This window comes from Pristiophorus japonicus, chromosome 23 (genome assembly GCF_044704955.1).
Source record: "Pristiophorus japonicus isolate sPriJap1 chromosome 23, sPriJap1.hap1, whole genome shotgun sequence".
Taxonomy (NCBI): Eukaryota; Metazoa; Chordata; class Chondrichthyes; family Pristiophoridae; genus Pristiophorus; species Pristiophorus japonicus.
This window is the reverse complement of record NC_091999.1, coordinates 29589040-29733218: the sequence shown is the minus strand read 5'-3', so window position 1 is coordinate 29733218 and position 144179 is coordinate 29589040. Positions and strand designations below refer to the sequence as shown.

Genomic DNA, 144179 nt, shown 5'->3' with positions numbered 1-144179 from the left:
TGTGTTTATGTGTGTGTAAGTGTGTATAAATGTGTTTTGTGTAAGTGTGTGTGTGTGGATTGATGTGTGTGTTTATGTGCGTGTAAGTGTGTGTGTGCTTTGTGTAAATGTGTGTGTAGATTGATGTATGTGTTGATATATGTGTAAATGTGTGTAAGTGTGTTTTGTGTATGCGTGTCTGGATTGATATGTGTGTCTATGCTTGTGTAAGTGTGTATAAGTTTCCGTTGTGTTAGTGTACGTTTCGATTGACGTGTATTATTGTTTTGTTCAAAGTTTCAGAGAGTACCAATAACTGGATTTGACAATGATGGTTTTCATTATATTCTAGTCATGTATAATATTATGTTTCAGGTTGTTAATATGTCTTTATATGTAATCTTTGTGTGCTCATGTGTAATTGTGCACTTACACAAAAACACAAACTTATACAAAATCATCAAAACACTTACATGTGAACACACACAAACTCACTTTCACATGTATTCTCCTCCGCTCTGTGTAAATGTGTTCTGTGTGAGGCGCAATGTGACATCAGCCGAACGATTGCAACAATTCAACCGATGGGCTTCAGCACCATCAGGGACACGACTGTGAGAAACCCGCAGAGGATTCAGTCACCAGTTTAGACATGGCCCATTAGAATTCAACATGTTAGTTTACAATTAACATTGACTGTTGCACCCCCAACCCTATTTAAAAATATTACGTGGAATAAATAGTTATTTCAGAATATAATACTCATATGGCAAGTTTAATATTTTTAGATCATGGGTTAGAATGTACGATGGCAACTTAGTGCATTAAAAAGAGCGTGGTTCACTTCCCATCTCCCTGCGGGAGGGGCAGTGGGGGTTACATGAATTACACGTTTCCCTTTCTCCTCTCGCTGGTGCGTGTGAGAGGTACAGTGAGTTAAAATTACCCTTTACTCCCTCTCAGCTGAAGTTACCTTCAGGAATCCTGTAATGAGAGAACTCCACCCAGTTTCTAACTCATGCTGTATCTGAGCTGGGAGCGCTGGCTGTACAAGCCTTGGGACCAAGATCCGCAAACACCCTACTTCAGACAAACAGCCCTCACATTGGCCAAAATAGGAATCATAATTAATTGAGTGGCTGTGTGTTTAACTCACGATGGAAGAAAAGCCCTTTATTGTTTTTTATTTAAGAACTGAAATGCAATCGAGACATTCTCATTGACAAGAATGACTAAGAAAGCAATAAAGGAAGGAAAGATAGATTACAAAGGTAAACTTGCGCAAAACATGATTACGGATAGTAAAAGCTTTTACCGATATGTAAAACGAAAAAGAGTGACTAAAGTAAATGTTGGTCCCTTAGAAGATGAGAAGGGGGATTTAATAATGGGAAATGTGGAAATTGCTGAGAGCTTAAACAATTATTTTGCTTCGGTCTTCACAGTGGAAGACACAAAAACCATGCCAGAAATTGCTGGTCAAAGGAATGTGGGAAGGGAGGACCTTGAGACAATCACTATCACTAGGGGGGTAGTGCTGGACAGGCTAATGGGACTCAAGGTAGAAAAGTCCCCCGGTCCTGATGAAATGCATCGCAGGGATAAAGAGATGGCGGAAGTTATAGCAGATACATTCGTTAAAATCCACCAAAATTCTCTGGACTCTGGGGAGGTACCAGCGGATTGGAAAGCAGCAAATGTAACACCTCTGTTTAAAAAAGAGGGCAGGCAAAAGGCAGGTAACTATAGGCCGGTTAGTTTAACATCTGTAGTGGGGAAAATGCTTGAAACTATCATTAAGGAAGAAAGAGCGGGATATCTAGATTGGAATAGTGCAATCAAGCAGACGCAGCATGGATTCATGAAGGGGAAATCATGTTTAACTAATTTACTGGAATTCTTTGAGGATATAACGAGCATGGTGGATACAGGTGTACCGATGGATGTGCTGTATTTAGATTTTCAAAAGGCATTCGATTAGGTGCCACACAAAAGGTTACTGCAGAAGATAAAGACACGTGGAGTCAGAGGAAAAGTATTAGCATGGATAGAGAATTGGCTGGCTAACAGAAAGCAGAGAGTCGCGATAAATGGGTCCTTTTTGGGTTGGAAATCGGTGGTTAGTGGTGTGCCACAGGGATCGGGGCTGGGACTACAACTGTTTACAATATATATAGATGACCTGGAAGAGGGGACAGAGTATAGTGTGACAAAATTTGCAGATGACACAAAGATTAGTGGGAAAACGGGTTGTGCAGAGGACACAGAGAGGCTGCAAAGAAATTTAGATAGGTTAGAGAATGGGCTAAGATTTTGCAGATGGAATACAATCTCGGAAAGTGTGAGGTCATCCACCTTGAGGGAAAAAAACAGCAAAAGGGAATATTATTTGAATGGGGAGAAATTATAACATGCTGCGATGCAGAGGGACCTGGTGGTCCTTGTGCATGAAAATCTTTTAGGAGCAAACAAAAAACATTAAGCCGTGCCCCCCGATCTGGGGGAAACACCAACATTTACAAGGTTTAATTTTGGCACAAAAACATATTTTTTGTCCATGTGCCCCCTATAAAAGGGGTGGGGGACACTAAAAGCACCGGCAATTAAAACAAATTAACTTAAAAATATGAAATCAAGTTAAAATTTGGTTGCTGGGCGTGATGATGCACTCCAGTCCCTCCGGTGCCCACCTCTTGCGGAAGGCCACGAGCGTACCGGTGGACACCGCATGCTCCATCTCCAGGGACACCCTTGACCGGATGTATGCGCGGAAGAGAGGCAGGCAGTCTGGCTGAACGACCCCCTCGACCGCCTGCTGCCTGGACCGGCTGAGGGCCCCCTTGGCCGTGCCCAGGAGCAGTCCTACGAGGAGGCCCTCGGACCTACCCGCTCCCCTCCGCACAGGGTGCACGAAGATCAGGAGTGTGGGACTGAAGTCCAGCCAGAATTTCAGGAGCAGCCCCTTTAAATAACAAAACAGGGGCTGCAACCTCGTGCACTCAATAAAAACATGGAACACGGACTCTTCCAGACCGCAGAAATTGCAGGCGGCCTGGGAGCCCATGAACCGGCTTAAAAATTTATTGCACGGCACTGCTCCGTGCATCACCCTCCAGGCCAAGTCCCCGGCAAATAGTGGGAGGACCCCTGCGTAGAGTGCCCTCCATCGGGGTCCCCCGCCTCCTCTGGATGGCAAGATGGTACGCCATGGCGTGTCCAGACGGCAGGCAAGGATGGCAAAGTTGAGAGTGTGTAGGAGCTGCCCGAACAGGAAACCCCTCCGCGCAGAACTGAAAGGCACGGAGGGGATTTCCCCGAGGCGGCTCAAGTTGTGAGGCGCCGGCCCCCGAGGGAGGTTCCGGGGTTTGGCGCCGATGAGGAATTCCGTCCGGACGGGGGTCAGTTCGGATGGGATCTCCCCGCATGCTTGAGCCTCCTCGATGCACCTAATGGAGTCGGGGTCCAGAGCTGTTTTTAGCGACTCGATGGCATCAGCCGCGCGGCGGACGTTGGCGGAATTTAGGCGCCGCGCCAGCGTGTCTGGCGCCATCCAAGCCGCTCCTCCGCCATCGAGCAGGTCCCTGACCCTGGTCACCTCACCAGCCAAAGCCCTCTCATCCGACCGCCACCTAAAACCTCGGTCGTGGAGGTACGGATTCCCGAGCAGCGGCTTCTGCAGGACGGCCGCCATTCCAGCCGGTGGAGAGCTCCGCTTGGTGTAGACTTTGTTCCAGACCCTGATGAGTTCCTTGTAAAAGACAGGCAGCTCCCGGAAGGCGGTACTGACGCCCCCCACACACACAAACAGGAGCTGCGTGTCGTAGTTGGGTCCGTGCTGCTGGCGGAAGAAATACATCGCCAGAGCACGCCACCTAGAAGGGGGCTCGACGTAAAGGTATCTCTGCAGGGTCTGAAGATGGAAAGTTGCAAGCTGGGCGCTGACGCACACCAACGACTGACCGCCCTCCCCAAGCGGGAGACTCAAGACCGCGGCAGAGACCCAGTGCTTCCTGTTGTTCCAGAAGAAGTCCACCAGCTTCTTCTGTATCTTGGCGACAAAGTCAGTTGGAGGGGTCAAAGTGACCAGCCGGTACCACAACATGGCGGCCACAAGCTGGTTTATGAATAGCGCTCGACCCCTGCAGGACAGCACTCGGAGCAGTCCTGTCCAGCGCCCTAGGCGAGCGGCGACCTTGGCCACCAGCTCCTGCCAGTTCGCCACCCACACTTCCTCGTCGGGGCTAAGGTAGACTCCCAGATAGAGGAGATGGGTCGTGCTCCAGGCAAAAGGCCTGAGCTCCTCCGGCACGGAGTCCACCCGCCACTGACCCACCAGGAGTCTGGAACATTTCTCCCAGTTGATTCTGGCGGAGGATGCGGCTGAGTAAATCTCCTGGCACTCACACATCCTCCGCAGGTCAGCGGGATCCTCTACCGTGAGGAGCACATCATCGGCGTAAGCCGAGAGGACGACCTCTACGCCCGGCCCTTGTAGAGCCAGTCCCGTCAACGTCGTCCGCAGGAGGCGCAGGAAAGGCTCCACGCAGACGGAATATAAATGGCCGGACATAGCGCATCCCTGGCGCAACCCTCTGCCAAAGCGAAGGGGCGCCGTCAAGGACCCATTAACATTAATCAGACTCTCCGCGGCGGTGTACAAAAGTCGGATCCGGGCGACGAAATGAGTCCCAAACCCAAAAGCGCGCAGAGTTCCGAGCAGATAGTCGTGATCCACCCTGTCGAACGCCTTCTCTTGGTCGAGAGATAGGAAGGCGACCGGCAGACCAGCCTCCTGTGAATAATGGATGATGTCCCGGACCAGATGGATGTTATCATGGATTGTCCGGCCCGGGACCGTGTAGGATTGGTCGGGGTGGATCATGTGGTCGAGCTAGGCACCAAGGCAAGCAGACATCGCCCTGGCGAAGATTTTGCAGTCCGTGCTGAGGAGGGAGACCGTGCGCCAGTTCTTAAGGAGGCGGAGATCGTCCTTCTTAGGCAGCAGGACGATGACTGCCCTGCGCCAAGAGAGGGGCATCTCCCCGGTCGCCAGACTTTCCCCCAGGACCCGCGCATAGTCGCCCCCCAGGACGTCCCAGAACGCCCTGTGGAACTCCACGGTCAGCCCGTCCAGCCCCGGGGATTTTCCCCTCGAGAGCCGGTCGAGGGCGCCGGTCAGCTCCGCCAGGCTTAGCGGAGCTTCCAGATTTTCGGCGCCCTCCGGGCTGACTTTCGGCAGGTCCTCCGACAAAACTCTACGCGCTTCCTCACTGGACGGCTCCGGAGAGAACAGGGCCCCGTAATATTCACGGGCCCTGTTGTTGACGCCCTCCGGATCCGAGACGAGAGAGCCGTCGTCGGCCAGCAGCGTCAAGAGCTGCTTACGGACACTCTGCCTTTTTTCCAGCGAGTCGAAGAAGCGGGAGCCGCGGTCCAGATCCCGCAGGAACCGGATCCGTGACCTCACGAACGCGCCTCGTGACCCGACGAGCTGCAGGTCATTCAGCGGGGCCTCCTTCGCTTTGTACACCGTCCGCAGGGCCGGGTCCCCGACGACTTGACCGAGACGGGACTCCAGTTCGAGCACCTCTTTTTCTAGACGCCCGACCCTGGCCGCCCGCCTCTTGGTGGAACCCCTCGCGTACTCTTGATAGAAGACGCGGACGTGAGCCTTGCCCACGTCCCACCATAGCCTCAAGGAGGGGAAGCCCGCCCTGCTTCCTTCTCCAGTCGGCCCAGAAACGACGGAACGAGTCCTGGAACTGCACGTCCTCCAGCAGCTGGTTGTTAAAATGCCACTATGCGGACCCCGTCCTCGCGCTGAGCGAAGTGAGCTCCGCCCACACCAGGTGGTGGTCCGAACACGGCACCGGCCGCATGGAGGCCGCCGGGACACAGGAAACGTATGCCCGAGACACGTAAAGGCGGTCGACTCTAGACCATCCAACTCCAGGCCTCACCCAAGTAAAGGCGCTGGGGTCGGGGTGGAGATTTCGCCAGACGTCCACCAAGTCGAAGGACCCGACCAGGTCCCTCAACTTCTCCATCGCCGTCATGCACTGCGGGGAACCGGAGCCGTCCCTCGCCTCGAGGGTGCAGTTAAAATCCCCCCCTAGGACAATGCAGTCGCCGACGTCGACGGAGCCAAGAAGAGCGGACACCTATTCGAAGAAGCGCGTCTGCTGCGGGCCGGGCTGAGGGGCGTACACGTTCACGAGATGGAGCGGCACGTCCCCCAGGCGAACCGTTACGTGCAGCAAGCGGCCTGGCACGGGCTCCTCGACCCCCAAGATCTCCGGCTGAAAATGCGGGGCCAGCAATATGGCCACCCCACTAGAAGTGGCAGTGTGGTGGCTCATGCGGACCTCTCCTTGCCATTCCAGGAGCCACGTGGCTTCGTCTCCCGGAACGGTGTGGGTTTCTTGCAGGAAGCACGCCACATATTTCCCCTCCCGCAGGAGCGAAAAATTGTTAAATCTACGGCGTGCCTCTCTGCTGCCATTGATGTTGAGGCTGGCTATGGTTATCTTCATGACTAGAGCATAGTGCAACCTCTACCTAACCAATTGTGGGTGGGGGGAATGGAGTCGTTTGTTGACCTCCACTCCTTCAGCAGCCCAGCGAGGAACCTTTTGAGCCGGCGCAGCTCAAGGCCTTGCGCCTTTAATAAGGGCCCGCCCGCGGCCATGGTTTTAGCGGCGGTGCGGACGGAAGCGATGAGCAGCCCCGGCTCGGATCATCTTTCCCGGGCCAGATGGGTTCGGTTGCGGCGACCCAGGCTCTGGACCAAAAAGTCCCGGAGTTCCTCTACGGGAATGAGGGGGGAATCAGCGGCGGTCACGAGGAGATCCACCGCCTCACTGGCGATGGACTCGAGATCTTCACCCGCGTCCTCCACCGAGTCCCCGTCCTCCTCCGGGAGGTCGCCGTCAGCAGCCGGCCCCTCGACCGCACGAGGTACGGCAAAGAGCCCGGCCGCTCCATCTGGCCCCGGCTCTGCCCCGATCCCACCCCCAGGATCGTCGGCAGAGGAGTCCCCACTAGGCTCTTGTAAAATTGGTACTGGGTCGGGAAGCGACAGCGGATGGGGTTCCTCCTCCGCCCCAGGTACCGCGGAACACGGAGAGACCTGGTCAAAGTAATGTTCCAGGTCCTCCAAGTACCCCAGCTCCAAAGTTGGTGGCGAAGGTTGTTGTTCTTCCCCCTCCCCGCCGCCACCCCTCGGCCCAGCGTGTACAGAATCGTTAAAATTAATCCATTTTCAGTTTCTTCTGGGCCGAGCGACTCTAGGGGGCAGATAATTAAAAGCTGGGCGGGCTCAGGTTCGACCTGTTCGGCCCCGCCTGCCTCAGTCCCGGGGACGCTCGACCCGGCGGCTACGCATTCCACCGCTGGCCCCACGCCCCCCACGACAGGCAGATCATTCACACCATCCCCGGGAGGCAGAGGCCTGGCAGCCTCGACTGCCTCACCCTCCCCGGGGACAGATTCCTCCCGCCTACAGCGCAATTTGGGGGCGCTGGTGGGGGACGCGGGACACGCGGCGGGCACCGACTCCTCCGCGGAGGGATGTTGTTCCCCCTCCGCCTCATTGGTGCGGCGCCTCCTTTTGTTCCTGGGAGGGCGTGCAGGCAGGGAGACCTCCATGTCTGCCGAGGCCTCCCGCTCCACCCCCCTCTTTTTCTTTTCTTGCCCGCGCCCCAGCGCCTCTGTGATACTGGTCAAGTGCTCGGGCACGGGCTCAGGGCACCCCCCATCTCGCCGGTGACGGGGTTGGCCCGAGCGCGGTAAACAGGTTGTCTGGCGCACTGAGGGGTCCCGCCTCTAGATCTTTCGTCTTCTTCCGTGCCTTCTTTCCGGTCGGACGCTCTCCCTCCCCGCCGCCGGAGGCCGTGAAAACAATGGCCTCCGACGATGCCCGCCCAACTACAGCTTCCGGCACGTGGACGCTACTTGGGGGAGGGTGGCGGCGGCGCCAGCCTTGGCCACCCTCGGTGGTTTGGCGGCTTTGGAAGCGGGGCAGTTCTTGCGAACGTGCCCCACCTCCCTGCAGGCATGGCACCGCACGCGGTTCGACGTCCAGAAGACGCGGTAGGCAGTCCCCTCGTGCACCACATTAAAACTTCCCTCCGTCGTCTCCTCCCGCGCCAGCCGGACAAAGAGCTGATGGCGGAAGAACACATGGCGCAGGCTGTTCTTCCTGAGGCCGAGCGGTATGGGGTTGATCCCCGACCTTACCTCCCCCAGTTGGTGTAGGTGAGGGAGGAGGAGCTCAGCGGAAACAAAGGGCGGGACGTTTGAAATGATGACCCTCTGCGCAGTGGCCTCGAGAGGGTCCACCGGCAGGAAGGTCCCGCCCACCGTGAGCCCCTTTTCAATGGTCAGGGACACCGCCCGCTCCGACCCCAGGAAGAACACGGCACTCCCAGACATCTTGGAGGCTGCGACAATGGCCGAGTGGCCGACTACCCCAGCCATCGCCCGCACGCACTCCTCAATGCTCATTGTGGGGGGAGTGTAGCTCTTGACCCCGTGCTTCTTGGCTATAAGTCTGAATGGTGGCAGGGCAGCAGGAGGCACAGGAGGTGCCGTGGAAGCGGTTGCCACCTGCGCATATGTCCTCGCTGGCCCTGCCACCGGCGTGGATGGGGTCGCCATCACGGGGTCCCTTTAAGGGCTACACCCACCCCAAAGTCACAGGCCTTAATGGTCTTAAATGGCCTCGTTTAAGCATTTGAACAGAGGAAGCTCTGAAAGAGGCACTCCTCTCCCCTAGTTGGCAATTGGGGAGGGCCCTTGCTCCCTCTGCTCAGTTGTCTTAATTGTTCTTGTTTTTGTTCACTTGTGAGGAAAGGGCTCTCAGAGAGAGAGGGGAGAGACAGAGAAAGAGTGAAAGAGCCAGGCGGGGTGGGAAAGAGGGAAGCTGCGAGGGCTGGTCTCCCCTCACAGCGATGGGTGGGTGCACTCCCCAGATGTCAAACAAAACAGTCTTTGGGGTGGTTTTCGGGTGGGTGGAGAAGATGTCTTCAACTGGGGCAGCTGGAGCCACACAGGTACACACTCCCAACGATGTTATTTAGGGTGATTGACTTTCTTCAGCCAGGTAGCTCCAGCTATCCCAGGCTAGGCAATGGGGGAGGGGTGCTTCAGTGGTGTGTGGGCCTAGCTGTAGGCAAGACCCCCACACACACTTCAACACACACACACACACACACCCCGCGATGTTCCGGCCCTCGATTGGTCTTCTTTCCTCCCCCCCACCGATACAACAAAGTATTTTTTGTGAATGCACCAAAACACGCCCACCTCTGGTTGAAGAAGTCTTTCCCTCCTTCCACACTGGTAAGTTGTTGTTCTTTTTTTTTCCCCTCTCTCGAACTCTTCGTAGGAATAATAATGGTGTTGCAGTCTTCTGCTCTCCTCCTCTCACTCTGGATAAATGGTAATGAAGCTCCTTCCTTCCTCCTCCTATTCCTGGTCTGTTCTCAGGGCTCAGTCAAGGCTTCCCAGGCAGGAGCAAAGCAGGGAGTTCCTTCTCTCTCAGCAGCACAGCTCCAAGTGAATAGGCCACGCCTCCAAAGCTCCACCATTGGTCCTTGTGCATCAAACTCTTTTAGGAGTAAACAAAAGAATTAAACCGTGCCCCCCGATCTGTGGGAAACACCAACATTTACAAGTCCCTTTTTTTAATTTTTGGGGTTTTTTTGGGGCACAGAATCAATTTTTTTTCCAAGTACCCCCTATAAAAGCCAAGGGGGACACTAAAAGCACCGGCAATTAAAACAAATGAACTTAAAAATATAAAATCAAGTTAAAATTTGGTTGCCGTGCGTGATGATGCACTCCAGTCCCTTCGGTTCCCACCTCTCACGGAAGGCCGCGAGCGTACCGGTGGACACCGCGTGCTCCATCTCCAAGGACACCCTGGACCGGGTGTATGCGCAGAAGAGAGGCAGGAAGTCTGGCTGAACGAACCCCTCGACCGCCTGCTGCCTGGACCGGCTGAGGGCCCACTTGGCCGTGCCCAGGAGCAGTCCTACGAGGAGGCCCTCGGACCTACGCGCTCCCCTCCGCACAGGGTGCCCGAAGATCAGGAGTGTGGGACTGAAGTGCAGCCAGAATTTCAGGAGCAGCCCCTTTAAATAACAGAACAGGGGCTGCAACCACGTGCACTCAATAAAAACATGGAACACGGACTCTTCCAGACCGCAGAAATTGAAGGCAGCCTGGGAGCCCGTGAACCGGCTTAAAAATTTATTGCACGGCACTGCTCCGTGCACCACCCTCCAGGCCAAGTCCCCGACAAATAGTGGGAGGACCCCTGCGTAGAGTGCCCTCCATCGAGGACCCCCGCCTCCTCCGCACGGCAAGATGGTACGCCATGGCGTGTAAGGACGGCAGGCGAGGATGGCAAAGTTGAGAGTGTGTAGGAGCAGCCCATACAGGAAACCCCTCCGCGCGGAACTGAAAGGCATGGAGGAGATTTCCTCGAGGCGGCACAAGTTGTGAGGCGCCTGCTCCTAAGGGAGGTTCCGTGGTTTGGCGCCAAAGAGGAATTCCGTCCAGACGGGGGTCAGTTCAGACGGGATCTCCCCACGTGCTTGAGCCTCCTCGATGCACCTAAAGGAGTCGGGGCCCAGAGCTGTTTTTAGCGATCGATGGCATCGGCCGCTTAGCGGGCGTTGGCAGAATTTAGACGCCGCGCCAGCGTGTCTGGCGCCATCCAGCCTGCTCCTCCGCCATCGAGCAGGTCCCTGACCCTGGTGACCTCAACAGCCACAGCCCTCTCGTCCGACCGCCACCTAAAACCTTGGTCGTGGAGGTACGGATTTCCGAGCAGCGGCTCCTGCAGGACGGCCGCCACTCCAGCTGGTGGAGAGCTGCGCTTGGTGGAGACTTTGTTCCAGACCCTGATGAGTTCCTTGTAAAAGACAGGCAGCTCCCGGCGGGCTGTCCTGACGCCCCCCACACTCACAAACAGGAGCTGCGTGTCGTAGTTGAGGCCGTGCTGCTCGCGGAAGAAATACATCACCAGAGCATGCCACCGAGGAGGGGGCTCAACGTAAAGGTATCTCTGCAGGGTCTGAAGATGGAATGTCGCGAGCTGGGCGCTGACGCACACCACAGACTGACCGCCCTCCCCAAGCGGTAGACTCAAGACCGCGGCAGAGACCCAGTGCTTCCTGTTGTTCCAGAAGAAGTCCACCAGTTTCTTCTGGATCTTGGTGACAAACGCAGGGGGAGGGGTCAAAGTGACCAGCCGGTACCACAGCATTGCGGCCACCAGCTGGTTTATGACTAGCGCTCGACCCCTGTCGGGCAGCACTCGGAGCAGTCCTGTCCAGCGCCCTAGGCGAGCGGCGACCTTGGCCTCCAGCTCCTGCCAGTTCGCCGGCCAGGCTCCCTCGTCGGGGCTAAGGTAGACTCCCCGATAGAGGAGATGCGTCGTGCTCCAGGCAAAAGGCCTGAGCTCCTCAGGCAGGGCGTCCACCCGCCACTGACCCACCAGGAGTCAGGAATATTTCTCCCAGTTGATTCTGGCGGAGGATGCAGCCGAGTAAATTTCTTGGCACTCACGCATCCTCCGCAGGTCATCGGGATCCTCTACCGCGAGGAGCACATCATCGGCATCAGCCGAGAGGACGACTTCCACGCCCGGCCCTTGCAGAGCCAGTCCCGTCAACCTCGTCCGCAAGAGGCGCAGGAAAGGCTCCACGCAGACGGCATATAACTGGCCGGACATGGGGCATCCCTGGCGCACCCCTCTCCTAAAGCGAAGGGGCGCCGTCAAGGACCCGTTAACCTTAATCAGACACTCCACGGTGGCGTACAAAAGTCGGATCCGGGTGACGAAATGAGTCCCGAAGCCGAAAGCGCGCAGAGTTCCGAGCAGATAGTCGTGATCCACCCTGTCGAACGCCTTCTCTTGGTCAAGGGATAGGAAGGCGTCCGACAGACCAGCCTCCTGGGAATGATGGATGAGGTCCCGGACCAGATGGATGTTATCGTGGATTGTCCGGCCCGGGACCGTGTAGAACTGGTCGGGGTGGATCATGTTGTCCAGCACGGCACCAAGGCGAGCAGACTTCGCCCTGGCAATGATTTTGTTGTCCGTGCTGAGGAGGGAGACCGGGCGCCAGTTCTTAAGGAGGTGGAGATCGCCCTTCTTAGGCAGGAGGACGATGACTGCCCTGCGCCAAGAGAGGGGCATCTCCCCGCTCGCCAGACTTTCCCCCAGGACGCGCGCGTTGTCGCTCCCCAGGACGTCCCAGAACGCCCTGTGGAACTCCACGGTCAGCCCGTCCAGCCCCGGGGGTTATTCACCTCGAGAGCCGGTCGAGGGCACCGGTCAGCTCCGCCAGGCTTAGCGGAGCTTCCAGATTTTCGGCGCCCTCCGGGCTGACCTTCGGCAGGTCCTCCCACTAAACTCTATGCACTTCCTCGCTGGAAGGATCCGGAGAGAACAGAGCCCCGTAATATTCACGGGCGCTGTTGTTGACGCCCTCCGGATCCGAGAGAGAGAACCGTCGTCGGCCAGCAGCGTCAAGATCTGCTTACGGACACCCTCTCTTTTTTCCAGCGACTAGAAGAAAGGCGGAGCCGCGGTCCAGATCCCGCAGGAACCGGATCCGCGACCTCACGAACGCGCCTCGGGACCCGACGAGCTGCAGGTCCTTCAGCGCGGCCGTCTTCGCTTTGTACACCGTCCGCAGGGCCGGGGAACCAACGACTTGACCGAGACGGGACTCCAGTTCGAGCACCTCTTTTTCTAGGCGCCCGACCCTGGCCGCCCGCCTCTTGGTCGACTCCCTCGCGTACTCTTGACAGAAGACGCGGACGTGAGCCTTACCCACGTCCCACCATAGCCTCAAGGAGGGGAAGCCCCCCTGCTTCCTTCTCCTGTCGGCCCAGAAACGATGGAACGAGTCCTGGAACCGTACGTCCTCCAGCAGCTGGTTGATAATATACCACTATGCGGACCCCGTCCTCGCGCGGAGCGAAGCGAGCTCCGCCCACACCAGTTGGTGGTCCGAACACGGCACCGGCCGCATGGAGGCCGCCGGGACGCAGGAAACGTACGCTCGAGACACGTAAACGCGGTCGACTCTGGACCATCCTACTCCAGGCCTCACCCAAGTAAAAGCGCTGGAGTTTGGGTGGAGATTTCGCCAGACGTCCACCAAGTCGAAGGACCCGATCAGGTCCCTAAACTTCTCCATCGCCGTCATGCTCTGCGGGGCACCGGAGTGGTCCCTCGCCTCGAGGGTGCAGTTAAAATCCCCCCCGAGGACAATGCAGTCGCCGACGTCGACGGAGCCAAGAAGAGCGGACACCTATTCGAAGAAGCGCGTTTGCTGCGGGCCGGGCTGAGGGGCGTACACGTTCACGAGATGGAGCGGCACGTCCCCCAGGCGAACCGTTACGTGCAGCAAGCGGCCTGGCACGGGCTCCTCGACCCCCAAGATCTCCGGCTGAAACCGCGGGGCCAGCATGATGGCCACCCCACTCGAAGTGGCGGTGAGGTGGCTCATGCGGACCTCTCCTTGCCATTCCAGGAGCCACGTGGCTTCGTCTCCCAGATCGGTGTGGGTTCCTTGCAGGAAGCACGCCACATATTTTCCCTCCCGCAGGAGCGAAAAATTGTTAAATCTACGGCGTGCCTCTCTGCCGCCGTTGATGTTGAGGCTGGCTATGGTTATCTTCATGACTAGAGCATAGTGCAACCTCTACCTAACTTATTGTGGGAGGGGGAGTGGAGTCGTTTGTTGACCTCCACTCCTTCAGCAGCCCAGCGAGGAACTTTTGGAGCCGGCGCAGCTCAAGGCCTTGAGCCTTTGATAAGGGCCCGCCCGCGGCTATGGTTTTAGCGGCGGCGCGGACGGACGCGACGAGCAGCCCCGGCTCGGACCATCTTTCCAGGGCCAGACGGGCTTGGTCGCGGTGACCCCGGCACTGGACGAAAAAGTCCCGGAGTTCCTTTGCAGGAATGAGGAGGGGCTCAGCGGCGGCCGCGAGCAGATCCACCGCCTCACTGGCTTTGGACTCTAGATCTTCTCCCGCGTCCTCCACCGAGTCCCCGTCCCCCTCCGGGAGGTTGCCTCTAGCAGCCGGCCCGTCGACCGCACGAGATACGGCAAACGGCCCGGCCGCTCCATCTGGCCCTGGCTCTGCCCCAATCCCACCGCCAGAATCGTCGGCAGAGGAGTCCCCACTGTGCTCTTCTAAAATTGGTGCTGGGTCGGGAAGCTTCAGCGGAAGGGGTTCCTCCTCCGCCCCAACATCCGGGGAACATGGAGAGACCTGGTTTAGGAAATTCTCCAGGTCCATCAAGTCCCTCAGCTCCAAAGTAGGGGGCGAGGGTTGTTGTTCTTCCCCCTCCCCACCGCCACCCCCCGGCCCAGCGTGTGGATGGATATTACAGTTGTCTGCAGTGTCAGTTTTTGCCGAGTCGAGCAAATCCCGGGGGAAGTTGGGTATTGACTGGGCGGGCTCAGGTTTGGCCTTTTCGGCCCCGCCCGCCTCAGTCCCCGGGACGCTCGACCCAGCGGCTACACATTCTTCCGCTGGCCCCACGCCCCCCACGACAGGCAGAACTTTCACGCCATCCCCGGGAGGCAGCGGCTGTGCAGCCTCGACTGTCTCACCCTCCCCGGGGACAGACTCGTCTCGCCTACAGCGCAGCTTGGGGGCGCTGGTGGGGGACGCGGGACACGCGGCGGGCACCGACTTCTCCACGGAGGGATGTTGTTCCCCCTCCGCCTCATTGGAGCAGCGCCTCCTTTTGTTCCTGGGAGTGAGCGGAGGCAAGGAGACCCCCATGTCTGCCGAGGCCTCCTGCTCCACTCCCCACTTTTACTTATCATGTCCGCGCCCGAACCCCTCTGCGGTATTGATCGAGGGCTCGGGCACGGGCTCAGGGCACCCCGCGCTCGCCGGTGACGGGGTTGGGCTGAGCGCAATAAACAGATTGTCTGGCGCACCGAAGGGACCCGCCTCGAGATGTTTCGTCTTCTTCTGCGCCTTCCTTCCGGTCGGACGCTCTCCCTCCCCCCCGCCGGAGGCCGTGAAAACAAAGGCCCCCGACGATGCCCGCGCACCTACAGCTCCCGGCACGCGGACGCAACTAGGGGGAGGGGTGGTGGCGGCGCCAGCCTTGGCCGCTTTCGGTGGTTTGGCGGCTTTGGAGGCGGGGCAGTTCTTGCGAACGTGTCCCACCTCCCTACAGGCATGGCACCGCACGCCGTCCGACGTCCAGAAGACGCGGTAGGCAGTCCCCTCGTGCACCACATTAAAATTGCACTCCATCGTCTCCTCCCGCGCCAGCCGGACAAAGAGCTGGCGGCGGAAGGAGAACACATGGCGCAGGCTGTTCTCCCTGAGGCCGAGCGGCATGGGGTTGATCCCCGACCTTACCTCCCCCAGTTGGTGTAGGTGAGGGAGGAGGAGCTCAGCGGGAACAAAGGGCGGGACGTTCGATAGAATGACACTCTGCGCGGTGGCCTCGAGAGAGTCCACCGGCAGGAACGTCCTGCCCACCGTGAGCCCCTTTTCGACGGCCAGGGACACCGCCCGCTCCGATCCCAGGAAGAACACGGCCTTCCCAGACATCTTGGAGGCTGCGACAATGGTCGAAGTGCCGACTACCCCAGCCATCGCCCGCACGCACTCCTCAATGCTCATTGTGGGGTGAGTGTAGCTCTTGACCCCGTGTTTTTTAGTTATCAGTCTGAATGGTGGCAGGGCAGCAGGAGGCGCAGGAGGTGCCGTGGATGTGGACACCGCCTGCGCATATGCCCTAGCTGGCCCTGCCACCGGCGTGGATGCGGTCGCCATCACGGGGTCCCTTTAAGGGCTACACCCAGCCCAAAGTCACAGGCCTTAATGGTTTTAAATGGCCTCGTTTAAATATTTGAACAGAGGGAGCTCTGAAAGAGGCACACCTCTCCCCTAGTTGGCAGTTGGGGAGGGGCCTTGCTCCCTCTGCTCAGTTGTCTTAATTGTTTGTTTATTTTAATTAGGAGGAAAGGGCTCTCAGAGAGAGAGGGGAGAGACAGAGAGAGAGAGATAGAGGAAGAGGGGGGATGGGAAAGAGGGAAGCTGCGAGAGCATGTCTCCCCTCACAGCAATGGGTGGGTGCACTCCCAGATGTCAAACAAAACAGTCTTTGGGGTGGTCTTCGGGTGGCTGGAGAAGATGTCTTCACCTGGGGCAGCTGGAGCCACACAGGTACACACTCCCAACCATGTTAATTAGGGTGATTGAGTTTCTTCAGCCTGGTAGCTCCAGCTATCCCAGGCTAGGCAATGGGGGAGGGGTGCTTCAGTGGAGTGTGGGCCTAGCTGTAGGCAAGACCCCCACACACACTTCCACACACACACACACACCCTCCGCGATGTTCCGGCCCTCGATAGGTCTTCTTTCCTCCCCCCACCGATACAACAAAGTCTATTGGGGAATGCACCAAAACACACCCACCTCTGGTTGAAGAAGTCTTTCCCTCCTTCCACACAGTTGTTTTTTCCCCCTTTCTCCAACACTTTGTAGAATTAATCAAGTTGTTGCAGTCTTCTGCTCTCCTCCTATCCCTCTGGATGAATGGTAATATAGCCCCTTCCTTCCTCCTCCTATTCCTGGGCTGGTCTCAGGGCTCACTCAAGGCCTCCCAGACAGGAGCAAAGCAGGGAGTTCCTTCTCTCTCAGCAGCACAGCTCCAAGTGAATAGGCCACGCCTCCAAAGCGCCACCATTGTTCCTTGTGCATAAACTCCTTTAGGAGTAAACAAAAAACATTAAACCGTGCCCCCGATCTGGGGGAAACACCAACATTTACAATGTCCTTTTTTTTTTGGGCACAGAATTGAATTTTTATCCAAGTGCCCCCTACAAAAGGGGAGGGGGACACGAAAAGCACCGGCAATTAAACACATAAAGTCAAATTAAAACTTGGTTGCCAGGCGTGATGATGCACTCCAGTCCCTCCGGTGCCCACCTCTCGTGGAAGGCCGCGAGCGTACCAGTGGACACCGCGTGCTCCATCTCCAAGGACAGCCTGGACTGGATGTATGCGCGGAAGAGAGGCAGGCAGTCTGGCTGAACGACCCCCACGACCGCCCGCTGCCTGGACCGGCTGATGGCCCCCTTGGCCGTGCCCAGGAGCCGTCCTACGAGGAGGCCCTCGGACCTACCCGCTCCCCTCCGCACAGGGCGCCCGAAGATCAGGAGTGTGGGACTGAAGTGCAGCCAGAATTTCAGGAGCAGCCCCTTTAAATAACAAAACAGGGACTGCAACCTCGTGCACTCAATAAAAACATGGAAGACGGACTCTTCTAGGCGGCAGAAATTGCAAGCGGCCTGGGAGCCCGTGAACCGGCTTAAAAATTTATTGCACGGGATTGCTCCGTGCACCACCCTCCAGGCCAAGTCCCCGATAAATACTGGGAGGACGCCTGCGTAGAGTGCCCTCCATCGGTGACCCCCGCCTCCTCCGGACGGCAAGATGGTACGCCATGGCGTGTCCGGAAGGCAGGCGAGGTTGGCAAAGTTGAGAGTGTGCAGGAGCAGCCCGTACAGGAAACCCCTCCGTGCGGAACTGAAAGGCACGGAGGGGATTTCCCCGGGGCGGCTCAAGTTGTGAGGCGCCTGCTCCCGAGGGAGGTTCCGGGGTTTGGCGCCAAGGAGGAATTCCGTCCGGACGGGGGTCAGTTCGGAAGGGCTCTCCCCACGTGCTTGAGCCTCCTCGATGCACCAAACGGAGTCAGGGCCCAGAGCTCTTTTTAGCGACTCGATGGCATCGGCCTCGTTGCGGACGTTGGCAGAATTTAGGCGCCGCGCCAGCGGTCTGGTGCCATGCAGCCCGCTCCTCCACCATCGAGCAGGTCCCGGACCCTGGTCACCTCACCAGCCACAGCCTTCTCATCCGACCGCCACAAAAAACCTCGGTCGTGGAGGTACGGATTCGCGAGCAGCGGCTCCTGCAGGACGGCCGCCACTCCAGCTGGTGCAGAGCTGGGCTTGCTGGAGACTCTGTTCCAGACCCTGATGAGTTCCTTGTAAAAGACAGGCAGCTCCCGGAGGGCGGTCCTGACGCCCCCCACACTCACAAACAGGAGCTGCGTGTCGTAGTTGGGGCCGTGCTGATGGCGAAAGAAATACATTGCCAGAGCACGCGACCTAGGAGGAGGCTCGACGTGAAGATGGAAAGTCGCGAGCTGCGCGCTGACGCGCACCAACGACTGACCGCCCTCCCCAAGCGGGAGACTCAAGACCGCGGCAGAGACCCAGTGCTTCCTGTTGTTCCAGAAGAAGTCCACCAGCTTCTTCTGTATCTTGGCGACAAACGTAGGGGGATGGGTCAAAGTGACCAGCCGGTACCATAACATGGCGGCCACCAGCTGGTTTATGACTAGCGCTCGACCGCTGTAGGACAGCACTCGGAGCAGTCCTGTCCAGCGGCCTAGGCGAGCGGCGACCTTGGCCTCCAGCTCCTGCCAGTTCGCCACCCACACTTCCTCGTCGGGGCTAAGGTAGACTCCCAGATAGAGGAGATGGGTCGTGCTCCAGGCAAAAAGCCTGAGCTCCTCCGGCAGGGAGTCCACCCGCCACTGACCCACCAGGAGTCCGGAGCATTTCTCCCAATTGATTCTGGCGGAGGATGCAGCTGAGTAAATCTCCTGGCACTCACGCATCCTCCGCAGGTCAGCGGGATCCTCTACCGCGAGGAGCACGTCATCGGCGTAATCCGAGAGGACGACCTCCACGCCCGGCCCTTGCAGAGCCAGTCCCGTCAAACTCATCGCAGGAGGTGCAGGAAAGGCTCCATGCAGATGGCATATAACTGGCTGGACATGGGGCATCCCTGGTGCACCCCTCTCCCAAAGCGAAGGGGCGCCGTCAAGGACCCGTTAACCTGAATCAGACATTCCGCGGCAGCGTACAATAGTCAGATCTGGGCGACGAAATGCATCCCGAACCCGAAAGCGCGCAGAGTTCCGAGCAGATAGTCGTGATCCACCCTGTCGAACGCCTTCTCTTGGTCGAGGGATAGGAAGGAGACCGACAGACCAGCCTCCTGGGAATGATGGATGAGGTCCCGGACCAGATGGATGTTATCGTGGATTGTCCGGCCCGGGACCGTGTCGGACTGGTCGGGGTGGATCATGTGGTCCAGCACGGCACCAAGGCGAGCAGACATCACCCTGGCGAAGATTTTGTAGTCTGTGCTGAGGAGCGAGACCGGGCGTCAGTTCTTAAGGAGGCGGAGATCGCCCTTCTTAGGCAGCAGGACGATGACTGCCCTGCGCCAAGAGAGGTGCATCTCCCCGGTCACCAGACTTTCCCCCAGGACCCGCGCGTAGTCACCCCCCAGGACGTCCCAGAACGCCCTGTGGAACTCCACGGTCAGCCCGTCCAGCCCCGGGGCTTTTCCCCTCGAGAGCTGGTCGGCACCGGTCAGCGCCGCCAGGCTTAGCGGAACTTCCAGATTTTCGGCGCCTTCCGGGATGACCTTTGGCAGGTCCTCCCACAAAACTCTATGCGCTTCCTCGCTGGACGGCTCCGGAGAGAACAGAGCCCCGTAATGTTCACGGGCCCTGTTGCTGACGCCCTCCGGATCCGAGACGAGAGAGACGTCATCGGCCAGCAGCGTCAAGAGCTGCTTACGGACACTCTGTCTTTTTTCCAGTGAGTAGAAGAAGGGGGAGCCGCAGTCCAGATCCCGCAGGAACCGGATCCGCGACCTTACGAATTGGCCTCGGGACCCGACGAGCTGCAGGTGCTTCAGCGCGGCCTTCTTCGCTTTTTACACCGTCCGCAGGGCCGAGTCCCCGACGACTTGACTGAGATGGGACCCTAGGTCGAGCACCTCTTTTTCTAGGCGCCCAACCCTGGCCGCCCGCCTCTTGGTCGACCCCCTCGCGTACTCTTGACAGAAGACACGGACGTGAGCCTTGCCCACGTCCCACCATAGCCTCAAGGAGGGGAAGCCTCCCTGCTTCCTTCTCCAGTCGGCCCAGAAACGACGGAACGAGTCCTGGAACCGCACGTCCTCCAGCAGCCGGGTGTTAAAATGCCAGTACGCGGACCCCGTTCTCGTGCGGAGCGAAGCGAGCTCCGCCCACACCAGGTGGTGGTCCGAACACGGCACCGGCCGCATGGAGGCCGCCAGGACGCAGGAAACGTATGCCCGAGACACGTAAACGCGGTCGACTCTGGACCATCCTACTCCAGGCCTCACCCAAGTAAAGGCGCTGGAGTCGGGATGGAGATTTCGCCAGACGTCCACCAAGTCGAAGGACCCGACCAGGTCCCTCAACTTCCCCATCACCGTCATGCTCTGCGGGGCACTGGAGCGGTCCATCGCCTCGAGGGTGCAGTTAAAATTCCCCCCACAGGGCAATGCAGTCGCCGACGTCGACGGAGCCAAGAAGAGCGGACACTTCTTCGAAGAAGCGCACTTGCTGTTGGCCGTGCTGAGGGGCGTACACGTTCACGAGATGGAGTGGCACGTCCCCCAGGCGAACCGTTACGTGCAGCAAGCGGCCTGGAAGGGGATCCTCGACCCCCAAGATCTCCGGCTGAAAATGCGGGGCCAACAAGATGGCCACCCCACTAGAAGTGATAGTGAGGTGCCTCATGCGGACCTCTCCTTGCCATTCCAGGAGCCACGTGGCTTCATCTCCCGGAACGGTGTAGGTTTCTTGCAGGAAGCACACCGCATATTTCCCCTCCCACATGAGCGAAAAATTGTCAAATCTACGGCGTGCCTCTCTGCCGCCGTTGATGTTGAGGCTGGCTATGGTTATCTTCATGGCAAAAGCATAGAGCAACCTCTACCTAACCTATTGTGGGGGGGGAGTGGAGTCGTTTGTTGACCTCCACTCCTTCAGCAGCCCAGCGAGGAACCCGTTGAGCCGGCGCAGCTCAAGGCCTTGCGCTCTTGATAAGGGCCCGCCCGCGGCCATGGTTTTAGCTGCGGCGCGGACGGAAGCGACGAGCAACACTGGCTCAGACCATCTTTCCAGGGCCAGACGGGCTTGGTCGCGGCGACCCCGGCACTGGACCAAAAAGTCCCGGAGTTCCTTTACAGGAATGAGGAGGGTCTCAGCGGCGGCCGCGAGCAGATCCACCGCCTCACTGGCGATGGTCTCTAGATCTTCTCCTGCGTCCCCCACCCAGTCTCCGTCCCCCTCCGGGAGGTCGCCGCAAGCAGCCGGCCCGTCGACCGCACGAGGTACGGCAAACGGCCCGGCCGCTCCATCCGGCCCTGGCTCCGCCCCGATCCCACCCCCAGGATCGTCGGCAGAGGAGTCCCCACTGAGCTCTTTTAAAAGTGGTGCTGGGTCGGGAGGCGACAGCGGAAGGGGGTCCTCCCCCGCCCCAGGAGCCGGGGAACACGGAGAGACCTGGTTACGAAAATTCTCCAGGTCCACCAAGCCCCTCAGCTCCAAAGTAGGGGGCGAGGGTTGTTGTTCTTCCCCCTCCCGCCGCCACCCCCCGGCCCAGCGTGTGGATGTATATTACAGTTGTCTGCAGTGTCAGCTTCTGCCGAGTCGAGCAAATCCCGGGGCAAGTTGGGTATTTGCTGGGCGGGCTCAGGTTCGGCCTTTTCGTCCTCGCACGCCTCAGTCCCCGGGATGCTCGACCCGGCGGCTACGGATTCTTCCGCTGGCCCCACGCCCCCCACGACAGGCAGATCTTCCACGTCATCCCCGGGAGGCAGCGGCTGGGCAGCCTCGACTGCCTCACCCTCCCCGGGGACAGATTCCTCTCGCCTACAGCGCAGCTTGGGGGCGCTGGTGGGGGACGCGGGACACGCGGCGGGCACCGCCTCCTCCGCGGAGGGATGTTGTTCTCCCTCCATCTCATTGGAGCGACGCCTCCTTTTTTTCCTGGGGGTGCGCGGAGGCAGGGAGACCCCCATGCCTGCCGAGGCCTCCCGCTCCACTCCCCCCTTTTTCTTGTCTTGCCCACGCCCGAACCCCTCTGTGATACTAGTCAAGGGCTCGGGCACCGGCTCAGGGCACCCCGCGCTCGCAGCTGACGGGGTTTGGCCGAGCGCGGCAAACAAGTTGTTTGGCGCACCGAGGGGATGTTTCGCCTTCTTCCGCGCCTTCTTTCCGGCCGTGAAAACAAAGGCCTCCGGCGATGCCCGCGCACCTACGGCTCCCGGCAAGCGGACGCTACTAGAGGGAGGGGTGGCGGCGGCGCCAGCCTTGGACGCCCTCGGTGGTTTGGCAGCCTTGTTGGCGGGGCAGTTCTTGCGAACATGCACCACCTCTCTGCAGGCATGGCACCGCACGCCATCCGACGTCCAGAAGTTGCGGTAGGCAGTCCCCTCGTGCACCACATTAGCATTGCCCTCCGTCGTCTCCTCCCGCGCCTGCCGGTCAAAGAGCTGGCGGCGGAAGGAGAGCACATGGCGCAGGCTGTTCTCCCTGAGGCCGAGCGGTATGGGGTTGATACCCGACCTTACCTCCCCCAGTTGTTGTAGGTGAGGGAGGAGGAGCTCAGCGGGTACAAAGGGCGGGACGTTTGAAATGATGACCCTCTGCGCGGTGGCCTCGAGAGGGTCCACCGGCAGGAACGTCCCGCCCACCGTGAGCCCCTTTTCAAGGGCCAGGGACACCGGTCGCTCCGACCCCAGGAAGAACACAGCCTTCCCAGACATCTTGGAGGCTGCGACAATGGCCGAGGGGCCGACTACCCCAGCCATCGCCCGCGCGCACTCCTCAATGCTCATTTTGGGGTGAGTGTAGCCCTTGACCCCGTGTTTTTTAGTTATCAGTCCGAATGGTGGCAGGTCAGCAGGAGGCGTAGGAGGTGCCGTGGATGTGGACGCCGCCTGCACATAATTCCTAGCTGGCCCTGCCACCGGCGTGGATGGTGTCGCCATCACGGGGTCCCTTTAAGGGCGACACCCACCCCAAAGTCACATGCCTTAATGGTCTTAACTGGCCTCGTTTAAGTATTTAACAGCGGCAGCTCTGAAAGAGGCACTGCTCTCCCCTAGTTTGCAATTGGGGAGGGGCCTTGCTCCCTCTGCTCAGTTGTCTTAATTGTTCTTGTCTTTTTTTTCCAATTGGGAGGAAAGGCTCTCAGAGAGAGAGGGGGGAGACAGAGAGAGAGACAGAGTGATGGGGTGTGGGAAAGAGGGAGGCTGCAAGGGCAGGTCTCCCCTCACAGTAATGGGTGGGTGCATTCCCCAGATGGCAAACAAAACAGTCTTTGGGGTGATCTTCGGGTGGGGGGAGAAGATGTCTTCACCTGGGGCAGCTGGAGCCACACAGGTACACACTCCCAACGATGTTAATTAGGGTGATTCAGTTTCTTCAGCCTGGTTGCTCCAGCTATCCCAGGCTAGGCAATTGGGTGAGGGGTGCTTCAGTGGTGTGTGGGCCTAGCTGTAGGCAAGACCCCCACACACACTTCCACACACACACACACACCCCCGCGATGTTCTGGCCCTCGATTGGTCTTCTTTCCTCCCCCCACCGATACAACAAAGTCTTTTTGGTGAATGCACCAAAACACACCCACCTTTGGCTGAAGAAGTCTTTCCCTCCTTCCACACTGGTAAGTTGTTGTTCTTTTTTCCACCTCTTTCCAACTCTTTGTTGAAATAATGAAGGTGTTGCAGTCTTCGGCTCTCCTCCTCTCACTCTAGATGAATGGTAATGAAGCCCCTTCCTACCTCCTGTTCCTGGGCTGGTCTCAGGGCTAACTCCAGGCCTTCCAAACAGAAGCTAAAGCAGGGAGTTCCTTCTCTCACAGCAGCCAGGCTCCAAGTGCATAGGCCACGCCTCCAAAGCTCCATCATTGGTCCTTGTGCATGAAACTCTTTTTGGGAGTAAACAAAAAACATTAAACCGTACCCCCCCCCCGATCTGGGGGAAACACCAAACATTTACAGGCCCTTTTATTTTTGGTGGTATTTTTTGGGGGTTTTTTTTGGGCAAAAAACATATTTTTTCTCCAAGTGCCCCCTATAAAAGGGGAGGGGGACACTAAAAGCACCGGCAATTAATGTTAGTTTGCAGGTGCAACAGGTAATCAGCAAGGCGAATGGAATGTTGGCCTTCATTGCCAGAGAGATGGAGTACAAAAGCAGGGAGGTCCTTCTGCAACTGTATAGGGTATTGGTGAGGCCGCACCTGGAGTACTGCGTGCAGTTTTGGTAACCTTACTTAAGGAAGGATATACTAGCTTTGGAGGGGGTACAGAGACGATTTACGAGGCTGATTCAGGAGATGAGAGGGTTACCTTATGATGATAGATTGAGTAGAGTGGGTCTTTACTCGTTGGAGTTCAGAAGGATGAGGGGTGATCGATAGAAACATTTGAAACAATGAAAGGCATAGACAAGATAGAGCAGAGAGGTTGTTTCCACTGCTCGGGGAGACTAGAACTAGAGGGCACAGCCTCAGGGGAGCCAATTTAAAACCGAGTTGAGAAGGTATTTCTTCTCCCACAGAGTTGTGAATCTGTGGAATTATCTGCAAAGGGAAGGAATTGAGGATAGCTCATTGAATGTATTCAATTCACAGAAAGATAGATTTTTAAACAATAAGTGAATTAAGGGTTATGGGGAGCGGGCGGGTAAGTGGAGCTGAGTCCACGGCCAGATCAGCCATGATCTTGTTGAATGGCGGAGCAGGCTCGAGAGGCTAGATGGCCTACTCCTGTTCCTAATTCTTATGTTCTTATGTTCTTATGAAGGTGTCCATCAGAACAAGGGAAATGCTTTACCACTGGATTTATTGACGGTTCTGTTGGTGATTATCAATGGGATCGCTTCATGTCCCACCACACAGGTGTGAGAGGCGCCTCTGGCCCACTCCTCGGCTGCAATGGATAGCAGGCTGCACATGAAGAAGGAGCTGCCGCCGTTCTCCGCCATCACCTCGGTGTTCTTGTAGTGACCGTAATCCACCAGTTTGTTATTGACGGTCTTTTTGACGAAGATTTTTCGGGGGGAGAACCTCTCACTAAGCAGGTGAGGCTGACCAACCTCTGAGCAGAGACTTCTGCTGAGGGCAGGAGGACAGACACGGCTGGTTCCCGCGGATCTTTCGCTGTAGAACAGTTACAACAAAGGCCAATGAACTGGATAGTTCCAGAGACAATGGGGGAATTTCAACCCAATATAGCGGGCGGATTTTGGGCGTGGAGGTTGTTAAATTGGTAAAAATTTGAATCCCTACCTCAACTCGCCTATTTCCAGTTGTAATATTATATTTGAGTAATATATTTAAATGAGAATTGAATCCTCTATTTTAACCACCATTTGGTGTTTAACAGTCGCTGGTCCGGTTTGACACACTGTGTAAATCTCAGCAGTTACAGCAAGGTGGGGATTGCTGCTCCCAGGTGGTAATTGCCCTTAAACCTACCTCCTGGATCCAGGGTCCCTGCCTAACCCACCCCCCGCGATCCGCGACCTCCTCACTCGGCTTCCAATCCTCCCGTTTTCACTGGTGGCCTGTGAGACCAACGCCCACAACTCGCCTTCCTCATTTAAATTCAGCCAATTTCCGGTGGTTAGATGTGAGAGAAATGGACACTGCATTGAATTTTAACACTTTTCCTTTTCCCCTCTGTTGCCTCTCTGGTTTTTCATCCCTTATCCCAGGGAACGTATTCTTTCTCTCTGAAATCTTGAAGCATTGGACTGGAAAATGACAAAGAATTTAATGCACAGAACGAGGAGATTTGGCTAACTGGTCTATGCCGGTGTTTATGATCCACACAAGCCTCCTGCGAGCCCACTTCATCTAAACCTAATAATATACCCTTCTATTTCTTTCTCGCTCATGGACTTATCCAGTTTCCCCTAAAATACACAATGTCAGGTCCCAGAGTGCTGAGTTGGTGGAATTACAAACCTGAATGATCAGAGTAGCCATTAAACACTTTATATCATCAATTGGCCCTTGCACACGCATCGAAATTGTCGCAGTGTATCACTTATTGCAACAATCTCCCCGCTCACCCTTTTCCTTGTGGATGGAATCTCTGAGAGGAGTCGGCATATCCTGATGGCTCACCACGCAGTAGAACTTATCCCCACTCAGCCACTCTTGTGTCGAGATGTTTAAGTTGCTGATCACACTGTTGGGATCCTCTCCGTGTTGGACGGCAATCTCTGATTTCAAAGTCTCGTTTTTTCGGGTCCAGGTCACGGTGAGCCCATAAGGAGCGTCAGACACAACGCACGTTAAGGTCACCGTCGCCTCCAGTAAAACCTGTTCCAGTGACGGTGGGCGAAGAGTGATTTTTAATCGCTGCATGGGACATCCACTGCGAAACAGGAATGAAAGTCAGGAAAAGCCGCATCTTCAGAATCAGGACACCAATAATTAGCCTTAACTCTTTCAAGGGGAATAACTCACTTTTGAGATATCAACCTCTCGCTATTGCTTGAACACCGTCGTTATGGAAGGACAATGAATTGGCAACGATTCCGGGAGGTCTGTAATATTTCCTGTGTATTTGAGCCAGAGCCACCTGTAATGGGCTGTGAAGCAAATACCTGGCGTAAAATGGGAATACATTGGGACGCAATTGTGATAGGCACTGAATAGCGCTCTTCCTGAAATCCCTTGCTCCTTTACGCCTGTCTATAGATTCTTGCACCCAAGTGCATCTCCACTGGTTATAATAGCTGAAGCCCGAATATCCCCAAGTTCAAGAGGTCTACACCAGCATTATACTGGTTCAAAACCAGTGTCAAATTAATTTCAGGATTTATGGGACAACAGGAAACAAAGTTAAGTTTCTAGTCTTTTGCTGCTATTTTTGTTGCGATGAAAATGTGCAGGAACCAGTCACATCCCCCGTCAGAGGAGAAGTGCAAGGTCCGGAGAATGGAGTTGCAAGGAATCTTTTGTGGTGGGGCATCATTTGTAATGATGTGAGGTAGTTTGTTAATATCTGTAATTACTGAACATTTATCATGTCTGGTGAGAGAGATTCAGAAAGCACTATGACATCCGGGCATTAATAGCAACATAGGAACAGGAGAAGGACATTCAGCCCATCCATCCTGTCCCGCCATCCAGTTAGATCATGGCTGATCAACACTCAACACCATCTTCACGCCTTGGTTATGTAACCCATGATAACCTTGCCGAACAAAAATCTATCAATTTCAGTTTTCAACTTTTCAATTGAAAGCAAGTTTCAGCAGCTTTTGGGGAGGGAAATCCAGACTTGCACTATTCTTCCTGTTAGAAAATCCTTTCTGACATCACCTCTGCACGGCCTAACTCTAATGTTAAGGTTCTGCTGCTTGTTCTGGACTCTCCCATCAAACTAAATAAATGTTTCTATATCTAGTCGATACAATTCCATTTATCAACTTAAACACGTCAATTGGACCATCTCTTAACGTTCTATTCTCACCACCTGATCATTTTACATTATTAGCCCCGGTATAATTCGGGTAAACCTGCAGTTTAGCACCTCCACGTATATCCTTCCTCAGGTGCGGAGCCCAGAATTCGGCTCAGTACTCTGAATAGGGTAGATGCCCATTCTTGCAGTGGGTTCCTGGACAGTTAGCAGTGAAGGATTCCGGACTCCTATTGCCATTCCGTATATGATCAGCTAACTCAGGATATACCTGAGACTAATGACACTTCACTCACTGCCTGACACCAGAGCAAGGGAAAGCTTCTTTTGCGAGGTTAATAAATCCTGAGCAATGAGGAATCCTGAACCAAAAGATCGTGGGTTGAAGTCCCACTCCAGATATTTGATCACAATATGTAAGCTGAGTCTCTCAGTGCAGTACTGGTGGCGTGGTGCATTTTCGGAGGTGCCGTATTTCGGATCATGTGTTAAACCAAGAATCCGTCTAGCCTCTCAGGTGGAGGTAAAAGTTCCCCTGGAATTATTTCAATGAAAAGCAGAGGAGGTCTCCCTGGTGGCCTGGGAATATTAATCCCTCAAGAAATAACACTAAAGAAAAAAAATGGTCGTTATCACACTGCTGTTTGTGGGAGCTTGTTGAGCACTAAATGACTGCCGCACTTTGTACATTACAAATGTGACCACATTTCACAACTTAATTCATTGCCTGGCAAGCGCTTTGGTTCAGTCTGTGGTCGCTGAAGACGCTGTATAAAGGCAAAATTTTATCACAAGAATACACAAACTGCATGATTGGGAATTAGGAATATTCTTCTGCTTTCTACTAATTTCAATCAAAGTTCTGACTGAGATCAGCGCTCAGAATGGTCTGGAACCTCCCTGGATTGTGCCTCTTACCCTGAGATCTGCTGAAGTTACGGCTTTGTGTGCCCCTTTCATGAGTGACCTGGCAGGTGTAGACCGAGCCGGTGAACCATTCCCTGTCGGGGAGTGTCAGACGACTGGCCGTCAAAACGTTTCCGTTCATCTAATAGGCGGGAGAGGTGATGAAGCCCGAATCCAGGAGTTGTCCACTCTTCAGCCAATTCACGGTCAGTGACTTTGGCCTTAATTCGATGATTGAACACATGGCGCTTGCATATCTGCTGCAGATGATTTGTTCAGTGGAGCTTAGCAAGATAAGAACAATTGGAGGAACGATGATCCGTTCAGGACGTTCACGAGAAGGCATTTTATTGACATTGCTTGCAAAATAAATGATTAAGAAAGGCAAAGTGTCCTTATATTTTAACAAGTTCTTTGCTGTCAGATCCACACTAACCTGGCATTTGCAGAGAGCAAAATTGTGCGCAGTATACTCAGTGTAATATGCAGACCAGAACTGTGCATAATATTGTAAGTGCGATATGGGGACCAGAACCATGCACAGTATTCTAAGTGTGATATGGAGAGCAGAGCTGTGCATATTATTCTAAGTATGATATGGAGAACAGAACTTTACACAGTATTCTAAGTATGAGATGGAAACCAGAATTGTAAACAGGATCCTAAATGTGATAAGGAAACTAGAACTGTGCACAGTATTCTAAGTATTATATGGAGACCAGAACTATGCACAGTACTCTAAGTATTGTCTAACCAAGTTTCGATACAAATTGAACATAACTTCTCACCTTATCACAGTTTGCCCTGTATCCCACATCATTAACCTGACATTGTGATGTTCCACAGCGACCCACCACGTCGAACTTCGCAGCAGATTGTGCTGCTCCCCACCTCGGACTCGGTGATGGTTAACTGGCTGCTCAGGGTGTTCGTTCAATTCTTTTTGAGCAATGACGGGTAGGTCTTCAATCCAGTGGTGGTCGGCTCTTTATCTTCCTCCCAGAAAAGGCTGATGATGTCACGGGAGTCGCCCATCACCAAACAGCCCTACGTGATGGAGCCATCGGTGCTGGGTTGTTCACAGGAGGAGAGCAGGGCGCAGAGGATGGGGGAGACGGTGTTACTGGGAAGGAATGGCCCATTGAACAAGTTAGACTCTGTAATCCGTGCTTATAAAAGAAATAAACAAATCGAAATTTGACTGCAGAATAAACTAATTCCACCATTTCTCCATCAAAGGCGACACGGGCATTTGAGCTTTGTCAGTTCTATCGTAAGCACCTGTCAAGGCGCTGGTCAGGAACGCACTACTCTATCACCGAGCTCTATCACATTACACAACAAGAACCTTTACACAACTCGTCAATAAAGAAGCCTTCATTGGATCATGCAATAGCAGAACAGAGACGTGTTCCTGTTATTTCGGCCTGCATTTATTTCTCAATGAGCACCATTTCTTGTCCTTTATTTAATTGCAGTTTGGGGAAATTTGCTCTGTGCACATTGCCTGTGGTGTATCCCTACAAAACAACAGTGACTGCACTTCAAAGGAGCAGCGGAATTCCTGCTTAGGACGTTAGCAAAATACCCTCCAAACTTGCCTACCACATAATTCAACAGGTAGCATTTCCATAGTCTAGTTTCTAAGATGCAAGTTGTAAATGAACCGTGATTGAGTCGAATGTCTTCCTTATTTTCTCAGCATTTGAGTGAGAGCGATGTCCTTCAGCGCACTGTGATCTGAGCTCTATTCCATCCAATTATATGCATGTCTCTTGAGTAGCCTGCTTCCTGCCACTCAATTAATAATCCGAATAAAATACCATTCCAAAATCCGCTTAATTTGAAGTTTACTTCTTAAATGGCCCGTTTCAATTCCCATTGTTGTTCTTGTTATATAACAATGACATGGAATTGGTTACAGGGAATACAATTTCGAAGTTCAAAAATGATACAAAACCTGGCAACGCAGCCAATAGTGAGCATGATAGCAGCAGACTCCATGAGGAGACAGATGGACCAGTGAAATAGGCTGGGACATGGCAATTGCAATTAAATGCGAATCATTGAGAAGCGATGCACATTGGGTGGAAGTTGGAGAGGCAGTATTATCTAAATAGTATTGTTTTGAGGGGATGCACGAATAGAGAGATCTGGATGTACATATTCACAAATCTTTGAAGAGGGCAGGGCAAACTGGTAAGGCTGTTAGGAAAGCGTATGGGATACTTGACTTTGTAAATGGGGCATTGACTACAAAAACAAGGCGGTTATGCTAAGCTTACAGATCACGTGTTAGGCCTCAGCTGGACTATTGCGTACAATTTTGTCACCACAATGTAGGAAGGATGTCAAGCACTTGGGGAGCGTAGAGGGGAGACTTTTACCTGGATGATGCCAGGGATGGGGTCTTCAGTTATGTGGAGAGATTGGAGAAGCTAGAATATTCTCCTTAGAGCAGAGGTTAAGAGGAGACCTAAGAGAGATATTCAACATTATGTCAGGTTTTGATATACCAAGTCGGGAGAAATTGTTCCGCTGGAAAGTAGGTGGGTAACCAAATGTCGCCGTTTTAAAATAATTGTGAAAAGATCAGAAGGTGAAATTAAGGTGTTTTTTTCACACAGAGGGTTGGTAATTTCAGGAATGCACAAGGCAGTATCTCCAGTACGTCAGGAGGACTCATTTGCACGTTTACAATGTAAACTCTGGGGAGTTGGACTAAATTGGACAGCCTTTCAGAGCCGGCACAGGCACGATGCCTGAATGGCCTCTTCCAATGCTGTGAGATGCTATCAGTCTACACGAGTGAGTGGGAACAGTTCTTCTAGATTTCATGGAAGGAAACACTTCATATTTTGGACACCTATACCAGATCTATTTTTATTGTTCGTTATAATAAAAGAGGATATTTAAAATAAAGGGATCTTATAAATCTGACGCAACTTAGTCAATCACATGCTGTTAGAAAGGCTTAAATTCATTGCGAATGATGACTTATTGCAGGTTGACTCTCTCTCTTTAAATGTTTCACAGAATTGCAGCTCAGTGACTGTGTGCCTTGTGTTGTGACCCAGGCCAATAGCTGCATCTCGTCACAGTTTGTCCCTGCCTTTAACCTTCTCAGGAAGAATTGGACAACATAATTTTTCTAAACATGAGGTCCCCATGACGGTTATTTGAAGTGGGAGTCTCGATATTCTCTATTTTAATTGTGGAAATAACTTGTAACCTCCCATCAGATCAGAACAGGCGCTGCTTTCTGGAGCGTTATTCACTTCCTGAACCTGTTTGTTCTGAAAGTGAGCTGAAGATCAGGCCAATCATGTTCATTAGTAATCTGATGCTCAAAATGTTCAAACATTAATAACTCATTAAAAATTGGGCATTTTTTCAGAAAGAATATAAACATCAAAGAATGTGCGCTTTTTAATCTGGGCAATGGGACGAATTATTGTATATATCTGGCACGAGCAGTTTATCTGCTATCTGTTCGTCGCAGATAACGATGCCTAGAACACTGCCTGACCAAGCACTCTCAGGTCAGATACAGCACGGATAAGAGAGCAAAGCTCCCGCTATGCTGCCGTGTGGGTCAGGACAGGTATAGCAAGTGTTGCACACAGAGTAATATGTTATCTATACTATCTCGTCAAACATTCCCAGCTCAAGTACTGCAGAGATGTGCTACGAAATGTCTTCCCTTAAAATGCGTTATCAAATTGACCGATTAATTAAGCACAATTATGACGAGTACAATGAAAAGCTTCCAATACACTGTCCCATTAAAGCGCACCACCGCTCCAAAGCTCTGATTAAATAGAAGATCATTCTATATTGAAGGACCCAATTAAGTTCCACGTCCTTGTAAAGAAAAGGTTAAAGACTGATTAAAGCTATCTCTGCAATGTCCCATCAAGCATTGCCAGATAAGATAACGCACGGGTTAGTTGCAGAGTAAAGCTGTCATATCAAACACTGTCAGGGCAGGTACAACCGGGTTAGAAACTGATTAAAGCTCCTTCGACTGTCTCCCCGTGGTGTTTCAGAACTGCTCCTTCTGACTGTCACAATCTGGATTACTGATCTCATCTCTACGGCGACTCCTCAACCTTAAAGTCAATCTTTCCCGTTTCTCACATATACCAGTTTCTTAAATAACTAAATTAAGTGACACTCCCCGCAATACAGGATCACAACCCAGAAGGTTTACAACCCGTCAGGAGGACTCCTGATTCTCACCCAGTGAGCAGGCGCACAGAAACAGAACAGACACAAACGGTGCAACAAGGGTGCTCTAGGCAGAGAGAGACCAGTTCAATCTGTTAATTTCAATGAAGCTGTTTGATTTCTAGTTTATTTCTTGTCAATTTCCAACCACCTCAACGCTGCAGATTCTTTGAAATTAATCTGATATTAATTTGAGAGACTCTTCAACATCCAGCCATTTCCCCATCTCTGTCAACTATCTTGTAAACCGTGTAAAGATTAACTTCCCTGAAAGCAAGTATCTGCAAATAATTCATATTCCACGGGAATTTTCTGCCCGTCACACGGGTCTCGGTGACAGAGAAAGAATGTCACAATCCAGGAGACATATCCAGTGATACCTAATCACCCACTGATTTTATATGTTTTCGTCAGTAAATATAACCTGTAAAATCATCGTGGCAAAACAGGAAATTAATTCACTAAAATCTGCAGCGACACCTTGTCGAACTCAGCACAGCCGAGTTATCAATGCATTGTTTTCTAAATTAATTTATGAATGAATTAAACATTATCTCCAACGCATGAAATTTTGCAATAATTGTAATACTGACCAGTATGCAACACAATTGTAAGGGCTCGCTTATGTTTTAATGAATTAGCACTGATGTTACATTCTAATTTAATGTTCATGTTAGCTGAATATTGAAAATAATCTGAGTGCCAGTCTGGCCCTTCCGCCTCAGAAGCATACCTACCTGGAACTTTTGAAATTAAATTAATGTGCTTGAATTTCAGCCATACAAATACAAGTAATTATTAATAATTCTAAAACCTTTTCTGCCTGATAACTTGTGATATATTATGGTTTACTTAACTTACCATAACAATTAATCAATATTAAAATATTAAGCAGCATATTAATACATAACTACTCAGAAATATACCTTATTTTTACTTAAATGGAATCAAACTTGAATAATTGACAATAATCACGCAGTTCAACTATTGTCCCGCTCTCGACCGACACCTTTTTAAAATCTGCATTTTTCTAATATAGCATAAACTGCGTCTATTCGCAGAGAACATTTCACATGATGGATTTGGGGGTGGACTAATTTAAATAGTTCTCTGTCCAGCCGGGGTCACAACTCCGATGGGCTGTAAACCGCTTGTTTACTAATGCTGGAATCTCGAGCTGAAATATTCTCCTCAATCTTAAACCCCAAAAATGGTTTTATTAATTAAAATCCATCCTTGCAGTTTGCAGTCAGTAGCAGAGCCTCCGCTACTTAATAACACAGACAATCTTTTAACGTTCATAGAAACATAGAAAATAGCTGCAGGAGTAGGCCATTCGGCCCTTCGCGCCTGCACCGCCATTCAATGAGTTCATGGCTGAACACTCCAGTTATTCACAAAATGCCCGTAAGTTAATGATTAAATATATTCTGCTACTTCTTGAAAATAGTTTCCAGAATGGTCAGTGTAAAACTAGAGGAGAACAATTCATTCAGACCATCTGGGGCACTGAAACTGAATGAGCAAATGGAGGAGAGACATTGTTCATCAATTTAATATTAATACGAATTAAACATAGCTCTCAGATATGATTTGTGCTTTGTCTACCGTTCTATTCCGCATACAGCAGCGTTTTGGGAGATAGGAATTTGTTTGAAATTTAAAATGAGATGAACCTTTTGTAAGTAAATTAATCTGCTTGAATTTCAATGGATTATTTGCTGTCTCCAGCCATACGCAGTCGGAACCTGCCTTGAATTTCAATATAATTACATGAACAATTCTTTGACTGCCAGCGACGCCTGTCTCTCAGCTTTTGTTCTTGCAAAGTGTTCAAGATTAACTTAGTGATAATTCTATCAAACAACACACAATATTGATTCAATAACAAATTTCTGCTACACAGTGAGAATGTCATACCCCGGCAGATAGATTAAATTGACAAAATGGAATTTGCAACACAGCTTTAAGTTATAATTAATTGCACTCAGTCATTCATCTGTGTAAACAGGAGGTAGCAAGTAATTGAACTCCCGACTCAAACTGAACACAGCGGTGGAATCAGTATGTTGTTAATGAAATAATTGCAGGCATAATTAATAACTGTATCCAGCCTCTAAAAGTTTCTGCTTCCCTTAATGGTGCCCAGTGTAGAGCAGGATTTTTGAAGGCGAATAATATTAAGTAAATGAACATTGGACTTATAGCATATTTGAATAACATTCAGAGATATTATTGCATTATAATCGGTTGGTTAATAGTAATTTAATCCAACTACAACCTGAATAAGTTAATTATGTAGATGGCAACTAGTTACATTTCACATATTAATATACCAGCATCGTCAACATAGATTAATAGTTGAATATATAATTATCACTTCAATAATTGTGATGTTAAAATACCTTTCAATAATTTCTGATGTCTAAACCCGTCCTGTTCTTTGCCTACCGACTGTTTTCAAACAGTTTCAAAATACATATCGTGTTTGGATTCGATCAGAAACCTGCTGCTGTCACCGATATTAAACATTGTAGAAACGCCAAACAGTTTCACAAATTCTAGGTATTCTGAGTAACACAGGCACAAACTCTCCTCAGCAGATCAACACTAAATCACATCGCTGAGGGGCGGAATCCCTCGACAGAACCTTTCATGGAGCAGATCCGTAATTCTATAAACCCTTTCAGCAGAATCAAATGTATCATTGCAAAAAATCTCATTACACAATCACCAAACCCGCCTAACACTGAAATAACGAAAGATTGAATTCAACAGAAATATAAAATACTGACAGAGAATTGTGATTGGACGGATCATGTTAAATACATTAATTTTGATATTATAGCCTATTTCAATAATAATTGGTGATATTACTACGTTATAATAATGTTAATTTAAATGTGTTCCAGCTGGAAATATGTTAATTTTTCAGTTCTTAATTACAACTCACGTATTGAATCTGATCATTCGGGAACATTCGGTCAGTAGATGACAATGTAATTTTCATGAAAAAACTTAAAAGACCTTAAGGTTATTTACTGACCTCTAAGCTCTCTGTTTTGTGCCTACAATGTTCTTTTAAACACATTCAAACACAATGTTTGCATTCGATCAGAAAAACTGCAGCAATCAGAGGTCACCAAGATTAAACATTGCAGAAACGTCAAACAGTGTAATAATCATAAGGTATTTAAAGTAACCTCGACACACAGTCTCATCAGCAAATAAATACCAAATCACATGAACAACATTTTCTGTGGAGAAACAGTTGAATCCTATAATCACTTTGCAGCAGAATCACATTGATAATTGCAAAAAATCTCAAAACAAAATCCACCGGACCCAAGTTTCAGTGAACGAAATAATTATTAAAATAAACAGAAATATAAAATAAAGACACAAATACAAGTGTTACTGAATCAGTGAATGCTCCTTATCTGCAGTCACCGTCACCATGGTTCCTTGTCCCCAGTAGCCAATTGCGTAACAGAGTGAGACACGTTGTGTCAAATACTCCGGCGGACTGTTAACTGTAAAATACAGAGATTAAATTCCACCCAGCTCTAAAAACCCGATTCCGACTATCGTAAGAGTGAATCAGCGAGATATTTCATTTTGTACCGTTCATTATATTTAAAAAATGATTGGAATACTTCTGAAGCATCTGTGCATGTTCAACATGGCAATCAATAGTAATAAAGAAGAAAACAGTTATACATTTAAATATATATATATATATATAACTTATTTCTAATTATTTTTATTTAAGCCTCAGTTCCTTCGACGCTCCTGGCGTGGTAATGGTCGCAGGTATGAGCAAACTCCCTGTCTGGGGTTTTTGTATGGAGAGCTCGCTCTGTATTGCACCGTGACCCACTCCCGTAGTCCTTCCTTGCACAGTAATAGATGGCGGTGTCTTCGCTCCTCATGTTCTTCATGTCCAACGTGAAGATGTTGTTTGAAGTGTCTTTGGACGCAGTAAATCGGCTCTCAATCCCTGGGACGTTATTGTTGCTCGCTGGAGTGTAGTAGTAAACCAGCCACTCCAGCTCCTGTGCGGGAACCTTGCGGACCCAGTTCATGCCATAGCCGCTAAGATCGAACCCGCTGGTTTACAGGTCAGTCTCAGGGAGCCTCAGGAAATCCTGGTCTTTGCCTCGGGCTGAGTCAACACCACATCCGACTGGACACCTGTAAAAATAATCAAAATACCCCGAGGATCAATCCTCGAGAAATGATTCCTGACTCTGTAAAATTCCATAGAGAGACTATCACTGAGACAGTAACAATGAGAGAATTGGACAATAAAAACTACTCACGGGAAAGTTAAGCCAGCAACAGAACGAAAGCAATCGCCGACCTCATCCTCCTGGCAATGTGTGGTGACTGGTTCCGGCAAGAACTCACTGAGCAAACCCACTCCCAGACTGTTGTACTGCGCTCCCAGTGGCCGGCAGCTAAATACCGGGAGATGGGGGCGAAGTTAAAGGCGCCACCCATTGATTCCCTGATAGAAGCGGTTTCTGGATCCACGTCACTCTTTCCACATCACCAACAGAATGGACTCACATCTGGACTGTAAATTAAATCCCTTTATTGCTCACTCTTTCACAGGGGATGTAAATCTTTGAGATTGAATTACATTATCAGGATCTAAAGACACGGCCAGTTTGTGCTTTTACATCTCCCGCTATCTATCCATGCAACTGTACCAGTAAAGTATCCCCTATAATCTGAATTGATATCACTCTATGTACCCGAGTGCGGTAGATGGGTAATGTGATTCTATTTACAGTGTACTTGGCTGAAGCTACACTTTTGTTCTGGAGATGAGATCATACTCCTCACATTATACAATTGTCTCTCACTGCATTTCACTAACTGCCCCTGAGTCTGTGACTCTAAGACAGCCGTTTGTAAATTTAGCTGTAAAATAAGTCCGCTTGTCTGATGATTAAGGAGTGAGTTGACGAAGACACATAAGAAAGTGGGGCCCGCCCGCTTCAGACCAGCGTTTTATGAGAGAAGCTGGTGAATCAGAATCGATAATGTGATCAGCAAACCTCGACATCCAAATCCTTGCAGCTAACTTTAATAGCGACCGAATGTGTAACAGACACGGGTAACAGGAACACGGTCTATCAGGACATACTGATATGTTACAGAATATCACAGGAATAAATGCTTCATCTCCAGCAGAAACAGATCACAATCTGGGCCTTTCACCACCCACTGGTAGCCGGGCTGTGAGAGGGCTTGTTCAGCGATCCAAATCAGTTCAAATTACACTGCACACTGCGCGGCTACTAATCACGAATAATGGAGACATTAGTTTAGACCAGGCGCGAAATTCTGTGAGAATATTAAAGAAGTGCAGCTGGCACTTCTCTGTGAGAATATTCAAGGCACTTCAACCTGTTTTAGTTACTTTGCGAATCCCACTCATCTCATTACAGTGTGGGGTGAGGACATTAAACCTCTCTCCAGCACTTCATGCTGTACTGAATAAATCGACTGAAAGATTTAGAATGGTCTTTATTTGGAAATAGTTTTCATTAGGTACCGTGTGGATCAATTCATTATTTTCCGATACTGTTTTGTAATATTGTGAGCATGCAATTTACGTAAAATCATTCTTGAGATGTTATACTATGTAAAATGTTTCTTATTTTAAAAGTTCGACTGAATAATGTAATATTTAAATAGTTAAATACCATCTTTCTCTCATTCTTGTTCACGCTAATCTGACCCGCACAATATTTGGCAGTAACCCAACCGACTGCCGTCAGCGAGCCTCGAACACCAGTGTCATTTTCAGGAAGCATCTGGGGTTCTGTGCACTCCATCAAAGGTCACTTTTCGCTCTACTGACCGCATGCCTGGAAGCCAACTTCAAAACATTTACGTTGTGAAAAGACCTATTTATATACACATCTACCCAATAACAGAACTGGTGTTAAGTAAAATGTTTTCGTTGTGTAAATGTGTGTAACTATTCACATATTGCAGGAAAGGAAATATATCCAAAGTCTCAGACATCATGTCAGTAGCAGCAGTCAGCTGGAGTATCAGTACTGCACATAATCCTGTAATAGATAGATAGATAGATAGATAGATAGATAGATAGATAGATAGATAGATAGATAGATAGATAGATAAATAGATAGATAGATAAATAGATAGATAGATAGATAGATAGATAGATAGATAGATAGATAGATAGATAGATAGATAGATAGATAGATAGATAGACAGACAGATAGATAGATAGATAGATAGATAGATAGATAGATAGATAGATAGATAGATAGATAGATAGATAGATAAATAGATAGATAGATAAATAGATAGATAGATAGATAGATAGATAGATAGATAGATAGATAGATAGATAGATAGATAGATAGATAGATAGATAGATAGATAGATAGATAGATAGATAGATAGATAGATAGATAGATAGGTAGATAGATAGATAGATAGATAGATAGATAGTTAGATAGATAGATAGATAGATAGATAAACAGATAGATAGAAAGAGGGATCCCACAAAGGTCAGTGCTGGGTCCACTATTGTTCACAACTTATATTAAAATTTAGATTTTGGAGTCAAACACACAATATCTAAATTTTACCAATGCACTTGGGGCGGGCGGGTCGGCGTGTAAATACTGAGGAACACTGCAACTAATTAAAAGAATACACGAACTGACTAATTAATTTCAACACAGACAAGTATGAGTTATTACAGTTTGGTGAGAAAAATAAGGAGGTCACTTATCACGTTTAAAATAAGAATCTATGTGGGATGGAGGAATACAGGTCTCTGAGAATGCAAATACACACATCACTAAAGGTAGCGACGCAGGTTAATAATGCTATAAAAAGAAGAACACCTACACTCGGGTTTATTTCTAGAGGGATAAAATTGAAACGTGCAATAGTTATGCTGAACATGGTTAGACCACAGTTGACGTACTTTGTATAATTGACCAATCCCCCGCCATTTCCCTGAAGCCCTGCATATGTTTCCATTAAGATATGTGGATAGTGCAGGGAAGGGGAGTTGAGGTAGAACAGCAGCCATGATCCCGTTGAATGACGGAACAGGCTCGCTGAATCATATGGCCTACTCCTGCTCCCAATTCTTATGTTCTTATGTTGTGATTTCCGAGGAAATATGGACATTAGATACTCAATCTCTCCTGATAGAACAGCCTCACGCCCCCGCCGCCGTCCCAGGAATCAGATCAGTCTGATGAACCTGAGATGCACTCCCTCCAAGGCAAGTGCATCCTTCCTTAGATAAGGAGAACAAAACTGTACACGATACACCAGGTGAAGTCTCAGCAGAGCCCTATATAAGTGCATGAAGGCTTCTTTTTTCTAATACTCCAATCCCTTTGCAATAAAATGTTGCTTACCATTTGCTTTCCTAATTGCTCACTTTGGCTCCATGTTAGCTTTCTGTGATTCGTGTACAAGGCCATCCAGGTCTTTCTGAATAACAATATTACCCAGTTTCTCAGCATTCAAAACATTTTCTGCATCTCTATTTATCCTACCAAAGTGCGTAACTTCACACTTCTCCACATTATACTCAAACTGCCATGTTCATGCCCACTCACTTAACCTGTCAATATCCCTTTGCAGCCTCCTTACTTCTTCCTCACTGTTTACTGTCCCATCTACCTTTGTATTGTAAAGTACGCTAATTTAAGTCATCTTTCTATACACGTGTAGAAGCTCTAACAATCTGTTTGTAGATTTTGATAGCTTATTTAATTTTATATTTTCTCCCATATTATCAGTTGCATGTGCATCTTTTGCAGAATTCCAAAATCTTCCCAATTTTCGGGCTTACTACTCTTTTTGTCAACATTCCATGGCTGTTAATTTAATCTAATACGATCTTTAACTTCCCTTGTTAGCCACGGTTGCACCATTTTTCCTCTGAGGTTTTTATTCATTATGGAAGTTTATCTAATCTGACAGCTCTGTATGATGAGCTGAAGGTGAATTTGCAATAATAATTTTGCTAATTCCGCCCTTTATACTTCCTGATCATCTGCACCTCTTGTGGTTTGTTCTAAAAAAAATCCTCTGGGTAAACGTTCAAGCAAGTTATTGTTGTGGGTGTTGTGAATCATGTTTGAAGTAAGCTCTGGAGCTTGCAGTAGATGTCGTTTATCAGCAGGTGGCGACAATGATCATATTAATACATGAGTCATGTGGAGACGGATGTTGCTGAGCATTTCAGTCACCGTCCATTTTGTCAAAACAAGTAAAACAATATAATTAATGCTTCTCAGTCAGTCAAATTTGAAGGGAGCATGTATCCTTAGAAATAATCTGAAGGGCAAATAAAGATTGAATTTTTTTCAATCCAAATTTTAAGAAGATTGTCGGGCTCTTGTCGAGGAAGCAGAGGAGATTGGTGCAAGGCATGAGGGAGTTCAGTTTTCTGGAGACGAGAGAGGATGGGTTTATTCTTATTATAGCAGGGAATGCTTAGGGGAGAATTAACAGATGTTTTCAAAATTGTGAAGGGGTTTCATTGAGTTGATAGTAAGGTGGGGATTCTATCGGCAAGTCTATCGGTAACCAGAACACAAAGATTAAGATGAATGAAAAAATAAATCCAGACGGGAGATAAGGAGATATTTTATGCAGCGAGTTGCAATAACCTGGAATGTAGTGTCTGAAAGGGTGATGGCAGCAAATTTAATTATAACTTTCAAATAGGGAAATCAATATATATTTGAAAAGGAAAGATGATCTGGTGTAATAAAAAGAGAGACAGTGTCGAAGTTATATAAACAGTGACAATGCCTGGCGTATTATAAGAAGAGACAGGGTCTCGTGTGATATAAACTGAGACAGTGTATATTGGAATATAAACAGAGACAGAGTCTAGTGTAATACAAACAAAGATAGGGTCTAGTGTAATATAAACAAGGATAGTGTCAGAAAGAATATAAACAAAGATAGTGTCTGGTGCAATATAAACAGAGACACTGTCTAGTGTAATATAAACAGAGAGAGGGTCTAGTGTAATATAAACAGAGACAGATTCCAATGTAGTATAAACAGAGACAGTGTCTAGTATATTATAAACAGAGACAGGGTCTTGTGTAATATAAACAGGGATAGTGTCTGGAAGAAGATAAACAGAGACAGGGTCTTGTGTGATATTAACAGAGACAGGGTCCAGTGTAATATAAATAGAGACAGGGTCTAGAGTAAAATAAACAGAGACAGGGTCTAGTGTAGTATAAACAGAGACAGGGTCTAGTGTATTATAAACAGAGACAGGGTCTAGTGAAATATAAACAAGGATAGTGTCAGCAAGAATATAAACAGAGGCAGTGTCTGGTGTAATATAAACAGAGACAGGGTCTAATGTAGTATAAACAGAGACAGTGTCTAGTATATTATAAACAGAGACAGGGTCTAGTGTATTATAAACAGAGACAGCGTTTAGTGTAATATAAACAGGGATAGTGTCTGGAAGAATATAAACAGAGACAGGGTCTTGTGTGATATGAACAGAGACCGGGTCCAGTGTAATATAAATAGAGACAGGGTCTGGAGTAAAATAAACAGAGACAGGGTCTATTGTATTATAAACAGAGACAAGGTCTATTGTAATATAAACAGGGATAGTGTCTGGAAGAATAAAAACAGAGACAGGGTCTAGTGTAATAAAAACAGAGACAGCGTCTTGTGTAATACAAACAGAGACAGGGTCTAGTGCAATATAAACAGGGATAGTGTCAGAAAGAATTTAACAGAGGCAGTGTCTGGTGTAATATAAACAGAGACATGGTCTAGTGTAATATAAAAAGAGACAGGGTCCAGTGTAATACAACCAGAGACAGGGTCTAGTATAACATAAACAGGGATAGTGTCAGAAAGAATATAAACAGAGGCAGTGTCTGGTGTAATATAAACAGAGACATGTCCTAGTGTAATATAAACAGAGACAGGGTCTAGTTTAATATAAACAGAGACAGGGTTGAGTCCAATATAAACAGGGATAGTGTTAAGAAGAATATAGACAGAGACAGTGTCTAGTGTAATATAAACAGAGGCAGGGTCTAGTGTATTATAAACAGAGACAGGGTCTAGTGTAATATAAACAGGGATAGTGTCTGGAAGAATATAAACAAAGACAGGGTCTAGTGTAATATAAACAGAGACAGAGTCTAGTGTAATACAAACAGAGACAGGGTCTAGTGTAATATAAACAGGGATAGTGTCAGAAAGAATATAAACAGTGGCAGTGTCTGGTGTAATATAAACAGAGGCATGGTCTAGTGTAACAAAAACAGAGACAGGGTCTAGCTTAATATAAACAGAGACAGGGTCGAGTCCAATATAAACAGGGATAGTGTTAAGAAGAATATAGACACAGACAGTGTCTAGTGTAATATAAACAGAGACAGGGTCTAGTTTAATATAAACGGAGACAGGGTCTAGTGTAATATGAAAAGAGACAGAGTCTAGTGTAAAATAAACAGAGACAGGAGCTAGTTTAATATAAACAGAGACAGGGTCCAGTATAATAAGAACTGGAAGAGGGTCTAGTGTAATGTAAACAGAGGCAGGGTCTAGTGTAATATAAACAGAGACAGTGTCTAGTACAATATAAACAGAGACAGGGTCTAGTGTAATATAAACAGGGATAGTGTCTGGAACAATATAAACAGAGACAGGGTCTAGTGTAATATAAGCAGAGACAGGGCCTAGTTTAATATAAACAGAAACATGGTCCAGTGTAATATAAACAGAGACAGGGTCTAGTCGAATATAAACAGAGACAGGGTCTAGACTAATATAAACAGAGACAGTCTCTAGTGTAATATGAATTGGGAGTGGGTCTAATGTAATGTAAACAGAGGCAGGGTCTAGTGTAATATAAACAGAGACAGGGTCTAGTACAATATAAACAGAGACAGTGTCTAGTGTAATATAAACTGGGACAGGGTCTGGTGTAATATAAACAGAGACAGGGTCCAGTGTAATAAAAACAGAGACAGAGTCTACAGTAATATAAACAGAGGCAGGATCTAGTGCAATATAAACTGGGACAGGGTCCAGTATAATATAAACACCGACAGGGTCCATTATAATATAAACAGAGACAGGGTCGAGACTAATATAAAAAGAGACAGTGTCTAATGTAATATAAACTGGGACAGAGTCGAGTGCAATATAAACAGACACAGGGTCTGGTACAATATAAACAGAGACAGGGACACGGGTAATATAAACAGAGACAGGGTCTCGTGTAATATTAACAGGGACAGGGTCTTAAGAGAGCCAGGTTCTAGTGTAATATTAGATAGAAGTACAGATAGATGGATAGAAGTACGAATCGACGGACGGACGGACAGACGAATGGACCGACCGACCGAACGACAGACAGATAGACAGTCAGACAGACATGAAGATTCGCATGGCTGGAATGTTACCATCAAATTATTCCAGGCATTCTATATGTTTAAATTACTCTGGACCCTGTTTAATTATAACTACACTCGATCATCTCTCTTTTCGGATTGCACAAGGCCCTGTCTCAGTTATTACTGCACAAGTCTCGGGACCAATTTTATTACTGTGGATACTGTCTCAGTTACACTGCACTAGACCGTGTCTCTGCTTATATTATGCTCGGCTCTGTATCAGTTATCACAGTACTGGACCCTCCGTTATAATACATTAGACCCATTCTCAGTTACTACTGAACTAGACGCTGTCTCTGTTTATATGACCGTACACCATGTTTCTGTCAATATTTCACTAGTTCCTGTCTCTCTTTATATTACACTCGATATGTCTCAGTTTATATTGCACTAGAAAATGTCAATGTTTCTACTACAATAGCTCATGTATTAGTTAGTATTAGAGCACGTTATCCTTTGTTATATTATGTTGGACCCTGTCACTATTTATATTATACTATCCCCTGTCTCTTTATAATAGATTGGTCCTGTCTCTGGTTATATTACACTAGACCCTGTCTCTATTTATATTACACTCGACCCTGTCTCTATTTATATTACACTAGGCCCTGTCTCTGTTTATATTATACTAGACTCTGTATTTTTTACATTACACTAGACACTGTCTCTGTTTATATTACACTAGACACTGTCTCTGTTTATAGTACACTAGACCCTGCAATTTTTATATTACACTAGATATCGTCTCTGTTTGTATTACACTAGCCCCTTTATTTTCTATATTACACTAGACACTGTCTCTGTTTATATTACACTAGGCCCTGTCTCTGTTTATATTACACTAGACGCTGTGTCTTTATATTTTACACTGGTCCCTGTCATTGTAGATATTACACTATATCCTCTCTCTGTCTATGTTACACTGGGACGTGTCTCGGTTATTACTGCACTAGACCCTGGGGTATAGATGTGTCTATATAGGTCAAATCGAGCAATCCATTTGGCTGAGGGTCAGACGTCGCACCGATGAAGCTATGGCGACCAAATCACGTTGATGACGCTGCTTTGTTGTAAACAATGACGTCACCCATTGTTTACGTGTTGCTGACGTGATGATGTCAAAGAGGTAAACATGAAATGCAATATACAGGAAGTTGCACTGACAAAAACAATTTTCTGCGATAGTGATGTCACACTGTGCCATCAAACATTCCCAGGGCAGGGACAGCGCGGGTCTATGCAAAGAAAAGCTCCCTCGATGCTGTCCCATCAAACACTCCCAGCTCAGGTACAGCACGATTCGAAAAACAATAAAGCTCCCTCTACACCGTCACATCAAACGCTCCCAGGGCAGGTACAGCACGGGTAAGCTATAGTGTAAAGCCCCCTCTACACCGTCCCATCAAACTCTTCCAGAGCAGGTACATCACTGGTCTATGCAGAGAAAAGCTCCCTCGAAACCGTCCCATTAAACACTCGCAGGGCAGGTACCGCACGTAGTTAGATGCAGAGTAAAGTTCCCGCTACAGAGTCACATCAAACACCCAAGATCATTGAGTTCACACGACATATTTTATTATAAAGCTGCCTCTCCGCACACCCACCAATTTGGTTTGAGGCCTGGAAATAGACCTTAGAGAATATTTTTGTTTGACATTGACTTCTTGTTGTGAAGTAAAAATAATGACGCATTCTTTAGAGGCAAGGCAAAAGGTGGGGATAGTAGAGAGAGGCAGAGAGGGAGGGGATACAGAGAATTGCCACGAATACATTTGAGCTGTCACTATATACATTGACTAGAATCTTTCCCTATTCTGGCCGCGGAAAACATCGTTGATTTGTTCACCAATAACTGAAAATAAATATCCCAAACATCAATTGTTGCTGGAATCCGTTGAGACATTAGCGTTTCTTTCTCTGTTTATTTCTATTCTGTCGTTCACTATTCTAATCTGGGACTTCTATTTCTGCGTTTATTTACATAAACACCTTACAGGTTTCCATGAAGTGTTCATGGTAGCAAAAGCAGATCCACAAAGTCATTTACTGATTAGTTTTAACTCACAGCACGGGTTTATTTTATGAATATTGGTAGTTGGTACAAAGAAATGGAAATATCTCCAGCTGTGACATCGGTTTTTGGTTTGTTCAATTAGAAGAGATGTGATTTATATCAAAGGGAACATATTAAAATTAATAATTCAATTCTGAAAATTCTGCTACCAATGTCAATGGAACCTCGCTGAACAGATCAGTAATTCACTGGATGTCCATTTAGCGTAAGATTCCAGCCACTTAATCTAAACAAGTTAAAACAGCGAACAGAGGAGTCACCCATTGCAACGTGTATTTTAAATGTTGACGTTTAGAAATAACTTTCACGACTTTCACGTCCTCAGAATGTCCAAAAGTGCTTTATAATGAAGTACGTTTGAAGTGTAGTCACTTTTGTAATGCAGGAAACGTGGAGTCAAATTGCACACAGAAAGCTCCCACAAACATAATGTGATAATAACCACAGAATCTGTTCTTTAGCGATGCTGGTTAATGGATAAGTATGTGTAATGGACTTCGGGGTGAACTCCCCTGCTATTTAAAATTGTGCCATTCAATCTCTTACATCCAACTGTGAATGAAGACCCAGCAGATGTAACGTCTCATCCGAAAGACTGCTCCACCGTCAATATAGCCCCCCCTCCCCTTCTCCTTCGGTACTGGTACCGGGAGTGCCAGCCGAGATTATGTGCTCAGTCTGTGGAGAGGGGTTGAGAACCCACAGCCTTCTCACTCAGAGGTGAGAGTGATCCCATTGTACCGGGGCTTTAGCACGTCACAGCTTAATTTTTTAGATGTTGTCATTTAGTTCAGAGTGTCCAAAGTTCATTGCCTGAGACGAGTCTTACACAATCGGTTTAATTCCCGGGGTTAATGCTCTTATCTTGCCTGGGATGATATTCTGGCACTGTTGTAAAATGGGATCAAATCTTATCGAATCCTCATCTGGATGTTCATGAGGTGCATCAGTAGAACAGCTGGAAACTGGGACGGTGCTCCTTATATCCGAGAATGTTAAGGCAGATTTAATAGTGGCGATCAAAATTATGAGGAGTTTTAATCAAGTAAATAGTTAGAAAACTTTACCACTGGTAAGACGGACAGTAACCGCAAGCCAGAGATTTAAAATGTATTACTGCACTAGACCCTGTCTCTGCTGAGATTACACTAGACCCTGTCCCTACTTACATTGCACTAGACCCTGTCTCTGTTTACATTACACGAGACCCTGTCTCTATTTATATTACAGTCGCTTAAACAAAGGGGACTACAGTGGTATGATGGCAGAGTTGTCTAAAGTAGACAGGAAACGCAGACTAAACGGTGGCACAATTCAGGAACAGTGGAGGACGTTTAAGGAGCTCATAGTGCTCAACAAAAATATATTCCAGTGAAAAAGAAGGGCGGTTAGAGAAGGGATAACCAGCCGTGGATAACCAAGGAAATAAAGGAGAGTATCAAATTAAAAACCAATGCGTATAAGGTGGCCAATTTTAGTGGGAAACTAGAAGATTGGGAAAATTTTAATCGACAGCAAAGAATGATTAAGAGAACAATAAAGAAAGGAAAGATAGAGTACGAAAGTAAATTTGCGCAACACATAAAAACAGATAGTAAAAGCTTTTACCGATATATAAAACGGAAAAGAATGACTAAAGTAAATGTTGGTCCCTCAGAAGATGAGAAGGGGGATTTAATACTGGGAAATGTGGAAATGGCTGAGACCCTAAACAATTATTTTGCTTCGGTCTTCACAATGGAAGACACAAAAACCATTGCAGAAATTGCTGGTCAAGGGAACGTGAGAAGGGAGGACCTTGAGATAATCACTATCACAACGGGGGTAGTGCTGGATAGGCTAATGGGACTCAAGGCAGACAACTCCACTGGACCTGATGAAATGCATCCCAGGGTATTAAAAGAGATGGCAGAAGTTATAGCAGATGCATTCGTTATAATCTACCAAAATTCTCTGGACTCTGGGGAGGTCCAGCGGATTGGAAAGCAGCTAATGTAACGCCTCTGTTTAACAAAGGGGGCAGACAAAAGGCAAGTAACTATAGGCCGGTTAGTTTAACATCTGTAGTGGGGAAAATGCTTGAAGCTCTCATTAAGGAAGGAATAGCGGGACATCTAGATAGGAATAGTGCAATAAAGCAGATGCAACATGGATTCATGAAGGGGAAATCAAGTTTAACTAATTTACTGGAATTCTTTGAGGATATAATGAGCATGGTGAATACCGATGAATGTGGTGTATTTAGATTTCCAAAAGGCATTCGATAAGGTGCCACACAAAAGGTTACTGCAGAAGATAAAGGTACGTGGAGTCAGAGGAAATGTATTAGCATGGATTGAGAATTGGCTGGCAAACAGAAAGCAGAGAGTCGGGGTAAATGGGTCCTTTTCGGGTTGGAAACCGGTGGTTAGTGGTGTGCCACAGGGATAGGTGCTGGGACCACAATTGTTTACAATATGCATAGATGACCTGGAAGAGGTGACAGATTCAATCAAGTTAGTCAGATATGACCTTCCCTGAACAAATCCGTGCGGACTGTTCCTGATTAATCCATGTCTTTCCAAATAAAGATTTATCCTGTCATTCAGGATTTTTCCAAAAAAAATTCCCACCACTGAGGTTAGGCTGACTGGCCTTTAATAAATCGATCTATCCTTGTCTCCCTTTTTAAACAAAGGTTAAACATCAGAGGTCCTTCAGTCCTCTGGCACCACACCTGTAGCCAGTGTGGATTGGAAAATGATGGTCAGAGCCTCTGCTATTTCCTCTTTTGCTTCGCTTAACAGCCTGAAATACATTTCATCTGGGCCGGGGATTTATCCACTTTCAAAGCTGCTAAGTCCCTTAATACTTCTTCTCCAACTATGTTTACCTCGTCCAATATTTCACACTCCTCCCTCATTGCAAAATCTGCATCGCCCCTCTCTTTTGTGAAAACAAATGCAGGGTATTTATTAAGAATTATATTCACATCTTCTGCTTCCACACACAGATTTCCTTTGTGGTCTCTAATAGGCCCCATTCTTTCTCTAGTTATCCTCTTAATGTATTTATAATGTCTACCTCTCCTGAAACCTTCATGGGTCTGTGGATATGCACTCCTAGGTCTCTTTATTCATCTACACTTCTCAGTATCCTACGATTCATTGTGTATTCCCTTGCCTTGTTAGCCCACCCAAATGCAAGACCTCACACTTCCGCGGATTGAAGTCCACTTGCTACTATTCTGCCCACCTGATCAGTCCATTGACATCTTCCTGCAGTCTATAACTTTCTTCTTCATTATCAAACACAAGGCCAATTTGTGTGTCATCTGCATACTTCCTAATCATACCCTATAGATTGAAGTCCAAATTATTGATAAAAAAGGGACCTAGTAGTGAGCCCTATGGATTCCCCACTGGAGACAGCCTTCCAGTCTCAAAAACACCCATCAACCATTAACCTTTGCTTCCTGACTCTGAGCCAATTTTGGATCCAACTTGCCACTTTGCTTTGTATCCCAATTGCTTATACTTTTGTGACCAGTCTGCCTTGTGGGACTTTATCAAAATCGCTGCTAGAATTCATATACACATATTCAAATGCACTGCCCTCATTAAATTTTTTGAGGGGCTATACAGGAGAGTCAATCGGTAGACAGACCCGGCTTTCCCTTAACAAATCCATGCTGACTGTCCTTGATTAATCCGTGTCTTCCCAAATGAAGATTTATCCTATCCCTCAGCATGTTATCCAAACATTTTCCCACCAACGAGCTGAGGCTCTCCCCAGCTTGTAGAGGATCTAGGTCCCAGCTTTGTTCAGGTGCATCCCGACTGGCTTGTCCAGGTCCCACCGCCCCCAGAAACAGTCGCAATACCACAGGAATTTAAAGTCATCCCTCCTGCATCGTCTCAAGCCTCATATTCACCTGCTCGATCCTCCTATTTCTGTACTCACTAGCACGTGGTACTGGGAGTAATCTGGAGATTACTACATTTGATATCCTGTTTTTTAGTCTCCTTTCCAGCTCCCTTAAAACTGCCTGAAGGACGTCATCCCTCTTTCGACCTTTGTCATTGCTGACAATATAGACCACGACTTCTGCTATTCACCCCCCTCCCCCCCGTTCCCTCACAATGTCCTGCACCCTTTCAGTGACAAACCTTGACCCTGGAACCAGGGAGGCAATAACTATCCTGCAGTCACGTCTGCAGCCTCCAAACGTCCTTATTACTAGGGGGATCAAGGGGTATGGCGAGAAAGCAGGAATGGGGTACTGAAGTTGCATGTTCAGCCATGAACTCATTGAATGGCGGTGCAGGCTAGAAGGGCCAAATGGCCTAGTCCTGCACCTATTTTCTATGTTTCTATGTCTGTCTATTCCCCATGTATCAAATGACCTACCACTATTGCTCTTCCACTCTTCTTCCTTCCCTTCTGTACAGCCGAGCCCCCATGGTTCCATGGAGTTGGCACTGGCTTCACTCCCCAGAGCAACCATCATGCTCCTCATTAACCAGAACTGAAAAGCGGTTAATGAGTCAGGCGATTCCTGTCCTACATGCCAGTTCCTCCTTCTCTGTCTGACGATTTTCCATTCCCTCTATGCCTGCACAATTTTAAGCTGCTGGGTGACTACCTCCTGAAATACGTTATCCTCGAAGCTCTCAGCCCCGCGGATAGACTTCATTGACGCTAGCAACTGCTCAAGCTCCGAAACCCGGTGCTCAAAATGCACCCCTATGATAAGGAATCTATATGGGTAGAGCTGCAGAACACCAAAGGGAAATACACGTTAGTGGGAGTTGTTTACCGACATCCAGACAGTAGTAGTGATGTTGGGGAGGGCATCAAACAGGCCATTAGGGAGCTGGCGACACTTCCCGCAACGTGGTCATCCAGATGCTCCCACATGGCTCGGTATGTGTATTCCATGGGACTGTGCTGCCTGACCAGGATGTACATTCCATGGGACTGTGCTGCCTGCCCAGAATGTACATTCCATGGGACTGAGCTGCCTGCCCAGGATGTGCATTCCATGGGACTGAGCTGCCTGCCCAGGATGTGCATTCCGTGGGATTGAGCTTCCCTGCCCAGGATGTACATTCCATGGGACTGAGCTGCCTGCCCAGGATGTGCATTCCATGGGACTGAGCTGCCTGCCCAGGATGTGCTTTCCAACCGACAGTGCTGCCTGCCCAAGATATAAATTCTCTACAGACATTTCTAGTTTCTCTGGAACATTCTTTACTCTCTTGCTTATCCTAAGCTGTATAATTAGTCCACTCCACTGCTCTGCCTCATAACCCTGCAAATCTTTGCAACTCAAATATTTATCTCTTTTGCACGTAATGAGTGAATCTGCCTCCACCACCCTTACAGGCAGTGCGTTCCAGGCCATAACATTTCGCTACTGAATGTTTTTCGCTCTTGTGGCATCTGGTTCATTTGCCAATCATGTTAAATCGGTGTCCTCTGGCTACCGAGCCGTCTGACACTGAAAATGTTTTCCTTCATTAAGAGGGTTGGTGGGCTGGAGGAGGTTACAGAGATAGGGAGTGGCGAGGTGTTGGCTGGATTTGAACAAGAGGAGGAGAATATTAAAGGCTGAAGCTACCCCAGTGCAGAATGTGGTTCTCTATTAACAGGAAGGATTTTTGTTTCACAACTAAAGATGCATAATGAGGGGAAATCAATCTGTGTACCTTTAACTAACAGCGAAATGGAAAAAGAGAAATGAATGGCCTTTAAACACCTGGTTATCGACCCCCGAAACTGTAAATTATTTCTCATTATATAACCATAGAAATTTACAGCACGGAAGGAGGCCATTTAGGCCCATCGTGTTTGCGCAGACTGATAGAGAGCTATCCAGCCTAATCCCACTTTCCAGCTGTGAGTCCGTAGCCTTGTAGCTTACAGAGGCGTGGGTTCGGTGCCATTGGGCAGCGCGGGCCAGACCACACAGTGATATGTGTGCACACTAGGTCCGTGCAACAGAGCACATCTAGGATAACCCTTGCCACTGGAATAAGACCTAGCTCTGTCAAGCCCGTGTGGCGGCTGGTGTGTAACGGCCACCACACGTTAAAAAATCCATGCACAAGCATCTTCCACCCGTCAGGATGTAGTTTGGAACCTGGAATATTAGGTTCTTCATTGAAACATCTGTGAACTCATCCTTCTTTTTGGCGTGGAAGCAAGTCATCCTCGTTTCGACGCACTGCCAATGATGATACTTTGTATCGGGTGAGTATGCAATGTGTTGTGTGAGTACAGATTAACATTTGTCCGTATATGTTGTTTTGTGTGTACACTTTGTATTGTGTGAAGTCACGATATATTGTGTGAGTAGAACTTGTGTTGCATGAGTACAGCTTGTGTTGCGTGACTACATCTTGTATTGTGGGAGTACACCATGTATTTATAAGTAAAGCTTTTATTGTGTGAGCACACCTTGTATTGTGTGCGTACTGACTTTGTTGTATGAATACAGCTTATATAGTGTGAGTATTGATATTATGGTGTGAGTTCACATTTTATATCGTGTGAGTATAACTTTTATGGTGTGAGCACACGTTTTATCGTGTAAGTACATCTTGTATTGTGAAAGTAAAGCTTTTGTTGTATGTGTACTCCTTGTATTGTATGAGCACCCCTTTTACTGTATGTGTACACCTTTTATTATGTGAGTACACCTTGGGGTTGTGTGCGTAAACCTTGTAATGTGTATGTACACCTTGTATTGTGTGAGAATAGATTGTATTGCGTAATTTCAGCTTGTATTGTATAAGTACACCATGTATTATGTGAGTAAAACTTGCTCTCTGATCGGGAGGAGCAGCAGTTGGAGGAGCTAGAGGGAGTGGGAGGATCGAGGTGGATAAAAGTTCTGCGGTAGATCGTCAGGAAGAGCAGTCGTAGGAACAGCTGGTGTAGCGTCAAAAATCAAAAAGCAAAATAGAAGTAAAAAGAAATCGAAGGGTAATGTCACAGCCAAGCGGGTAAGTTTTTGGCTGGTTGATTGTTAAGCATTATTCTTTATCTTTTTCTTTTCTTATCAGTAGGAAACCTTTGGCATTGTTGCCAAATTATGTTAATCTAAAGGTTAAGTCATGGCAGGAGAGCCCTGAGCCGTGCTCTGCTCCTCCTGTGGTATGTGGGAAGTCAGGGACACTGGCTACTATGTTTGCGTGAAGTGTGTCGAGCTACACCTCCTGCCAGGTCGCATTGAGGCACTGGAGCTGCGCATGGATTCACTCTGGAGCATCCGCGATGCTGAGGATGTCTTGGATAGCATGTTTGGTGAGTTGGTCACACAGCAGGTAAAGGTGACACAGACAGATAGGGAATGGGTGACCATCAGGAAGAGCAGGGGAAGGAAGGTAGGGCAGATATACAGTTTTGGATACTGTTGAGGATGGTGGCTCATCAGGGAAATGGAGCAGCAGCCAAGTTCATGGCAGCAGGGGTAACTGTGCTGCGCAGGTGGACTGGAAAAAGAGTGGAAGGTATATAGTGAGAGGAGATTCTATTATAAGAGGAAGAGATAGGCGTTTCTGCGGCCGCAAACGAGACTCCAGAGTAGTATGTTGCCTCCCTGGTGCAAGGGTCAAGGGTGTCTTGGAGCGGGTGCAGGGCATTGTGGAGGGGGAGGGTGAACAGCCAACTATCGTGGTGCATATAGGTAGCAACAATATAGGTAAAAAACTGGATGACATTCTACAAGCTGAATTTAGGGAGCTAGGAGTTAAATTTAATAGTCGGGCCTCAAAGGTAGAATCTCAGGTTTGCAATCAGTGCCACGTGCTATTCAGAGTTGGAACAGCAGTATAGTTCAAATGAATACGTGGCTTGAGGACTGGGGCAAGGGGTAGGTATTCAAATACCTGGGACATTGGAACCGGTTGTGTGGGAGATGGGACCAGTACAAACCGGATGGTCTGCACCTGGGCATGACCGGGACCGAGTTCCTAGGTGGTGTGTTTGCTAGTGCTCTTGGCGAGTGTTTAACCGAATATGGCAGGGGGATGGGGATCTATGTAGGGAGGCAGAGGGAAGTAAAAAGGCGGCAGAAGCAAAAGATAGGAAGGAGAAAAGTAAGAGTGGAGGGCAGAGAAATCAAAAAGCGGCATATTAAAATATAATTCTAAAGGACAAAGAGTTTTAAAAAAACAAGCCTGAAGGCTTTGAGTCTCAATGCGAGGAGCATTCATAATAAGGTGGATGAATTAACAGCGCAGATAGCTTTTAACGGATATAATGTAATTGGGAATTTCGGAGACATGGCTCCAGGGTAACCAGGGCTGGGAACACAACATCCATTGGTATTCAATATTCAGGAAGGATAGACAGAAAGGAAAAGCAGGTGGGGTAGCGTTCCTGATTAAAGAGGAGATTAACACAATAGTAAGGCAGGACATTACCTTGACTGATGTGGAATCTATATGGATAGAGCTGCGAAACACCAAATGTCAGAAAATGTTTTCGGGAATTATGTACAGACCACCAAACAGTAGTAGTGAGCGTGGGGATGGGAAGAAACAGGAAATTAGGGATGCGTGCAATACAGGTACAGCAGTTATCATTGATGACTTAAATCTACATATGGACTGGGTAACCAAACTGGTAGCAGTACTGTGGAGGAGGATTTCCTGGAGTGTATTTGGGATGGTTTTCTATACCAATATGTCGATGAATCAACTAAAGAGCAGTCCATCCTAGACTGGATCTTGTGTAATGAGGAAGGATTAATTAGCAATCTTGTCATGCGAGGGGAAGAGTGACCATAATATGGTATAATTCTTCATTAAGAAGGATAATGTCACAGTTAATCCAGAGTCTAGGGTCCTGAACTTAAAGAAAGGTAATTTCGATGGTATGAGACATGAATTGGCTAGGATAGAGTGGCGAATTATATTTAAAGGGTTGATGGTAGATAGGCAATGGCCGACATTTAAAGATCACATGGATGAACTACAACAATTGTACATCCCTGTCTGGCATTAAAATAAAACGGGGACGAAGGCTCAGCCGTGGTTAACACGGGGAATTGTGGATATTGTTAAATCCAAGGAAGAGGCATATAAATTGGCCAGAAAAAGTAGCAAACCTGAGGACTGGAAGAAATTTAGAATTCAGTAGAGAAAGACAAAGGGTTTAATTTTGAGGGGTAGTGGGATACCGCAAGTTTCAGTGCTGGGACCCCAACTATTTACAATATATATTAATGATTTAGACGAAGGAATTGAATGTAATATCTCCAACTTTTCAGATAACACTAAGCTGGGTGGCAGTGTGAGCTGTGAGGAGGATACTAAGAGGCTGCAGGTTGAATTCGCCGGATAAGTGAGTGGAAAAATGCATGGCAGATTGAGTAAAATATGGAGAAGTGTGAGCTTATCCACTTTGGTGGCAAACATAGGAAGGCAAATTATTATCTGAATGGTGAAATATTAGTAAAAGGGGAGGTGCAACGAAACCTGGGCATCATGGTACATCAGTCATTAAAATAGGCAGGCATGTACAGCAGACAGTAAAGAAAACAAATGGCATGTTGGCCTTCATAGCATGAGGATTTGAATATGGGAGCAGGACGGTCTTGCTGCAGTTGTACAGGGCCTTGCTGAGACCACACCCTGAGTATTGTGTGCAGTTTTGTCTCCTAATCTGAGGAAGGACTTTCTTGCTTTTGCGGGTGTGAAGCGAAGGTTAACCGGACTGATTCCCGGGATGGCAGGACAGACATATGAAGAAAGGTTGGATCAATTGGCTTATATTCACTGGAATTTAGGAGAATGAGAGGGAATGTCATCGAAGTATATAAAATTCTGACGAGATTGGTCAGGTCGGATGCACGAACATTGTTCCCGATGTTGGGGAAGTCCAAAACCAGGTGTCACAGTCTAATGAAAAGGGTTAAGCCATATAGGACCGTGATGAGGAGAAGCTTTTTCACCCAGAATATCGTGAACCTATGGAATTCTCTACCACAGAAAGCTTTTGAGTCCAGTTCGTTGGATATATTCAAAAGGGAGTTAGATTTGGCCATTACGGCTAAAGGGATCAGGGGGTATGGAGAGAAGGCAGTAATGGGGTACTGAAATTGCATTATCAGCCCTGATCATATTGAATGGTGGTGCAGTCTCGAAGTTCCGAATGGGCTGCTCCTGCACCTATTTTCTCTGGTTTCTATGTTTCTACACATTGTATTGTGTGTGCACACCTTGTATTTTGCGAGGACAATCAGAGTTGCATGAGTACATCTTGTATTGTGTACGTACACGTTGTACTGTGTGAGTAAACCTTGGATTTCGTGAGTACATTTTGTATTTTGTGAGCACTTTGCACTTTGTGAGTACACCTCGCATTTTGTGCTTATGCCTTGTATCATGTGAGTAAACCTTGTATCGTGTGAATACATCTTGTATTGTGTGATTACACCTTGTATTGTGTGATTACACCTTGTATTGTGAATACACCTTGAATTGTGTGAATACATCTTGTATTGTGAATTGACCTTGTATTGCGTGATTACACCTTGTATTGTGTGATTACAACTTGTAATGTGATTACCCTTGTATTGTTAGTGTACAGCTTGTATTGTGTGATTACACTTTGCATTATGTGAATACACCTTGTATTGTGTGAGTACATCCCGTAATCTGCCAGTTCACGTTTTATTGTGTGAGAATAAATTGGAATATTTGAGTACACATTGTATTGTGTGAGTACACATTTTATTGAACGAGTACATCTTGTATTGTGCGAGTACATCTTGTATTGTATGAGTACACCTTGTATTGTGTGAGTACATCTTGTATTGTGTGAATATATATTGTATTGTGGCAGTACACTTTAAAGCAGGTGAGTACACATTGTATTGTATAAGTAGACATTGTATTGTGTTAGCACATCTTCTATTGTGCGAGTACATCTTGTATTGTGTGAATATATTATCTATTGTGTGAGTACAGCTTCTATTGTGTGAGTACATCATGTATTGTGTGAGAATCCATTGTAATGTGTGACTGCAACTTGCATTGTCAGTTTATGCATCTTGTGTTGTGTGAGTACACCATGTATTTTGTGAGGATACATTGTATTGTGTGATTTCACCTTGTATTGTGTGAGTAGTGCTTATATTGTGTGTGTACACCTTGTATTGTCTACCAACACGTTATTTTGTATTAGTACACCTTGTATTGTGTGACTTCAATAGAAATACAAATTGGGATGCTGGAGTTTTGCCAGCGCACAGAGGACGGGATCGGTGGAGTGTCAGCTATCAAAATAAAAACATTGACAGTGGGTTGGGACCGAGCACCATGCTACTTTCACAGATGTCCGGTCTGTAAACTCTCAGCAGACCCGCCACGCTGCAGCAGGCAAGGCAATTTAGGTCATTGTGACCTTGTTAAGTGTTTATTAAAAAGAATGTTGAGCTGAACTTCCCATTTTGCCAGGTTTTCAATGAGATTCACACGGCTCGGGAAGCAGGACTTCGGGCGATCTGTTACCATGAATTCATTTCTTTACCTGTTAGCTACAAATATGTTGTAATACTCCGATCTCACAGCTGTTTGTATTTCAAGATTAAAACGTCTTGCTTACTGGGTTTGGGAGGCACATTGAACTTTGTGGACGTTGCACGTCCTTGGAACAATCTCTCATTGGAAGTTTCACATTCGGAACAATCTCTCACCATTGATAGATCACTTCTGTCCTCTCAAGGTCACTTGCCATCGATTACATTAGCCTTTGGCAATTTAAGCTTTCTCACCTTGCTCCTCTGAATCCCATCACGATTAGCGCCAGCACCATAATCACAATTAACACTAGCAGCACCAACAACAACATCCTTCTCCGCAATCAACTGATGCTGCACAGGAGAGAGGGCATCAGAACTCGGCCATATTGCTGACCAGGACGGGAGGGATGGCCTGACCATGATTTAATTCAGCAGACTCTGTACATCCTGCCTGTCACATAATGCGCCATTTTGACACCACTCCAAAAGAACATCATACAGCGTCGTTACAGTGCCAAAGCCACAGCTTTCGCACTCGTTGCCATTGCGGGGGGTACCGTTATGTTTCAACATTCACACAGCTCATAGCATCACATCTGAAGATGCGCATAAATCTGTCCAAGAACACAAAGTGATGAAATTAAAGGTGTCAATGTTTGACAGCTCATTAACAGAAACCTTGAATGATCATTGGCTAAACCACACATGCCTACCCTTGTGTGTTGTTAGTTGGTATAATTGCAACAGGATGAGGGTGAGTATGGGGCGTGGCTAGCGAGATGGAGAAGTTATAATGTAGATAGAGAGGGATAGGTGGATGTGCAAGGAAAGTTGATGTGCGTAAGAATGTGCAGGAAGTGATGGGGCTGTGGTGAGTGGCACAGCAGGATAAGGTTGAGAATGGCTTTGCAATAAAGTGTGTGATCCACTTAGATCATGGAAAGATTTTCACCACTGCAGTCTGGTCCTGCTGACGATATCACTGCCTTTGATTCCACTGCAATATGCAACCGTGTTGATTTGGTTTCCTGGGGAGGTCGCCCCTGCCCATAGTCAGTAACGAAAACGTCTCTCTGTGCTGCATTGGAGAGCCTGGGTGAAGCCGTGCATCTTTCTGCAGTGCGTGTCACTGTTTGTAGCTATTCAATGCTGTGGAACACTCAGAGCACAACTATTAAATTCAATTTCGAAAAGGACCCTTTCAGGAAACCGTCTGATGACGCGTCGCCAAATGACGTCATCAGGCCCCCTTCTTTCAAACCGCCCGAGCAATGCTCTGGGCGGGCTTAACAAGCTTAATCAATGGATAATCTAATCGACATAACTGGCTGGAGCCAGCAGCGATATCGGAACCTGCACGGAGCCACTGAGGTAGGCGAAATTGCGGCCATAAAACGAGCTGCAGGTTCATTATCAGCCGCTTTACACTACCTCTTGAAGTGAAGATGTGCCTGCTTGAAATGATTATGGGTGAAATTGGTCTTTCATGGTTGAGGTAATCACTAAACAGTTTTACAATTCTCCCGGTTATCTGCCCATTGACATCGAAGGAGAAGAAATTACGATTGAGCATATAACAGGTGGCCTATTCGCTACAGCCCGTCACTAATTTCACCCCAGTGTTCCTTCTGATTTTTATATTCCCGTGTTGCTAAGGACGGAGGCAATTTACAATATCCAGGTGTATATATCGCCCGGTATACGCAGTGCCTGACATTCAGTGTCTAACACCTGAGATGATATCTTCGGCCCTGACTTTCAATATTGAGGTAGGATTGCAATTTGCAGCTATTACCTAAAACTGGCATCGCTGATCACTTGTCCTTATGGAAGCTGGTCGATTTTCATTTCCAGCTCCAACACCAAGCTGCTCAGTTGGGATCGACCTTTTGTGTTCCACGTTCTACATATCTCAATCAATGCAAGCAGTCTGTTTCTCGCTCCCTTGTCCTATCTTTTCATAATTTGAAACATTTCTATCACATCATCCCATAATTAGGGTTCTAATCAATAAAAAAAACAATTTTGGAAGATTTATTGATATTTGTATACCATCATGCCAATCAGCATCGCGTGATTTTCTCTCTCTATTGCCTCACTATCCTTCCTATACTGCAATACTTTATACCGTATTCTTAACTAAATCTCGTTAACCATGCTTTCCGTATACTAACTCCAACCATCAGTTTCATCCATCATGCCCTGTGCTTGCTGACCTACACGAGTTCCTGGTCGAACAACGCTTTGATTTGAACGTTCTCACCGTTGGCCAAATCGTTCCATTGCACCACACCTCCAGACTTTGTAACCTCCTTCAGCCCTACCATCTTTGATCATGAATGTATTCCTTCAATTATGGCCTATCCCCCATCCCCAATGTTCTTCATTCCACCATTGGTGGCCATGCCTTCAGCTCCCTAGTCGTTAAGCTTTGGAATTCTCTCTCGAACCGTGCTATCTCTCTCTCGTCATGAAAGACGCTCCTTAAACCTATCTCTCTGATCAAGCATTTGGTTATCGTTCCGTATATTTGGCTCAGCATGATACTCCTGTGAAGCGTCTTGGGACGCTTTACTACGTTAAATTCGCAATATAAATGCAATTTCTTGTATTATATAGTTTCATTATTATCTCTTGGCTTTTATTTTCTATTCCACTAGAGATAAAATCTCGGGGTTTATCCCCATTTAATTAGTTGCTTCTATTATTGGGGATTGCAATCTTCAATATTTTCGTTGTCGTACAGTGTGCATGAAAAGACAACATTGAAAAGTTGCACATGAGTAACAGATGGGTCCCCGGTTGTAAGGAACATTCGACATGTAAGGGTTGATGTGTAGGTCATTGGTGAGGAATTTATCATTTCTGGTGAAGGGCCTGTAACCGAAGCCAGGTTCTTTCTGTCTTCTTTATAGATGCTGATTGAGTTGTTGTGCATTTCCATCTCAGTGGTTTATTTTCAGAGCTGCAACATTTGCAGTTTCATTTCAGAGGGTTTTGGTTCATTTTTGTTACCCACTTTTGATTGTTATTTCTCATAATGCGCTAATTTTGGCCTTTAAATCGGATCTTTCGTCGGCTTCTAGTGGGTTTCCTAGCAGAAATGATTGCGTTGCTGATAATGAAAGACTGAATATAAACTGAATACAGACTACATTTTGTAAACCAATGTAGATATCAGACGAGAACGATCACATGTATCGGATAGAATTTTTAAAAAGTGAGGCTGTTAAATCAATTATTCAATCAATGATTACATTTATCGAGTAAGTTAACTTAAGTGATTATGTTTAATTTATACAATAATTATTAATTGAGAGAGTCAGTATCACTATCAAATAAGGTGAATAGTTTATTTACTGGATAGAACGTTGTTCAGGTATGGCTGCTTAGTGTTAATGGGTAATTTCACGATGCTCGATTCTGAGACACTCCTGATGGCCAGAAGTGGATGAGCAAGGAAGATGGCATGGAAGACATGCTGCTTGCGCGTTCAGCATAAAACCGGGCTAGATAACCGAGGAGTGATGGGTTTGAGAGGAAAATCGTTAAGGCTGAGTAGACAGAATTAGAATTTAACATGGATCAAAGGACCAGTGTTTAAGACATAATGAACGTTGAGGGAGTCAGAGGGGTCGACATTCATCGGGGAAGCTGGAACAGGTCTTGAAACGGTCATTAGGGTGAGCGTTGGGCACAGGGCCAAGTCGTAGGCCAGTAGAACAAAACAAGTTTTGGCTAAGATTTATTTAAAAAGTGTACATTAGTAGCCACGCGTAATTAAATAAACTATAAATAAGTTTGATGTTTTTGTCTTGTAAATATTATATTTAGTTGCAAAGAGAAGCTATAATATTTTAGTGATAGATGAACATTTGATATAAAACAATAAGCTGCATGAAATTTCCATTTAAATATGTTCGCATCTAATTGAGTGTGACACAAAACTCTGAGAAAAAATTGAGATAGAAAGAGTGATGAACAGGAAATTCACGTGACATGTAGCGTCCGGATATTGGGAGATCTCAACCCAGAAGCAGCATCGGGACACCCGTTTGGTGACCCGAATTGCCGGCCTGGCGTAAATGAGGCCGTTGCTTCAAAATCACAGGGACAGCACTGATCTTCGACTTCAACTCGACCTTCCCGTACTATCACCATATCTCTTGATACCTCCAATATGCAAAAATCTAGCGATTGCAATCTTGAATAATAATATGCTAAACATATTTTTGCTTGCTCTTGGTGACTAAAGGAAAGTGACTTTCCATTTTTACATGTTGGCAAATGTTTGTGCGAATTTATTTCATTACATTAATAGAAACTGCTAACTATTTACTGACACAATTCCGGCATAAAGGGCGTTATAGCGCTTTAGTTTGATGTTACACAGCTGCTCACTTTACACTATAAAAAATCGCCAAATCTTCAACCAACTATTTTCCTCAAATTCAGTAACGGTTTCTATTTAACTAGGAATAATAATACTGAATCAGTATTGTAGGACTGGGGTGAATTCCTACTTTTGCTGCCAGGCAAAAAATGTGTCGCAGGCAATCCCAGCCCCTTTTGCACACCAATCTATTTTCATCGACTTTGCCCATTATAATGATCGCTGTTTGTGTTAAACATTGAAGTAAATCGAAATGAAACGCAGCCAATGCTACACTCTTGATAAAGTATAAGGATCCATCATCTCTTGAACAGAGCATTCGCGCACACATTCCCCCTCCCATTTCTCTATCTGCATATATATATCGAAAATCTATAACCACACATATTCTCGAACTTTTTTACTTTATTAATATTGACAGAACATGCAAGTATGTCATACTTCTACACTTACTATTAGGATACCCACCGGTTTATAAGAACTATGGATCAACCCAGGATAATTCTCAGCACGGAGTGCAAAAGGATAACTGATGGGGCCAAATTGCCCATTTTTAGAGGCCCGTTAGTGCCTCCAGGGGTGCCAACGGGGCAAAAGACAATTTTCGCAAGGGGTGGGGGACACTCCTGGCTCCTGCTAAATTGCACGGGAATTTGGAGAACGCTTCCCGCAAGGCTGGCGCGCGCTGCAGCCAGAAGTTAAAGGTAATGTCGCCAGAGCCCGGCGACATCATCTTCCTCGTTTTGACAACTCTCGGGTTAGCACTACATGTCCCCCTCTGGCATGGTCAAAGGGTACTGCACAAAATAAAGTTCACTTGGTTGTGACATGTAAAGAGGATTGGCTAACCAGCAGAGAACAGAGTGCCGGGATGAATGGTTCATTCTCTGGTTGGCAACCAGTAACTAGTGGGGTGCCGCAGGGATCAGGCTGGGACCCCAACTATTTACAATCTATATTAATGACTTGAAAGAAAGGACTGAGTATTACGTAGCCACGTTTGCTGACGATAAAAAGATGAGAGGAAAACAAATGTGTGAGTGGGATACAAAAAATCTGCAAAAGAACATTGAAATGCGAAGTGAGTGGGCAAAAAATTTGGCAGATGGAGTAAAATGTTCGAAAGTGTGAGACAGTTTGGCATAAAAAAATCAAAGAGCAAGTCATTATTTGAATGGCAAAAGATTGCAAAGTGCCGCAGTACAGCGGGACCTGGGCGTAATTGAACATGAAATACAAAAGGATAGTACGCAGGTACAGCAAGTGATCAGTAAGGCCAATGGTATCTTGGGCTTTATTGCAAAGGGGATGGAGTATAAAGACAGGGAAGGCTTGCTACAGCTATAAAATGTTTTGGTGAGGCCTCCCCTGGAACACTGTGTGCAGATTTGGTTTCCATATATACGCAAGGGTATCATTGCTTTGCAGGCAGTTCAGAGAAGTTTCACTAGGTTGCTTCCGAGAATTCTGGAGTTGATTTATGAGGAAAGGCTGAGTAGGTTGGCCCTATATTCTATGGAGTTCAAAAGAAGGAGAGGTGATCTTATCGAAACGTATAAGATTATGATCGTGTTTGACAAAATGCATGGAGAGAGACTGTTTCCACTGATGGGGGAGACTAGAACTAGGGGGTATGATCTTAGAATAAGGGGCCGCCCATTTAAAACAAAGATGAGGAGGAATTTATTCTCTCAGAGGGTTGTAAATCTATGGACATCGCTGCCTCAGAGAGCTGTGGAAGCTGGGATACTGAATAATTTTAAGTCAGAAATAGACAGTTTCTTAAACGATAAGGGGATAAGGGGTTATGGGGAGCGGGTGGGGATGTGGAGTTGAGTCCATCATCAGATGAGCCATGAACTTATTGAATGACAATGCAGGCTCGAGGGGCCGTTTCACCTACTTCTGTTCCTATTTTTTATGTTCTTATGTTCTTATGGTCCTAGCCACCATCGTGGAGCCCGTTATTCTCTTTTGGATGCCAGGCTGCAGGACCGGTACCACGCAGTCCTGGTGGTTTAGTGGAGACCACCAGAGGCGTGAAAAGTGCACAGAGGCCCTCCCCTTTAGGCGAAGGGTAGGGGCATTAAACCGCATCAGCGTTATGTGGAGCATCTGTGTAGCACTGCACTACTCACCCTGTTAGCGCAGCTGGTACCGCCACTAAAATAAGTGGAACGCGCGAGTTTGCACTCCACTTCATTTGAGCGGCAATAAGCCAAATTCTGCAACCGGGGCGGGACTTCCATACTGGGCGCAGGATTTCCCAACCCCAGCTGGGTACCACCCCAATCAGGGTGCAGGGCAATTTCGCTCCGTGAGCTTTCGCCGATTTATACACCTAGATGTGAGATCAGTCGCTCTGAACCTATCAATTCTGAGATTATTCTCATGTCGTGTTTCTGTTGTCATGTGCCACATCACCTGTAAATGGAAATGTGGCACCATAGACACTCCAGTCTCGCTGGGGTTATAGTTGTGTTTATGTAGAATATATACAGTTTGTTTGGTTATAAAGATCAGAAGTCAACCGAATCGAGAACAGTTTGGAGGCGTGTTAGCTCCAAACAAGCGAGAAATCTTACACATACCCTTTGATGCTCCTTAAATTGCATTAACATGAATCCTCCTGCTTACTGAGTATGCTCTTGTAGTATCCCAATGGTCTCATCTAAACCGTGGTCGGCTCTATCAAATAATACATTCTCATAATACCAACTTATTAATACTGACGATTGTATTTTAAGTTACTTTCCTGTTACATTATACTGTATCCTACAGTTGACAACTAATTATCGGGAAAAATGTCGAGATACAGGTGACACTGGAAACGCACTAATAGTTTTTGGGGTATCTTTTGTAAACGGTGTTCTGCTGTGGTTGGATGAAGTCTCAAAATGTCACAGAATAACTGTCACACTTATGTGTTTGCTGAAACTTTGACTGGTAGCTTCCCAATGTTAACTTTCTTCTTAGTCTCAGTTAATTTAGTGGCAATTGTGATCCTGTCCCAAGGAAGGTGCGGTCTCTCCAGATGTACCACTCGGTACCTTGTGTCCATGGCGGTGACGGATCTTCTGGTCATTATCACAGCTGTGATATTCAATCGGATTTGTGGCATTTATTTTCCAGGTAGTTTTTTGTCCCTGACCCCGGCGTGTACTCTATGTCCTGTGGTAATTTATGCAGCCACGGAGAGTTCGGTCTGGTTAACGGTCGCTTTCACCTTTGATCGATTTGTAGCCATTTGTTGCCAGAAGCTGAAAACAAATTATTGCACCGAGAAAACAGCGGCTGTGGTTATAGGAACGGTCTGTTTACTGAGCTGTTTAAAAAGCGTTCCTTGGTACTTTATATACGAACCGCTCTATATAATCAACAAGGTCCCGTAGTTTTGAAATATTAAATCAACCTTCTACACTTCACTCGTGTGGATAGCGTATGATTGGTTTGCTCGTCTTTTCAATACAGGCCTCCCATTCTTCCTGATCTTGCTGCTGAATGCTCTGACCGTCAGACACATTGTAGCAGCCAACAGAGCCCGCAGGAGGCTCCGGACCCACATCAATGGAAAGAACGAGAGTGACCCAGAGATGGAAAGCCGGAGAAAGTCCATCATTTTACTCTTCACCGTCTCGGGCAGTTTAATCCTGTTATGGATGACGTATGTTGTAGATTTCTTGTACGTGAAAATTACAAACGGATCTTATTTCGCAGGTTCCAATTTCAATGAACCCAATTTAATTCGCCAGGAAAGTAGAAACATGCTCCAGCTCCTAAGTTGCTGCACCAACACGTGTATTTATGCAGTGAACCAGAAAAAATTTAGGGAGAAGTTAAAGCATGCGGCAAAATATTTTTGCAATCGAATTGTAAATTTAGTAAACTAGAAAAGCTTTAAGAGTCGGCTTCAATTACTACTCGGATTATATCTTGGTGTCTTTCTTTTCTTCGGCCTGACATTCTGTCATGACATTGGTCTTTGTCGGCCTTGTAAAATGTGCAGCCGATTCGCTATTGCCAGCTTTGCACTACCGCTCCCTTCAAGACTGTCCCCTTCGTCCGTGACGATTTTCCCTTTAAGAACATAAGAACGTAAGAAATATGTGCAGGTGTAGGTCATGTGGCCCTTCCAGCCTCATTTGCTGGTCAATAAGGTCATGGCTGAACTTGTACATCATCTCCACTTCCCATTCCCATATTCGTTTTGAGCCCAAAAATCTATTGACCTCTGTCTCGAATATACAACGACTGAGCCTCCGCAGCCCCCGGGAAGATAAAAATTGCAAATATTCACCATCCTCTGAGTAAGTAATCCCTCCTCATCTCAGTCCTAAATGGCCGACCCGTTATGCTGGGTCTATCACCCCTAGTCCTAGAATTTCCAGCGAGGGTAATCATCCTCTTATCATCGACGCTGCCAAGCCCTGTTAAAATTGTCCCCGTTTCAATGGGATCACCTAATTCCTCTAAACTCCAGAGAATATAGGCCCACTCTACTCAAGCTTTAATCTCTCGGTCTGACACGAGGCCACTTCCTTCTCCATTTTAACCCTGTGGAAATCAAAGGATAATGCAAAATGATCTGGCAAATCGTCAGGTCAGTAAAGTTCACAAAGGAACACGAACAAATGTGTAATAAATTCCTTTGTGTATTTTCTTAACATGGACTTTAAACCTTTAAAGTGTGCGCTCCTGGGCAAAAAATACCAAAGTTAAGTTCTCAAGAAGAAACTTCATCATTGGAAGGTCTGCCCTCCTATTACTGTTCCAAATTGGCACAATGTTTTCCTGACGCTGCACATTAGGTTTTGATACAGTCACAGCCACGGTCTCGACCATGTGGTACATCGAAATGTCTGTCAGCAAACACAGTCGCAACTGCAATCTTTACATTCCCCAGGGCCTGATGGACTGCATCCCAGAGTACTTAAGGAGGTGGCCTTGGAAATAGTGGATGCGTTGACAGTCATTTACCAACATTCCATTTAATCTGGATCAGTTCCTATGGAGTGGAGGGTAGCCAATGTAACCCCACTTTTTAAAAAAGGAGGAAGAGAGAAAACAGGGAATTATAGACCGGTCAGCCTGATATCGGAAGTGGGTAAAATGATGGATCAATTATTAAGGATATCATAGCAGTGCATTTGGAAAGAGGTGACATGATCGGTCCAAGTCAGCATGGATTTGTGAAAGGGAAATCATGCTTGACAAATCTTCTGAAATTTTTTGAGGATGTTTCCAGTAGAGTGGATAAGGGAAAACCAGTTGATGTGGTATATTTGGACTTTCAGAAGGCGTTCGACAAGGTCCCACACAAGAGATTGATGTGCAAAGTTAGAGCACATGGGATTGGGGGTAATGTACTGACATGGATTGAGAACTGGTTGTCAGACAGGAAGCAAAGAGTAGGAGTAAATGGGTACTTTTCAGAATGGCAGGCAGTGACTAGTGGGGTACCGCAAGGTTCTTTGCTGGGGCCCCAGCTGTTTACACTGTACATTAATGATTTAGATGAGGGGATTAAATGTAGTATCTCCAAATTTGCGGATAACACTAAGTTGGGTGGCAGTGTGAGCTGCGAGGAGGATGCTGTGAGGCTGAAGAGCGACTTGGATAGGTTAGGTGAGTCGGCAAATGCATGGCAGATGAAGTATAATGTGGATAAATGTGAGGTTATCCACTTTGGTGGTAAAAACAGAGAGACAGACTATTATCTGAATGGTGACAGATTAGGAAAAGGGCAGGTGCAAAGAGACCAGGGTGTCATGGTACATCAGTCATTGAAGGTTGGCATGCAGGTGCAGCAGGCGGTTAAGAAAGCAAATGGCATCTTGGCCTTCATAGCAAGGGGATTTGATTACAGGGGCAGGGAGGTGTTGCTACAGTTGTACAGGGCATTGGTGAGGCCACACCTGGAGTATTGTGTACAGTTTTGGTCTCCTAACCTGAGGAAGGACATTCTTGCTATTGAGGGAGTGCAGCGAAGGTTCACCAGACTGATTCCCGGGATGGCGGGACTTTCATATCAAGAAAGACTGGATCAACTGGGCTTGTATTCACTGGAGTTCAGAAGAGTGAGAGGGGACCTCATAGAAACATTTAAAGTTCTGACGGGGTTAGACAGGTTAGATGCAGGAAGAATGTTCCCAATGTTGGGGAATTCCAGAACCAAAGGTCACAGTCTAAGGATAAGGGGTAAGCCATTTAGGACCGAGATGCAGAGGAACTTCTTCACCCAGAGAGTGGTGAACCTTTGGAATTCTCTACCACAGAAAGTTGTTGAGGCCAATTCACTAAATATATTCAAAAATGAGTAAGATGAGGTCCTTACTACTAGGGGGATCAAGGGGTATGGCGAGAAAGCAGGAATGGGGTCCTGAAGTTGAATGTTCAGCCATGAACTCATTGAATGGCGGTGCAGGTTGGAGGGCCGAATGGCCTTCTCCTGCACCTATTTTCTATGTTTCTATGTTTCTATGTTTAACAATGGCCTAGAAATCCCAGTCGAAGTCTTCCCGAAGGCGATGGACTAAAAAATGTTAAAAGTTGCACAACTACCTGCAATTGCTGCGACTACCATCAATTCAGGCCTAAGGCCTCCACGCTGTGCAGCAGAGGCGTGCACGTCTCAACGTCCATAAGCTTGAGCTGGAATCACATGGCCCTGGGCAGCCAATCAAGGTACAATATTTTCTCATTTAAAAAACGGGAACTCCATAAGTTGGATTTCCGGTTATTTTGATTGAGAAACACACCCGCCAAACATCAAAACAAAAAGAAAAAAAAGAAAAAATACACTACATTTTTTATATTTATTTAAATTTAAGCTATTTTTGTCCAATAAAAAAATCTTTCCAATTTTAAAAAAAGTTTTTTTTATTTCCGGTTTAAAATAAACTTACCTCAGTGGGCAGGGTTTTAACAAAAAATGTATTTTAAATTTTATTTTGCTATGAGTTTCATGATTTAAAACTCTTATGCCTATAAAAGAAGGCTTTGCGCCTGCTTTTATCAGCTTCAAGTTTTCAGGACATTTGCAATCTTGCCCATGCGAATGTGCTGGCTGCTGAGATGTGGAGGATCTGTCAAGTTGGAGCTTGACAGATGGGAAAAGCCGGCTTTCAACCATGCACATTGTGCACAGAGCACATTGTACCAAGTGAACAGTAATAAATGACGCTGTCAGACACCTGGCAATATTGAATGTTTAAAGGAACCGTTCCTGTGGCATTGTCTAATGTAACTACAGCAGACACTTCCCAAAGGCAGTTACATTATTTCTAGATCGAGCTTTGCAGTATTTATTGCGGATTTGCCTCTGGCTGCTGAATGCATGAGAAAAAATGAAGGGTGAGGAGGTGATGTCGGATAATTACACTTCAAAGTGAAACTTTGCCCGTCACCCAAGGTGTTACTCGGTGGGTCCTGAAACACGGACACTATTTCCTCACTGGACTAGATAAGGAGCATTAGCAAGTAAAAGGCATCATGTTATCAGAATAAACAACACTCAAGCAATGGAGGCTGGACCCACACGTGCAATTTCATAAATGCCAGTAACACATACACACAGCTCAATGCATTGCGCAAAGCCCACCCTCAGTGTAAACAGGAGAGCAACTGGAAACAAATACCTGAATGGCACCTCGGGAACAGATCTCTGCAAACCATAAGTGGAAAACAAAGCTTCTAGCACATACTGACAGGTGCTGATGGGTTTTATAACATTGTCAACCTTTCATTGTCCATTCAAAAAAACAGGACGAATCAGCGTCAGAAGACAGGATTGAAATCATGATACTGAGTTTGGAGTGAAGATCTTTATCAAGAAACACAATCATGAATCTCTCTCTCTCTCTCTCTCTCTCTGTCTCTCTTTACATTGCTCTCTGTCTCTCATTATCTCTGTATCAGTCTCTCTATCTATGTACCTTTCTCTTTCTCTCTATCTCTCTCTCTTTCCATCTCTCGATCTTTCTCTGTATCTCTGTATCAGTCTATCTATCTATGTATCTCTCTCGCTCTCTCTTTCTTTATCTCTTTTCCTCGCTCCCTGTACCGCTTGCTCAATCGCTGTATCTCTCAACCTCTTTGTATCATTGTCTCTGTTGGTGTAGAAGGAAAACTTCTCTTACTCAAGGTGGACTCCCTGATGTAAGGAATCGACACCCACCCGCCCGTATAGCGACCACAGAATCACTCAGACGAAACTTCGTTTCAACTGGTTTGTATTCAAGCATGCAGGGGAAGTTTTCATGGATGGACCTTCCCAGAACAGAGGTTTTGCAAATACACTTCTACAATTTTAGAGGTGTGCGCCCCTCTTAAAAAAAACATCGATTGGCATACTGCTATCAACGAACTTACATTGATGTGTCGACCCTTGTCAGACTGGCTCTGAGTAGTGCTTCCCCACCTCTCCATCTTGCATCACATGTCACCCTTATGGAATGTGTTATTCTGTGGTGTCAAATTTGCCTCAATTCCTCATGAAGTGTGAATTGAAATTGCTTCCCAGGATTTGCTATCTTGTTCCCAAATACATACTTTCTTATCCTGTGCCCAAGAGAATTCTAGTGAAAATGTTCGAGTTCCCTTAAGAATCTCATGAGATTGAGATGCTGTCCAATCTTGTTTCAAACTGTTAATTCTCCACTGACTTTGATGGATGTGTTATTCTGTACTGAATGTATGTTTCCCTCAGTCTTTATTAAGGTTAACACAACGAATGGTTCATCACGCTTTACTGTGAAGCACAATTTGCTGTTTCCGTGACTGAAAACCCATAAAAAGCGAGAGTATAAGCGTGCTGTACATACATAAGTGAGTTTTTCATACAACCGGTCAATTTAATATATATTATAATCCCTACCGTAAGACAGAGGAACTCCTGATTCCTCAGAACCTCCTAATACTGATAAGGCCTACAATCTAGACCATGTGTTAGATCAATTCACTACCTTCAGTAGCCACTTTAATGACCATCTGTCCGTCTGTCCACTCCCATTTTAGTGATGGTATTTTATCCCCTTAAAGTCTCTCTTTATCTCTCTCGATTTCTTTACCTCTGTATAATTTGTATCTATCTATATATATATATATATGTCTATACATATCTGTATCTCTGACAGTCTGACTTTCTCTCTATCTCTCCCTTTAACTCTCGCTCTCCCTTTCTCTTTCTCTCTGTTTCTCTGAATCACTCTGTATCTCTTTATCCCTGTGTCTGTCTTATGCTATATCTATCCCCGTTTCGTTCTCTCTCTCTCTCTCTCTCTCTCTCTCTCTCTCTCTCTCTCTCTCTCTCTCTCTCTCTCTCTCTCTCTCTCTCTCTCTCTTTCTCTCCCTCTCTCTAAATCTATACCTGTATCTCTCTATCTATATACCTCTTTGTATCTCTGTCTCTCCCCATAGCGGTCTCTCTATCTCTCTATCTCGCTCAGTATCTCATAAGCCCTGCTTTACCCTGTGCCTGATTTTCTCAATGTCTCTCTATCAGTTTAACCCCTGTTTTCTCCCTATTTCTGAATTATCAGTGTCTATCTATCTGATCACGCCCTGTTTTTTTCACTCCTGACTTTCTCACTGTCTCTCTTTCTCTCTGTCTGATTACCCCTTGTCTCATTCGCTCTCTCTGACTGTCTCAGTGTCTGTCGATCTGATTACCTCCTGTTTCACTCCCTCTGTCTGATTATCTCAGTGTCTCTCTATCTGCTTACCCTACGTTGCTCTCTTTCTGACTGTCCCAGTATTTATTTATCTGATTAACCCCTCTCTCTTTCCCCGTCTATGTGTTTCAATGTCTATCCATCTGTTTACCCCATGCTTCTCTCTCTCTCTCACTCACTCTATCTCTCTCTCTCTCTCTCTCTGTCTGTCTGTCTCAATGTCTGATTAACATCTGTGATCTCTCTGTTTCAGACTACATCAGTGTATATCGATCAGATTACCCGTATTTCTCTCTCACTGTCTGTTGCCTCATTGTCTTCCTATCTGACGAATTCCTGTTATCTCTCTGTCTGACAGCCTCTGTCTCTCTTTCTGTCTGATTACCCCCTATTTCTCTCTCTGTCTGTCTGTCAAAATGTATCTCTATCTGAATAATACCTGCTTCTCCCTCTCTGTCTGACTGTCTCACTGTCTCCATCTGATTACCCCTGTTTCTCTATCTTCCTGAGTGTATCGAAATTTCTTTATCTGATTACCCCGGTTCTCTCTATCTCTCTGCCTGATTGTCTCAATGTATCTCTATTCGATTAACGTCTGCTTCTGTCTCGTAGTAACTGATTGTCTGAGTCTCACTCTATCTAATTTACCCCTGTTTCTCTCTCTGTAATTCGGTCTCAGTATCTCTCTATATGATTAACGTTGTTTGTCTTTCGGTCTTTCTGTCTCAGAGTCTCCATATCTGATCAGTGCCTGATTTTATCTCCCTGACTGTGCCGTTTCATTCCATCTGATTAATCTGTTTTTCTCTTTGTGTCTGACACTATCAGTGTCCCTATCTAAATACTCCATCCTTCTCTCTCTGTGTGTCTGTTACCTCAGTACCTCACTTTCTCATTATCCCCTGTTTCTCTCTCTGTCTGTCTGTCAAAATATCATTCTATCTGAATATTACCTGCTTCACCCTCTCTGTCTGACTGTCTCACTGCCTCTATCTGATTACCTCCTGTTTCTCTATCCTCCTGACTGTAGCGAAATGTATTTGTCTGATTTCCCCTGTTCTCCCTCTCTCTGTCTGATTATCTCAATATCTCTATTCGATTAACCCCTGGTTCTGTCTCGTAGTATCTGATTCTCTCAGTGTCACTATCTAATTTACCGCTGTTCGTCTGTCTACCTGTCTGTCTCAGTATATCTATGTATGATTAACACTGTTTGTCTTCCGGTCTTTTTGTCTCAGAGTCTCACAATCTGATCACTCCCTGATTTTATCTCTGTCTGTCGCAGTTTCACTCCATTTGATTCATCTGTTTTTCTCTCTGTGTCTGACAGTCTCAGCGTCTCTTTCTGAATACTCCCTCCTTCTCTCTCTCTGTGTCTGTTACCACAGTACCTATCTTTCTGATTGACCATTTTTCTCTCTCTCTCTGTCAAAATATCTCTCTATCTGAATATTACCTGCTTCTCCCTCTCGGCCTGACTCACTGTCTCACTATCTGATTAACCCCTGTTTCTCTCTCTCTGTGTCTGACTGTCTCGGTGTTTCTCTATACAATTAACGCCTCCTTCTGTCATTAATGTCATACGAGAAGAGACAAGATCAACTGGGCCTTTATTCACTGGACTTTAGGAGGATGGGAGGGGATCTCATAGAAACGTATAAGATTTTGACGGGACTGTACAGCTAAGATGCAGGAAGAATGTTCCCAATGTTGGGGAAGACCAGAACCAGGGGACGTAGTCTTAGGATAACGGGTAAGCCATTTAGGAGAAACTTCTTCACTCAGAGAGTTATTAAACGATGGAATTCCCTGCCGCAGAGAGTTGTTGATGCCAGTTCATTGGATATATTCAACAGGGAGTTCGATATGGCCCTTCCGGCTAAGGGGATCAAGGGGTATGGATAGAAAGCAGGAAAAGGATACTGAGGGAATGATCAGTCATAATCGTATTGAATGGCGGTGCAGGCTCGAAGGGCCGAATGGCCTAATCTTGCAACTATTTTCTATATTTCTATGATTGGCTGTAAACCTATCTAATTTACTACTGTGTCTCTCTGTGTCTGTCTGTCTCAGTATTTCTCTATTTGATTATCCCTGTTTATCATTCGGTCTCACAGTGTCAGAGTCTCTCTAACTGATTACTCCGTGCTTCACGCTGTTTGACTGTCTCAGTTACAATCCATCTGATTAACCCGTTTTTCTCTCTCTGTCTGTATCTCAGAGTCTCTCTCTATGTCTGCCATTCCCAGTGTATATCTATCAGATTATCCCTTGCTTCTCTCTCTCTCTCTCTCTCTACCTCTCTCTCTTTCTCTCTCTCTCTCTCTATTTCTCTCTCTATCTCTCTCTCTATCTCTCTCACTCTATCTCTCTCTCTCTATTTCTCTGTCTTTCTCTCTCTCTCTATTTCTCTCTCGTTCTCTCTCTCTCTCTCTCTTTCTGTATGTCTCAATGTCTCTCTACCTGAATACATCCTGCGTCTCTCTCGCTCTCTGTCCGACTGTGTCTCAGTGAGATTCTATATGATTGCCCCTTGTTTCTATATCTGTATGACTGTCGCAGTATATCTCTATCTCATTACTCCCTGCTTCTCACTCTCTGTCTGGCTATTTCAGTGTCTCCCTATCTGATTAATATTTGCGAATGGCTCTCTGAATCTAACTGCCTCAGCGTGTCTCTATCTGATTACTCCTCTCTCTCCCTATCTCTGTCTGATTGTCACATTGTTGCCCTCTCTGATTAGTCCCTGTTCTCTGTGTGTCTGACTATGTCAATGTCTCTCGCTCTATGATTACACCCTGTTACTGTCTGTGCCTGACTGTTTCAGTTTCTCTCTGTATGATCACCCACTGTTTCAGTCTCACTGTCAGATTACCTCAATGTCTTATTATCTGACTACGCCTGATCTTCTCCCTGTCTGACTGTCTCCGTGTCTCTCTATCTGATCACTCCTGTTTTTCTCCCTGTCTGACTCTCAGTGTCTCTCTATCTAAATACCTATCGTTTTCCCTCTACTTCTGAATGTCGCAGTATTTCTCTATCTGATTTCCCATTGCTTCTCTCTCTCTCCGTATGCCTCCTCTAATTCGTTAGGTAGTATCAAATTACAAATGTCAGTATCCAAGTACTCAATAATGTGCTCCTGAGTCTGCTTTGTAGCTCCACTGTGGCCTGATGGGGTTGCATTAATATTTCTCCTATATTGATGGAGGCTGCATCTATCATGACCAGTTCTGAGGCAGTTAAATGGTCGCGCACTCTTTGTGATGAAGTTCAGATTCTACAGGATGTACTGTGGGGTTTACTATAAGGAATCCATTTCAGTTCTACCAGGCATTTGGCCATCGGTCGTTAAGGCTGAGGGGAGATCGTTGAGGGGCTTTGGTAGTGCCCCAAAATGGCCTTCTACATTTAAGACGGGTTGGTAGCAGATTGTTCAATTCTGCCTGGATCAGCATATTTTTGTATCAGCATGTATTTTCTGGAGAATAATTATTTGCGACGTGTGTGTGGTAGTGCAATGTTTGTAAGCACGGGGAGCCAAGGTGTTGGTGTCGATAAAAGCGTACCGGTGATTATTCTCATAGTAGAATTCAGCTGGACATCAACGGATTTAACAACCGAAATTGATATCCAAGCCGGAAAGCGGAACTCCACTGCAGAGTAAACCAGTGCGAGTGCTGTAGTACGGGGGGAAGGGGAGGGCTTGAGGGTCTGATCCTCATGTGGTTCCGGCGAGTTTCTCGATCATGTTCATTCTACTCTTCAGTTTCTTGCCAAGGCACTGGAGATGTTGTCTATATGACAGCGTGTGATCCAGCCTGAATCCTAAATAGGAGGGTTTTTTTTGGCATCGTTTACCGCTATTCCACATAAGGAGCCTTTCAAAGCTTGGTATCCTTGATGGGTGTGAAGGTGGAATGCCGAGGTGACAATCTTTTCCGGGTTTGGCCGGAGGTGCCATCGGCAGAAGTAGGTTTCCATCGTCTTGTAGGAGTTAGTTTTTCAATGTCCTGTATCTGCTCTTCTGGGTGCCAGGGTAAACAGGGGAGCTTCGGATTCGAAGCACGGAGTTACACAAGAACATAAGAAATAGCAACAGGAGGAGGCCACCTGGCCCCACAAGCCTACTCCACAATATATAAGATCATGGTTGATTTGATCATGGACTCAGTTCCCTGCCTGCTCCCCCTGACCCTTTTATTTCCTTATCGATCAAAAATCTGTCAAATTCTGTGTTAAATGTGTTCATCATCATCATCATCATCATCATCATAGGCAGTCCCTTGGAATCGAGAAAGACTTGCTTCCACTCCGGAAGTGAGTTCTTTGGTGGCTGAACAGTCCATACGAGAGCCTGTGTAGCTGTCCAGTCCGCTAGCTTTTAGTGATTGCTGTACTCGGACAACGAAATTTTTAGGGCTCAAAATGTTCTTTGTTCCTGGGAGGTGAATGACTACAGCGAGGTTTTACTAGCCAATCCCCAGGCGCCTTGAGTGTATTAGCAGAGAAGCAGGTTAAGTGAGGAACAGATTCCCTACAATGAAAGATATTATTCAACCAATTGTGGTTTTTAACAACCATCCGTCAGCTTTCATCCTACTTTCCTTTTGGCAACTCACATATTTTCAGCTGTATTTTACATCAGTTTCACGGCTTGGGGAGCTTCGAACTTACGAACTGCGAGTTACTGGTCTAGTACTCTTACTGCTGGGCTGGTTGTTCCACTGTAAGGTTGATATCTGTAGAGCAAGATGGCCCATTATAGAAATCATATTAAAGTTGGAAGCTTTAACTACTGATATGGACAAAGACGAACCTAGCAATTGTAACTGCATTTATGATTGGAGACTTGAGATTTCGATTGAAGCTAATAAGTTTACGCGATCTAATCGAGTTTTTGTTGTAAAGTAGCTTTACTGGAGAGAAGATGAAAAGACTGATTCCTCTGCTTGTGGGAATCGGTAAAGAAAGATCATAAAATTCAACATATTAACAAGAGAGTGACAGAAGCTCAGAAAAAATATATGCATGGACGCGAGCGTGGGAGTTGTTGGAGCATGGGACATTTTGCCACAAATAGTGTTTGAGGCAGAGAACATTACGCCTTAAAAAAGTTGCAGCGGTATTTTCGTTATGTTACTCCATTTGTAATCCAGAGGCCTGGGCGAAGCAGTTTATTGCACGAATTAAAATGGTACCTGCGTAGTTTGGGAATTTAAATTCCGATTTTTAAAAAATAAATGAGAGGCTGGTATCAGAAAAAGTGACCATAAAGTGATCGGCTTTGGCAAAAACCCCAACGGGTACACTAATGTCCCGTCAGGGAAAGAAATCAGCCGTCCTTACCCCAAAAGTGACTCCAGTCCCATACTCAACGTGATTTAGCTCTTTGAAATGGCCCTGCATGCCCCCCAGTTGTATCAAACGCTTGAAAGGAGCAGAACTGCAGTGGTTCGAAAAGCAGATGGCTCACCAGCAATTTCTCAAGGGGAAACCAAGGGATGGGCAATAAATGCTGACATGCCAGTGAAATCCATATCCCTATAATTAATAACGAAAGGAAAGGTTTAAGATGCAGTTGCATTAATTTCAGACTGTTGAAACCGACAACCCTCCACGACCTGTCTGCTCCTTCAATTCTGGCCACTTGTGCAATCCCAATTTAATCGCTCCAAAATTAGCCGCCGTGTCTTCACCTGCCTCGGCCCTAAACTTTGGAATTCCACCCCTAAATATCTGCCCTAATATCTCCGTATGTAGCTAGGTGGCAAATGTTATAAGAACACAAGAAATAGAAGCAGGATTAGGCCACCTGGCTCCTTGAGCCTGTTGCGTCATTCAACAAGATCATGGCTGATCGGATCATGGACTCAGCTCCACTTCCCTGCGCTCTCCCCATGACCATTTATTCCCTTATCGCTCAAAAATCTGTCCATGTTGCCTCGTTAACAGGGTCAATTTGTAAAGCGAGAGCAGTGAAGGAAACAATTAATGTTGTTCTGGCAGCTGTGCGGGAGCTTCCCATTAAAGGAGCTGTTTGCTGACCATTACCACTAAGCATAGCCGATAAAAGGGGGATGTAGACGGGAAGCGAGCCATGAAGGATTTGAACACAATGATGTGGTAAATTAAAAGAACTCCTTTAACCTCAATAAAATGGAGAGTCACTGGCAGGTTTGAGCAGAATGCGATGGCACGAACACCAAGAGGTAAATCATAATACAAAAGCAAAATACTGCGGATGATAGAATCTGACATAAAAAATAAAATGCTGGAAATCTCAGAGGGCCAGGCAGCATCTGTGGAGAGAGAAACAGAGTTGACCTTTCAGGTAGATGAACCTTCATCAGAACTGGCGATTGTTCCGAATGAAAAGATTCTTATGGAGCACTGAAAGGGGGAGGGGAAGAAAGAATAAAAGAGAAACTAGGTAAATCATATTGCGTCTGAAGAATTTTCAGCATCAGTCCTAAGCTGACCTTTCATAGTTTGAACTTGCGTCCTCAGGTTGTACTTCCGCGGTTTCATTTAAAGTAATAATCAGAGTTAACTTTTTATGCACTTCGCGATCTTGAAAACCTGTTGGAGTAATTGCAGTCTGGAATTCGGGTGATGGTTGGAACAGCGCTAGTGTCCAATTATTTCATCATTCAGCTGCGAAACTAATCATTACAACGCCGTTACTGAGCAGTGAAACACGTTGCAGACGCCGCAGCATGAATTAACACTTTTGTCTGCATCTGATGATAATTTCAAAGAAAGGAGGAAGGGATCATTGGGTGAAGAGATAGAGAGAGAGAGAGAGAGAGAGAGAGAGAGAGAGAGAGAGTGAGAAAGACTGTGTATTTAGATATCTGCCGGTCTATCTAGTTAGTTATCTACCCAGCTATATATTATCGAGCGTTTTCGTTTTATTGTTTGATTTCTATTGTAACATCCCAATGCCGGGTCTCAGAGCTGATTCAGTGAGAGGTAATTAAATTCCATTGCTTGTTTTGTACGGACTGACTGCGCCCGTGTAGCAGTGTGGGGGTCAGCGCAGAGTGATGCACGGCAGATTCAGAGACAAGAGCCCCGGATATATTTAAAGGAACTGTTTACTAGTCTTGGTCCAAAGCAGCAGAAAACCGTCCTGGGAAATCAGGAGAATGATCCCTATTCCCCTTGCCGTATCTGTTCAGTAAATATCTCGGAGCTTCCCCGGGATACTGGACATACCAGAAGAGAATTGGGGCAGTGTACGCTGCTGAGTAATTACCGTTCAGTTTTAAGGTCTGACCCTCCTGAATCATTACTTCAGACGGATGCTGGGACACTGAATCTTCGCCACTCCTTCCTGGAACAAAATACAGAATGTGTTAAAAGTCTGATAGTAAATATAACCCATGGAACACAAACTGACCCTTTAAACATAGACTCACCGGGCAGCATGGCAATTATTATCAGTAGTGAAGATGGGGAACACATGGTGTCTAGTTTAGATTTCGATGTACAATAATTGAATGTTTTAAATATGTTGCCGTTTTTGGTCTGATAATAAAGAGCAAACCCAAATCAGCGGCAGTCATCATTTATTTCAAAACTGAGGTGCGTTTCTCAGGGCTTGGATTGGATGATCTCTCAAATCCAACGCCAGCTGTGGACGAATCACTGTCAGTTGAGGACCAATTACTGATGGCTCCCTCAAAACTCTTTCCTTCCCAGTCAGTGCCTCTGTGTCTTTCTATCTGTCTCACACTCCTGCAACGTGTCTCTGTCAATCGGACTGCGTTTCTGGCTTTGTATACCTTTGGTCGACCTCAATGTCTCTATCAATAGATATATAGATCTCGCCATAATTAAGGTGAAAAAGTAAATAATTCCAAATTAATTTCAAGCCCTAGTATTAATGAATATCGTCCAATTCATCAGCATCATTAATAGTTACAGTCTTAAAGCCACTAGGACACGATAATAGTTAAACCGGGATACGATACCAGTAAAGAGCTGATTTCAATCAGTCACTACTTGTGGTATTAGCATCCCAGAAGCTCTGAATTTTCCCGCCCCCGAGGCCGACTTAGAGATTAGATCACTTTTGAAAGACTCAAATGTCAGATCTGCATCACCCAGGACTTTTACTTTCACAAATTGAGCCTGTTAGCAATCAGAGAGATCTGCAGGGTTGTGTATTACTGGAGTGGAAATGTCTGAATTTGATGGTACAATAAAATGCTAGAGATATTTCACGTTTCCCAACACTGACAGCAATGACTTTAACTGAAGAATACCTCTCGGATCAGGTTGTACTTTCACATTTATTTCCTCAACAAACTCTGTAGGATTCAATCGCTGGCATTTTTCCAGAGCCCACATTTGCTGACCTGTGACCTGTTTATGCATGAGGCCCGAGGGATTCTTATTCACTGTGGGTCATCGCACATAGTAATACACGGCACTGTTTCTGATCTTAATGCCTTTCATGGATAAGTGAAAAGTTCTTTGTGTCCGGTTGAGATTCCTGCTGAAGTGTTCAAATGCCTTAACTATCGGCTCCGATCAGATACTGGGGTGCTTGGTGGGGATACTGCAGAGCTGCAGTTGGTGAGAGGGGAGCGACCTATCAAAAGCCCAGCGGGAGATCGAGAGCCAGCGGCTGTTGCTGAGAGGGGAGCGACCTATCAAAGGCCCAGCGGGAGATCGAGAGCCAGCGGCAGTTGCTGAGAGGGGAGCGACCTTTAAAAGGCCCAGCGGGAGATCGAGAGCCAACAGCAGTTGGTGAGAGGGGAGCGACGTATAAAAGGCCCAGCGGGAGAGCGAGAGCCAGCGGCAGTTGGTGAGAGCGGAGCGACCAATAAAAGGCCCAGCGGGAGAGCGAGAGCCAGCGGCAGTTGGTGAGAGGGGAGCGACCTATAAAGGCGACCGCTGCAGCTACAGCGGGAGAGAAAGCAAAATAGAAGTAGAAAGGAATCAAAAAGTGACGTCACAGCCAATGGGGTAAGTGATTGGCTAGTGATTGGTGAGTAGCTTTTCTTTTCTTTTTTGTATCAGTAAGTGAACTTTAGCATTGTTATTACCAATTTAAGGGTATCTAAGGTTAAGACATGGCAGGAGAGCTCGGTCACGTGATATGCTCCTCCTGTACCATGTGGGAACTCGGGGACACTTTCGGTGTCCCTGGGCGCTACGTGTGCGGGAAGTGTATCCGCTTCGAGCTCTTGACGGTCCGCGTTGTGGAATTGGAGCTGAGGGTGGATTCACTCTGGAGCATCCACGATGCTGAGAATGACGTGAGTATCACGTGTAGTGAGTTGGTCGTACCGCAGGAGAAGTGTCCACAGCCAGATAGGGAATGGAAGACCAGCAGGAAGAGCAGTGCAAGAAAGATAGTGCAGGGGTCCGCTGTGGTCATCCCCCTGCAAAACAGATACACTGCTTTGAGTATTGTTGGGGGGGATGACTCACCAGGGAAGGGCAGCAGCAGTCAAGTTCATGACACCGTAGCTGGCTCTGCTGCACAGGAAGGCAGGAAAATGATTGGGAGCGCGATAGTGATAGGGGATTCGATGGTGAGGGGAATAGATAGGCGTTTCTGCGGCCGCAACCGAGACTCCAGGATGGTATGTTGCCTCCCTGGTGCAAGGGTCAAGGATGTCTCGGAGCGGGTGCAGGACATTCTGAAGTGGGAGGGAGAACAGCCAGTTGTCGCTGTGCACATTGGTACCAACGACATAGGTAAAAAAAGGGATGAGGTCCTACGAATAGATTTTAAGGAGCTAGGAGCTAAATTAAAAAGTAGGACCTCAAAAGTAGTAATCTCGGGATTTCTACCAGTGCCACGTGCTAGTCAGAGTAGGAATCGCAGGATAGAGCAGATGAATACATGGCTTGAGCAGTGGTGCAGCAGGGAGGGATTCAAATTCCTGGGGCATTGGAACCGGTTCTGGGGGAGGTGGGACCAGTACAAACCGGACGGTCTGCATCTGGGCAGGACCGGAACCAATGTCCAAGGGGGAGTGTTTGCTAGTGCTGTTGGGGAGGAGTTAAACTAATATTGCAGGGGGATGGGAACCTATGCAGGGACACAGAGGGAGACAAAAATGAGGCAAAAGCAAAAGACAGAAAAGAGATGAGGAAAAGTGGAGGGCAGAGAAACCCAAGGCAAAGAACAAAAAGGGCCACTTTACAGCAAAATTCTAAAAGGACAAAGGGTGTTAAAAAAGCAAGCCTGAAGGCTTTGTGTCTTAATGCAAGGAGTATCCGCAATAAGCTGGATGAATTAACTGTGCAAATAGATGTTAACAAATATGATGTGATTGGGATTACGGAGACGTGGCTCCAGGATGATCAGGGCTGGGAACTCAACATCCAGGGGTATTCAACATTCAGGAAGGATAGAATAAAAGGAAAAGGAGGTGGGGTAGCATTGCTGTTTAAAGAGGAGATTAATGCAATAGTTAGGAAAGACATTAGCTTAGATGATGTGGAATCTATATGGGTAGAGCTGCAGAACACTAAAGGGCAATAAAAGTTAGTGGGAGTTGTGTACAGACCTCCAAACAGTAGTAGTGATGTTGGGGAGGGCATCAAACAGGAAATTAGGAGTGCATGCTATGAATATGCTGCAGTTATAATGGGTGACTTTAATATGCACATAGATTGAGCTAACCAAACTGGAAGCAATACGGTGGAGTAGGATTTCCTGGAGTGCATAAGGGATGGTTTTCTAGACCAATATGTCGAGGAACCAACTAGCGGGGAGGCCATCTTAGACTGGGTGTTGTGTAATGAGAGAGGATTAATTAGCAATCTCATTGTGCGAGGCCCCTTGGGGAAGAGTGACCATAACATGGTGGAATTCTGCATTAGGATGTAGAATGAAACAGTTAATTCAGAGACCATGGTCCAGAACGTAAAGAAGGGTAACTTTGAAGGTATGAGGCGTGCATTGGGTAAGATAGATTGGCTAATGATACTTCAGGGGTTGACTGTGGATGTGCAATGGCAGACATTTAGAGACCGCATGGATGAATTACAACAATTGTACATTCCTGTCTGGCGTAAAAATAAAAAAGGGAAGGTGGCTCAACCGTGGCTATCTAGGGAAATCAGGGATAGTATTAAAGCCAAAGAAATGGCATACAAATTGGCCAGAAATAGCAGCGAACCTGGGGACTGGGATAAATTTAGACCTCAGCAGAGGAGGACAAAGGGTTTGATGAGGGCAGGGAAATTGGAGTACGAGAAGAAGCTTGCAGGGAACATTAAGGCGGATTGCAAAAGTTTCTATAGGTATGTAAAGAGAAAAAGGTTAGTAAAGACAAACGTATGTCCCCTGCAGTCAGAATCAGGGGAAGTCATAACGGGGAACAAAGAAATGGCAGACCAATTGAACAAGTAGTTTGATTCAGTATTCACAAAGGAGGACACAAACAACCTTCCGGATATAAAAGGGGTCAGAGAGTCTAGTAAGGAGGAGGAACTGAGGGAAATCTTTATTAGTCGGGAAATTGTGTTGGGGAAATTGATGGGATTGAAGGCCAATAAATCCCCAGGGCCTGATGGACTGCATCCCAGAGTACTTAAGGAGGTGGCCTTGGAAATAGCGGATGCATTGACAGTCATTTTCCAACATTCCATTGAATCTGGATCAATTCCTATCGAGTGGAGGGTAGCCAATGTAACCCCACTTTTTATAAAAGGAGGGAGAGAGAAAGCAGGGAATTATAGACCGGTCAGCCTGACCTCAGTAGTGGGTAAAATGATGGAATCAATTATTAAGGATGTCATAGCAGCGCATTTGGAAAATGGTGACATGATAGGTCCAAGTCAGCATGGATTTGTCAAAGAGAGATCATGCTTGACAAATCTTCTGGAATTTTTTGAGGATGTTTACAGTAAAGTGGACAAAGGAGTACCAGTTGATGTGGTATATTTGGACTTTCAGAAGGCTTTCGACAAGGTCCCACACAGGAGATTAATGTGCAAATTAAAGCACATGGGATTGGGGGTTGTGTGCTGACGTGGATTGAGAACTGGTTGTCAGACAGGAAGCAAAGAGTAGGAGTAAATGGGTACTTTTCGGAATGGCAGGCAGTGACTGCTGGGGTACCGCAGGGTTCTGTGCTGGGGCACCAGCTGTTTACATTGTACATTAATGATTTAGACGAGGGGATTAAATGTAGTATCTCCAAATTTGCGGATGACACTAAGTTGGGTGGCAGTGTGAGCTGCGAGGAGGATGCTATTAGGCTGCAGAGTGACTTGGATAGGTTAGGTGAGTGCGCAAATGCGTGGCAGATGAAGTATAATGTGGATAAATGCGAGGTTATCTACTTTGGTGGTAAAAACAGAGAGACAGACTATTATCTGAATGGTGACAGATTAAGAAAAGGGAAGGTGCAACGAGACCTGGATGTCATGGAACATCAGTCATTGAAGGTTGGCATGCAGGTACAGCAGGCGGTTAAGAAAGCAAATGGCATGTTGGCCTTCATAGCGAGGGGATTTGAGTACAGTGGTAGGTAGGTGTTGCTACAGTTTACAGGGCCTTGGTGAGGCCACACCTGGAGTATTGTGTACAGTTTTGGTCTCCTAACTTGAGGAAGGACATTCTTGCTATTGAGGGAGTGCAGCGAAGACTCACCAGACTGATTCCCGGGAAGGTGAGACTGACCTATCAAGAAAGACTGGATCAACTGGGCTTGTATTCACTGGAGTTCAGAAGAGTGAGAGGGGACCTCATAGAAACGTTTAAAATTCTGACGGGTTTGGATAGGTTGGATGCAGGAAGAATGTTCCCAATCTTTGGGAATTCCAGAACCAGGGGTCACAGTCTAAGGATAAGGGGTAAGCCATTTAGGACCGAGATAAGGAGAAACTTCTTCACCAAGAGTGTGGTGAACCTGTGGAATTCTCTACAATAGAAAGTAGTTGAGGCCTATTCGCTAAATTTATTCAAAAGGGAATTAGATGAAGTCCTTACTACTCGGCGGATCAAGGAGTATGGCGTGAAAGCAGGAAGGGGGTACTGAAGTTTCATGTTCAGCCATGAACCCATTGAATGGCGGTGCAGGCTAGAAGTTCTGAATGGCCTGGTCCTGCACCTATTTTCTATGTTTCTATGTTTCTATACCAGAACAGGCCATAGCTTGTAGCCAATACAGAGTAACTGCAATTTATTGCTGAATCTGCACCCAACTCTGACCCGACTCCTTGGGACACAGAGTCTCCGCTAGTCATCCCTGAAAATAAACAGCAGACACACAGCAGGTTAGACAGAGAAACTGATAGAGAAGAAGCACCCGTAGATGGAAACGAGAAGTTGTATGAGAATTGGAGAATCTTATAGAATGGTTCAAAATATCACAAACTCTGTTCAGGACAATAATCAGAGACAGGAAGAGTTTCACTTCAATTGTTCCAGTCTAAACTCCAGGAAAAAGAGACTGTCATCACTGCCTTTACCAGGCCTGAAGTGGAAAACTCAAATAGGAAGGGGATCTTATCAGCTTGGCTGGGATTTCTTCTTCCCGCCCATTTTTACCTCTCTAAACAGCCACCACTGTACATAGAGATCATGATCTTTGTAAAGTGATCAGAGAGCTCACTCCTGCCGATCATACAACTATGGCATAGTGCATTGGCAACACGGACAAATAGACATACATATACACATACACACATGCACAGACAGCCGTACTCACACACACGCATAGACATCCATAGACATATAGACATGCACTCAGCCACACATACACAGACACACACACACACACACACACACACACACACGCACATACACACACACAGACACATTAATGTGCATATGCGCAGAAGGGCGACGTAGTACAAATAGTTAGTCTGTTCATGGGCGCCCTTAAACTGCTTGCATGCCCTGTTTTATTGGAGAGATTGCTGCTGCAGATCCCTGTTTAGCATTGTTTGGATCAGCAGGGCAGTGGGGCATGGTACTCTATTTCTGTTCCGACAGAGGGTTTCCAGGACCGCATAGCTTCAGACTCAGGGAATGTAATGTGGAACCATCTCGCACTGCTCCTCATCATTATGTAAAATCCCTGTTTAAAAAAGGAGTCAGCCAAAGAGCAGAAAACTATAGACCAATTAGTCTAACATCTGTGGTTGGGAAAATGTTGGAGTCCATTATCAAAGAAGCAGTAACAGGACATTTGGAAAAGCAAAATTCGGTCAAGCAGAGTCACCATGGATTTATGAAGCAAAATCATTTTTGACAAATTTGCTGGAATTCTTTGAGGATCTAACGAACAGGGTGGATAAATGGGGAACAGAAGATGTGATGTATTTGGATTTCCGGAAGCCATTTGACATAAAAGATTACAGAACAAGATAATAGTTCAAGGGGTTGGGGTAATATATTAGCATGGATAGAGGATTGGCTTACTAACAGAAAACAGAGAGTCGGGAAAAATTTTTCATTCTCTGGTTGGCAACCAGTGCGGCGCCGCATGCATCAGTGCAGGGACCTCAGATATGTACAATCTATATTAACAACTAGGAAGAAGGGGCTGAGAGTAAAGTATTCAATTTTGCTGATGATAAATAGATGAGAGGAAAAGCAATGTGTGAGGAGGGCACAAAAAACTGCGAAAGGACATAGACAGGCTAAGTGAATGGGTAAGAATTTGGCAGATGGAGCATAATGCTGGGAAGTGGGAGGTCAAGCGCTTTTGCAGAACAAATCAACGAGCAAGTTCTTATGTAAATGGAGAAAGATTGCAAAGTGCCACAGTTCAGCGGGAAGAGAAGGTGCTGGTGCATGAAAAACAAAACGATCGTAGGCATGTACACCAAGTGATCAGGAGGGCCCATGGAATATTGGCCTTTATTGCAAAGGGGATGGAGTATAAAAGCCGGGATGTCTTGCTACAGCTGTACAGAATATTGGTGAGGCCACATATTGTGTGCAGTTTTGGTTTCCATATTTACGAAAAGATATACTTGCTTGTAGGCAGTTCAGAGAAGCTTCACTAAGTTGATTCCGGGGATGAGTGGGTGACTTCTGAGGAAACGTTGAGTAGATTGGGCCTCTACTCATTGGAATGCAGAAGTATGAGCGGTGATCTTATCGAAACGTATAAGAGTATGAGAGGGCTTGGCAACGTGGATGCAGAGAAGATGTTTCCACTGATGGGGTGGAGTAGAACTAGAGGGCATGATCTTAGAATAAGGGGCCGCGCATTTAAAACAGAGATGAGGAGTCATTTCTTCTCTCAGAGTGTTGAAAATCTGTGAAATTCGCTGCCGCAGGGAACTGTGGATGCTGGGACATAAAATAAATTTAAGACATAAATAGTTACTTAAATGATAAAGGGGATGATGGGTTATGGGGAGCAGGCAGGGAAGTGGAGTTGAGTTCACGATCAGATCAGCATTGATCTATTGCATGGCGGAGCAGGCTCGAGGGAGTGCATGGCCTAATCCTGTACCCATTTCTTATGTTCTTATGTTCTTATTATATCACTTCTTAATAAGTATTTCTTTCTCAGTGAAAATCCATTCTCCCCTTCACTGCTGTAACCCAGATGTTATTATTGGTTAAATGTGTAATGGTGGCGATGATGGTTATTTTGTTTGAGATGATGGTGACGATGAATATGATGACTATTACTATTATTTAATGTTACCATGGAGACACCACGGCACAGTGGAATAGGCAGTTCCTGAAATGATGGTTGAAGAGGAAAGTATTAACACAAACGCCTGCCACTTGAAAATAATTCCTTCGTGATTTATCTCTATGCAGCGAGAGTAAAACGGCGGATTAATATTAGTTTGTGATTTCAACTCGTAGTTATAATAAAATGAACTTCAGAAATCATGTCTGTGGTGCCACAATTCACCCTTTGTCTTTCGATGCTAATTCCGTGCCTGTCTCTAACTTCTCTTCCCCTGTCTCCACTCTTTATCCATAATGCTACGAACTTCCTTCTCTCTGTCTTTAGTAAAACCTTTGCTGCTGCTCGGCATATTATTTCAGGACTGCTCTAACCCAGCTTCCCATAAGGAGGAACTGCATCAGGTCAGTGAATATCCCACACTTTCCCCCGAGATCTGAACAATTCACTGAATATCTGTAGATGGTGTCAGGTCACAATATACATTTTGTGGATCAGATCCCGGGCATTGTGTTAAATTCTGCTTTATTCCAAAAGTTGTGCAAATTGTGGAATGAATTAAAGATTAATGTGTGAAATCCGCAAATGGGTTGGGTCGGTACATCGGGCACAATCATCAAAAAAAGACATCAGTCATATCGAACGATGGCTTTGGTTAGTAAACTGTGGACAGAACACGTGACTAGAAGAGTGTGGCAGATCGAAAACACAACATTAAAATGTGAATCAATGACACACACTGAGATCTGATTTCTGATGCCATTAATTATACCAATGGTAGAGAGCGATATTAACGGGGCGAACAATAAATCGAATCCGCCTGTAATTTATTTGATTTCTGCGCCATATCCATTTCTAATATGAGTGAAAGTTGTAAGGACATTTTTTCCGGCCATGCTGATGTTGATCTTTTATTAAAAAGAACCCGGCCTACACCTGGCCTCAGGGTTCTGAACCCGCCCTACACCTCATACTGGTGCTCTGCACCAGCTCCACACCTCACCCTTAGGGCACTGAAATCGCCCTACATCTCACCCTGGGGGTCTAAACACGCCATACATCTCACCCTGGCGCTATTGGTTCACGTTACACCTACCCTAGCGCTCTGAACACGCCCAACACCTCAGTCTGGTGGTTTGATGCCGTCCAACACCTCACTTCGGGGGCCGTGAATCTGCCCTGCACCACACGCTGGCGATTTATAGCCGCCCAACATTCATCCTCTGCGTTTGAACCCAGCCTCCAATCACCCTGCTCATTTGTACAATTTCCCCGCATTCTGCTCCCGTGAACATTAAATAGACGACCGGGAAATTGCTAAAAAGCGCCCCTCCCCCTATAAAACAAAGCCATCAACAATCCTGCAAATTTCAGTCACAATAACCAGGTAAAGGTTTCATTCCCAGCACTGGTGTTTAAAACCAAACCATTCCCGTATAAGTACACTGAGTGTAGCCCAGCTCGGAGTGTTGCCGTACACTGGCTGCCCGCTCACCACCTACGGTTTCACAGCACAACCGAGAGCATCCTGAGACACGACACACGAATATTGAGAGTGGGTATTAGAATGGGTGTCTTTAAATATACAAACCCCTTTTACAAAGCAGCAGCGACAATGCGATGACTCAGCAGCGGGGTTGCGTGGGACATTTCTGAAAGATAATTGTGGACAAAACCTATTTAATCTTTTCTATCATTTCTAATATGGGTTGAAACTGAATTGTAATCACAGCCCGGTCTGACCTTTTCCTGTTTGAACAAGTTGCCCAGATCTGAGTAAAGGAGACTCTGTCACTCACCAGCTGTCCTCAGGAGTTAAGGCACAGGGTGAAATGGTGACTTTAAGCTGTATTATGAAACTGCATGGAGCTTGTATTATTTATTCTGCTACTGGTAACACCCAGACACACAGCCCACGTTTACACTGAGGCAATATTCGAACGGTGGTGAGAATAATGCAGATTTTGCTCAAACCCGTTTCTCTGCAGAGCTCCAGACCACGAATAAATTCATCAGCTTAAACATCTCCGGGCTGCACCCTACTGACGCTGGCGTGTATTACAGCGCCCTGAGACATGCAGAGATGGAAAGCAACATCACCACCGTACAAAAACTGCCATTGGCCAGTTCGGCGGAGCTCCTGCCTGTTGGAATCGCGGGCAGATGCAGCCACAGTGTGCAGCGCGCTGTCAGGAGCTCAGACACACAGAGAATATACCAAATTAACCTCGGATCCAATTGTCAGCCAAATGATTCCAGGAGCGGCCGAGAAAACAAGTTGCATTATTCAATCGGTCCGAAAATCGACCTGTGAATCGACCACCATCGAATGAACTGACTTCTAAACTGTCCTTTCTGCTTCTGATCAGCTGTTTTCCCTTGACTTGATGGATGGATGTTCAGATCAGCTCCAGGAGCTCCAAGGTCAGCTTGTCGCTTAGTTAATAGGAAAGGTTCTAGTTCCTATATTCTGCCTCTGTGGGTGATTTCATCCCGTGTATTCCTTTAAAGCTGGATATTTATCGTGTTGTTCTGCTCGTGGAAGGCTCCGGCCCACTACTTTCTTTAGATTTCACCTAAAGACAGCTGTAACTTTCCAAACTTGAAAACAGTGGTCTTGCAATCACTCAACCGAATGAGGGAGGACATGAAAGAGAAAATAGTTGTATGTTTCGGGGACTCTGGGGAAAATAAAGATTTTTGTACAATTTGCTCTTCTTACTTTCCGGTCTCTGACTCAATAATATAACTTCCATGCTTTGATTAACCTGAAATACATCTGGCCAAGTGCTATTAGCTCATACGGAGAGCTCTGATTGCCTTATGGGGGCTTGAATAAATTGGCATTCACTGGTTCCTTTAGCTCACATCCTTTCAATGATTTAAGGAGTCGTGAATAACAGAGCTTTCACAATGCAAAGCGGCCAAAAAAGGCTCAATGTGGTCCCCGGGCCGCGGTGCTCTATGGGAGGACTGTTCGCACATGTGCTACTCGCCAAACGACAAAGCATCTGGGTAGTGTGAAGGGCATTGTGGCTCAAACCTGTCAAACCCTTTAATCGTGGCTGCCTGTATCTTTATTTCTGTCGCCTATTTGCTAGTTTTTATTGAAAAAGTAAAATTGTTTCCTTTGTGGGAATTTAAGTCATGTTTTATTTAAATGGTTGTAAAGAAACATTAGTTCATGTAATGAGACGTCACAGAAACATGGCTCCGTCATACTAACACGGCCGACAGCACATCAAACATATATGGCCAACTGTTTGTCAGAAACAAATGGTGGAATGTCCGTCAAACAGATGCATTTGAAAAGTAGGCGGTGTCTCAGTGCTTATTGCAGCACGTTTCATCCGGGCGTAAGAGCGGCTCACATGCCCAGCCGCCCACAGGAAACTCAGATGCAGCTGTTCCTGCTACTCCAGCTTTAAAGGTGGTTGGGATTTTTGCAGCTGCAATTCCCTTGCTCATTACCAGCTTCTTCAACAGTAACTGCATATCTTGCCAAGAAAACCTCCCCAGAATGTATAATCATAACTATGTTCCTTCCACATTCCATTTCTCCTGATCTCTTGGCTATTGTATGGTTTGCTCTGTTAGTTAGTCAATCTTCAATCAATGGTAATATATTACACAACCAGGTGAGCTTTTAATTTGTGCAGTAACCACTTATGTGGTACATTATCGAATGCCTTCTGGAAATCCAAATACAACACATCTAATGATTACCCTTTATCCACCCTGCTCGTTACCCACTCCAGCAAATTTTTCAAACGTGATTTCCCTTTCATAAAACCATGCAGACTCTTCTTGATTGGATCCTGCTTTCCAAATGTCCCGCTACTGCTTCCTTAATAATGGACTCCAGCATTTTCACAATGACAGATATTTGGCTAACTGGTCTAGTTTCCTGATTTGTAGCTGCCTGATTTTTGAAATAGTCGCATTACATTTGTGGTTTTCCAATCTGATGGGACCACCCCAGAATCCAGGGAATTTTGGTAGATTACAACAAATGCATCTACTATCTCTGCAGCCACTTCTCTAAAGATCCTAAGATATAATGCATCAGGTCCAGGAGACTTGTCCAACTTTAGTCCCATTATTTTACCTAATACTACTTCATTAGTGATAGTGATTGGATTAAGTTCCTCGCTACCTATAGCCCCTTTATTATCCACTATTGGGATGTTTTTGGTGTTTTCTACCGTGAATACCGGTACAAAATATTTGTTCAAAGTCTCTGCCATTTCCCTGCGCTCCATTATTAATTCCCCTTCAAAGAGAATCTATTCTCCTGTTCCTATTCCCAAGCCAAGATAATCTAAACCCTCCGCAACAGCACGAGCAACCCCTCTCAACCCCCGCAACCCCACCCGACCAACCCGCGTGGATATTGGTCCGGCCCTGTTGAGGTGAAACCCGTTCTGGCTTGTACAGGTCACACCTCCACCAGAAGCGGTTCCAATGCTTCAGGATTCGAAAGCCCTCCCTCTTGTACTATTTCAATCAGTCACACATCTACCTGCTCTATTCTCCTATTTCCGTACTCACTAGCTCTTGACAACTGGATTAATCTGGAGATTACTAGTTTTGAGGTCTTGCTTTTTAATCTGTCTCCTAGCTCCCTAAATTCTGCCTGCAGAACCTCATCCCTCTTACTACCCATGACGTTTGTCCCGATACGGATCAGGACCTCTGGCTGTTCATCCTCCTCCACTCAGAAAGCCCTGCAACCGTTCGGTGACATCCTTGACCCTAGCACCAGTGAGGCAACATACCATCCTGGAGTCACAGCTGCGGCCGCAGAACTGATTGTCTGCTTCCCTGACTATTGAAGCCCCAACCACTACAGCTCTTCCATTCTTCTTCCTCTCCGCTTGCTCTTTAATAGAACCTGACATTTACTGTGACAGACCATAATGTTAGAGGTACTGCGTTGTCGCTGTGCTGTCAATTGCACTCTGGGACTTGACTTACAAAGGCAGAGATAAAGGTGTCTTTCTTCTGATGGGAGACTGGGTGGCACAGTGGCTCCTTAACCGAAGGGACTTGGATTGAAACAAAACCAAAACAGGATGTGTAAAAAATATCAGTCAGGGAAATACAACAAAGTGTAATGGGATATGCAACGGTGCGGATGAGCCTCCTAGAAAGGAATTCAACAACATTTCCAACTTAGTCCAATCGCCATTCCAGATTTATTAACAATTTCGCAAAGAACAATTTGTAGAGAAGTTTTTCAAAAATGTAGCACAAAGTGAATATAACAGCACATTGAGACCACAACACCGGTGGTCTGAGCTGGCCGGCTATCTGTACAAATGTAACAGGCATCTGGGAGAGAAAATAAGGGATCAACATAAAAGGAAGGGAATAATTGAGAATTAGGAACTAGAAAAGTGACTTATTCCCCAAGAAATATTCAAACAACGGTGAAACTCTGAGATATATTTACATTATGGCCACGATTATCTCACACATTTCAAACAGAAAGATGGAAATCTCGGTTACGATATTCTCAGCTACAGATTCGGAACTATTAATTGAAGCATTTTACTCTGAGAATCACGATGGACATATTTATTTTCAGGACACAGAGTTGTTAATAAACAGAGAGGAAAATCCACGGCATCCGAAATTCAACCGTTCAGTTGACCTGTAAAAGAGGTATTAAAGAGTGAAGTGAAGATCTAGTGGTATGGGACATTTATCGCAAGGTTTTTATCAATGAAACATCCAGAGATTTGTCAAACCGCTTCAAACAGATCGATGTGAATGGATTGAATCTTCTCGCTTTCATCAGAGTGACGGCAGCGCTGTAGGAAATTCTCAGGAAGAACAGGATGATGAATTAGGAAGCGGTTGTCCAGATGTTGTCGCACTCATCCTCATAGTCTTCACTCGAGATGTGGTCTGAGGAATCTACGGGGATGAAGAGATAGAAATATATCGAGATCGCTTATGAAACCAAGATATCATGTGATCATATATTCTCTTTTCTTTTCCATGAATTATTATTTTGTTCTCTAATTTAATTGTCAATATATACCTTGTGTTATGTTAATCACTCTCGGCCATCTATCTCTGTTCCTACCACCACAGTCATTCTTCCTTTATGATCCTCATATAGTGCTTGTTGGAAATTATGAATGTTGCCTTCAATTGATCTTGCATCAATTTTCTACATTCTACCATTCGGGAATAGTATAATGTAAGATCGAGGGAGGTTTACTGATTGATATCGATAATTTAACGATTTAACGAGGTTTAGATAGCTACTTATTTGGAGACTGTCAAGGAGACAAGGTAAGTGATCAGTTGTGAGTTATAATATTGTTTATTTACTTGTTATGGCTGTGTTATGAACATAATTAACTTGTATCAGTTTCCAACAAGAACATGGATTCAGTGTAGGAATTGAGAAAGTGAGAATTATGTTTTCAGGAATTTTTTATTCAGTGCAATCGTTCCATGCTGTGCCTATATAAAAAGTGCATTGAATTCCACATATGTTTATATCCTGATGTGTTTTGTGCGCTTTACTGTTTGCATATGTGTGGATCATGATCTCTTGTTTTCGTTTTCCCTGTGTTTGTGTTTTAATGTTTATGTTAATATGTAACTGTGTGTGTTATATATAATTGTGCGAGTGTTTATGTAAGTGTGTGTATGTTTATATGTAAGTCTTTGTGTGTTTTTGTATATGTGTATTTACATATATAAGTGTGCGTGTTATGTGTAGCAATGTGCATGTACCTTATGTGTATATGTAAGCGTTTTTGTATGTTGAGGTCTATGTTTGTGTTTTTATGTGTAACTGTGTGAGTTTGAGTGTAACTGCGTGTGTATCTGTGTGTGTGATTTGTGTATGTGTGTTTGTGTTGATATGTGTGGTTATGCGTGTGTAAATCTGTGTGTTAATGCGTGTGTTTGTGTACTTTGTGTAAGACTGTGTATGTTTACTCAAAGTTTCAGAGAGTACCAGTAACCGAGTGTGAAAATAACAGTGTGCATTATATTCTGGATACCTATATTATTCTGTTAGTATGAAGATTGTTTGTTTATTTGTAAGTCTGAGTGTGTTTGTATGGAAGTGTGCACTTACACAAAACCACGCAAATTTACACACAACAACGAACACACGTTCACATAAAGACACACACGCACCTTTACAGGCATTCTCGCCCGCTCTATGTAAAAGTGTTTCCGTGTGAGACGCAATGCGATGTCAGTTGATGGATTTCAACAATTCAACAATGGGCGTCGGACCTATCTTGGAGATAACCATGAAAAACCTGCAGAGGATTGAATAACTAGTTTACATTTTGACTATTAAAATTCAATCAGTTAGTTTACGAATAACTGATATAGATTTAGCCAAATACTAGTTAAAGCTAAAATGTTGAACAAAATTTATAATACAATATGATGCATATTCGGCAAGTTTAACGTTTTCTGACAGCGAGTTGGAATCTATCATTTTACTGGTTGCTACTGAGTTCACAGAATGGAGATTGGTTGACTTCCCCTCTCTGCGGTAGGGACGGGGGGCGGATGGTGGGCGTGTGAGGTACATTGGGTTAACAATTGACCTTTCCCCTCCCTCTGGTGTTTGAGTGTGAGGTACATTGGATTAACACTTGTCCTTCCCCTATCTCTGGTGGTTCAGTGTGAGGTACAGGGTGTTAACCATTATGCTTTCCCCTTTCTCTGCTGGCGAGTTGAAGGGACAGTGGGTTAACCATTCCCTGTCCTCTCTTTCTGATGTGATAATGGGACGTGCAGTTCATGTACGTGTCTGGCCCTCTTTTCAGTTTCCAGAAGATGCGAAGCTTCAAAATAAAACTGGCCTCAATTCTGAAGGGATGGACAACATGAGAAACAGGGACGCCAATATCTAAATGGCTGCATTTGTGTGTCGGAAATGGGAACGTTAAAGATTCCTCCAGTGGGAGGAAATTTGCTGAAGTTACATTGAGGAAACCTGTCACGAAAGAGCTTCACCCTGTCTCCAACCAGTGGTTTATCTGAGCTGGGAACTTTGGCTGTACAAGCCTTGGACCCGACTCCTGTAAATAGCCTGCTTCAGTTTAGCAGCCTCCCGCGTTCGGAAAAATGGGTAGAAAAACAATATTAATTGAGTGGCTATGTAGTTAACTCGCAATTGGAAGAAAAGACCTTTACAGTAATTTATTTAAGAATTTAAATGCAATCGAGAGATTCTCATTGACAAGAATTCACCGTATCTACCAGCTTTAATGAAATGTTCACAAAAGTCAGTTTACCACTGGACTTATTGACGGTTCTGTTGTTGATCTTCAAGGGGATCGCTTCATGTCTCATCACACAGGAGTAAGAGGCGCCGCCGGCCCACTCCTCGGCTGCAATGGATAGCAGGCTGTAGATGAAGAAGGAGCTGCTGCCGTTCTCCGCCATCACCTCGGTGTTCTTGTAGTTGCCGGAATCTATCGGCTTGTCATTGATGGTCCATTTGACGAAGATCTCTTGGGGGGAGAAACCTCTCATTAAGCAGTTGAAGGTAAAGAAAGTTTGAACGGAGATTTCTTCTGCCGAGGGCAGGAGGACAGACACGGCCGGTTCCCGCGGATCTTTAGCTGCAGAACAATTACTTTAAAAGTCAATAAACTGGATAATTCCAGAGACAAAGGAACCGGTGGTTAGATGTGAGAGAAATGTGCTTTGCGCTGATTTTTAAAGGATTCCCTTTTTCCCCTCTGTGGCCTGTCAGGCTTTGCAGCACGGAGCAGAGGGGGATGCAATCCTTCTCTCTGGGTCCTTTAGGAGTCGGACTGGAAAATAACATAGCATTTTCTTCCCAACTGGTCATTATCGTTGTTTATGCTCCAAACGAGCCTTGTCCAGCTAATTTTATCCAACACAAATAAAATATATTTCCCTTTTTCCCTCATGGACTTATCCAGATTCCACTTAAGTGCATAATTTCGGGTCCAGTCGGATTATTTAGTGGAATTACCATTTCAATTATCAGAGCAATCCATTAACACACTTAATAGAGCCAATTAGCACATGCACGGAAACAGTCAGAGCGTCTCACTTGTTGCTACAATGTCTCCGCTCATCCTTTTCCTTGTGGATGGAATCTCTTATAGTCGCTATAATAATGGTGCCTCATCACGGAGCAGAACTCAACACCGCTTAGCCAGGTTTGTTTCGAGATGTTTATGTTGCTGATCACACTGTTGGGAGCTTCGCCGACTTCGACGGCAATCTTTGATTTCCAAGTTTCCTTTTCTCGAGTCCTGGATACTTTGATTCCATAAGGACCATTAGACACGACACAGGATAATGTCTCAAGTAAGACCTGTTCTACTGACGGTTGCAGAAGAGTGATTTCTGCATTGGATATATTCTGTGAAGCAGAAATATAAATCAAGCCAAGCTTCATCTTCACAATCAGGGTAACAGCATGCAGCCTTCATTCCCCCAAGAAGAATAAATCACCTTTGAGATATCAAGCACTCGCTGTCGCTTAAACAAATCGTTATTGGAAGGACAACAGATTGGCAACGTGCCCGGGAGAATCTTTCAAATTTTCTGTGTGTTTACATCCAGAGCCACCTGTAATGTGCTGTGAAGCAAATACCCGGCGTAAAATATTAAATACATTCATGCACAATAGTGTTACGAACTGAATAGCGCTCCTCCCGAAAACCCTTGTTCCATTACGCCCGACTAAAGATCCTTGTGCCCAAACGTTATCACCGTTCTAAAAATGACTCTGCCCCAGGTTCAAGAGCTCAACACGAAACTTACACTGGCTCAAAACGAATAACAAATCCAACTCAGGATTTTAGAATCGAAACGAAATACAGTTAATATCCTGGTGTCTTGTGATTTTTGGGGCGATAAAAATGTACAAGCAGCACTTGCAGCCCCCATCCAAGGAGAAAGGTCGGGAGAATGGCATTCCAAGAGGTCTTTTGTGTTTGGGAATCATTTGTAATGTTGGTGTGAAGTAGTTTTTTCATTTCTATCATTAGTGAGCCTTTATCATGCCTTGTTAAAGAGTGTCAGAAGGAAATATGAATTTCAGTCCATCAAGCCTGTTCCTCCATTCAATTAGTTCTTGGATGACCTGCATGTTGTGTATCTGTATAGCATGCATTCCCATGTTCCGACACCTCGCAGCTATCCCCTGAAGTCCCAAGGGATCCCAGCATCCCTTGAGAGCACTGTATATAAGCCGGCCTTTAAGGCCTGTTAATCATTCTGGAGTGTCTTAATAAAGACTGAGGTCACTGTTAATTTAACCCCCCTGTGTGCAGTCTCATCTGTGTTTGGAACACAATAACTGGCGACGAGTATACGAATCCAACGCAAAGATGCACCAAACTGTGGGCATCCTGGAGAATTTCTCGGATGGTGAGGACTGGGAAGTGGATGTCGCACGGCTAGACCAGTACTTTGTATCCAACGAGCTGGATGGAGAAGGAAGCACTGGAAAAAGGAGAGCGGTGCTCCTCATGGTGTGCGGGGCACCGACCTACAGCCTCATGAAGTTTCTTCTGGCTCTGGTGAAACCCACAGATATGTCATATGAGGAGCACTGTACACTGGTTTTGCAGCATCTTAACCTGAGGGAGAGCGTGTTGATGGCGAGCTATCGGTTCTACATGTGCCAGCGATCTGAAGGTCAGGAATTGGCGAGCTGCGTCGCTGAGCTAAGGTAACTTGCAGGACAATGTAAGTTTAATGGCTACCTGGAGCAAATGCTCAGATTTTTTGTACTGGGTATTGGACACGAGACCATCCTATGAAAATTTTGACTGTAGAGACACCTACCCTCATTAAGGCCACTGCGATAGCACAGGCGTTTATGTCCACCAGTGAAAACAGCAAACAAATCTCTCAGTACACAAGTGCTATCAATGTTCATAAATTAACTGGAACTGTGTTTTCGAGCAGAAATGTACAGGGCAGAACGCACGAGTCTGCAACTGCCAGAAGGCGGCAGGTGACCCAGATGACTCAGAGCCCGCAACAAAGGATGAATGCAAGGCAATTCCACCTTGACGGTTTTGTGGAGGCTTCCATTCAGCCTATTCATGCCGCTTCAAAGGGTATGTTTGCAAGAGCTGTGGAACAATGGAGCTCCTCCAACGAGCTTGCAGATGAGCTGCAAGCTCGGCAAAACGTGCTAACCACCTCGTGGCAGAGGAAGATCGGTCCATGATGGATCAAAGCTATTTCGAGCCACAGAGAGAGGAGGCAGATGCTGAAATACACTGGGTTCACACATTTTTGATGAAATGTCCACCTATAATGCTAAATATAAAATAGAATTGCTTACCCGTAGCCATTGAACTGGACACTGGCGCTAGCCAATCTACCATGAGTAAAAAGATGTTTCAGAGACTGTGGTGCAACAAGGCCCTCAGACCATCACTAAGCCCCATCCACACGAAACAGATAACTTGCACCAAATAGCTTATCACTGTCATGGGCAGCGCCATGGTCAACGTCACCTACGAGGGCATGGTGCATGAACTGCCACTCTGGTTTGTCCCGGGGGATGACCCCACACTGCTTGGAAGGAGCTGACTGGGCAAAATCCGTCGGAACTGGGATGACTTCCGAGCGCTATCACAGGTTCTTCAAAAATGTCCTTCCTTTTTGAGCCAGGAATTGGAAACATTTCCGGGCGAAGGTGCCACTTGGTCCCAGAGGCACGACCCTTTCTCCACAAGGCGCGAGAGGTACTGCACATGATGAGGGACAGAGTGGAAATCGAGCTGGACAGCTGCAACGCGAGGGCATCATCTCCCCAGTAGAATTCAGCGAGTGGGCCAGCCCGATTGTTCCAGTACTCAAAAGTGATGGCACGGTCTGGATTTGTGGCGATTATAAAGTAACTATTAATCGTTTCTCTCTACAGGACAAATACCCACTACCTAAGGCAGATGACGTATTTTTGACGCTGGCAGGAGGCAAGATGTTGGCCAAGCTCGACCTGACTTCGGCCTACTTGATGCAAGAGCTGGAGGAGTCTTCGAATGGCCTCACCTGCATCAACACGCAAAAGGATTGTTCATCTACTACAGATACCCATTTGGAACTCGGTCGGCTGCAGCGATCTTCCAGAGAAAGACGGAGAGCCTACTCAAGTCAGTACCACGCACGGTGGTTTTTCATGACGGCATATTGGTCACAGGTCGGGACACCATCGAGCACCTACAAAACTTGGAGGAGGTCCTTCAGCTTCGGTCGTACCTGGGACTCCTTAACTATTTTGATTACTTCCTACCGGGGTTAAGCATCCTCTTAGAGCCCCTACATGTGTTATTGACTAAAGGTGAGAACTGGTTATGGGGAAAAAAACAAGTATTGCTTTTGAGAAAGCCAGAAATATTTTATGCTCCATTAAGCTGCTTGTATTGCATAACCCATGTTAAAGACTAGAGCTAGCATGTGATGCGTCGTCGTACAGAGTCGAGTGTGTATTACAACAAGCTAACAATGTGGAGAAGTTGCAACCTGTCGCCTATGCCTCCAGGAGCTTGTCTAAGGCCGAGAGGGCCTACAGAATGATTGATAAAAACGCATTAACGTGTGTGTTCGGGGTAAAGAAAATGCGTCAGTACCTGTTTGGCCTCATATTTGAGCTAGAAACCGATCACAAGCCCCTCATATCCCTGTTCACTGAAAACAAGGGGATAAATACTAATGTCTCATCCCGCATACAAAGGTGGGCACTCGCACTATCAGCGTATAACTATACCATCCGCCACAGGCCAGGCACCGGTAACTGTGCAGTTGTTCTCAGTTGGCTACCATTGCCCACCATGGGGGTGTAAATGGCGCAGCCTGCAAACTTATTGACGGTGGCGCAGCCCGCAGACTTGTTGATGGGCATGGAAGCGTTTGAAAATGATAAATCACCGATCACGGACCACCAGATTCGGACTTGGATCAGCCAAGAACCCCTTTTGTCCCGAGTAAAAAACTGTGTACTGCATGCGAGCTGGGCCAGCAAACCCGTTGAAATGCAAAAGCTAATCAAGCCGTTCCAGCGGTGAAAGGACAAGCTGTCCATTCAGGCAGACTGCCTGTTGTGCAGTAACCACCTAGTGCTACCCAAAACGGGCAGGGAGACGTTCATCTCGGATCTCCAAAGCACACCACCGGGTAAAGTAATGATGAAAGCGATAGCCAGATCCCACGTGTGGTGGCCCGGTATCGACTCTGACTTGAAGTCTTGTGTATGCCAATGCAGCATGCGTGCTCAGTTGAGCAACACGCCCAGAGAGGCACCACTAAATTTGTAGTCCTGGCCCTCTAGACCATGATCGAGGATCCATGTCGACTATGCGGGCCCGTTTCTCGGTATAATGTTCCTGGTGGTGGTGGATGATTTTTAAGATATGGATTGAATGTGAAATAATGTCGGGAAGCACCGCCACCGCCATCATTGAAAGCCTGAGGGCCATGTTTGCCGCCCACGGCCAGCCTGACATACTGGTCAGTGACAACGGGCCATGTTTCACCAGTGCCGAATTTAAAGAATTCATGACCCGCAATGGGATCAAACATGTCACCTCCGCCCCGTTTGAACCATCCTCCAATGAGCAGGCAGAGCGGGCAGTACAAACAATCAAACAGTGCCTCAAACAAGTCACAGAAGGCTTACTCGAAACCCGCCTGTCCCGAGTGCTGCTCAGCTACTGCACGTGACCCCACTCACTCACAGGGGTTCCCCCGGCTGAGCTATTCATGAAAAGGACACTTAAAACCAGACTCTCACTGGTTCTCCACAACCTGCATGACCAGGTAGAGAGCAGGCGGCAGCAACAAAATGTAAACGATGGTCGCGCCACTGTGTCAGGGGAAGTTGATCTGAATGACCCTGTGTATGTGCTAAACTATGGACATGGTCCGAAGTGGATCGCGGGCAGGGTGATAGCTAAAGAAGGGAGTAGGATGTTTGTACTCAAACTAGCCAATGGACAAATTTGCAGAAGCACTTGGACCACACGAGGCTGTGGTTCATAGACTGCCCTGAACAACCCACAACAGACACCATCTTTTTCGAGCGCATAACACACACCAAAAGGATCAAAAACACCACGCCGGACCAGGAAATCGAACCCATCACGCCCAACAGCCCAGCAAGGCCAGGCTCACCCAGCAGCTCTGCAGGGCCAACAACACACCAGCCCAGCGAGGGTGCAGCCAACACACCAGAACCGACATTTGTATCAAGGCCGTCCACCAGGGAAAGAAAGGCTCCCGACCGCCTCACCTTGTAAATAGTTTTCACTTTGACTTTGAGGGGGAATGATGCTGTGCATCTGTAAAGCATGCACTCCCATGTTCCGCCACCAGGGAGCGCATCCCCAGAAGACCCAAGGGATCCCATCATCCCTTGAGAGCACTGTATATGAGCTGGCCCCGAAGGTCTGTTACTCACTCTGGATTGTCTTAATAAAGACTGAGGTCACTGTTACTTTAACCTTCCTCTGAAGTCTCATCTGTGTTAGGAACACAATACTATACCTCAATATCATCTATCCGCCTCATTTGTGTAACCCTTTGCCTAACAAAGATGTATCAATCTCAGTTTTGACATTTTCAATTGATCCTCCGCCTCAACAGCTGTTGGGGGAGGGATTTCCAGATTACTATTATCATTTGTGTGAAAGAATCCTTCCTGACCTCACTCCTCAATGGGCTCGCTCGAATTTTGAGTTTCTGCCCCTTGTTCTCAATCCCGCACCAAGGAAATATTTTCCCTCTACCCTAACAATTCCGTTTATCAAGTTAAACAACTTATATCACCTCCTTACCTTCAAAATGCAAAGTAATACAAGCCTATTCTGTGCTACCTGTCCGCATTTTAGCCCCGGTACGATTCGGGTGAATTTGGATTGCACCCGCTCTAAAGCCGGTATATCCATCCTGCAGCGCGGTGCATGGAACTGAACACAATGTTCTAAATAGGGCAGGCGCCCTTTCTAGCAGTGGGTCCTGAGACAGTTACCAGCAAAGGGTTCCAACACCTCCTGTCGCTCCATCTCAGTATAAACCTGAGACCAAGGGCAGCAGACATATTATGTGAAATTAGAGCAGAGGGAAAGCAAGAGCAAAATACTGCAGATGCTGCAATCTGAAAAAAAAACAGAAAATACTGGAAATCTCAGCGGGTCAGGCAGCATCTGTGGAGACACAAAATAGTTAACGTTTCAGGTCGATGACCCTTCGTCAGGGCGAACATCTTGCGAGGTTATTAAATCCTGAACCATGAGGAATCCCGAATCAGAAGATTGTGGGTTCAAGTCGCACTCCACATTCTTGAACAAAAAATGTAAGCTGCTACTCCCAGTGCAATACTGAGGGAGCGCTGCATTGTGGGAGTACCATATTTCGGATGAGATAGGAAACCAAGGCCCCATCTGCCCTTTGAAGTGGATGGAAAATATCCCTTGGGGTTATTTCGAAGATGAGCAGGGCATTTCTCCCAGTTGTCCTGGACAATACTTACGACTCAACAAACAGCACTAAACAAAAGGATTATCTGGTCATTATCACATTGCTGTTCGTGGGACCTTACTGTCTGAACATTGGCCGACGCGATTTCTACAGTAAAACAGTGACCACAATTCAAGAAGAACTTCCTTTGTGGTGAAGCACTTTAGGACAACTGGAGTTCGGCCATGGCATTTCTTTCTTTTATATTATAATGGAAGAAACCATAAACAGCACGATTGTATATTAGAAATAGAGCTTTCTCAGCATAAACCTCAGACTAAGGACACCTCACTCACTATCCGACATCACCGCTCAGGGAAACCTTTGACGAGGTTATGGAATCCTGAACCATGAGGGAACTTAAATTAGGACGTACAACGAAAGGAAGTCCAATCTGTATGTTTGGCAATGAAAAAAGTTCTGTGCTCTTTACTAATTCGAATAAAAGCTCTGATTGACATCCGCGCTCATAATCATTTGGGACTCCACGGGCTGGTGTCCATTATCGTGAGATCTGGCAAAGTTTCGGCTTTGTCTGAACCCTTGATGAGAGACCTGGCAGGTAGAGACCAGGGGCAATGTCAGCCGACTGGTCACCGAGAAGTTTCAGTTCACTTCACAGATGGGAGAGGTGACGAAGCCCTGATGCATGAGTGCTCAGCCAATTCAAGGTCTCACTCTTTGGACGGAATTCGAGGATTGAACACACAGCTGATGCATATTTGATGCTGGTGATTTCTTCACGGACGTCAGGATGAGGATAACGGTTGAATGATGTACCACACGATGTGCAAGAAATTTATTTTATTGATATTATTTATTGCAATCCAAACAATTAAGAATTGTGAAGAGTTTTTTTCATAGAAACAGGCCATTCAGTCCAATAGGCTGATTTTTATGTTACACATGAGTCTCCTCTCTCCCTACTTCATCACCACCTATCAACACCTTCGATCCCTTTATCCGTCGTGTACTTATCTGCATTCCCCTGAAACGCATCTATGATATTTGCCTCAATTACTACTACCTATGGTAGCGAGATCCACAATCTACCCAGTCTCTGGGTAAAGAAGACCCTCCTGAATTACCTATTGAATATCTTATATTTATGGGCCCTAGTATCAGGCTCCTACTCAAGCAGAAATATCTTCTACCCGACTAACCTTTCAAACCCCTTCATAATTTCAAAAAACTTTATTCGGTCACCCCTCAGCCTTCCCTTTTCTTGAAAAAAAAGAACCCCAGCCGGTTTAATTTATTCTTGGCAGTTAAAATCGTTCAGTTCTGGTATTCTCCTTGGAAATCTTTATTTGCACTTCTCCAGTGCTTCTGTATCATTCTTCTCATATGGAAGCCAGAACTATGCTCAGTAAATTAAGTGTGATTATGTAGGTCAGAACTGAACACAGCGTCCTAAGTGTGATATCGAGACCACACTTGTACACCTTTGAAGAATAGTTCCATTCAGCCCATAAGCATGAACCCGCTTCTCGCTTTAATTTTCTGCTCCACTCCCACACTGACGTCTCCATCCTCAGTCTCTTACACGGTTCCAACGAATCTCAATGCAAGCACGAGGAAAAGCACCTTATCTACGATTTTATAGCATTACTTGCTCAATATCGAATTCAATAGAATTTCATACCAGAACTTCCGCCTCTATGTTTTTCTGCCAAATGGCAGCAGTTGATGGTTCTGCCGTTCCCATTTATACTTCATGCAGACCAACCATATGTTTCTTAACTTGTCCCATACCATCTCCTTTTGCCTAGCACCATCATCGCTTTTGTCTTTATATCACTCTTGCCTTCCATTCTATCACAGAGCTTATCATTTGTTCTTTACTCCACACCACCTAACCCTGACTTGAAACTTGCTTAATAATATGTAACATATCCAACTGTTTCCACTTTTGATGAAGGGTCTTCGACCTGAAATCTTAAACCTACTTATCTCTCCACAGACACAGTCAGACCTGCTGATTATGTCCAGCATGTTCAGTAGACAGATAGATAGACAGATAGATAGATATGTGCATAGATGGACAGATCGATGGATAGATAAATAGGTAGATTGATAGATTGATAGATAGATAGATGCTAGATAGATAGATAGATAGATAGATAGATAGATAGATAGATAGATAGATAGATAGATAGATAGATAGATAGATAGATAGATAGATAGATAGATAGATAGATAGATAGATAGATAGATAGATAGATAATTAGATAGATAGATAGATAGATAGATAGATAGAAGATGGATGGATGGATGGAAAGATATGTCGATATATGTACAAGCATATAGAGAGAGTTGTTGATATAAATTAAGATAGATAGAGCAATATGTAGATTATTGGGCAGACTGATAGATAGAAAGGTATTGATGCAATAAACAATTTGGCTGATTGACAAAATTCCTTTTGAATGCCAAGGAGTAGATCAAGGATGTGAACAGAAGGATAGCGAATTATTTTGAATAAAAGCTCATCTCAGTTTTCCGTTCGGATTAAGAATGTGGAAAATGCTTAGTGTCATCATCAGGGTATAGAAATCATATTGTGTGCTGAAACATGATCTACCGCACAATGGCAGTGAGAACAAGTCATACACAAATATTGTGGGAGGAAGTCAGGAGATATAAATCTCAGTATGTACTGACACATGATTTACTGCACGGTGGTTATGGGAGCAGGCATGTATAAATGTAGTGTGAGGAAGTCACAGATGAAAATATCAGTATCGACTGACACCAGATCGAAGATGAACACTGTCACTCTGTAATAACATAGCTCAGGAACATTGGCCTACCCAGTCCACCAATATGGGAGGACAGCTGTATCCCGTCTATCTGTGTCTGAATTTGAATCCAGATCCAAATAAAGGTACTGAACTACTGACACGTCCTGTCCACCATTAGAAATCGCAGTCCTTCAACCCCTGTCAGCGTTTACATTTCACCTCAAGTTCTGGGGTTGAATAAAACATTCATCTCACCAATGCTTGTATACTATTGAGATTCACATCAGAAATCGGATCCAATTCGGGTGGGTGCAGGAAATTGGACAGCTAGATTAATAGTTAAACATACTCTCTGCATCTACCTTGTCGAACACCCTCAGTAACTTATATGTTTCAATGTGATCACTTCTCATTCTTCTAATCCCCAATGTGTATAGATCAAACCTGATCAACCTATTTTCATAAGTCCCCCCTTTTATCACAGGATTCAAACTAGTGAAACTTTTCTGAACTGCCTCCAGGATATCCATCCTTAAATAAGGAGACCAAAACTGTATGCAGTACTGTTGGTGTGGTCAAACCAATAACCTCTACAGTGTAGCAGGATTTCCCTGTGTTTAACTTCCATCCTCTTTGCAATAAAGACCAACATTCAATTTGCCTTCCTGATTACTTGCTGTACATAAATACTAACTTTTGTATTTCATGCTCAAGACGTCAGGCCCCTCTGTCCTACTGCATTTTGTAATCCATCTCCATTAAAATATTACATTGCTTTTTTATTGTTCGTGCCAAAGTGGATAAGCTCACACTTTCGCAATTTATACACCATCTGCCAAATGTTTTCCCACTCACTTAGCCTGTCTATATCCCTTTGCAGATTATTTGTGTCCTCCTCACAACATGCTTTCCCTCGCATTTTTGTGTCATCAGCAAACTTGGCTAAATTATATTCGGTCCCTTCAACCAACTCATTAATATAGATTGTAAATAGTTGAGGCCATAGCACCGATAACTGTGGCATCCCAATAGTAACCGTTTGCTCACCGTAAAATGACCCGTTTATTCCAACACTTTCTTTTCTTTAGTTAGCCAAATCTCTATCTATGCCATTATATTACAACCGACCCCCTGAGCTTGTATCCTCTGCAGTAACCTTTTATGTGGCAACTTATCGAATGCCTTCTGGACATCCAAATACAGCACATACACTCGTACCCCCTTATCACCCTGATAATTACATCCTCAAAGAACTCAAGAAAATTTGCCAAACATGATTTACTTTTCAAAAAAGCATGCTGACTCCGCTTGAATGTGTCATGCGTTTCCAAATGTAATGCTTCTTATACCTTACTAAAGGAACCTGTGCACAATTTCCTGCTTTCTGTCGTCTTACTTTTTTAAATATGACCGTTATATTTGCGATTTTCCAATCTGTTGGGATCTCTCCAAAATCCAGGGAATTTTGGTAAATTGCAACCAATCCATTCAATATCTCTGCAGCCACTTCTTTTAAGACCCGAGGAAGCAGACCATCATTTCCAGGCGCCTTATCCAACTTCAGTCCTATTATTTTACCCAATAATCTTTCTTTAGTGAAACTGATTGTTTGAAGTTTCCTCCTCCCTATAGCTACTTTATTGTCCTACCTGGGCAGGACCGGAACCAATGCCCGAGTGGGAGTGTTTGCTAGTGCTGTTGGGGAGGAGTTAAACTAATATGGCAGGGGGATGGGAACCAATGCAGGGAGACAGAGGGAAACAAAAAGGAGACAAAAGCAAAAGACAGAAAGGAGATGAGGAAAAGTGGAGGGAAGAGAAACCCAAGGCAAAGAACAAAAAGGGCCACTGTACAGCAAAATTCTAAAAGGACAAAGGATGTTAAAAAAACAAGCCTGAAGGCTTTGTGTCTTAATGCAAGGAGTATCCGTAATAAGTTGGATGAATTAACTGTGCAAATAGTTCTTAACAAATATGATGTGATTTGGATTACAGAGTCGTGGCTCCAGGATGATCAGAGCTGGGAACTCAACATCCAGGGGTATTCAACTTTCAGGAAGGATAGAATAAAAGGAAATGGAGGTGGGGTAGCATTGCTGGTTAAGGAGGAGATTAATGCAATAGTTAGGAAGGACATTAGCTTGGATGATGTGGAATCTATATGGGTAGAGCTGCAGAACACCAAAGGGCAAAAAACGTTCGTCGGAGTTGTGTACAGACCTCACAACAGTAGTAGTGATGTCGGGGAGGGCATCAAACAGGAAATTAGCGGTGCAAGCAATAAAGGTGCAGCAGTTATAATGGGTGACTTTAATATGCACATAGATTGGGCGAACCAAACTTGAAGCAATACGGTGAAGGAGGATTTCCTGGGGTGCATAAGGGATGGTTTTCGAGACCAATATGTCGAGGAACCAACTAGGGGGGAGTCCATCTTAGACTGGGTGTTGTGTAATGAGAGAGGATTAATTAGCAATCTCGTTTTGCGAGACCCCTTGGGGAAGAGTGACCATAATATGGTGGAATTCTGCATTAGGATGCAGAATGAAACAGTTAATTCAGAGACCATGGTCCAGAACTTAAAGAAGGCTAACTTTGAAGATATGAGGCGTGAATTGGCAAAGATAGATTGGCGAATGAGACTTAAGGGGTTGACTGTGAATGGGCAATGGCAGACATTTAGAGACCGCATGGATGAACTACAACAATTGTACATTGCTGTCTGGCGTAAAAATGAAAAAGGGAAGGTGGCTCAACCGTGGCTATCAAGGGAAATCAGGTATAGTATTAAAGCCAGGGAAGTGGCATACAAATTGGCCAGAAATAGCAGCGAACCCGGGGACTGGGAGAAATTTAGAACTTAGCAGAGGAGGACAAAGGGTTTGATGAGGGCAAGGATAATGGATTACGAGAAGAAGCTTGCAGAGAACATTAAGATGGATTGCAAAAGTTTCTATAGATATGTAAGGGAAAAAGGTTAGTAAAGACAAAGGTGGGTCCCCTGCAGTCAGAATCAGGGGAATCATAACGGGGAACAAAGAAATGGCGGACCAGTTGAACAAGTACTTTGGTTCGGTATTGACTAAGGAGGACACAAACAACCTTCTGGATATAAAAGGGGTCAGAGGGTCTAGTAAGGAGGAGGAACTGAGTTAATTCTTATTAGTCGGGAAATTGTGTTGGGGAAATTGATGGAATTGAAGGCCGATAAATCACCAGGGCCTGATGCACTGCATCCCAGCGTACTTAAGGAGGTTGCCTTGGAAATAGGGGATGCATTGACAGTCGTTTTCCAACATTCCATTGACTCAGGATCAGTTCCTATCGAGTGGAGAGTAGCCAATGTAATCCCACTTTTTAAAAAAGCAGGGAGAGAGACAACAGGGAATTATAGACCGGTCAGCCTGACACCGGTAGTGGGTAAAATGATGGAATCAATTATTAAGGATGTCATAGCAGTGCATTTGGAAAGATGTGACATGATAGGTCCAAGTCAGCATGGATTTGTGAAAGGGAAATCATGCTTGACAAATCTTCTGGAATTTTTTGAGGATGTTTCCAGTAGAGTGGACAAGGGAGAACCAGTTGATGTGGTATATTTGGACTTTCAGAAGGCTTTCGACAAGGTCCCACACAAGAGGTTAATGTGCAAAGTTAAAGCACATGGGATTGGGGGTAGTGCGCTGACATGGATTGAGAACTGGTTGTGAGACAGGAGGCAAAGTGTAGGAGTAAATGGGTACTTTTCAGAATGGCAGGCATTGACTAGTGGGGTACCGCAATGTTCTGTGCTGGGGCCCCAGCTGTTTACATTGTACCTTAATGATTTAGACGATGGGATTAAATGTAGTATCTCCAAATTTACGGATGACACTAAGTTGGGTGGCAGTGTGAGCTGCGAGGAGGATGCCAGGAGGCTGCAGAGCGACTTTGATAGGTTATGTGAGTGGGCAAATGCATGCAGATGAGGTATAATGTGGATAAATGTGAGGTTATCCACTTTGGTGGTAAAAACAGAGAGACAGACTATTATCTGAATGGTGACAGATTAGGAAAATGGGAGGTGCAACGAGACCTGGGTTTCATGGTACATCAGTCATTGAAGGTTGTCATGCAGGTATAGCAGGCGGTTAAGAAAGCAAAAGGCATGTTGGTCTTCATAGCGAGCGGATTTGAGTACAGGGGCAGGGAGGTGTTGCTACAATTGTACAGGGCCTTGGTGAGGCCACACCTGGAGTATTGTTTACAGTTTTGATCTCCTAACCTGAGGAAGGACATTCTTGCTATTGAGGGAGTGCGGCGATTCCCGGGATGGCGGGACTGACCTATCAAGAAAGACTGGATCAACTGGGCTTGTATTCACTGGAGTTCAGAAAAATGAGAGGGGACCTCATAGAAACGTTTAAAATTTTGATGGGTTTAGAAAGGTTAGATCCACGGAGAATGTTCCCAATGTTGGGAAGTCCAGAACCAGGGGACACAGTCTGAGGATAAGGAGTAAGCAATTTAGGACCGAAATGAGGAGAAACTTCCTCACCCAGTGAGTGGTGAACCTGTGGAATTCTCTACCACAGAAAGTTGTTGAGGCCAATTCACTAAATATATTAAAAAAGGAGTTTGATGAAGTCCTTACTACTAGGGGGATCAAGGGGTATGGCGAGAAGGCAGGAATGGAGCACTGAAGTTGCATGTTCAGTCATGAACTCATTGAATGGCGGTGCAGGCTAGAAGGGCCGAATGGCCTACTCCTGCACCTAGTTTCTATGTTTCTATATTGGGATGTTTTTAGTATCGTGTACCGTGATGACCGATAACAAATATTCGTTCATATATAGATAGAGAGATAGATAGATGGATAGGTAGATATGTACATATAAAGGTAGATAGATGGATAGATGGAGAAAAAGAGCGAGAGATTGTGTGTGAGAGATAGAGAGAGCGAGAGAGAGATAGATAGATAGATAGATAGATAGATAGATAGATAGATAGATAGATAGATAGATAGATAGATAGATAGATAGATAGATACATGTTAGGATAGTTAGATATATAGATAGATAGATAGACAGATAGATAGATAGATAGATAGAGAGAGAGAGAGAGAGAGAGAGAGAGAGAGAGAGAGAGAGAGAGAGAGAGAGAGAGAGAGAGAGAGAGAGAGAGAGAGAGAGAGAGAGAGAAAGAGATAGAGATAGAGATAGATAGATGGAAAGATATATCGATATATGTACAACATTATAGAGAGGGTTGTTGATATAAATTAGGACAGAGAGTGCAATATGTAGATTATTGGACAGACTGATAGATCGAAAGGTATTGATGCAATAAATAATTTGGTAGATTGACAAATGTCATGTTGAATCCCAAGGAGTAGAATAAGAATGTGAACAGATGAATTGTGAATTATTTTGAATAAAACCCTATCTCTGTTTGAAGTTCTGATTAAGAATGTGTAAAATGCTTAGTGTCATCATCAGGGTATGGAAATCTTATTGTGTGCTGACACCTGATCTACTGCACAATGTCAATGAGATCTAATCATACACTAATACTGTGGGAGGAAGTCAGGAGATATAAATCTCAGTATGTACTGACACATGATTTACTGCACTGTGGTTATGGGGATTCGTCATGTACAAATGTAGTGTGAGGAAGTCACAGATGAAAATATCTGTGTCAACTGACACTGGATCTAATATGAACACGTGTTTATCTGTAATAACAAAGTCCAGGAACATTGCCCTAACCAGTCCCCCAATAGAGGGAGGACAACTATATCCCGTCTATCTGTGTATGAATTTGATCCCGTCTCCAAACGAAAGTAACTGAGCTACTGACACATCCTGTCCACCATTAGATAGAACAGACGTTCATCCCCTTTTCCGCGTTTGCATTTCACCTCAAGTTCCAGGGGTGAATCAAACACTCATCCTACCAATGCTTGTATACTATTGAGGTTCACATCAGAATTCGCATCCAATTGGGGTGGCAGAGGAAAACGGAGAGGTAGATAGATAGTTAAGCATGCTCTCTGCATCTAACTTGTCGAACACCCTCAGTAACTTATATGTTTCAACGTGTTCACATCTCATTCTTCTAATCCTCAATGTGTATAGATCCAACCTGCTCCACCTTTTTTCATAAGTCACCACATTTATCTCAGGATTCAAACTAGTGAATCTTTTCTGAACTCCATCCAATGCCAGTATATCCCTCGTTAAATAAGGAGACCAAAACTGTACGAAGTGTTGTTGGTGTGGTCACACCAATATCCTGTACAGTTGTAGCAGGACTTTCCTACGTTTATATTCCATCCCCATTGCAATAAAGGCCAACATTCAATTTGCCTCCCTGATTACTTGCCTTACATTCATACTAACGTTTGTGTTTCATGCTCAAGACTTCAGGTCCCGCTGTACTGCGGCATTTTGTAATCCATCTCTATTAAAATATTATTTTTTTTGTTGTTGTTCCTGCCACACTTTCCCATATAATGCCCCATCTGCCCAATATTTTCCCACTCACTTAGACTGTCTATATCCCTTTGCAGATTCTCTGTGTCCTCCTCACCACATGCTTTCCCACCCACCTTTGCTTAATCAACAAACTTGGCCACATTACACTCCATTCATTCATTCATGTCATTAATATAGATTGCAAATAGTTGAGGCCATAGCACCGATCACTGTGGCACCCCATTAGTTACCGTTGCCCACCGTAAAATGAACTGTTTATCCCGACTCTCTGTTTTCTGCTAGTTAGCCAATCCTCTGTCCATGCAAATATAGTACCACCGACCCCCTGAGCTTGTCTCCTGTGCAGTAACCTTTTATGTGGCAACTGATCGAATGCCTTCTGGAAATCCAAAAACAGCACAGCCACTCGTCTCCCCTGATAGTTACATCCTCAAAGAACTCAAGTATATTTGCCAAACATGATTTACTTCTCAAAAAATTCATGCTGACTCTGCTTGAATGAATTACGCTTTTCCAAATGCAATGCTCCTACTTCCTTACTAAAGGACTGTGGCATTTTCCCAACGATAGATGTTAGGCTAACTAGTGTCTAATTTCCTGCTTTCTGTCATCTTACTTTTTGAAAATAGGACCGTTATATTTGCGATTTTTCTATCCGTTGGGATCTCTCCAGAATCCAGGGAATTTTGGTAAATTGCAAACAATGCATCCAATATCTCTGCAGCCACTTCTTTTAAGACCTGAGGATGCGGATCATGAGTTCCAGGCGACTTGTCCAACTTTAGTTCCATTATTTTACCCAATACCTTTTCTTTCGTGAAAGTGATTGTTTTACGTTTCCTCCTCCCTATAGTCACTTTATTGTCTATTATTGGGATGTGTTTAGTGTCTTGTACCGTGAAGATCGAAACCAAATGTTTGTTCACAGAGGGATAGAGAAATAGGTCCCTCTGCACTGCTGAATTTTGTAGTCCTTCTCTATTAAAATATTAAATTGCTTTTTTATGGTTCATGCCAAAGTGGACAACCTCACTTTTTCCCACATTATGCACCATCTGCAAAATCTTTTCCCATTCACTTAGCCTGTCTATATCCCGTTTTATATTCGTTGTGTACTCCTCACAACATGCTTTCCCGCCCATGTTTGTATAAACAGCAAACGTGGCGACATTACACATGGTTCCTTCATCCAAATCGTTAATCTTCATTGTAAATAGTTGAGGCCATAGCACTGATCACTGTAGCATCCCATGAATTACGGTTTTCCCAAAGTAAAATGACCCGTTTATCCCGACGCTCTATTTTCTGTTAGTTAGCCAATCCTCTGTCCATGCCAATATATTATCACCGACCCCCTGAGCTTGTATCGTGTGCAGTAACCTTTATGTGGCACCTGATCGAATGTCTTCTGGAGATCAAAATACACAACATCCACTCATTCCCTCTTATCCACCGTGATAGTTACATTCTAAAATTATTCCAGAATATTTGTCAAACATGATTTACTTTAAAAAAAATCATGCTGACTCTGCTTGAATGTATTATGCTTTTGCAAATGCAATGCTACTACTTCCTTACGAAAGGATTCGAGCATTTTCCCCACGACAAATGCTAGGCTAACCAGTGTATAATGTCCTTTTTTCTGTCGCCTTCATTTTTTAAATAGCACCATTATATTTGCGATTTTCCAATCCATTGCGATATCTCCAGAATCCAGGGAATTTTGGTAGAATGCAAACAATGCATCCAATATCTCTGCAGCCACTTCTTTTAAGACCCGAGGATGCGGACCATCAGTTCCAGGCGACTTGTGAAAATTTAGTCCCATTATGCTAACCAATACTTTTTCTTAAGTGAAATGTTTTAAGTTTCCTCCTCCCCATTTCCACTTTGTTGTCTATTATTGGGATGTTTTTAGTGTCGTGTACCATGAAGGCCGAGACAAAATATTTGTTCATAGATAGATAGATAGATAGATAAATAGACAGATAGATCGATAGATAGATCGATAGATAGGTAGATAGATAGATAGATAGATAGATAGATAGATAGATAGATAGATAGATAGATAGATAGATAGATAGATAGATAGATAGATAGATAGATAGATAGATAGATAGATAGATAGATAGATAGATAGATAGATAGATAGATAGATAGATAGATAGATAGAGAGATAGATAGATAGATAGATCGACCGACATATATACAAACATATAGAGAGAGTTGTTGATATAAGTTAAGCAATTAAGACAAATAGAGCTCTATGTAGATTATAGGGCAGACTGATAGATAGAAATATATTGATGCATTGAACAATTTGGTTGATTGATAAAAGTTCAATCTGAAAGATTGGAACAAGAATGTGAATGGACGGATATCTGAATTATTTTGAATAAAACCCTATCTCTTTTTGTAGTTCGGATTAAGAATGTAGAAAATGCTGAGCTTTATCATCAGGGTATGGAAATCTTATTGTGTACTGACAGCTGATCTACTGCACCGTGGCAGTGGGGACCAGTCATATACAAATGTAGTGAGAGGAAGTCACTGCTCAAAATCTCTGTGTTGACTGACACCGGATCTAATATGAATATTTGTCGCACTGTAATAACATAGCTCAGGACCATTGGCCTACCCAGTTCCCCAATAGGTGGGGGTCAACTGTACCCCGTCTATCTCTATCGAATTTTACCCCAGAAATCACATCCAATTGGGGTGGCGGGAGGAAATGGGAGATAGAAACATAGAAACACATAAAATAGGTGCAGAAGTAGGCCATTCGGCCCTTACATCCTGCACCACAATTCAATAAAATCATGGATAATCATTCACATCACAACCCGTGTCCTGCTTTCTCTCCATACCCCTTGATCCCTTTAGCCACAAGGGCTATATCTAACTCTCTCTTGAATATATCCAATGAACTGGCATTAAGAACTCTCTGCGGTAGGGATCTATCTATCGATCTATCTCTCAATCTATCTGTCTGTCTAACTGTCTGTCTATCTGTCTATCTATCTGTCTGTATGTCTATCTATCTAACTATCTATCGATCTGTCTATCTATCTATCTTTCTATCTATCTATCTATCTATCTATCTATCTATCTATCTATCTATCTATCTATCTATCTATCTATCTATCTATCTATCTATCTATCTATCTATCTATGTATTTATCTATCTATCGATCGATCTATCGATCTGTCTATCTATCTATCTCTCGATCATGCTTTTCTCTGACCATCTCCCATTGCAAATTGCTACATCAACATTTTTCATTCAATTGTGCATTATTAAATGTAGTTGTAGTTGCTGAGACTCACTACGAGGCCACTTCGTTTCTACTGTCTCGATCCCAAATGTGTTGCCATTTTGAGTATATGAAAACAAATTGCATGCATCAATTTGACCTGGGCAACGCCACGAGCAATCTGCTGCTGAATATCGGAAGTCACGAGCGAACCTCGGACTACTGGACCTCATTGCTGGTGCCGTACTGTAACGTTTCCGGCGACTCCAAGCCAGCAGTGGTGCTTCACATGCAGTTTGCATACGGTAGATCTAGTTATGGGACCAAATAATTCACTGATGGAAGACGATAAAATTTAAGACATGCTGTGTGTAGACAGGGCGGGGAGGCAATAGGAAGGCATAAGTCTTTCGGGATGGTATATGGTTAGAATTGATGTGGGGACTTGATTTTACCGAGTCTCCACCCATGTTCCTCAATTGGAAAATATCGACTGCATGGAGCAGGTCCATGTGCTTTTTCCCTTCCTTCATGATGGATCAGTGGGAATTGTTTGGCGTTGATAGAAGGCTACGTGAAGAGAGCCAGGAGAGAGCATGGCAGTGGCATTAGTTTGGGATTCATATACGACTATAGGGAGAGAGTGGCACACTGAGGTTAGTTTCGGATGGATAAAGGCTATGGTGCTTGAGTGGGCAGTGTGATTTTTGTGGCATTGATAAAGGGCTATGTTGCGTGGGTGTGGCAGTGTGATTAGTGTGGGATTGAAACAGGGCTGTGGGGAGAGAGCGGGGCCATGCGATTAGTTTGGGATTGATACAGGGTTATGGGGAGACAGTGGGGCAGCAGGAGCAGTTTGGGTGAGATTGAGGGCTGTGGGGAGAGAGAGGGCTGTCGGATTAGTATGGGATTTGTACAGGGCAATGAGGAGTGAGCTGGACAGTGGGATTCGTTTTGAATTGATGCAGAAATATGGGGAAAGAGGGGAAAGAGCAATTTGTTTTTCAGTAATACAGAGCTTTGTGGAGAGTATGCAGTGGAATAGTTCGACGAATATAGGGAAATAGAAGAAAGCATACTTAGTTTGGGATTGTAACTGGGGTATAGGCAATGAGCGTTGCTGTGGGATTAGATTAGAATTCCTACATGAATCTGGGGAAAGAGGCGCATTGGTGTTAGTTTGCAATTGGTATCGGGCTTCCGAGAGAGAGTGGCTGTATGATTAGTTTCGGTTTATACAGCACTATGAGGAATGAGCGCGGCTGTGGGATTAGATTGATATTTATATACGGCTCTGGAGAGAGAGGGGACAGGATCACACAAGGGGCAAAATTGCAATCAGTAATTCCGATCTGAATGAATGGCCTCAGTTTGTGCCGCTATAAAATTTTGGTTCATATCCCAGATTCTATATGTGGACACTTGCATTTGGTCAAAGTAAACAATTTATTAATTAGTTGCTTCATCAAGGAGAAATGCGATCAGGTTCTCAACATAGATACTAATTCTCATTGTCTGTTTCGTTACCTGCTGTTTGCTGCGAAATGTTGTTTGAATCTGTGAATGTTGTAATTCTAAAATTGGCAGTCAATAAACTCTGAATGTATATGTTAAAGAGCCGAACCATTTAATTTTTTAAAAACACCACAATCTACTAATTCAAGGTTATAGCAATGCGTTCCTCGTCTGTCAACACCAACAAGAACTTATGTCAATGTAGCGCCATTAACCAAGAAAAACGTCCCAAGGTGCTACACAGGAGAGTTATTAAACAGAATCTGACACCGAGCCTCATAAGAAGAAATTAGGATGGATGAGAAAAAGCTTGGTCAAAGATGTAGGTCTTAAGCAGCGTCTTAAAGACTGAGAGCGAGGTCGAGAGGTGGAGAAGTTTAAGGAGGAATTATTTTGCTGAGGAACTACGCAGCTATATGTACGGCCACCAATGTTGAGTGATTAACAAAGAGAATGCGCAAAAGGCCGGGATTTAGAGATGTGCACAGGTGTCGGTGGGTTGTTGTATTGGAGAAGGTTACAGAGATTAGCGAGAAAGGGATGAATTAAAAAAACAATGAGAGTTTTAAATGGAGATTTTTCCGGAACGAGAGCCAATGAAGGTCAGTGATGGAGGAGCGGGTCGGTGTGAGTTAGGGCACGGGCAGCCGAGCTTTTGATATGGTAATGTTTATAGAGGGTGTAAGATGGGAGCACATCCATCTGAGCGTTGAAATAGTGAAGTCTAGAGATAAGAAAGGCATGAATGAGGGTTTCCGCAGCAGATGAGCTGAGGTAGGAGTGGTGTATAGCGAGGTTACTGAGGTTAAAATAGGCAATCTTGGTGATGGAGCGCAAAGGTGGTTGGAAGCTCATCTCGGAGTCAAATACGATCCCAAGATTGCAGATAGACTGGTTCAGCTTCAGTCAGACGCCAGCGAAAGGAATGGAGTGGGTGGCTATGGAACGGAGTTTGTGGCGAGAGCAAAGACGATGCTTCAGTACTCCCAATATTTTGTTGGAGAACATTTCTGCTCATCCAATACCGTATGTCACAAAAGCAGCCTGACAAATTAGAGAAACTGGTGGGGTGGAGAGAGGTAGTGGTGAGGTCGAGCTGGGTGTCGTTAGCATATATGTCGAACGTGATATTGTGTTTTTGGATGACGGCCCCGACGGGCGCCGTTTAGATGAGAAATATCTGGGGGCCAGGGATAGATACTTATGGGACACCAGTTAACAGCGTGAGACCGCGAAGAGTAGCCCTGGCTCTTGGCAGTGTGTGGAAAGAGGTTTCTACTCAAACCAATGGGTAGGCCCTGATGGAGTGGGGGAAGGGTGAAGGGAAGGAGATTTTTTCTTGTTTGCGTGTGGAAAGGAAATAAATAACGAATTAATTTAGCGCGCTTGATGAGCTCAGGACGTCTCAAAACGCTTTAGAATCAATGAAGTACTTTTGAAGTGAAGCCACTGTTCATTGTAGGGCACGCAGCAGCCAATCGATACATTGCAAGACCCCACAAACAGCAATGAGATAAACGAGCATATAATGTACTTTAATGATGGTGGGTGAGGGATAAATATTAGCCGGAGCACCAGGAAAATTCCCCTGCCATGGGTTCTTTTGTATTCACATCAGAGAGCAGGGAAAACCTCAGACCAACATCTCATTAGAAAGACGGCACGTTCGACTGTGCAGCACTCCCTCAGCAATGCACTGGCGTGCCAGACTACATTATGTGCTTAAATCGTTGTAGCGGTACTTGAACCCACAAGCTTCTGATGTCAGAGGTGCGGGTGCGACTGCTGAGCAAACGCTGACGCCTTGAGCAGAGAGGATTACGTGGAGATTTGATAGTGGTCTTCAATATTAGACAAGATATCGATAGAGTAAATTAAACTGAACAGTTTCCACTGGAGGAAGGATCGTAACCAGGCAATATCGATTTAAGTTAATCGGTATTAAAAGAGATGGCAAATTAGGAGGCATTTTTGTGCAGCGCGATATTGTGACAGGGTATGCACTGTCTGAGAGGGAGGTGGAAGCAGATTTTATTAGTAACCTTCATAATTACCTTGATATATTCTTCAAAAATAAAGATGTAAATGGCTATGGGGCAAGATTAGTACTAATTGAACTGCCCCGTAGTAGTTCAGTATTCATTAAGATTTCCATCTCCTGACATTATATTATTACAGACTCTGACACCCCGTCCCAACCTTCAGTAGTTCAAGTGTCTATACTCATTGATATTCAATTCTCTGCCGCACCCCCTCCCACCACCATGATTTGTCTACATATTTTAGTCAAATCGCTCACTACTTTTTATCAGGTTTCACTACACAAGGAAACCCCCCCCCACCCCCACCCCTCCACCCCTTCCGCATTATATGAGAACGGTCCCGGGACCAGTCCTAAACTGCTGTAGATCAGAAGTCAGTACAGAGGGAGATCTCCAGCTCATGTCATGTCCCCCTTTCTCAATTATAGTATTACAGACTCTGGTACCCAATGCCACATTGCTGTAGATCAGATGCCACTGCACGTTGAGATTTCGATACCCTCATGTTTACAAAGAGCCTTTTCCATTTTCTTAACACGAACAGCAAACAAACACTCATTCACCATGGCAATCTATCCATCTGTACTCAAGGCTACACATTAGTCTCTTAAAATATTAAAATGATTTGTGAAAAGTATTATCGATCTCTCTGCATCACTGTACCGTTCTCTGTATCTGACTGTCTGTCTGTCTGCATGTCTACCTATATATTGCTCTATATGTCATAATTTATATCAACAACATTCACTATATGTTTGTATACATGTCGATATATCTTTCCACCTATCTATCCATCTATCTATCTTTCTATCTATCTATCTATCTATCTATCTATCTATCTATCTATCTATCTATCTATCTATCTATCTATCTATCTAACTATCTATCCATCTATCTATCTATCTATCTATCTATCTATCTATCTATCTATCTATCTATCTATCTATCTATCTATCTATCTATTTATCTATCTATCTATCCATCTATCTATCTGTCGATCTGTCTATCTAACTGTCTATCTATCGATATGTCTGTCTGTCCATTTACGATTGGAATAAAATGATGAATATTCATAATTGCCCGGATTTAGCCGGGCTGATGATGGTGTCTGCACAGCGTGCGCCGTCGTAAGTCCTCAGAATGGGTCCGCAACTTCTGACTTTCCATATGCGCCGCGCATGCACGTAAAACCCGGAAGTTCCGATCTGTCAAGATTCATCTTAATTGATCATCGGCGATCACCCCGAAAACACTCTTCCTTGTGCAGGGCCCAACTGCGCCCCACCGAATGCCCCTGAAACATTTTAAATGCTTAATAAAAGGGACGTTTCATTCATTTGGAACAGGGGATTCGTTATTTTTATTAGAATTGTGTTTTATTGAGAGATTTCTCACAAGCTTATGGGAATGTATTTTGTAATTGGAAGCCCCATAAGGTAATGGTGAATCCCTCTATTTAATTGGTTGGGCTGGCCCAGCCAGGTGATCCCAGGAATGCTTCCGAACCGGCTGCTTCCCTGGGATCCATTGGCCTTTATGCAGATATATGCATTGAGTCCCAAGACCTGAAGATTCCAAAGCTCCAGAGACACCAATTTATTTTCGTGTCGGTGGCGTACTCCGGGTGTATGCCTCAGACCTCAAATTCAGGACCCATATATCTATCTATAATATCATAGAAATCTTATATCTTTGCGATCTTTGTGCGAACTTCTCGCATTTTATGTTCCTATCTCTACATTTATAATGGAAACTGCTTATGCAAACGTGCCACGCTTTGATTACACTCTCCCGATAGCGGTGGCGCTGTACTGCCTCAGTTTTGCATCTCTAGCCTTCCCCGCCTCGACAGCAAGCAATGCCCGATTTTCGATACAAATCTACTTCTCTCCTTCCCAAAATACACTAACTCTTGTTATTTACCTAAAGGTAATAACATGAAACCAAAACATAATATAATGAAACGAATGCAGCATGTATAACTTTAAAATGGAGAAGACTTATTTCTGCAATTATTTCTGGTCTAATTCTCCCTCAGCTTTCCAACCCCATTTATACTGAGCACTACACTTGTTTTTTGCGCCCTATATAAAATGCCAGGTGAGTTCCACTTGTAATCATCTAAAGCAACAATAATGCTTGTATCAGGCAGTAAAATATATTCTAATTTACAATTCTGGTGCATTCATGTCCCACACATCAAGAGTCCAATTAAAAGGACCTCAAAAACCCCATTTCTGGCATTATACAGGCGGACGCACTGGCAGTCGGTGAAGATGTATGTGGCGCAAACACCCGGTGTCTCCAGTCCGTCCAAGTCGGGCAGCGATTGGCAAGATAACTGGAAAAATCCCGGTAAAGAAAATGCGGCACCAGTTGCCGGGTGACAGCGGGCCTACAGAATTGGAAGACTGGTGGGAAACGATTGCCGGCGAGGATCGGAGGACTGGCAGTAATCGGCGGGTCGCGAGGACCCAGGAAATAGTCAGCACGGACAACCAGTGAGGTCGGGACCCAGGAACGGTTTAGAACGGGTCAGCAGCAAGGACAGAATCCAGGGAAGGTAGAACACAGACCAGCAGCAGGATCCGGAGTCCAAATGCTGCAGCGAGGTCGGGAAGCCAAGGCCAGCAGTAAGCTCGGGACCCAGGGAAGGTACAGCATGGACCCGCAGCAGGGCCGGGAGGCAGAGCGCAGCAGCGAGGTCGGTAAACCAAGGCCGGCAGTAAGCTCGGGACCCAGGGAAGGTACAGCACGAACCAACAGTGAGGTGGGAGGCTGAGACCCACAGCGAGGTCAGGACACGAGGAAGTACAGAGCAGCACAGAACAACAGGGTGGTCGGGATCCAAGGAAGGTACAGCACGGTCCAACAAGGAGGTCAGGACGCAAGGAAGATACAGAAAAGACCATCAGGGAGTTTGGCACAGGAGGCTAGCAGCATGGCTGGGACCCGAGGCCAGTACCGAGGTCGAGACACGAGGCCAGAATAAACGTGGTCACTAGAAAACAACCAACGACAAAAGTGTGTGCGGTTGGAGAGAGAATAGGAAAGCGCAGGAGAGCCGCATGCTGGTGCTGGTGCGAGGCTGGCGCGGGGGGTGGGGGAGGCACAGTGTTAATATTCTATGCACAATTCTGCAAACCGCTCCAAGATTAAGGTGCTCACCTACACTGTGATCTCTGAAAACATTTTAGAGAGGACCTGAGGGAGCAGGTCAGTAGGAACATAGAAATATAGAAACATAGAAAATAGGTGCAGGAATAGTCCATTCGGCCCTTCGAGCCTGCACCACCATTCAATAAGATCATGCCTGATCATTCACCTCAGTACCCCTTTCCTGCCTTCTCTCCATACCCCTTGATCCCTTTAGTCGTAAGGTCCATAATCAACTCCCGCTTGAATATATCTAACGAACTGGCCTCAACAACTCTCTGCAGAAAAGAATTCCACAGGTTAACAACTCTCTGAGTGAAGAAGTTCCTCCTCATCTTGGTCCTAAATGGCTTACACTTTATCATTAGACTGTGACCCCTGGTTCTGGACTCCCCCAACATCGTGAACATTCTGCTTGCATCTAACCTGTCCAGTCCTGTCAGAATTTTATATGTTTCTATGAGATCCCCTATCATTCTTCTAGACTCCAGCGAATAGACGCCCATTCGATCCAGTCTCTCCTCATATGTCAGTCCTGCCATCCCGGGCATCAGTCTGGTGAACCTTCGCTGCACTCCCTCAATAGCAAGAACGTCCTTCCTCAGATTAGGAGACCAAAAGTGAACACAATATTCCAGGTGAGGCCTTACCAAGGCCCTGTCGAGCTGCCGCAAGACCTCCCTGCTCCCATACTCAAATCCCCTAGCCAGGAAAGCCAACATGCCATTTGCCTTCTTCACCGCTTGCTGCACCTGCATTTCAACCTTCAATGACTGATGTACCATGACACCCAGGTCTCGTTGCACATCCCCTTTACCTAATCTGCCAACATTCAGATAATAATCTGCCTTCATGTTTTTGCCACCAAATTGGATAACCGCACATTTATCCACATTATACTGCATCTTTAATGCAGTTGCCCACTCAACTAACCTGTCTAATTAACCCTGCAGCCTGTTAGCATCCTCCTCACAGCTCAAACTGCCACCCAGCTTAGTGTCATCTGCAAACTTGGAGATATTACTCTCAATTCCTGTATCTATATCATTGATGAATTATTTCTGCATATCTCTGATCTTAATTCTCCCTCAGCTTTCCAACTCCATTTAAACTGAGAACTACACTTGTTTCTTGGTCACTATATAAAATGCTAGGTGATTTCGACTAGTAATCATCGAAAGCAAAATAATGCTTGTATCAGACAGTAAAATATAGCCTAATTTACAATTCTGGTGTATTCATGTCCCACAAATCCAGAGTCCAATTAAAAGGACTTCAAAAACCCAATTTCCGGTATTATACGGCAGACGCACTGGCAGCATGCTTCAAGAGTGAAAAACAATCTCTGGGTCCTGGTTGATAGTGGCTTCTGATTTTTGTTTTACATCATTCCAATTGCTCCACCTCATCCTACCTCACAGTACTCCTCAGTTGTTGATGTGGAAAGAAACTACCCTGGGTCGTGGGCAGGCTATGATGTGAGAAACGTTATTACAAGCATGCAGGGGAGAGAATATTAGCAAAGGCTCTCTCCGAGACACAATTGCATCAGGTTTTATAAATGATTGTGCGGAAGCGTAAGCTTGACAATTTACAATGATAAAAAACATCCATATATGTCTGTGACTAGCAGCTGTTCAACCGTTGGCTCTGCCCATGTGACTGGTTAATGTATACACCCATGTCTCTTACAAAGCGATCAGAGTCTCGCACGTAGGCTTTGGAAGATGCTTTCCGTTATCTCAAATGTTTCAGTATCAAGACATTTACATCTCACGTTCGGTGGTTCTAAACCACCATATCTGAAGTCTCAAGTTGAAATTTCTGTCCTTTGTTCTAAACTGCTAAGCCTGCAGTTTTAACATGTTCAGCTTACAAATGGCCAAACGAAACGTCATGCCTTACGATGACAATAGCTTGTTACTAACATAGCTACAGCATCCATTGAAATGTCATTCTGACTTGCACGTGATGGAATAATCACAGGTTCTCAACATATCAGCACATTAAGAAATGCTACTTATTCCTATTAGCGCCTTAAGGCAGCTCCAGACCCTCCAGGTCGCCACATCAGCTTTTTCTCAACATGTATATAATACATTACAATCAACGTAAGTTACATTTATTCTGAAACTCCACCATTTATTTTGAATTTGCATCAATTATCATACTGATCAAAAAAATTAACATTGAATTTGTAAAATTTACGCCACAATTTAAGCAAGTGGTACATTGTATAGTCAGCAAACTCTACAACGTTGGACAGCTGCTGTGAAGCTGATGGACTGATGGTCGTTGCAGGTTCTTTCAAGTCCTCCATTTCAGATCTTGCATTTTGCCCATATCCTACAGTGTACTGCCCTGCTTTGGTTTCAAAGGGACAAGAGAATATTCCAGAACAAGTCCCATTTGTGAATCCCTCTCCATTCCCCTGCCCAGTGTCCAGTACGGCAAGTTGGTGATTGGTTCGCAGAAATAATGAGCATCATAACAGTGGGAATATCTCCAACACGGTTTAGACATATATAGAGTTACATAAGTATAATGGCCAGGAATTTCCGTGGCATTTAATGCATACATGGTGCCAATGGGGCCATAAGTGCCACGCAAGTTCCAGCTTTCTGGGAGTGATGTGCATGCATGAAAACACAGAAATTGCAATCTGTCAAGATTTTGCTTGACAGATCGGCCGCATCCCTGGGAAATGGACATTTGATGGTGGAGATTTTGGCTATTTGCCTAGCGAATGCCCATGAAAATCTTGCACCTGTTAAAAGGAGGCAGAGTGTTTTATTTTACCAGTGTAAGATTGCAGTTATTATTAAAATATATTTTAATCATTTAAACATAATAAAACCTTTAAAAGTTATTATGTTAACTTAACTTCTTGAAAACGTTTACATTTATTTTTCAAAAAGTTTAATATTTGTTTAAAATGTTTACTTTAATTGTATTTTAATTCATTTTGATGTTTTGCTTGATTTATAATTAACAGGTGTGTAGTTCTGTTATTAGGGGCTTCCTATTATCTTCTCTTAGGCAGACCCCCGAGTTGAGGATGACTTGCTTCCAAACTAAAATGGGTTCTAAGGTGACTGCTGAGAACAATGCTGGATTTAGAGTCTCTCTCACAGGTGGGGCAGAGGGTTTTTGGAGGGACTGGTGGGTGGGGTGCTTGATTTGTCGTTCACTCCTTCCGCTCTTTATACTTGGCTTCTACTTGATCACGGCGGAGAAACTTGAAGTCCTTGGTGCCTTGTAGGATTCTTCTGATCCACTTGGGCCAGGGATTCCCAAGGGTCAGTGGGGATGCTAATTTTTATCAAGGAGGCTTTGATGGTGTCGTTGAAGCGTTTTCTCTGCCCTCCTCGACCTCGCCTGCTGTGACATAGCTCAGAGAAGAATGCTTGTTTCGGAACTCTAGTATCGGACATGTGGACCATGTGGCCCGTCTATCGGAACTGATCGAGCATATTAAATGCCATGATAAAAGGGAATTTGGCCTGAGAGAGACCCCTGATGTTGTTGCGCTTATCCTGCCAATAAGTTCGCATGATCTCGCGGAGGAAGCATTGGTGCTACTTCTCCAGTGCTTTGAGGTGCCTACTGTACATAGTTCATGTCTCTGAAGCATAGAAGAGGGCGGATACCACCACTGCACTTTACTCCATTTGCTTGTTGCTGGGATTGAGATCTTGGTGTTTGCACACTCTTTTCCTCAGACGACCAAAGGCTCCACTGGCACATTGAATAATGTGATGGACTTAGTCATCGATGTCTGTCCTTGCTGAAAGTAGGCTTCCAAGTTATGGGAAGTGGTCCCGATTGTCTAAGATCCCGACATGGATCTTGATAATCGAGAAGTAGTACTGTGCAGCGGGGTCGGGTTGCTGGAGAACGTTTGTCATACTGATGCTTAATGAAAGGCCCACACTCTCGTATGCTCCAGTGAAAGTGTCAATGAAGGTTTGGTGTATGGGCTCCGAATGTGCACAAAAGCAAGCAACGTCTGAATACTGTAATTCAATGGAAGAGCCTGGACCTAGCTTGGATCTGTACTGGAGGCGTCACAGGTGAACAATTTCCTGCTTGTCCATTACATTAACTACACACCAGTGGGGAGATTTTTAAAGATGATGTGAAGCATTGCAGCGAGGAAGATTGAGAAGAGCGTCCTTGTGATGACACAGCCTTGCTTAATCTGCTTCTGCACTTATATTGTGTTTGTAGTAGATCCTTTGGTGACAAATTTCAGAGGAGATCCAAATTTGAGAATGACTGATATGGAGTATTACAAAAGATACTCGACACAGGTTTGTCTATGAATACATACAAAATCATAAAGTTCCATGTAGAGGCTTTCCATTTGTTGTTTCCCTGCTGCATCACAAAATTTTCGCCTACCTACTACGATTACAAATATTAATTGGTTAATGCAATTGCTTTGAAAGCAAGCTTCGTTACGTCCTTGTGCACTTTTTATCTGATAAGTGAAGTGTCACATCAATCTTTGCTCTTCTGCTCTTTGCCTAACTGCTTTGAATCAGGTGAGATATTCTTCAATCATCTTTTGTTTCCCGTAATCTCTTACTACCCCATATAACCTAGCCTTGGAATGTATTTTTCCAAACTGTCTTGTTTATACTGTGATAAGTTGATATATCTTCCTGAGCGTTCTAGTTCTATCATTTTCCCTATGTTCGTAGCACGTATTTTTTTCTCTTACAAACTTGCTTTTAATTTTTAGCTTTACTTAATTAGGTCCCCTTATTAACAAATTAGGTTCCCACTACATATTTTTTTTCAACAATGACACTCCATAATCCCTCATGGTTGACGGATTCAGAGACCTTTGTGAGAGCAAAGTAAGCGATGTACAGAGATTGAAGTAGCTCTATACATTTTTCGTGGAATTGTCACACGGTGAATATCATGCCCATTGTGCCCCTTAGTTTGTGGAATCCGCATTTCGACTGTGGGAGGAGCTCTTCAGTCATTGGGAGGAGATAATTGAGGATGACTTGTGCGATAATATTCCCTGCGGATTTCTGTAATTACTGCAATCGGACTTGTCACCTTTCTTGAAGATGAGCACGATTACGGCATCTTTGAGAGGCCCTGGTATGCTCTCCTCCTTCCAGTTAAGGGATATGAGGACATGAATTCGCGCCAAGTGTATTACTCCACCATATGTTAGTGCTTCGGCGGGGATTCCTGATGCCTTGTTGTTCTTTAGTTGTCAGATAGCCTTTTCACTCTCGTGCTGGGTCAGGATTTTACCGATGTGGTGACGGGTTATATGTTGTGGGATGGGTTCAAGGACACTCACATCAAAGACAGAGGCTTGGTTGAGGAGATCCACAAAGTGCTCCTTCATGTGGCTAATGACTGCCTCTCTGTCCATGAAGAGCACTCCTCCATTCTCGGTTCTCTGCAGAATCGGACAGTGTGCTTGGCCCGTAGGTGATCTTGATTGTGCTAAAGAAAATCCACGCACGTCATGATTGTCAGCTAATTGCTGGATCTCCTGCGCGTTTTCCACCCACCATCTGTTCTTATGTCACGAGTTTTTTGTTGTATATCAGCCTTTAGTTGTCTCTAGAACTGCTTGCTTTCACTCGAGTTGTGGTGTTGTTTCCAATTCAGAAATGATTTGCGTTTGCGGTTTATTAGCTCCTGGATCTCTTGGTCATTCGCATCGAACCAGTTTTGATATTTTCTGGTATTGTAGCCAAGTGTTTATTCGCAGATGCTAATTTTAGTGGATTTAGGGCAGAACAGGCACTATGGACACTCTGCGGCTTTGGTTGATTGGAAGTCGTTATGTAGGCTGTGAGCAGTTGGCTGATTAGTACTTTCTTTACAGGGTCTTTGAGACCTTCAATGTTGATTTTTTACGGCAGGATTTATGTTGCCCCTGCTGTTTTGAGGCTATATTGATGGAGATAATAGAACGGATTAGGCGGTGGTCAATGCAGCAGTCAACAGCTCCTGTCATGTCATGAGTGATGCGGACATCCTTGTGGTCCCTCAATCGGATGCCAGTGCCTGGAACGAGGTTGTTGCGATGTGGCCTTGTAGTAGTCATTCTGACGAATCAATGCGTTGGATATGACAAGACCATGTTATAAGCAATTCCTCAGGAGGAGGATCCCATTGGAGTTGGTTTTCCCTACTCCTTCCCTGGCAATCACCCCTCTCATGAAGTCTGTGTCCTTTGCAACTCTGCCGTTAAAGTCATTAAGAATAATCAGCGTGTTGCCTATTGGGAGTCGGGACAGGGATTGTTCCAGGCTGGAGTAGAATTCCTCTTTGTCCGTGTCCGTAGTTTCCAGGGTTGGTGCGTATGCCCCATTGAGACGGTGTTATTCTTCTGGTGTGCCGTTTGAGAATGTGTATCAACCACCTAGTTCCTTGAGCTGACCTTGTCCTGCCCACTTTGTATCACTCAGGGCAGTGTTGTCGATGTCGAAGCATCTCAGTTCCCGGACAATGGCAGCAGTATGACAGTATGTTAATGTTGGGATTGTCCATGAGGGTCCTAAAGTTTTCAGGTCCTGAACTTCATTTTAAAGGTTAGAAGATACCCCTGCATGAATTATATTACTGAGGTGTGTCCCTTGCACACGAGCTACCACCGAACCTGACAGACTAAGTCTTGGTCCAATGGCAAGGGGATGCAAGATGATTGGAGACGAGGCTCTGCTGCATGGGTGTCAAGGTGTGTGTGGCGCAAACACCGGGTGTCTCCAATCCATCCAAGTCGGGCAGCGATTGGCAAGAAAACGGGTAAAACCCCGGTAAAAATACGTGGCACCAGTTGCTGGGTGACGGCGGGAATGGAGAATCGGAGGACCGGTGGGAATCGATGGCCGGCGAAGATCGGAGGACCCATGAACGGTTTAGCAGGGGTCAGCAGCGATTACGGAACCCAGGGAAGGTACAGCACAGACCAGCAGCTAGGTCCGGAGACCGAGTGCAGGAGCGAGGTTGGGAAGCCAAGGTCAGCAGTAAGGTCGGGACCCTGGGAAGAAACAGCACGGACCAGCTGCAGGGTCGTGAGGCACAGCGCAGAAGCGAGGTCGGGAAGCCAAGACAGGCAATAAATTTGGCATCCAGGGAAGGTTCATCACAAACCAGCAGTGAGGTCGGAGGCTGAGGCCAACAGCAATATCGGTACTCGAGGAAAGTAAGGTACGGAACAACAGGGTGATCGGGACCCAGGGAAGGTACAGCACGGTCCAACAGGTAGGTTGTGACCAGGAAAAGTACAGCACGGACCAACAAGGAGATCGGGACCCAGGGAAGATGCAGAAAATACCGTCACAGGTGGCTAGCAGCGAAGTCGAGACACGAGGCCAGAAAATACGTGGTCAGTAGAAAATAACCAACGACAAAAGTGTGAGCTGTTGGAGAGAGAATCGGAAAGCGCAGGAGAGTCACGTGCTGGAACTGGTGCAGGGGTGGGGGGCGGGGGGCGGGGCACTGTGTCAGTATACTATGCAGAAGTCCGCAAACTGCTCCACGATTACGGTGCTCACCTACAATGTGATCTCTGAAAACCAGGTAGAGAGGAACTGATAGAGCAGGTCAGTAGGAACATCGAAGCATAGAAACATAGAAAATAGCTGCAGGAGTAGGCCATTCGGACCTTCGAGCCTGCACCACCATTAAATAAGATCATGGCTGAACATTAATGATTTAGACGAGGGGATTAACTGCAGTATCTCCCAATTTGCGGATGACACAAAGTTGGGTGGCAGTGTGAGCTGCGAGGAGGATGCTATTAGGCTGCAGATTGACTTGGATAGGTTAGGTGAGTGGGCAAATGCATGGCAGATGAAGTATAATGTGGATAAATGTGAGGTTATCCACTTTGGTGTTAAAAACAAAGAGACAGACTATTATCTGAATGGTGACAGATTAGGAAAATGGAAGGTGCAACGAGACCTGGGTGTCATGGTACATCAGTCATTGAAGGTTAACATGCAGGTACAGCAGGCGGTTAAGAAAGCAAATGGCATGCTGGCCTTCATAGCGAGGGGATTTGAATACAGGGCAGGGAGGTGTTGCTACAGTTGTACAGGGCCTCGGTGAGGCCGCACCTGGAGTATTGTGTACAGTTTTGGTCTCCTAACTTGAGGAAGGACATTCGTGCTATTGAGGGAGTGCAGCGAAGATTCACCAGACTGATTCCCGGGATGGCGGGACTGACCTATCAAGAAAGACTGGATAAACTGGGCTTGTATTCACTGGAGTTCAAAAGAATGAGAGGGGACCTCATAGAAACGTTTAAAATTCTGACAGGTTTCGACAGGTTAGATGCAGGAAGAATGTTCCCAATGCTGGGGAAGTCCAGAACCAGGGGTCACAGTCTGAGTATAAGGGGTAAGCCATTTAGGAACGAGATGAGGAGAAACTTCTTCACCCAGAGAGTGGTGAACCTGTGTAATTCTCTACCACAGAATATAGTTGAGGCCAATTCACTAAATATATTCAAAAGGGAATTAAATGAAGTCCTTACTACTCGGGGAATCAAGGGTTATGGCGAGAAAGCAGGAAGGGGGTACTGAAGTTTCATGTTCAGCCATGAACTCATTGAATGGCGGTGCAGGCTAGAAGGGCTGAATGGCCTGCTCCTGCACCTATTTTATATGTTTCTATGATTCTATGTTCACCTCAATACCCATTTCCTGCCTTCTCTCCATACCCCTTGCTCCCTTTAGCCATAAGTTCCATATTCAACTCCCACCTGAATATATCTAACGAACTGGCATCAACAACTCTCTGCGGAAAAGAATTCCACAGGAGAGCAACTCTCTGAGTGAAGTAGTTTCTCCTCATCTCGGTCCTAAATGGCTTACCCCTCAACCTTAGACTCTGACCTCTAGTTCTGAACTCCCCCAACATCGTGCACGTTCTTCCGGCATTTAACCTGTCCAGTCTCGTCAGAATTTTGTATGTTTGTAGGAGATCCCCTCTCATTCTTCTAAACTCCAGCGAATAGACGCCCAGTAGATCCAGTCTCTCCTCAGATGTCAGTCCTGCCATCCCGGGCATCAGTCTGGTGAACCTGCGCTGCACTCCCTCAATAGCAAGAACTTCCTTCCTCAGATTAGGAGACCAAAACTGAACACAATATTCCAAGAGAGGCCTCACCAAGGCCCTGTAGAGCTGCAGGAAGACTTCCCTGCTCCTATACTCAAAACCCCTAGCTGTGAACGCCCAAATGCCATTTGCCTTCTTCACCACTTGCTGCACCTGCATTTCAAGCTTCAATGACTTATGTACCATGACACGCAGGTCTTGTTGCACCTCTCCTTTACATAATCTGCCACCATTCAGATAATATTCTGGCTTCACGTTTTTGCCACCAAATTGGATAACCACACATTTATCCACATTATACTGCATCTGTGATGCATTTGCTTACTCACCTAACCTGTCCGAGTCATCCTGCAGTCTCTTAGCATCCTCCTCACAGGTCACACCACCACCCAGCTAAGTGTCATCTGCAAGCTTGGAGATATTACGCTCAATTCCTGCATCTAAATCATTGATGTATATTGTAAATATCTGGGATCCCAGCACTGACCCCTGTGGCACCCCACTAGTCACTGCCTGCAATTCTGAAAAGGACACGTTTAACCCGACTCTCTGCTTCCTGTCTGCTAACCATTTCTCTATCCACGTCAATACATTGCCCCAAATACCATGTGCTTTACTTTGCACACCAATCTCTTGTGTGGTACCTTGTCACAAGCCTTTTGAAAGTCCAAATACATCACATCCACTGGTTCTCCCTTGTCCACTCCACTAGTTGCGTCCTCAAAAAGTCTAAAAGATTCTTCAAGCATGATTTCCCTTTCCTAAATGCATGCAGACTTGGAGCGCTCCTTTCACTGATTTCCAAATGCCGCTAATTCATCTTTAACAATTGATTCCAACATTTCCCCCAGTACTTATGTCAGGCTAATTGGTCTATAATTTCCCCTTTTCTCTCTCCCTCCTTTTTTAAACAGTGGTGTTACATTAACTACCCTCCAGTCCATAGGAACTAATCCAGAGTCGATAGACTGTTGGAAAATTATCATCGACGCAGCCATTATTTCTAGGGTCACTTCCGTAAGTACTCGTGGGATGCAGACTATCAGGCCCTGGGAATTTATCGGCCTTCAATCCCGTCAATTTCCCTTACACAATTTCCTGTCCAATAAGAATTTCCTTCAGTTCCTCCTTCTCGATAGACCATCGAGATGGAGGAACTAGTATTTCTGAAAAGTTATTTGTGTCTTCCTCAGTGAAGACAGAACAAAAGTATTTGTTCAATTTGTCTGCCATTTCTTTGTTTCCCATTATAAATTCACTTGGTTCTGATTGAAAGAGGCCTACGTTTGTCTTCACTATTCTTTTCCTCTTTTCAAATCTATAGAAGCTTTTGCAGTCAGTTTTTATGTTCCCAGAAAGCTTCCTCTCATAATCTATATTCCACGGTCCGAAATTGACCCTTAGTCCTCCTCTGCTGAATTTTAAGTTTCTCCCAGTCCTCAGGTTTGCTGCTTTTTCTGGCCATGTCCAACAGGCACATTCCTATTTATGCTTTTGTTGATTCCAAAAGTTTGGTCGGCCTGGCCCAAATGGTCCCAGGGTCACATGCTAAACGCGTGCACCCCTGGGATATGTGGACGTTTATGCCTGCGTACCTGTAGAGGCCCAGGAGCGCCAGTGTTCGAACTTCCGTGACCATCAGTTAGGTTCGTATTTTCTTGTCGTTCAGAGGCATTCGACCATGGGAAAGCTCTGACCGCAAATTCAGGCCAATAATATTCGATAGAGACAGATCGATAGAAGGAGTGATGGATACAGATAGATGGAGAGATAAACAGATTTAGATAGCAACATATAAATAAAGTTAGATAGAGAGATAGATAGATTATGGAGATACATAAATATGTAGATAATGGTAGAAGGATTCTGTGATAGAGATATTAATCGATGCATCAACAGCAACATACATAGAAAGATGGAAATTGATGGATGGTTGGATAGATATGCATATGGTTAAACGGTACTTATAGTGATACGCGGTAAGATAAATCAACAGAAAACAAATTTATGAGTACGTAACATTGAGAGATAAATGTAATCATTCGTTCTTGATGGACACATAAGCTAAGTTTGGAATGATTTCACTTCAGGCAAGTTCAATCTGCTATAATTTGTAGCCTATTTGCTCAGTCGCAACAACTGGACAAACACTGTTGCTCCTGATGTCCGTGTCTTCAGCACATTCTCTCCGTACTTAATGTGGAAAAGCAGATGGTGAGTTCTTACACTCTAATTCAGACCCTGCTGATGTGAGCGTGTGGGTTACTGTTTCGAGCATGTTACACAGTGCAGCAGCGCGATCGCCATTCAAAGCTCTGCGACCTGAAAAGGTACAGCAAGGGATTGAGGAAGGCAATGAATGAAGGGAGGGTCCAGTTGTAAAATTTACTATTGCCCCTGTAATAAAACTGGGAATGGATTCGATGGATCTAGCAAATCCTTAATCTCAAAATACAATCAAAATACAGTTCAGGGATGTGATAAGGGTCAAAGCAGAAAAGAAGCACCAAAATTACACGAATGTACTTCAGCACTTTCTTCTTCATCAGCTCTATAGATTCCTTCTCAGCTCCCACTTCTATCATTACTTTTGCGGTTAGGGTATAGCAGATCAACAACATCAGGATCGGAACTAATTTAATTTTAAAAAATTGCATGAAAATTTGCCACGATAATTGCATATATTTGCATGAAACCTTATCAGCTAATTCTCATTATGAAAAGGCTATCAGGCTCAGGGCCAACACTGCCACCCAAATTGCATAGACTAGAATGAGGTTGCATCAAGGCCTTCACCAGACATGAGACCTAATGTGGTGGACAAAAATATATATTGGTCAAGGAGATGGGGTAGCGTTGCTGGTTAAAGAGGAGATTAAAGCAATAGTAAAGAAGGACATTAGCTTGGATGAAGCGGAATCTGTATGGGTAGAGCTGCGGAACACCAAAGGGCAGAAAACGCTAGTGGAATTTGTGTACGGACCACCAAACAGTCATAGTGAGGTTGGGGTGGCATCAAACTGGAAATTAGGGATGCGTGCAATAAAGGTACAGCAGTTAGCATGGGTAACTTTAATTTACATATAGATTGGGCTAACCAAACTGGTAGCAATATTGTGGAGGAGGATTTCCTGGAGTGTATAAGGGATGGTTTTCTAGACCAATATGTCGAGGAACAAACCAAAGAGCTGGCCACCCTAGATTGTGTAATGAGAGAGGATTAATTAGCAATCTTGTTCTACGAAGCCACTTGGGGAAGAGTGACCTTAATGTGATATAATTCTTCATTAAGATGGAGAGTGACACAGTTAATTCAGAGAATAAAGTCCTGAAATTAAAGAATGTTAATTTCGATGGAATGAAACGTGGATTGGCTAGGATAGACTGGCGAATGATATTTAAAGGGTTGACGGTGGATAGGCAATTGCAGACTTTTAAAGATCACATGGATGAAATTCAATAATTACACATCCCTGTCTGGCATAAAAATAAAACGGGGAAATTGGCTCAACCGTAGCTATCAAGTGAAATTAGGGATTGTGTTAAATCCAAGGAAGAGGCATATAAACTAGCCAGAAAAGCAGCAAACCTGAGCACTGGGAGAAATTTAGAATTCAGCAGAGGAGGACAAAGGATTTAATTAGGAGGGGGCAACTAGAGTATGAGAGGAAGCTTGCCGAGAACATGAAAACTGACTGCAAAGCTTCGATAGATATGTAAAGAGAAAAAAATTAGTGAGGACAAATATAGTTCCCTTGCAGTCAGAATCAGGTGTTAGGGAAATTGATGGGATTGACGGCCGATAAAACACCAGGGACTGATATTCTGCATCCCTGAGTATTTAAGGAAGTTGCCCTAGAAATAATGGATGAATTGGTGTTCATTTTCCAACATTCTATAGATTCTAGATCAGTTCCTATGGATTGGAGGATAGCAAATGTAACCCCACGTTTTAAAAAAGGTGGGAGAGAGAATACAGGGAATTATAGACCGGTTAGCCTGACATCGGTAGTGGGAAAAATGTTGAAATCCATCATTGAAGATGTAATAGCAGCGCATTTGGAAAGCAGTGACAGGATCGGTCCAAGTCAGCATGGATTAATGAAAGGAAATCAGGTTTGCCAAATCGTCTAGAAGCTTTTTAGGATGTAACCAGTAGCGTGGACAAGGGAGAACCAGTGGTTGTGGTGTATTTGGAATTTCAAACGGTTTTTGGCCAGGTCCCACATCAGAGATTAGTGTGTAAAAATTAAAGCACATGGTATTGGGGGTAATGTATTGCCGTAGATAGAGAATTGATTGGCAGACAGGAAGCAAAGAGTAGGAATAAACGGTTCCTTTTCAGAATTGCAGACAGTGACGAGTGGGGTACCTCAAGGTTCAGTGCTGGGACCTCAGCTAGTTACGGTATACATTAATGATTTTGACGAAGGAATTGAAAATAATATTTCCAAGTTTGCAGATGACACTAAGTTGGATGGCAGTGTGAACTGTGAGGAGGATGGTAACAGGCTGCAGGGTGACTTGGACAGGTTAGGTGAGTGGGCAAATGCATGGCAGATGCAGTATAATATAGATAAATGTGAGGTTATCCACTTTGGTGACAAAAACAGGGATGCAAAATATTATCTGAATGGTGACAAATAAGAAAAGTGGAGGTGCAACGACACCTGGGTGTCATGGTACATCAGTTATTGAAAGTTGGCATGCAGGTTCAGCAAGCGGTGAATGGCATGCTGGCCTTCATAGCGAAAGTTATTGAATATAGGAGCAGTGAGGTCTTACTGAAGTTGTACAGGGCCTCGGTGAGGCCACACCTTGATATTTGTGTAGAGTTTTGGTCTCCTTACCTGAGGAAGGACATTCTTGCTATTGAGGGAGTGCAGCGACGGTTCAAAAGACAGATTCGCGGGATGGCAGAACTGACATATGAAGAAAGACTGGATCGACTAGGCATATATTCACTGGAATTTAGAAGAATGAGAGGGGATCTCATAGAAACATGCTAAATTCTGATGGGATTGGACAGGTAGGATGCAAGAAGTATGGTCCCGATCTTGTGGAAGTCCAGCACCATGAGTCTAAGGATAAGGGGTAAGCCAATTAGGACCGAGATGAGGAGAAACGTCTTCACTCAGAGAAATGTGAACCTGTGGAATTCTCTACCACAGAAAGTTGTTGAGGCCAGTTGGTTAGACATATTCAAAAGGGACTTAGATGAGGCACTTGCAGCTAAAGGGATCAAGGGGTATGGAGAGAAAGCAGGAATGGGGTAATGAAGTTGCATGATCAGCCATGATCATATTGAATGGTGGTGCAGGCTCGAAGGGCCGAATGACCTACTTTTGCACCTTTTTTCTATGTTTCTATGTAATAGCAATGCAGGTCATGAAAAGTGCGTTGCCATAAAGATTGATTAGACGGAAGAGGGCACTGACATCACGGAATTACTCCATAATCTGCTTCCAAGGATAAATTGAATAAGAGAAAGTATAGAGACCAGGATAATCAAGAAGTCGGTGATCATTAAATCCAGAAGGAGGACATCACTTGCTTGTGAGACCTTCTTCATTCGTACGACGTGCCACAGTACACTTGAGGTCCCGGCAATGCCCGATACAAGCACTAATACAAGGAAACAGGGAAGGACGATGGTTTTGTTCTGTGCCACTTCGTCATAGGCGTTGTCCATCGAGGGCCCAGTCTGATTGGATGAGTTGATCTCCGACCCTGATCTGTTGACTTGCTTTCCAACTCTCAAAACTAACCATTTGATGTTGTGGCAAATAAAAAAGAGCAACCGATCAAAATATGGGGTAAATTAACGATATATTCTCCAAAAACAGTTGATACTGCAATGTAAGGTTATTTGTTGTTGAAGTTATCAGTTGCTTCTCCACCATGTTAATCCGATCTCACTGGGTTTGACTGGTTGAAGTTACCTCCTTTTTGAGAAATTAACCAGGTGGGTCGATGAGAGCCAAACATATGAAGTAGTGAATATGGATTTTCGCTAGGCTTTTGATAAGGTCTCACATGGCAAACTGATCACAAAAGTAAAAACTCTTGCGATACAGGGCAAAGTGGCAAGTTGGACCAAAAATTGGCTCAGAGGCAGGAAGCAATGGGTAACGGTTGATGGGTGTTTTTGTGGCTGGAAGGATCTTTCCAGTGGGGTTCCACAGGGCTCAGTACTAGATCTCAACGTTTTGTGATATACATCAATGATCTAGACTTGAATATGGGGGTATGATTGAGAAGTTTGCAGATGATACTAAAACTGGCTATATGGTTGGTAATGAAGAGGGAAGTTGCGTAATGCAGGAAGATATCAATCAACTGGTCAGGGGGGCAGAATAGTGCAAATTTGTATTGAATCCAGAGAACTGTGAGGTAATGCATTTGAGGATGGCTATCAAGGAACGGAAATACACTTTAAATGGTTGGAAACTGAGAAGTGTAGACGAACAAAGAGACTTTGGATGTCCAAAGTGCATGTCCACAGATCCCTGAAGGTAATAGACCAGGTAGATAAGCTGGTTAAGAAGGCTTACGGAATGCTTGCCTTTATTTGGCAAAGCAAAGCATACAAGAAAGGTGGTTTATGTTTGAACTGTATAAAATACTGGTTAGGCCTCAGCTGTAGTAGTGAGTGCAGTTCTGGTCACCACATTACAGGAAGGACGTGATTGCACTCGATAGGGTATAGAGGCGATTTAGGAGGATATTGGTAGCAGTGGAGAATATTAGCTGTGAGTACAGATTGGATTGGCTAAATTTGTTTTCCTAGGAACAGACGAGGCTGAGCGGAGAACTGATTGAGGTGTATTCAATTATGAGGGGCCAAGATAGAATAGATAGAAAGGGTCTATTTCCCATAGCAGAGGGGTCGACTTACAGCGGGCATAAATTTAAAGTAATTGGTAGAAGGTTTAGAGGGCAGTTGAGGGGAATTTCTTAATGCAGAGCGTTTCGGAGGTCTGGAACCCACTGGCTGAAAGTGTGGTATAGGGCGTAACCCTCACCACATTTACAAAGTACTTGAATGTGCAGTTGAAGTATCGTAACCTGCATGGTTACGGACCAAGGATGGGAAGTGGGATTTGGCTGGTTTGCCTCTGATTGACCGGCATAGTCACGATGGGAGGAAATGGCCTCCTTCCGTGCTGTAAACTTTTGTGATTCTATGACGTTCCTCTCTGAAATCTTTGGAAACCAGTAGATACAAGAGATCCCTGAGGTTCCAGCATGCATAATTTCACACATCAAGGAGGAAATTGCATCCTGTAAATGGACGGATATGATTAAAGTTATTGAAATACTGAAAATAATGTCATCCTATACGTGAGAAAGCGAGATATCTGTGCACTGACTAAGATCTAAGTCCCTCTCCCTCCCGATGTTAACTGTATATTTACAGATGTCTCGATGACCCCCACCACTCTCGCAGGAAAACATATTTACATTGACTGGTGTCTCCCAGTCTCTTTCACTCAAGAAATGTTTGTACACTGCTGGTATCTCTCAGTCCCTTCCCAACTCAGGGAGATTTCTATAGACTGGCTGGTGTCCCTCAGTCTCTGCTCGCACAAGAGATATCTGTGCAGTGCCTGGCGTCTCAGTCTCCTCTCTCTGAGAGAGATAGCTATGCACTGGCTCCTGTCTCTCCATCCCTGTCAAGCATGGAGGTATCAATATATCGACTGTTGCCCTCATTCCCCTATCCCTCATGGCTATACCTGCATAACCAAGAGATATCTGGACACTGACGGGTGTCTCTCTGTCTGATGTCCTGAGGAGCTATCTGTACAATGGACGGTTTATCTCTGTCTCTCTCCTTCATGGAGATATTAGAATATTGACTGATGTCCCTCAGTTCCACTCCACAGGGAGATATCTGTACATTGACTGATTTATCTCACTCCCTCTCCTTCAGGGGGAGATCTCGACATTGATTGGTATCCATATGACTTCCTTCCTCAGGGACATATCAGTACATCGACTGGTGCCTCAGTCTGAAACCCTCATGGTAATATCTGCACGGTGACGGGTGCCTCTTAGTCCCTGCTTGCTCAGGTAGATATCGACCGATTGATCTATCTATCTATCTATCTATCTATCTATCTATCTATCTATCTATCTATCTATCTATCTATCTATCTATCTATCTATCTATCTATCTATCTATCTATCTATCTATCTATCTATCTATCTATCTATCTATCTCTCTATCTCTCTATCTATCTCTCTATCTCTCTATCTCTCTATCTATCTATCTATCTATCTATCTATCTATCTATCTATCTATCTATCTATCTATCTATCTATCTATCTATCTATCTATCTATCTATCTATCGATTACTCTATAAGGAGAGATTGAGTAGACTACTCCTATATCCTCTAGAGTTACGAAGAATAAAATGTCATATAAAAACTACAACATTCATCCAGGGCTTTACAGGGTAAACGCAGGGAAGATCTGGCAGGAGATTCTAGAACTAGGCTTTCACTATCTCAGGATAAACCAGGACTTAGATGAAAAGAAATGTCTTCACAGAGGGGGGTGATTCTTTGGAATTCTCTGCTCAAGAGGGCAGTGGAGGCATATTCGTTCAGTATATTCAATGCACATGTCGATAGATTGTCGGATAATAAGAGAATCAAGAGATTCTTGATAGTGCTGGAAAGTGCAGTTGAGGTACAAGATCAGCCATTACCTTACTGAAGGGCGGAGAGGCTCGCAGGGCCAAATGGCCTCTTGCTGCTCCGATTTTTTATGTTATTATGTATCCCTGCATTGTGCCTCACTGATTTTCATTTGAATATAATTTCTGATGTGACTCGTAATGTACATCCACGGTTTTAAGGACTGTTGAGATAGTGTCCACTTGATCCTGAGACATAGCATCACATCCAGCAACAAGGAAAGGAGATGAAGGTCGGTCTGATTCAGACTGGATGAGCAAGTTGTTTATATTCTTTAATTACAGTGTGCCAAATGTACATTTATCAAGTGTCAATACACCCTGCTGTTTCCATCTCCTGACCCTCGCCCCTCTCCTGCATTATGTTATTGCAGACTCTGGTCACCAGTCCCACCATGCAGTGCATTACATGTCAGTACAAAATGAGATTTCCATAACTTGATTTTGAAATTGTAACTTTTCCACACACACAACTCGAACTGCAAACAGCGCTCATTTTCTCTTCAAGGACATTCCTTTCATTAATATGTTGCTTTCAACATGATATTTACCTATCTACCGAGCTATCTGTATGCCCTATCAATATCTATCTTTCAGTCTGTCTATATATCTATAGATTCTTCTAGCCCTCTTTGTCTATCTGTCTAACTATCTATCTGTTAGTCAGTCTGTCAGTCTGCCTATCAGTCTGTCTGTCGATATGTCTGTCTATCTATCTATGTATGTATCAGTCGATCTATGTAACTATCAATCTATTTGGCTGTCTGTCTATCTTTCTATCTGCCTAGCTGGCAGATTATCCCTCTCTCTTTCTATCACTCTATCAATCAATCTATCTATAAATCAATCAATCAATCAATCTATCTATCTATCTATCTATCTATCTATCTATCTATCTATCTATCTATCTATCTATCTGTCTATCTATCTATCTATCTATCTATCTATCTATCTATCTATCTATCTATCTATCTATCTATCTATCTATCTATCCATCTCTAGATCTAGGAATTTATCTCTTTTTCAATATCTTTATTCGTTTATAATTGTAGCGCCCCCTACTGCTTTCTTAATTTTTTAACGCATGGAATAGTATGTTCTTTAATAATTGTTGCGCCCCCTGCCTCCCTCTGACTGATTTGCCGCAAGACAAACGACGCTCTGTATACATTTAGCAACGCCCACTGCCATATGACACATTTACTGCAAGAGAACGGACACTCTACAAACAAAGATACGAGCATACATGCAATGATGGAAAGGTTAAGACCATCTGGTCCATTGAGCCTGTCCCACGCCGCCCTAAACCATGTGATCTCCTGGAAGTAGCAAAAGTCTGATTAAAAACCCAGGCCAATTTGGGGGAAGAAATTTGGCAAATTCTTCTCTGATCCATCTAGATGATCGAAACTAGTCCAGGTGATTACTCTGGCCTTGAATTCCCTGCAGTACCTCCCTTCTATAACATGTGATCTCTACCGCAGCCAGAAACAAATCCTGCTTTCACATGAGGAATTCAGTGAGTCTGCATTCATTTCATGAAACGACAGATTGTACAGTGGTCTACTATCTTCTGGGAAAAGATCCACCTCCTGACATCTAACCTAGATCTAGTCCTATACAACTTAAATGTGTGATACCTGGTCCAACCTAACCTAATTAATTGAAATTAACTATCGGTTGGAAAACCTTCTATTTCCTTCATTATTATATAAACCTCAATCAGATCCCCCCTAAGTCTACGCTGATCTAAGGAATTGAGTACCAACTCATTCAACCTATATTGGTAATTAAAATGCTTTATACTTGGAAATAGCCTCGTGACCTTCTTGTTCTCCTTTTCAGAGTGTCAATATCACCTATCATGTGAGGAGGACAAAAATGGACACAGTATTCAAAACTCGGTCTGATTAAGGCCTTGATCAAGGACATAACAGTATACGTCCTATTATAATCAAATGTCATTTGGATACACCCCGATGCCTTATTTGCTGTAACTATCACTGCATGGCATTGCTCATGTAACTTTAAGGATGTATGTACTAGAATGCGCAATTCCATTTCTATCTGCGCCAACTTTAATACCTTTCCCTGGAGGGTGTAAGAATGTGAACATTTGCCCTAACTACATGCATAAATATGCACTTATCTAAGTTGTACATAATTTTCCAGCCTTGAGCATAATCTACCAGCACATCAAGATCTGCCTGAAGCAGTCGAGCATCTGCTATAATTCAAAATCTCACTCAGATCTTGGTATCATCTGCAAATTTAAAAATTTTGCGCGCAATCCCAAAATCTAGATCATTATTAAAAATAGTAAAACACAATATACCCAACACTGACCCCTGCGGGACACCACGGGTGACTAGTCTACAATCAGATTCAAATCCATCAATTATTACTTTTTGACTGTTTCCTGCCAGCCAGTTCTGAATCCAACTCAATATATTTCAACGTATAACAGAGGCTCCGATCTTATACAAAAGCCTTTTGTGCGGTATTATTCAAAATGTTTTGGGAAATCTGAGTGGACAATGTCTACTGGGCTTCCCTGATCCACAAACTTCGTAACTTTTTCAAAAAATACAATTAGATTTGTGAGATACTACCTCTTTTTTATGAAGTCATATTGGTATGCCTAAAATGTCCCTCCCTATCCAAGTATTCTTAAATCCCTTATGTTTGCTTCAAGCATCTTACATATTACTGATGTTAAACTGATGGGCCTATAGTTGCCCGAGTCTGTCTTGTCACCTATTTCAAAAATGGGGTCTGCATTAGTCTCCATCCAATCTGTAGGACCCATTCAAGAGAGCAGTGAGCTATTATAAATACAGGCCAGCAGCTCTCACAGCTCATGTCCTATCTCCCAGAGGACCATCAGGTGGATATCATCCAGTGCGGCTGCTCTATCTATTTCCAAGTTCTTAATTACTTTTACCCTAACGTTTTTATCTTTGGTAATGCTGCTAACAAAACTAGTAGAATTAAATTCTAATATTCGAGAATCATTTTCAAGGGTGAAGACTGATGCAAAGTACAAATGTAATATTTCCACCATTCTTAGTGATTCCTTTGAAACCTGCCCTTGAACACCCTTCAGTGGCCCAATACAATCTTTGATAAGTCTCTGATTCACCACGTAAAGAAAAATGCTGATCCCATTACTGCCACAGTTGTCTACAAACCATTAGTCCATTAGTGTTTGATGATGTGATAGCAGCCATCATTTTCTTTAGCTGTTTCCTGTATTCAACCCTGTTTATTTGAGTATTGCATGTTTTAATTGATAAAACACGTTTCTGTTTACATCTTATTTGTCTGTCTAGTTGTACCATCCCGATTATTGATTTATCGGATGATGAGGGATGTGCTTTATAATTTTAGCACCCCTTCTGCCGTATGATGGTTTGCTGCAGAACAAGGGGTGCTCTGTCCAAAGATAGCACCACCTACTACACTATGACTGCTTTATTGCAGGATGGGAGACAAAAGTTATCATTAGATCGCACAACTGCTTTCTCCCATTGAGATAATTTGGGTCTGATTAAGGAACATAACAAACCATTAGAAATAGGAGCAGGAGTAGGCCCTATGCCTCTCGAGCCTGCTCTGCCATTCAATAAATTCATAATTGATCATCGAACTCAACTCCACTTTCCTGCACAATCTTCATATCCCCAGATTCCCCATAGACTCCAAAAATCTATCTACCTCAGTCTTGAATATATTCAGAGATTCGGCATCCACAGCCCGATGAGGCCGAGAATTCAAAAGATTCACAACCCTCTGAGTGAAGTAATTCCTCCTCATCTCGATCCTAAATAGGCTTCCCCTTATCCTGAGACTGTGCCCCATAGTTCAAAAGAAAACACCAGGAATTGAACTCGGACCTCTATGCTGTGTATGGTTTTATGCCATCTTCGAATGTCCAGATGGAGATTTACATTATATTTTCCTTAGAAAGATACGGAAGTCTTTTTTCCCCTGCCACATGGTGCAATATTCATTGGAAGTTATTGTAATGTAGAAAAGGTGAACTCGAAAATGGCTATCTTAATTTGTTTGTTTCAATGACCGTAGCTCACAATAAAATTGCATAATCTGATTGGCTCACTAGGGATTAACATTCGGTATAACTAAGGGATCATTAGAATGAGCCACAACTCATATTGGAGCTACTGTCTCCAGCAATTCGTTTCTCACAGAGAATGCACGCCCCTGGAAACAGTCCAATACTTGCCATTTACTATCCGCTTCTCGCTGCTGTCGGTGTTCCAGGTAAGGTATTACAGCAAGTCATTGGTTGTTAAGGATATCACGGTTTCTACTGATGATCTGCATCTTTACCCGATTTGGCATTTTGTGTTTCGAGATTTTGCTTCACAGCCGCTTTGTTCATTGTGTTCTGATGAAAGATCACTGATCTGATACATTAACTCATT

The 144179-nt window shown here is 45.2% G+C and overlaps 2 pseudogenes; one reads left to right on the top strand and one right to left on the bottom strand.

Annotated features, from left to right (window-relative positions):
• Positions 1-24699: 24699 nt before the first annotated feature.
• On the bottom strand, positions 24700-112741 carry LOC139235465 (Ig heavy chain C region-like; annotated as a pseudogene).
• Positions 112742-143945: 31204 nt separating this feature from the next.
• The window catches only part of LOC139235464 (probable G-protein coupled receptor 139), a 2881-nt pseudogene continuing 2647 nt past the window's right edge, over positions 143946-144179 (top strand).